Genomic DNA, 129,348 nt, shown 5'->3' with positions numbered 1-129,348 from the left:
CTCAATCCACTGATGATGCCAACAGGAATGTGTGCGCTCTGGCAGCTAAACAATTAGGACCATGCCTTGCCTCAGTGTTGTCAGATGAAAGCATGATTTGAAACTTTCTGCAAATTTTATCTTAATTTCTTTTACTTTACTGAAAACATAAAATCATAATATGACTTTTTAGCATAATCAGGCTGCTATTTGGCCAAAATAATGGACATTAACCTGAACACTTTATTTTTTTTAACAAAATGCCAAAATGAGCATGACAACAAAACAGAAAATATACATGGTGATTTTTGAATATAATAAAATCTTTAGTTTAAAGATGCACTATGTAACTCTTCAGGTGGAGGGCGCACTTGTCTCCATGGAAATGTAGCACCCATTTGTCTCCATAGAAAGTAGGGCATTAAACTTACCCATCTTGTATTTATTCAAGTCCAGATGTTTTTATCACTTAAAAAATAATGCATTGAAATCACTGTAAGCCTCGGCTCTCCACAGATCTAACCTGTGTCTTGGTTTGTTAATACCATATGGAAGAATCAGTTTGCGACCCACCACTAAAAAGGTTACACGGTGCATATTTAATAATCTAACTGTTGACAGTGTAAATGTGAAATCTTAATAATAAACAGGACTTCATCAGTCAGTAAATCCCAGTCTAAAACCCATTGCTAATTTATGTTTTATCAATCTCCCATTTCCATCCATCTCTCTCTGATCTTCCATTACTTCTTCATCATTTTGGCCATATTAATTTGATCCCTTCCTTGTTACCACCTTCTCATGCGCCTGTTCATTTCCTCTGCTTCTCTCCTCTTTCTTCATCCCCTACAACCATATTTCACTTTCGCCACACACTCTACCTCTTCTCCTCCTCCTTCCTCTCCAAGCCTCATGCCCTCTTTTCTCTTGTCTCTCTCTCCCCCTCACATGTCAGATCATAGTCGGGCCTTCCGCTTGCCTTGTCATCACATTTTTCACACAAGCTCAAACCCTTAATTGGGCCTGTATCATCACATCAACATCATGTAGACTCTCTGATCAAGGCCTTACATCAAACATGGCCGCCACCTTTACCCCATTCACAATTCAGATTTCCACATAGAAAAACAGTGAGCACATTGAAGGTAGCACTGGGACAGGGGAATCCGAATCTGTGTGGCTTTTTACACCTCCTGTTTGCAGCGAAATGTCGACTTGAGTTTGACAGCCAAGGTGATGTGTTTCCAGTGTCCAATGATGTTTGTATCTTGTGCTTTTCTTTGGTGATGACACAAAAGATGCCCTGGAGCCAGCCCATGTCATATCTGCAGGTAACTAGCAAATATCAAAAAGGCAATGAATAAAAAAAAGTGTCTCGGGAGTGCTAAAATAACTCACAATACTGCGTGTGTGTTGTCAGTGCAAAGGATGCAACACAAACAACATTCCCGGTGTGAGCTGTACAGTCAATCACAAGGTGGAAAAATACTTCAAAATAAAGGTGGTCATTGGAAATAAAGAAGCATAATCCAGTGTATTTCACATCCAACTTCATAATACATCCGATTTACAGAGGTTTATGGGAACTATGAGCTCAAAATTTAGATTAATATAAACAAAATAACGAAACAAAAATAAACCCAATATTTTTACTGTTGACACACATGGCCTCTAGTGCTGGCAATGGTATTTTGGTTGAGGTGCTAATCTTGTTTAGTTGCTCACCCTCAGGTCAATTACTGTTGATGCATATACATTATGAACTGTAAACAGTACTGTGTTAGCAAGTTAACACGTGATATGGGTAAATTCTAGTGGTCACTTAGACAAAGACTTGAACCGAGACTAAGCCTTGAAAGATACCCTACAGCATTTTCTCATGGTCTGCCAGTGTCAACTGTAGGCTTTATTCATTTTGTGAAGGGTATAATTTGCAATTTTACAGTACATCAACTGAAATGGCAGAGAAGAAAACCTACTAATATTCTCATTAGTGCCAGGGTACCAGTTCATTCTGGTAATCAAGTAATTGCATTTGTCGAGTAATTGAAAATCTGCTCATATTTGTCTGAAAATATTAATGTCAGTATAATCTCTTGAGAGACAAAATACAATAGTGGCTCTTGCAGGGTTATATGTGTGCACACAGTTAAAATATAAGAAAGAATCTGCCCCAGGAACATGACCTTGGAAGTAGCTTTGGGAAAGGCTGTGTATAGAACTTCTAAACTCCATTATGTGTTAGAAGTTTCCTCTCTTTGTCTCTCTCCTCCCTCCTCCAGCAGACGGCACAGTATTTCACTTTTATCTGCAGATAGCAGGACTTGGTGTTATCTTATTTTGTTTGGGAGAGTATTCTCAGGTACCATCCAGCCGGGATCCCAGCAGACGACAAGATACAGAACTCCACCACTCTTCACAGTGAGAAAAATGAGCTCTTACTGAAGCTACAGAGCTTAAGTGTTTGCATTTATGTACAGTATTCTGGTCTAAATAAAGCTAACAGTTGGTGGCAAGACAGTAGGAAGTAATTTGCATTATCAGTCCCTGAAAAGGTATCACAATAACAACACAAAAAATGAACAAAAAATGAACAATATTAAATATAAAATTTTTGATGCACTGGATTAACACCCTGGTATAGCAACCAAACCATACTGAGTATTCACGTTTTAAGAAAGAAGTGCTCATGGGCCTTTAAAATGTATATTGGGTAACCATAAAAAGCACATTTACCCAAACATTACATTAATAATAATACTATTTTGTCTGAAATTTGAATATTTTGTAAATTATATCAAATTAATGTATATTCATATGACTGGCTGTATTAGTCAGATTGAGAAAATAATAACATTATATCAAATTCAAAACACTGAAAATTTTTGAAAATATTTTTGGCTACAAAAAGCCATACAAGTGATTTCCAGAGAACACATGCTATCTTGTGTGCATTTGTGCTGTGAAAGAGTGCCCTCATACTGGCAGCTACATGAAATAATGTCACCATGTACTGTGACCTATAATTACACCAATATACAATTTTCTTGGATGTATGTGGCCTATGTAACATCTATGATTCTGCCATATGTCGGAGCATGCATGAGGTGCAGTATTTCCAATGCAGCAGTGAAGCAGAGTGATTGATTTCGAGGCATCTTGACAGTGTGGGGCTGTCCCAGGAGGCCGGGGTCCACCAGCTCTGGCTTCCACCTCTGGCCTTGCTCATTCCAACACCTATCCTCTTTTCAATCTCACTGTTCCCCTATGCTCCCTCCTCTTTGATAGCTTTATTGATATGTAACATTGATATTTAGGCGGTGGGTGGGGATTCTTCATGCCTGTCAATACGTGTCGGATGATTTGCCTTCTTTGCAGCTGATGAGGCCTTATAGCATTGGGGTACGTAGGTAAAAGGAAATTAAATTGAAATGTATTGGTTCTCAGCCACCGCTTACAATACGGATGTGTGCCTATTTAAACCATATAGACATTATATAGAAGTATAAAATAAAGTGCTTGTGTATCCAGATGAATCCACATGTGCTCCTTCACCTTCTATCAGCCTCATGACTGTTGAGGCAAATGGAAATATAGGTTTCAATCTCCACTTACGGAAGCTATCATGTCGACTAAATTAATTTAACCCACAAACTAAAATGGAAACCCAAGGTGCAAAGTAATGACTTACGCTTAGTTATCTGAGTAACTTGGGACATAGTTTTACTTCTATTTAGTCACACTATTTATATCATGTTTTCTTAACCCATATATACATTACCAAGGTATTTGTATGAAATGCTTAATAAAAAAATAATGTAAGTTAGTTGTCCATGTTTGGAAATACCACAACTTTTTTTTACTTGATTATATATTGTCATAAAAGTAGGTTCTTCTCATTCACATTCACACACTTTGTAACATTTATAAAGAATACTTTTTAAAAATAAAATAACTCTTAACACTCTTAACTTGTTAACACCGATGTTTGCTTTGATTTCGGCCATCCATCCTCTCCTGGATATGAACTCTTAGACTGAAAAAAACTAAAATAAACCTGATTTTGGGAGCAGCACCCAGGAGAGTGGAACATCATTGCAAACTTCACATTTGAATTTGTGGATTTGCCAGTGCAGTAGGTTGAGCCTTCCAGTTGTCACCACGACTAAGGGTAACAAAACAGAAGCCATGTTCGCCTGTGCTCCGCCATTAGAACTCTCATGTCACCCGCTCCTGGGGCACCGGCTTTGTTTTCCCATCATGCCCCTCTGCTGCCTGCTGCTTGGTTTAAACAAGCAGTATTCTTCTTCTTCAGCCTTTCAATTATAGCATGCCCTGCAGCAGCACCCGGCCCGACTCCACATTCGCAGAGGAGGCAGCAAAGACACGAGGAGGTATTGATTTGAATTTGATGTCTAATGGCTGTTGCTCTGCTATTGGTATTGTCACTAGTTTGAATCCTAAATTGTTTTAAAAGATCATATTTTTTACAGTCTAGAATGACACACCCAGAAAGGTCCAGCCAAGTGTACAAATTGACAGTAAAAATTTACTTCAAAAACATATTTCAAAAACAAACAAAAAGGTCTCTAACTCATAATCATTCTCATCAATATCTATAGCTCTACTTGTGATTACGTTATTTTATAATGTACTTTAGGTAATTGTAAAAACAAACAAACAAACATGTACGATAAAGTTTATATAACTGATCTAAAGCAGGGTCTTGGTCAAGAGACACCACACATAAAAGATCTATTTCACTTTTTGTGGTCAGGCAAAAAGTAAATGGTGCAATGATCAATTTCATGCTACCAGTGACAACTAATTAGAATGTCATGATTTTCATGTTTAATTGTATGTTTTTCATGAATATCCTTTCTTTCAGTGTGAGTTTGAGACCCACACAGAGATCAGCAGGGACTCACCGCCTCTCAACTTTATAGTACACTGCTGAAGTTTACAACATGGCTGAAGTAAAACATAGATCACTTTGAGAAGACTATGTTCCGAGTTGCTTTGTGTCAGTGTGGCGCTCATCTCTCACTGTCTTTTTGGAGTCTCACGGCTGTAGGATACGGGTCAAGTTCTCCCATTGAAAGGGTGAAAGAAAGGCTGAAACCCTGCGACCATAAAAGCACGGCGTCTAGACACGGGCCCCCAGTCCTGACCCCAGTTACACCCTGTCCCCTAGGGGCCCATCACACCTTTGTCTCCATGTTGATCAATTCCACTTCCTGTCCTCATTGCTGTTCCACAAACTCAGTGACACCCAAACTTCTCAAACTTCAACTGCAGGCATGCACATTTATAAACACATGATAAGAACCTAAGAAAAGGGACTAAGGGGGAAAAAACATCTGTTTTGTAAATACACAAAGCAGGACTGTTTATGGTTATTAATTTGTGCTTTATTTTGAAAACAAACACATTGTACTACAAGAACATATTTTGTCTTTTTTGTTATAAGAAAACGAAAAGACAATATTGTGTTACTTACTGTTATTAGTAAAATATTGGGTTTAAAAGGGGGTTTTAGTGACAACAGTTTCTTTTTGTGAAAAACAATAATTATGTGTGTATGTGTAATGTCTATGGAAAAGAGCATGTACCCCTTTACTATATTTATTTTTGTTTTGTGAACAAAATAAATATAGTCTCACATTTTTGTCCATTCCTCTTCATGTAGGCCTATCTTTCCGCTCAACATTTAGCTTCATCAACACTTTTATCTAATGGAAAATATCATGCTAGTGCTGCAGCGCATTACAATATTCAACTAATCGTGTCGTGATTTGTATTTTTACTCTCCCGTACTCTCTCACACTCTGTAATTACCTGATTTGGATTTACATGGAGAATCGCCTGCTTCCTAAACACGTGATGTCTGCTTTTTGGTGGCAAGGAGCTGTTCTGTATTAGACATGCATTATCATCTATAGTCTCCGTGTGTAATTAGCCTATAGGCCCAGACTGAGCACACAGGAGTCGGACACTTGTGTTGAATGGGCCACAGGGGACGTCTGCACTGCATAGGTCCTGCTTATGGCTAGCTGCTATGCTAATTAGCTTAGGTTCCCAGACTGCAATATTTTTCACATGCCTAAACATATGACAATTAATATCTGAATCTGCATTCAAAAAGAAGCATTGGAAAAAGAAATCTCATTTTGTGCAGGCATTTGTGTTACGTCATAACAAACTGAAAAAAATAAATCTTCGTTGTTCTCCAATAATGATTTCATGATACATTTTTCATGCATTCTTCACTATTAAAATGTTTAAGGTCAGTAAAGTTTATTTTCAATGAACCTGTCAAAATATTTTTTTTCTATCTATTCTCTTAGTTTCAGTCTGACATCACATAACTGGAAATAACTTTTTTTTTTTTTTTTTTTTTTCAGCATGTAATAATGAACTATAAAGCCCTACAAACAAAACAAACACGAAGATGGGGATAGCCTTGAGGCATTATGTATTGGAAATATTCAGTTCTAGTATCAACATAAAAACTTGATTACCAATAATTACTGTATTTTATTGTTTTCTCCACAGCTCCATCCATCTAAACCAAGAGATTACGTCATCTGGATTTACAGTACATGACAAAGGAATCTATATTTAGTCAACATTAAGCATGAGGCCTGTACATCATGTGAATAAGACCTCTCCTCCGCATGCACAAACTCTAAAGCTCCTGAGTCCACTGTCCAAGAACAGATTTTTTAGTGGTCCTTCATGAACCAAGTCAAATGAAGTCATAGGAAATGGGTGATAGCTTCATCACACCATCCAATGTGTATTTTCTGAGTTTTCTGAGCATTGTGCAATATGTACGCACATTTTAGGCAGATTTTGTGTTTCTAAATTCCGTAATTATTCTTTCAACAAAATAGAAAATACCACAATGCTGCTTTCAGATTTCAAGGGTTTAACACAGAAAAGGTTTTAGAATAAATCATAACAATAAATGATTGAATGCATCAACTTGAACTCAAATTTAATGCAGCATTTCACAGCAACAGTATGTGTTCTTTCTGTCGATGTATCAAAAACAAATGTATCAAATCACTTTTTCTACTTCAGATGAAGCCTATGGTCACATCTCAAAATGCTATTAACGCTTGGATCTAAAATGATTTAACCACATGCGACCACATTAATAATTTACTCTTTAACTTGCATTTTTATATTAAATTTATATTTATTTGAACTGACATAAAACATGTTTTATTTCTACACTAAACCTAAAAATTAAGATATGTCAAAAACACTATAATGTGCTTTCATCAAATATTGAAAATATTTGAATAAACATATTTATTTAACACTTGTAATTTACCTATTGTTCAGACTTAAACAGACACAAAACCTATGACCTGTACTTAAACATTTTAATAGGATGCAGTATGCCCTTGTCAGTCCTCCTTGGAAAAGACTTTTGTTGCGGGTGGGAACGCAGTGCACACAACGACTGCTATCCTGATGAAAGATGGGGCATATTGAAAACTATATTAAATTACCCTGATTAACAATTTAGCCACGATCAGGGGAACTGTGGGGGAGCTCTATGGGGAGGCCCAGTCACCATTCAGCGCCACAGCACCAGGGTCGAAAGGTGCCTCAAGTTCACATGCTCCACGCCTTTGTTATGTTAAAAACTGCATCAGCTGCCCTGCCTCACCCACACACAAGCACATCTCTGCAAAACTTCACAGGACGCATTTTTTGACTTTTCAGTATCTAAACATTCCATGGTGTTTTATGGGATAAATTATAATGCATCAAATCATAAGCATATGTAGTCACTCATTTATGAAAACATTTAGTTTTTTGTTTGCTTATTTTCTTTTCTTTCTTTCTTTCTTTTTTTGGTAATATCTTTTGGGAAAAAAATACACCAGCAAAAAATACATAAATTATTTTGACCAGGAACTAACAACAATGAATGACCTTTAGCTGACCAGTCTATATCACACATATTATGGTTCAAAGGTCAAATGCTGGCTAAACAACCTTGACCCCCAGAGGTCAAAGTCTTTAGTGTGAACATGACATTGCTGCACAGTCCCACAAGCGTCTGCCTATGGAATTAAATACAAAAGAGACCATGTTCATATTTAAGTTTATTATAGGCTGCAGTATTTTGAATGACACTGAATGAATCCTTTTATCACAATCACAACATTGACAAAGACCACCAAAGGACAAACTGGGTCTTACAAATAATTGCATATAATTAACTATAAAGAAAAAATACAACAATTCAACATTTCAAATATTTATAGAATCATGCATTTGCCATACAAGCCATTTTCTCACTCCATGTCGCTCAGCCGAATCCGCAGACCTTGAAAAAAAAATCCTCATCAATGCAAATGAAAGCCCCTAACCTTGGGGGGGCTCGGCGGCTCACATTTTTTAAAAAATCACATGCATTTATCTCCGCATCATTCTGTAATGTATGTTAGTCCATATTTATACAAAATAGTTGGTTACATCCACAAAAAAGACTCCTGTTCCCTCACAAAAATGTCTCGGAGCTCGCCCTGCCACAAGAGAAAATAAGGAGGCTTCTAATTCTGCCAGCATAATTGCCTGATTATAATGAGCTTCTCTATCTCTCTCCCGCTCTTGCTCGGCCTTTATTTCATTCTCACTGTGTGTGTGTGTGTGTTGATGTACGCACACACCAAATCTGGAGAGTAATTTTGATATGATAAATCAGTCTCAATTTGAATCAAGGCCAGACATTGTACAGTAATATTTTTTAGATTGGCAATAGTGGGAAGTAGTATAATAAAATGCAGATTTCTTCTAGGCTAGAACAATGATGTTCAAAATGTCTGTTGCAATAATTTGGTTCTGAAAGTTTTGTGTTCCCAAACGGCTTCATAGATGGAAACAAAATTTACACTTCTGTCTTTTTATTTTAGTCAATGTGACCAATCCTTTGATATAAATGAGAATGACAAAAACAAATGCAAAATGAATGCGAGCAATCATTTTGTGAGCTACTGTCCTTCTGTCAAGGTGTATAACCTTGTATTCTGTAAGTCACCTGTGATTCTTCTGTGGGATTCAATATACTTTTACTCTTTATTTTTTGGTACATGCATTTGAGTGATACAACCAAAGCAATGACAAAAATAGGAAAAGTTTTCTTTAGTTGATATTCTGTGCGCAGTGTTTTAGTTCTAATAGTGCAGTGGCACCGTGTTCCACCAGAATTTGCCCCTCCATTGCTCTAAAGCCGTCTGAGCCCAAAACAGATGCAGCCTAAATGAGCCTGCTACTCATGAATGCTGCGGTTTAATTACAATCGCTGATGGAAAACGCACAGAGGGAGCAGACAGACACAAACTGAGGCGCTGTCATCTCTTAAGCCTGTGTCTGTGTTACATGAGTGTGTATGCGATGTATTACTTTTATTGTCTTTGTGACAGTATCGTTATTTTGTTGTATGTTTTGTAGAACATTATTATCCAAATGTATTAATATCTTATTAAGATTTTATTAGTGGCATAAAATTCTGCATAATCTTGTTTCATTTGTGCAAATGTCTAATAATTCTTACTTCAAGTCTAACCTGTGTTTAACTGTAGAAAATGGATTTTACATGGTACAAGATCTATGGTGCAACGCTGTAGTTAACATAATGTGGGTTCACAATGCTATTGTACTCTATTTAAGCAAAAGCCCCTGGTTTGTGTGAGGGAACACTAGACTAACATAAATTATTCAGAAGTATTTGCATTGTAATTTACATTCTGGTAGATTACAGAAGGAGCGGAGCAGGCGGCACTGCACCAAAGAGAATTATATTCTGGATATACTGGTGAGGAGCTGACACACATTTTTTCCTCTATTTTCTCCCACTGCTCCAAGGTATACAGTTGAGATCAGTGACACACATTTCACACTGCTGTTTGATTAATAAAAGCACAGAAATGCTGTATAATGCACACTAACACATATGCACAAAAAGCCCTGCCATTAAATATGGATATTGACATTCAAGAATGAGCCTTTGATTGACGAGGCTGAAAACTCACTGTAATATTTCTACTGTCTTTATTTATATTGTAGATCTTGAGAAGAAGCTCTAAAGCTGCATTCGACACTGAGGAGATGTCACATGGATTAAACACTAGGAAGGGATGTGGAACTCTCACAAGTGCACTGAAAATTCTGACTATTATGTTTCATCTAAAAATAACAAGCCCCACTAAAAGGAACGCACTACAATGAATGAGAATAATAAGAGAGAGAGAAAAAAAAACTCCAGAGAAGCGGAGTTCAAACAACATCAGTGATAGTGCAGTGCTATGAGCACAGTGTACAGTACGAGACTGCCTTCAATTATAAATAAAAGACACTCACTGGGAGATGTGGAAACAGCAGAGACAGTGACACACATCCAAAATCTCTCTGGAGCCAAATTTGTGAAACTATGTCATGTAACCCTTATAAGGACCTTGTACATAATTAATAGTACTTATTGGTGACTTTGTTTAATCAGTAGACACATCACTTTTATCAGCACTAATAACTGGAGAAATTTGAACTTTTTCTGAATGACAATTATATAGGCTAATGTGCCTTTGTGCCATGGAGAGCCGGTGTGTTGCAGGGGGTGGGGTCTGTCTGTGAGGAGGGTGTATTGGGCTGCAAACAGCCCCAGTACAGAGGTAATAAGGTGAATACATAGCCATAAATGGTGTAAAATAATAATAATAATAATAATAATAATAAAGAAAAAAACAGAAAGAAAGAAAAAGACTAAACTGAAGCACACCAGACTGGAATGGCCAAATAAGGGGGGGTAAAGCAAGACAACTAGTACAAAGAAGTCATGTTCATGTAATATTTTTTGATCATTGTCCAGGCAACTTGAGTTCAGTGGCGGAGGTAGATCAGTTGCTCACAAATCAGATGATTTATGGTTCAGTCTTTCTGACCATTAGGTAAACCCGCCTTACCATTGTATGAATCTCTGACTTGATGCATGCTTGGAAGCACAGATAAGCTGCCACACTTGGTCAGTCTGCCCAAGGCAGCTGTATGCAGTGAAACAGAAGCTGATAAAGAAGTAACTAAGTGTGAATGAGTGCATGGATTATTCATTAAATGGTTGAAGCAACCCGAGTAAAAAGGCACTATATAAGATAAATGCATTGTAGCTACTAGGGACGACTGATTTATCATTTGTAGCAAGAAATATGTGTAATTGTGTGTTGTCTTAAAATCATATAGAGATACCCGGTTACAAATGTATAAAAACCTAGATATGGCCAAAACGTTCCAATTAGGCTTGTGTCCAACTGGGGCATAGGCCTGTGTAAATGACTAAAACAAACCTACAGCAGAGAGCGGTCTCTTTTCTCTTTTGCTCTTTTCCAGAGGGTCCTTGCAGTTGCTTGTTGCACCTATAGAAAATCCTGTAAAAAATTGGCAACATTGTCATTGTTATGTTGTTTTAAATATGTTGATATTTCCCCAAAATGCATTGTTAACACATTATTCACATTTAAGTCATAATTTAATTTCACTTAAAGGCAAAGTTAAGAGAAAAATAACTTTATTATATTTTATAAACAGGCATATCTTTAGCCACCTTTTCCCCAGTGTTTCAGCGTGACCTCTACTGCAGTTAAAAACACTAGTGTGCGGAGGCTGAGTTCATTGATTTTTCACGATGTAACACATCTTCATGTTACGGTGATAAGGTGAAGGAGAAACCCATTAATTTAGTAAACATCGCACAAAGGGCTTATGTGGTTCCTCGTCGCTAGATTCCCGATCAGGGCTGCTCGGTGTTGCCAGGGAAGAGTCCTTTTCAGCTGCACTGCATCAACATGGTGAGTGAGACAGACAGCCGCGGAATGAGCACACTTTATGGTACCTCATCTCTTCTGATCGGTCACGCATTTCTGTATAGCATGTAACGACAACTCGATGTTTATTTTGTATATTTTTATCTTTAGCATTAGTTCTTTCGGGATGATTTGGTGCTAGCTTAGCTGTCAGTGCACTGTAGCCTGCTAGCCGAATGGGTTAGCTTTAATGCTACATCTGCTAATGGATGGAGCAGGTGGATATATGTTAGTAATAATAAGTATGTGTTCTTATCTGAGTGATGAAGTCAGTATTGCATTATTTAGATTGATCCAAATAGACTGAGATATACTAATAGGCGTTATATTAACCATCGCATGCTAATCAGTGTAGCAGTTTGGGTTTGGGCAAGGTGTGTTCACCTTTATTACTCCTCAGGTGACCTCAGGATGCCAACAGAGGTCACGTGTAATGAAGGTGTTATAACTACTGCTTTACTCTCATATTCTCTGTCATATTTGTCTGCCCTTTAAATAATTATCTGGAAAACGGTTACTAATATCTTCCTGGCTGTCACTGTATTTAGTAACTAAAGCTTCATCTTTTTATTTGAGGATAAACCACTGTGTAATAACAAAATTATACACACTGAAGTCTTGCAAATCAAAAACCTGTGACTGGTCTTAAATTAAGTGGAATAATTGCTTTTTGTACAATCATGAACTTTGTTATAAATGCATGTAGTTAATACAATGTATAAGTAAGATTTTCTGATTCTGCACGTTTCCGTGTTGAGTGTCCACTTTGCTCTGATATATGCCTTCAAAGTAAAGTCACAGACAGGTAATTGTTAAACTGTCGCGCTATAGTGGGGGTCAGTTATCAGTTAACACCGCAGCTCCTTTTCTCCAGCTTCAGATTTCATTTGGTTGTTCAGTGGAAGGGGGTCAAGCAGACTGGTACAGATAAGAGAATCCTGCTGGCTCAATTTCTCCCAGGAAGTAGATTGGAGCAAGTTCCCTGCTGAGAGTGGTCAGCTTCTACCAAACTTGGAACATATGCTTCTGACCCATTTATGGTGACCACTGCCAGGTTCAAGTGGATGGCTCTACTTCCATAACTTTTACTAAGCTACTGGAGCAGAGGAAAAAATTGGCAAACTTCAGATGATTATTCACTCTTGATTTGAACGTTTGCCCTTATGGAGTGGCATGGCAATCTAAAATAAATATCTGCTGTAGAGGATGTTTACATTAAATATTTTTTTATTTATTTTTTTTTTATAATTTGTTAATAAATAAATATGTATTGGACACAGAATATGTTGCCCATTTTAGTAAGCCTCAAATGACCCATATACATAGAGGGCATGGCAATATGGTTTGACATGACAGAGTTGTTTTTAGAAAATGTAATAAATGCATGTGTTTCAGGCAAACAGTTCATTCCTGGTTTGAAGGTTTTTATATCTTTCCCAATTCAAAATATATAATATATTTCATATTGCTTAATTGCTATGGCCATAGCTTGCATTGCCATAGCTTGAAACCCATAAATACAATAAAGTTACTTGAAACAAATGATCATAGAACTGATCCAAATAGTTGCTAATGGGGCAAGAATCTAAGCAAATCATAATTAAAGGTACTATGTAACTTCTTTGGTAAAGGGTTCACCACTTGTCTCAATGGAGATAATACTTTCTGTCAATAAAACCCTGAAGCAGGTGGCAGACCCGCATCAGAAATGTTAGAGAGTGCCTTTAAATAACTGCCAAATTAGCAAAATGTTTTGTGCATTTTCTTTTTATTGAGTCTTTTTATTTAAGCTTGAAATGTCGATGAAACTTGCTCTATTGGAGATTAATTGAGCTAATTGGCTCTTTAAGCTCAAGTGCCTGCAGGGATAGATATCAATGGATCCCACTGCTAGTTAAAAGGATAGGCCAACCACAGCCTCCTGCTAACCTGAGTGGATAAAAGCCCGGCATGATGGAAGTGATTCTGGCCCCTTAAGCTTAAGTGAATATTGATCTAAGCGAGCTGCCTGATATTGAACTCCTCGTGCTGCTGCTGTAACTACCCCAGGAGTGTTGGCTGTTCACTCAGTGCAATCACTGAGGTCACGGCAAGAGGCTGTTATTTAGCAATGGCTTTATAACAGATTTCAGGTTATAAAGATTAGTGGTCATGGTTAATATCACATTTATATATGCATAACAAACTGTATGTAACTTATGTCAAATATTTGAAGTATGTTATTTTGGTAAGGCTTTAAATTAATATTAACTATTACAAATTCTTGGGACTGGCACTGGCTGATCCTGGTGATACATTTGTAATGTATTAATATTGTGCAGCCCTAAAAAGCATGTCAAAAAAAATCTGGTTTGGTATCAACAATCATTATGTTATATTGTTTACATGATTATAAAATAGAATTTATTAAGAATTGATCGGAGTCTGTTAGATTAGCTGTAAATGTGTACAGGATCTGCTTTGTGTCATTTCTAATTATAATTTAAATGTCATTCTGAACTCCACTTCTCTTCCCACAGGGTGTGATTGGTGTGCAGCTGGTGGTTACCATGGTAATGGCCAGTGTAATTCAAAAAATCATACCTCATTATTCCTTCGCAAGATGGCTACTTTGCAGTGGCAGGTAATGCACAGCCCTCTGTCCTCCCTCCGTGTGCGGGGCTTTCTTTCTTAGTTTGTTCTGAGATGAGCTGTTTACATTAAATAGTCCTGCACAATGGTTGTTTGTTTTGATGGCAGGATGTTAAACTGGGTTGGGGAGAAGATAAAAAAGAATGGTTAAGTTCCCCTTCAAAGACTAAAAGCTATCAGAAACTGGGTCTTCCCACTGGGATGGCACAAAAAATAAACAACATCACCCAATTTCCCTTAATTAGTGCCACACACGTGTTTTAAGTAAACAGCGCATTAATAAAAAATGTTTGCTTTCCAGGCAAGTGAAGATTTGCCCCAAGTTTAGGAGTATAGCAAAGAAATGTTTACTAAATACTTTTTTAAAACTCTGCTTCATGTATGCCCCTCTATTAAAAATAAATAAATATTTTTTCTCCCTCTTTCTACACATATATAGACCAAAATTATTGCAGCAGTAAAATATTCTATATTTAGAGATCCAGCTTGTTTAGGTACAATAATATATAGGTATTATAACTTTTGACTTGTAGCATTGAGAACTTAAATGTCTGTGACATAAAAGTATTCATGGGTTTCAGCTTTCTGTTATAGGTGAGATTTTGAGGACTTTTCACCATTTTAAAGCTATACTTTATTTTCATTTTAAAATAAATGTTAATTGCCTTGGGAACAATCCTAATAATTAAGTCTTTTAATTACTTTTATTTATATTTTTTATGCATGCTAATTTAGACTGCATTATCAAGCTCAGTCAAATTTCACACAAGTTTCTATTGCAGCTTTTGTATTAATAGGCCCCTTTTGTACAAATGTCTCAACATCTTCTGCATACCAATTATGCACTAATTTAATACAGAGTTGTAGGTTAATGCTATTTGTCTTTGAATGTCCATAACCCCACATGTATTTTCTTTGTCTTCAGTCTGCGGTGGTATCAGCACCCTACGGAAGATGAGTTGAGGAGCTTAGCAGGGAAACAAAAAGGACAGAAGAGGAAAGACAGGTAGGTAAAGGGGGGGCGGCTGGAAAGAAGCAGGACTATTGTTTGGGGGTTGGGAAAATGCTATGGCACAGAGGAGGTACTGGCTTTCATCAGAGAGGAGAGAAAAGATGAGACACGGGCTCTGGCGATGGATGGAGACCACAGATATGTCAGTGTGGAGATGAAGCTGATGTGTTTATGTGGCTCATTTAAGGCCTGTTTGAAGTAAGAAGACACCAGTTGGCTGTTGTTGTTTGCCTCCTTTACGCTGCTTCATTGCAACTCGGCTTAGAAATTCAAGAGAAGTTTGTCCTTTTTTCCCTTTGGAGCCTATACTATTTAGGCTATTTTGGGCCTGACAGTTTAAAAGGCTTTCCTGCACTATCATATCAAAGTTTCCCAAACAGCATTATATCTTCAAAGTTGTCAGATGTCAAACTTTGATTCTGGGGAATGATTTTTTTTTTTTGGCTATACTTATTTTGCCGTTCAATACGGTAGCCAGTTTTTAGGGGTGGCTGCAGGTGGACATTTGAACCATATGTTGAACACATGAATTTAGTGCTTTTTCTGCTTTTGTCCTTTTATGAAAAATGAATAGAACAACTGAAATAATCCTTATTCTTTTATATGCTCTACGAGTCCTTCTTCTGACCCGGTATGAGGCAGGTCAGGTTTCTCCAGTGCCACATGTTCAGTAATCCCTCCAAGAGAAAGATGGACCAGTGTCCCTTTTGCTAGCTCATGCCATGCGGCTCCGATCCCATTGTTGGCCGTCTGACTCCCGCGGTCAGGGGTGAAGCTGAGCCCCTTCTCTGCCTGTCAGGAGCTTCAAAGATGAAATCTGTCCCGGGCATGTTTGGCCAGAGAGTCTTACAGTGTGGTATTGTGCTGAGGATCCAGCCAGTGCACAGGGCTGAGCAAACAAAGCCCTCCAAAAGCAGGGAGGCCTACCAGACTGTTCCCCCGGCCCAAAGAACAGCTCAGTGTTTGCCTGCTGCCAGTGGGTTAGCGCCGCATGGCTACTGCCCATTGTGCCTGGTGCATATTATCAAGACCTGGCTACAGATACTATAGTGATGAGGTAAAGGGCAGTGTAAGTGTAAGTTCAAACAAAGTAGTAGAAGTTTCTCATATATTCCAGGGGAGATTACTATTTTCTTTTGAATAATTTAATGTCATATAATTTGTGAAGTAATAAATATCACTATTTTAAAGCTTTTAACTGTCTTTTTTGCCAGTCCCTTTTAAATGTTAATGATAAAATAATGGCCAACAAAGTGTGATTTTGTTATGCCAGTATATTCCAGGATGTGTTTAGAGTATAGGAGACACCAGACCATAGTTTCCTCTATTATTGGGAAGAACTAAGAATATTGGTTCAATAATGATAATAATATTGTGCAAAACTTGCATGGGCTTTGTTGAATCATCTTGAAAACATTATTTGGTGTAAATAACATTATTAGATGAGTCCTTTAAACTTCAATTTGGAATATCCAAAAGTGACACATTCTAATTTTCTATGCCTCTTCTGTACATGTTGACAGTGTCCATCTATAAAATGTTATTTGATCTCAATGATTATGTACTGAGTGCTTGGAATTTTTATTAATGAATTATTCCTCTGTCTTCAGGAAATATAATGGTCATATCGACAATAAGCCTCTAACAGTTCCAAAGGACATAGACTTGCAGCTGGAGACTAAATGTATCACAGAAGTGGACACATTAGGTAAGAACCCAATATTTGTCACATAAATAGTCTCTGTATTCCTGTATTTTGACGAGTTTAAGTAATATTGCCTCTTTCTCTTCCTCTGTAGCGTTGCATTACTTTCCAGAATTCCAGTGGTTGGTGGATTTCACGTTAGCGGCAACTCTGGTGTATCTGATCACAGAGGCGTACTACAGCTTTGCCCAGCCCTCTGCAGAGATGAACATCAGTGTGGTGTGGTGCCTCCTCGTACTTGCCTTTGTCATGTATCCTTACATCTGCCACTGCTCACACAAAAATAAATCTCTTATATTGTTTTTATAGTATTTTATAATATTCAAACTATATTATAACAAAGATTTAGAAATGGACTAAAATGTGTCTCTAAATGTCTTGGTTTCAAGTATCACACTAAACATGAATCGGAAATGTATCATAAATGCTTAATTGTCATGCCCTTGTTTTGGAAGGTTTCAGAAAGCAATTCTGTTATGTTTTTAATCTTTTATTGTTTTGGTCACATTGTAGTTAGGTTGTATTATGTTCCTGTTACTGTAGTGAAGTGCAGTCAAATTTATTCTGTCTCTACTTGGCATCACATCTGGACATGCTTATGAAGTGTTTATCATTTCAAATCATATGTTGTATTGTTTTTCTCATTGGAATAGACCGGAAAGATAAAAAGATTGGCCCTTCATTCACATTTCTATTTTCATATGCCTGTTCCCTTCGCTTTATGTCATCTATTAACATCTGTTTATCCATAAGAGACTCCAAGTCATTCCAGGTTGATTGTGCAAATGCAGCAGTAACTGTTAGAGGCTATAAAATGACCCATACTAGCAGCGTGCACCTTTATGGTCCACAGCTACCTGCTATTTGCCACGCTGAATGATGGTTAAATAATATGCATTATCCTCACCACCAACCCCAGGGATCTATCTTTGCACGGCTCCTGCTCGGGCCAGCTCCCCATGCGCTCACATGCCGTGTTATTTCCTGCCCACACTGGAGATTGAAGGCCCACTTTTCTGAGCCAAGTGCAGAGACTGGAGCTGAGGACAAACTGGACAGCAGATGAGAGGGTGTACAGTATAGATGGAGACTGGTACCGGCAGCTTTGTTTAGGACTGTACAATTAATTGGATTTTAGTTGAAATTGAGTTTCAGTCATTTCAAATTGTCAGTGACCAAATGGCATTGAGTTAAAGTTTTATTGTTTATGTTCCTGAAATCAACATTAAAGGACATATTTATTGACATGAAATAAAATGGAATAGAAAATCAGGATCCATTAATTTGAGAAAAGAAGCCATATTACTCTGACATAGGTGTAAAGTAGTATGATTGTGTAGTAGTCTTACTGTAATGCTAAATTGTCTGGTGTAATAAATCAGTTTTTGCCTTAACCTACTCCCAGTAAAACCCTCTTTTCAATCACAGCACATTACTTCAAGTTGGAAGAAGGAGGAGAGCGCTCTCTTTGTATTACATTTGGTTTCTTCTTCTTTGTCAAAGCTATGGCTATCCTCATAGTCACTGAAAACTACTTGGAGTTTGGTCTGGAAACAGGTATAAACATTAAATGTTAAATCAGGGTCAAATGAACGAATGAATGAAGTGTTTTTCAAAACTAATAATTACATGTTATATAGGTTTTGAAAACTTTTCTGACAGTGCCCTCCGGTTCTTGGAACATCAGGGCTTGGAGTCACAGTAAGTTTATTTCTGAGGTTTTCATTGCAACATTTCCTTGATATTTGAAATAACCTTAACTGTATCTTCTCCACAGGGGTCCCATATCTAAACTCACCTTTAAACTTATCTTGGCTCTGCTCTGCTCTCTGATTGGAGCTTTTCTTACTTTTCCTGGTCTGCGATTGGCTCAGATGCACCTGGATGCTCTCAATTTGACTCATGACAAATTTACACAGTAAGTTCTCTCAGACTAATTGTATTTCTATGCCAAATGTGGATACATCGTTTCTATTGTTGAAACATTCATTGGATTAAATGGAGTACAAGTAAAGGACATTTAAACCTTCATTTACATTGGTTGGTAGTTGCTTGTGTAAAATGATAAAATACTTAATTGGATAACCAATGTATTTCCTAATGTCTTTAGGACTCTGCTTCATATCAACTTCTTATCACCTCTCATCATGGTCTTACTGTGGGTGAAGCCCATAACTAAGGACTACATAATGAACCCCACTTTGGGAAAGGAGAGTGTGCCTTTGTAAGTACTTTTTTTTTTTTTTTTTTTTTAAACTACACGTCTAGGAGAAATACAATGATGCTTTATAAGTGCCTTCAGATAAGAAATAGATTGACACAATATTTGTGTTACCAGAATGACTGAGCAGGCGTTTGATACTCTAAGGCTCTGGGCCATCATTGGCCTATGTGTTCTGCGGCTGGCTATGATGCGCCACCATCTACAGGCCTACCTCAACCTGGCCCAGAAGGGAGTGGATCAGATGAAGAAGGAGGCGGGCCGCATCAGCACTGTGGAGCTGCAGAAGATGGTGACTGGAGACAGTATAACTGTTAGATATGGCTGCATTGGCAGATAATGCACCAGGCACTGGAAAAGTCAAATAAGAGTTGTATTTTTTAAACAATACTGTGCCATATGCCAAATGCTTCAGGAGGATTGAGTTTTTAAGAATAAGGGGGTTCAAGCCTTGGATCATTAAATATTTGATCTTTTTTTTATCTGTACAATGTATAACATATTTGTGATACTCTTTCAGGTTGCGCGTGTTTTTTACTACTTGTGTGTAATCGCACTACAGTATGTGGCACCATTAATAATGTTGCTACATACAACTTTGCTGCTAAAAACCTTGGGTAAGTTTGAAAATTATTATTATTATTATTCTTAGGAGGAGGAGTAGGAGGAGGAGTAGGAATATTTATATATGACTTCTGACCTTCATGCAGGTGGACACTCGTGGGGGGTCTACGCTGAAGAGGAGCTGCCTTGCACCCATGACTTGAACTCTGGTGCTGCTGTTTCGGTGGCCACAGACCCCATGGGACCCTCAGTGGACTCTGTGTTAGAGACTGGAGCTCGGGCCTCTGTAGCTCAGCTGTCTGTTGCTTTGGGAGGCTTGAGGACTGTGTTCAGCCCGTTGCTTTTCCGAGGGCTTTTCTCCTTCTTCACTTGGTGGATTGCTGCCTGTCTGTTTTCCACCTCCCTCTTTGGCCTCTTTTACCATCAGTACCTAATGGCAGCATAGCACCAGCAGCCAGAGGACAATCCCAGACACAAAGGCTTGTATTGGGGGCAGTGGAGACCAAATATTCAACCTTCAACTGCTTCTTCACTGACCAAGACTGACCATATCACTGGACCCATCGGTTCAACTGCAGTGCTTCCTTCAGACTTGTTTTTATGGCGGCTCCACATCATTTTGGAGTTTGATTGAAGATTTATACATTTACAAGTTCGATTTACTGTAAGTCTCCGAATGGTGCCAGTGGTTATGGCACTGTTCCAAAAGTCAAGTTTTATTTGACATCTTAAGTGCTGAATGAAATTTAATCAGTTGGTGTCAAATGTGTGATAACAGTTTGAATGGAAATAATTTAATATAATAACATTGTTTCAAAATATGTTTATTGATTTTTTGGATGACAGAGTTTGTTGACATTTTTTATGTGTACGCACATTTTGTATACTTTTTCACATTTCAACTTTTGTCCTTCAAATGAACAAATCTAAGCATTTAGGTCTTAATTGGCACAGCAAAGGAGTGCCCTGTGGTCAGTAGTTAATATAAAAAATGTGTGTTTATGAATCACTTATGTGGTCAGCAAATGGACTCCCATTACAGTAAACAGCCTCCAGAGAGTGACTGATTATTGCCATATATTGTGTTCTTATAGATTTTTGCAATTGTATGTGCAGATTTACCTGAGCCATTTGGAACATACTTAGCGGAGGATTTAAACTCTTGATTAAAACGGTTAGCAGTGTTTAGATGTCAGACATGTTGTTAAGCTAACACCTTTTTATTTTGACCCAGAAGTTGCTTTTTACAGCAGATGTTTCAATTTATGTTTTCTTATGATTTTCAAACAGTGCCAAGTGTGGATGTTTGTCTGGATTTTAACTGTTGTCTTTGTTTTTTTAATGTTTAATTTTCTGTTATGCAGTATGCACAGAAAGTCCAGTGTCTGCTCAAGTGAAGAATGTAAGACCATAAACTGAGTATGCATGAATCAGGCTAAATGTTAAGACCACCTGTACATGGCCGATATGCAATGAACTGATCTGATGTTGTGACCCAAGTTAACTAAACCATAATTTTTGTCTTTGGTAATTTGAAATACAACATAAACCTCAAATATTAGCCTTTACTTCACATCAACTGTTCTAAGAAAAGTTGCAGTGAACTATTGTAAGACTGCACACGCCAAACTAGAAGAGGATGTTCAAGCATAGATATATTTTTGTACATCCAAAATCAAATGACCAATTCCTTGGATAGTTACAGGTTAATAATTTAATCTTTTAGTTGTTTAGTTGTAGCCCTCTTCACGCATAGGTCACACTTTTTATATCTGACAGTTTTCAGTCAGTGACAACATTCATCAGATGTTAGCAGTTCATTGATGACTTGTATCAAACCAGTAAAGCAGCACTGTATCAGGTTTCTAAGTTTTATCTTGTTTGTACATCTGGGAAATATGCACATAATGAATGTATTAATTCAATCAATTTTTTTCAGATTCTTAGTTATGTTCAGTGCATTGATTTAAACCCGCACTTGCAACTCTCGTCTACTACCTGCTAAATGTGTTCTTGGGAATCCTTATTGGAACATGGGGGGCATGAAAGCTTTTCTAATGATTTTTGAAGTTTCTAATGAATTTTGATGTTTTTGTTGACCTTAATCATTTGTTACAGATCCTTTTCTGATTAACTTGTTTAAATTATTGGAATGCCTAGTCGAGAAGTAGCTGGCATACTTTGCATTTAATGGCCTAGCTGGGCGTAGCTCCGTTCATGACCACAAAGTGTTTTTGTTCATTGTTGATTTCATGAAGTAACACACTGTTCTCATTTATTTATTTCTGTTTTAGACTTTTAAATAAATTGTGTTTTAAAATACAGTTTTGACTGATATTTTTTTTAAATCCAAGGTCAACTGTGAAGCAACTGTTAGTGTCCAGTAGACAGGAAGATTAAAGAATAAGAACTTGACCTGGGATGTGGGAAGTGTATAAACCAATATATATACTATAATTACACAATCTAAAATCCAACATAGATCATTAAAGCATATTTTATTGACAGAACAACATAATTGTGTGTGAGACATACTTATTGAAATTGTACTGCTGAATTTGTATTGGCTCCAACACATGACAAATGTATGGACACAGGAATAAATTAATATAAATATGAATTAATTTCAAAACAAAATTTTTCTACAGAATCAAACTTTGTATGATAGTTGCTTTTAAGAAGGAACATGTAAACATTGTTAAGTAGTGTTGTAGTTGAAAATGTTTAATAATGTAATATAGTTGTGATGACATCCAAGTTCAGCTGGTAAATTGATAAAACTTAACCACTTGATCTAATAACCAAAGTCCAGATGTTTAACCTCACTTCTGTTGAATGAAGTTGTGATTCTACAAAGGCACATTCTGTGTTCATGGTAAAATAAAAAAAAAAATAAAAAAAAGTTGTCTGGAATGTTAATTTACACACACTCCAGTAAGGTCAAAGGTGAATTTCAAAAATGTTTTCCCAGAATACCTTACAAACCAAAACATTTCCTTTTACATATTCTTCCACATTCAAATTATATTGTGAGTGCATTTAAATACACAGTGTACACATCTATTTGTGTGTTTTAGCCTTGACACGGAAATTTCCATTCAGTATGTTTTTCAAAAAAGTAAGTCTGAAAAAGCTTTGTTAAATACTTGAGCCATTGCCAATAGCTATTTATTTTCATTCACTCAGAGTTGCCTATATTCTTAGTAGACCCAGGCAAAAGGTGTGGAGCAACAGTATTTTGGCCAGTCAATACGGATGGATTTGTTTGGGTTGATTGAGTAGGCAGGAATTTATTACAAAATATTAATGAATAAAAAGCAAAAATGAAGCGTATGTATTTATCAGTGCTAGAAGCAACTATTCAGTAAGTTTTATTTTGATAGTTGCCATACTTACAATGTGTTTAAGTTGGATGTGCTTTCAGCCACAATCAGCAGCATTACTATGACCGGAGCAAGAAATGAGTGTAGTGTCTCACCTTCAGAAAACAATAGTATTATTTGAGCCAATAAAACTCTTCTTAGGTGCGTGCATACTACACCACTGCAGCTATCCTATTAAGAAAAAAACTATTGGAACAAAAAAAAAAGTCCAATCTAATGTGGAAAGCCTTTTTTCAGCTAAATGCAGTTACTTCACGGTCTAAAAATAATTCATATCATATCCTCTAACCTATACTTGAGAGCACTTGGAGTGATATGTTTTGGCATCAAAGAAAAAAAATATGGCTGCTCATCTACCTGGCATTGATTGGGATTGTCGATCTATAGGGATGGATAATAGCTATTGGAGAAAGAGTACAGTAACAACGAACTCTCCAGTTAATACACAACAAATAGGCCAGTTAATACAGGCCTTGAGTGTCATTGTTAGGAAATTCGGCCAGTGCATTCACTTCTAAGGTAGACAGATCAATAAGACAGCTTCCAAAACAAACCAATAGAGAGCCCCTATTATATCCTTCAAGTGGGCCCTATTCACTTGCCCTAGACCAGTCCGTGGACCCTCCCTTCCTCCTCCTCCTCCCCCTCTCTCTCTCAGTCGTTGCATCCCAAAAGCAGCCTGAAGATGTGGAAGACCTTGTAGAGCAAAGAGACCATTCTCCATCGACCGCGCTGCTTCTCCAGTCACCTGACCTTGTAGTTGGCAGATGACCTAAAAAGAAAAAGAAAAAAAGAAACATATTGTTAATCTACGATAATGTGTGTCTCATTTCTGCTGTATGTCATTTGACAGCTTTGAGGATCTCAAAAAAGAATAAAAGACTTTTTATTAAACCTTTGTCTTTTGGTAAGTGAAAATATATTTTTGATCACTGTTCTGACATAGTGCAGATTGATATAAACGACAGAATCTTAACAATGATATGAATGGATAAATGGAAATAATATTAGATCAGTTTCTGTGTACACTGAAAACAATTCAAAACAATACACTGTACCAAAATTATACATACAATCTTGCTAAAGTAGTAACTCTCCTCTGACCAATCAGGGCAGATTTAAATGCGGTCAGCGTTGGTGATTGAGGTCCAGGTAGTAAAAGCAGGAATATGAAATGGCTGAGTGCCCTTGTGGTAATCACTACTTTTACATTAATTCCTCATTGTTCCTCTGGGGTTCAGGCTTCATTGTTGTAGACCGCTTTAATTAGCTCCTCTGTTATGTGCCCTGGTCCCTTAGTATTCACATTCAAATGAACCAAAACTGTCAGAGCTTCAAATGATCAAAGCAACAATTATCAGCATTTCTAGAATTACATCTATGTATTTATCCACAATGTACCGGAATGTATTTTTGAATGACACTGAAAAATCTCAATGTGGCTGGTATATCATATAACAGCAACAGCTTTAGCCACAAATACCTGTTTCTATATTAATGGTGAATCTACACAATTTATACATGAAAACTTGAATTCCTACAAGACAAGACAAGACACGAGACTGGGTCCATGAGATAAGACAAAACTGTGACATAATTTTATAGATACATTTAGTGATTCCATTTATAATTTTGTTATTTTACTGAAAACATTTGCAATGTTGTAGCACTGCTTTTTTGAGATACAACTTCTGAAAATGTTAAATCAGAAGCGTTTAACCTTTTTTATCCAATCCAAATGCAAACATATGGGGGAAAAAAATTTCACAAGATATTTTTTCTCATAAGTGCACAATTTTTTCAATTCGATCTTGCAACAGCTTGTGGTACCAGCCAGATCACAACAATTTGTACACAAGACCACCAATACTGCTGTGCTTTCAGAACACATTTTAGTTGATTCTTTCCATTGCTGTGTTGCAAGCCTGAACCACTGCCTTGTCAGAGGTCTACAAGTTTGCGTATCAATCTATATTCACGTCTTTGTTCAAAATCTTTCCAAAAAATCTGCTTTAGAATTGTGCAGCGTATTCCTGAAACAATGTCACAAATCTGAATTACTAGAGCATCACATCATTTTAGGGTTTCTGTGCAAATTAACAGAATCTACACTTGTTGTTCTCTCTTATTACATTCATGTCAACACTTGCCTCCCAACAACAGAACAGACTGCCCTCTAGTGCTGCTGAAGAGCCACGACACCACAGTGAAGGGGGAGGGGCTGCTTCTGCTTGTTGCTCGCTTTAGCAGAATGCCATGCTTTTTCTGTGGCATCCAATCAGAGCGCTCTTGCCTAACACTTCATACACCCATAGCAGCGGAACAGGGTGGTGAATGCAAATGCTCCCCCCAAAAGATCAAGGTTTTTTTTTCTTTCTTTCCTTGGCAATGGTGCACCACTTGTTTCTACGCCTTTCATGTGGGTCTGATGATGGTGATAATAAGAGGGGTAGGATGGGCCCGGATTGAGCCAAGGCACAAGGCAGAGGCATCAATGAGATCTTTTCATATGGAATGCTGCATCACATGACATTAGCGTCATTCACGGGTACAGTTTGACTGACAGATTATTAGAGAAATTGTGAGAAATGCGCCATTGTCTTCATCCATTTTTCATCTTGGAATTGCTGACACTTTTGCCACTATGTGCATAGAGCTCTGAACTGAGACAAAGGAAGTCGTAGCCTATGACAATAAAACATTTGATCAGTTTGAAGATAATGGTAAAAAAGAAATGAAGAGCCTAGGCAGTGTAAATGCTGAAATTAGGACATAGTTGTACAATAGGCCTACTCTTGGTGCGATATCTGATTTCATTGCCAAACAAATCTACTTATGGTTACATATAAAGTAATCTTGAACATGAAGCCTGTTCAGAAATACATACATTTTAAAAATACACAAAATAGTACAGGACTGAAATCCAATGCTATACCATTGTGACTGCCTTTGAATAAGTGCAAGGGCAAATGTTCTTTCAAATGTACTGCATGTCACAATAATGAAGGATCCACTTTAAAGAACATATTCAGCTTTCTGGGGGGTATTTAGTACTGAGCTATAATGTTGCCTATTGTAAACTGTAATACTGATTTTAAACAGCGTAATAGTAAACAGAATAATTGATATCCTTTCAAAACTGAAAAACTGAGACCTTCATCTATACACCATGTTTAAAAGCTCAAGTAGATTTTATGTGTCCTTTTTTAAACCATTTGCCCTTGTCCTTTTCTTCCATGTAACAGAACACCTTAAAAATAATACGAATTTTGAGCTTACTAAAAATGTCTTAACAAAAAAAGATGTTTGAACTGTGACTCAAGATCTGTAGCCTACTAGTATACATCACTCTCTCTTTATTTCGTTGTGCTTGCTTTTGTAAAAGATAGAATTAAAGCTGTAACCAACATAGGCCTATACTGTAATTGCTTCCTTTGTGCTTCTCAAACAAACATGGTTGGTATCATGTCGCGGAGGGATCTTATTGTTTAGCGTGCCTCAGGTCTGGAAGACTTCATTTATGGCATTATATTATATTAGGCTGATGATGCACATAGCATTCGCACAGCCCTTCAGCCCCACGGTTCTCATATACATTGATTTAAAGGCACCCTATGTTCCTAATTAACACCAGGCATATCACCGCCGCTCACAGGAAATGTAAGCCTGATTGAAAGGAACGCCGCAAATTGTCGACATTATTCTAGATGCAGGAAGACATTTTGGTTCAATTAGGGGGTATTGTGAGTTTAAATATGTCAACAATATCTTTAATAAATAAGAAATGCATGTGTGTGTGTGTGTGTTATCATCGGAAAAGAGAGCATAATAAGTAAATGTTCAAAAAAGCTGAAATTGGCTTTAGATAAGAATTTAGTATTGAAGACAAATACTTTGATTTCAGTGCACTTTTTTTGGAAATATGATGCTTTTCTTTTGACAGCACTGCCAAAAAAGAAAACCTTAAAAAAAAATAATAATAATAATAATAAAAATACAAACCATTTTGTCTTTTTGCTAGTTTTAAGCCCCAATATGGGGTTTATCAGTAAGGGCATCTGGTTTAAAATGAAATCTCGGTGCATGCCAACTAAGGATTGGAAAGAGACAAAAAAATACAGAATCAAGATCTAAGTACTGACGCCATATTAATAAGAAATGCACTTTATGTTATGGACAATTTTGTTAACCTGGGGCATACATTATTTCATTATTTATACGCACATAAACACATTTCTACCAGATAGCTCTAACCATGAACTCATTTTCAACAATAATGCATTTGGCAAACACAATTTAGGTTCCCATAAGCATCACATAATCATGAACTTGTCTGGAGACCTCATTGCTTGTTTGATCTTGCGACCAGCCATGACCTTTGACCTTTGGCTTTCGACCCGATGGCACACGCGGGGTGACCAGTGAGGAGGTCAGCGCAGTCCCCTGGGAGACTAGCCACTCAAATGCTCACACAGGAGAAGCAGTGGAGTTATGTGACTACAACATGCAATCCATATTTATGCCCTATATGCATCAAGAGGATGTTTTTGCCAAAGACGTAGCTAAATTATTTGTGTGCTAGCGAGTGTGTGTGGGATATTTTTCAACGTCATCTCCCCGTACACACATGTAAACGCAAACTCAATACAACTTTTTTCTCCTCGGCAATATTTCACCGCAAACTGTGGAGCAGGGGCAGCTATGGAAAAACGTACAGCTCTTTAATCATTATCAATTTTGTTTCTAATGAAAGAGTGAGAATTATATATCACTTTTAGCGTATTAGGGCGGGAATAATTTAAAAATGCTGTCTCTCTTTTGAAGGCATTTCTTTTATTCTTCCTACAAAAGACTATTATGTGGTGGTGGGGAATGCATATTAAGCAAGAACAGCAACCATCATTCATTTTCTACAATACATAACAGGGAAGTCTATGGCATTATCTCATGGCAAGGAGAAAGGTAAAGAAGATAGTTAAGGCAGACGATATGTTGGGGAAAGAAAAGAGTCAAACCTCTGCATTTTGTAAGAATAATAGTCAGCTCCAGCTATAGGCTCCATCAGCTCTATTCAGTGATCACAGTGATGTACAATGAATGTTGATTACCAGGACCGCACAATTTTGGGAAAATGTCCAATTTCTGATTTTTTGTTTTGAGATTTGTGTATAAAAGAAGTAAGATTCTGTTCATAGTGTTCATTTCAGTTTGTCCAAGAGTATAAACATCTGAGCAAAGGCTAAAACATGACCTACTTGAGTAATTAAAGAATTGCATGAATCTACGAACATTTTGGTAGTTCTATAAACAACGTTAGCTTTTAGGTTAGGATATTTTGTTATTTACAGTGGATGTTCTAGTCTCTAAATAATTGTAGTTTTTGTGATTTGACAATTCCACCTACTCAAATTGCAATTTCAATTTGATAGGGATTTCATTGTGCTGCTCTATAGCCATTTAGAACATAATTAATTTCCAATATCCCTCCCTGATTTCTGATACCTGTTTCTGTTGAATAAAGGAAAACAGTCCAAAAAAAAAAAAAATCAAATTTATATGTGAACTCGCTCATGGAACCCTCGAGTCCAAATCTAACTGGAGTGCATGGAAATAAAGTGACAATACTGGGACTGTCGCAGGAATAATAAATCATTCTTCTTTTATTAAAATGTGAACAGCTGTGTAAAGTACTGTAGATATTAAATTTTAATGTACACCTACTACAATCCAAAATGGCACTCAGAATGGGAAATACTGGGAGGTGGTATCTATTGGGAAAGGTTTGATATTGTCAAAAACTGTATTTCTAAAATACAACAAAAACATATATAACACGACCAAAGAATAATCAGCAAATATATAAACAAATAATAACTCTGGCCACAATTATGTTCTTTTGAAATATGGTTAAAAAAGAAAGAAACTAAAGCAGACTGCTCTTTGGCTTTCTTCGCTCTATGGCATCCCAGGGTGCAATGTGGCACTGGTCGCTGTTATAAGCCACCCAGATGAAAGAGGACTTCCCCCGGTCTCTCTGTGATGTAGCTGCCAAAAATGAAAACCACTGACAAATATAGGCCGAGGGTTTTAGGAGGCGTAAAATCATTCTCAATGCATTCCATGTCAATATGTCCCACATTTGAAATCCTTATTATAGATTTGGTTTGGGGAATGAAAAAACGGGGATGTGCTTTCATTGTTCAGGGATATGTCCCCTCACACACTCACACACACAATTGGTTCGCCCTGGAGTCTGTGCCACGCCACCCACCTCCGCATATGTAACCTAGCAACTATTTAATTAAAATAGCATCAGCAAGCATTGAGGTTTTCTCCGCACATGCAAGAATTTCCTCCATTGCTTTCTGCTCTCATTGTGAATCAAAAAAACATGTCTGCCAAGCAATTTTTGCTTTGTTTAGAAATAGTTCAAAGCAATGATTGGACTTGGTACAATTGTGCTGACCACCGCTATAACCTTGACCAGTCTATCAACAATATTAAGGTGAATTTTCTTCTTGCAGTCTGGCATTTCTGTGTATGTCATGTCACGGCCTCTGTGTTTGGAGCTAAAGGACCAGACGCCTTTCAACACTTTAAATGTGTGCCTAGATCGTCAAATACAGAACAATTAGAAAGACATTTTAGCTATTTTGAAACTTAATTTTGATGAAGGAAAAGGTCCAAGAGTCTATATCAGAGAAACCTACACTGTTTAATTAGGATACGATTAACACAATTTTCCCTTCAAGAATAACCATAATTTGCCCTGGGTCACCTGTCGTATGTTACAATTTTTAACAAAGAATGAGATGAGTTCACAATTTTTATCACGTGGTCATATTACTTCAGAAAAAATCTAAATCGTTTATAGTATTGATACCAGCTAAAACGAATATCCAGTTTAGATACAAGTTTTAGCACTGATTATCTGGGTATAAATGCCTTTTTGCAAACAATATATTTCAAAGACAAAATACTTAAAGCTATCTGGTAAGTTTTGTGTAGCGGATATGGACTACAAAGACAGCCCCCTCTCAGTCGTGTGTTACTTAAGAAGAAAATGCATTGGAAAAGTCATGGCAAATGATTGTTGTAATGAGCCACTTTCCAAATGGGTAGATTACAGGGTAGAACTTGACCTCTATTTGGGGTTAAGCTTTTCAGCCAAAAAAATGACATATTTCTTCTTCTTATGTCCCACTTTGCTGCTTTTCTCACGCACCACTTTTCTGCAAGACGACAAAAACCACTTCAGACTCTGCAATTCGAAGAGAAAAGAGAGTTAAGAAATGTAAAAAGATAGACATTCTCCCATCCTTCCTAATAGTCAGTGAGAGTGGATTCAGTTTTAAAGAGGTGCTGACACGAAGACAGACATTTGTGGAGATCTTTTCAATATAAAATCAATGGGCAAAATTCACTTCACTCAAGATGTGAAATGAAAATATATTTTTAATTTAAATATAGGTCTGATAAGGCTTGAGCTAAGGAAATGTTAATTTTTGTCTAAATGTCACGTATAATTCAAAACCCACTTCAGAATCAAAATGAGTATAATGGCCATGAGCATTAAGAAACATTTAGACATCAGTTTACATGGACAGTGCATTTTAAAGGTGCACTATGTAACTTTTCTGGTGTTGTTATGGCTTTGTCTAGAATGTTTCACAGTATGGCATCGAACTTAAATGCCAACAGGCCAAGTTACAGGTCAGATCTGCAGAGAGGAGACCCTGTTCACAGTAATAATGCATGTTGTACAATACTTTAATATTGTAAAACATGCATTATTACTGTGAACACTGTGAACAGTACAGTATTTTAATAAATGCTGGTAGATATGTTTAATGCCATGCTGTGGAACATTCCAGGCAACACAATAATGTCTACAGGAAAAGTTACATAGCGCACCTTTAATGATTAATTAATTAAACATGATAGATGATAGGAAAGGTTGTTTGATAGTAGTGTAATGTGATGGAATATGAACTGTACTAAAATGTTCAACTTAACTTCACAAATAGGCCTGCTATTCATTAACTCCTTATTTATGATTTAGCTTCTTGATGACAGAAGCCCTGAAGCAGACTGACAAAGAAGCTGCAACAATTTTTCCAGAAGCTGTGACCTCCGAAATGTATTTACAAAGGGGAAGACGAAAGACACAGTTACATTACGCACTAAATACAAAAGGCCCAAATGCAGAACATACCCTAAAGTATGAATGGAGTTATAAAAAACAAAGTGATGTAAATACAAACCAACAGCAGAGTGTGAAATACAAAAAGCAGTGAGTAGTATTATTTTACAGACAGAGCTGTGACCTCCAAGGACATATGTAAAAGCATTGTCTCGTTGCCATAATTGTACATATGGGGCGTGTAGGCATGAGATTAATTCTGCAATCATCTGGATTCTCAGAGTTGCCTATAGCTCCATATAGCCCATGTAAATCCTTGTGTGTGAGTTTGCGCCTCTATTTGCATAATGGCACATGATTTTGACAGGCAGGACGAGAAAGAGGGACCCCTTGACATTTTTATAATGGCACTTTACAGGGTGGACAAGGTTGGGGGGTGGGGAGGATATGAAAGGCAGTTGTGTTGGAACAAAATATAGAGACCTTCGCTGCATATATGTGGCATTGGTGAAGCGAGACAGTGACCTACAGGATGCTCACTCGGACCTGTGCGAAAAACACATGCAAGCTGTAATTTAGGGCCACTTTATTGTACGGCAACAAATACTTTACACAGCTATATAAGCAATATTTCACAACTGCGTCATAGACAGATGAATGTGCATGGTTGCTCTAATAAAATTTAATATGATATGTGGAAGGGAGTGGCGCTTAAAAAATGGACACAATTATAGTCGAGGAAGTCATACATAATCAAAAAGAATTACGGAGGCACATACTGAGATGGTCATTGGAAATAATGTTGCTTTTTAAACAGATTTTGCTGTTTGTCATACATGACCTTGATAAATTTAGAATTTCTGTCAAAAAAATAAATAAAAATTACAACAAAAAGCAGATGATATAATAATTTTCTTCAAATGTAATTCTGCTTGGTCTACAGGTCTACAGGTCTCTCGTAAATCTACAGTGGACACCCTAATCTTGTCCCAGAACAGGCTGCTCTGGTGCGGGGGTCTGTGAGAGAGGCCAGAGACAAATGAGGAGGTCACAGACTCGGACGTGGTGGTCTTTAGCGCCGCACACGCCCCTCGAGTCTGCTCCAAGTGACACGTGCAACAAAGCCGTCATCCCTACACAAACAACAGGACATATGCTGCGGCCAGAGCTCTGGTCCTCTGTCAACCGGCCCCTGGTCTATCAGCGCGTGGGAACAGACACTCAGCCTGTCTGTCTGCAGTCACATGAGTACATCATTTTGTACCAGTCTGGAACATGACACTGTGAGGCAGTCGTGAGAAAGTCTATCAGACTCATTTGTTTCTTCACTAAATAATGAGGGCTGCAGAGACAGAACACATACATTCAAGTTACATTCATGCATCAGTAAGTCCTTTGAATAAAAGCAGGACTGATGCATGTGTGGAGGCATTTTTAATTGAATGTAAATTAGTTATTAGTTGTATTTCTTGTCTCACTCCTTTCCTTATTTTATTTTATTTTATTATTAAACTAGTGTTTAATAATACTTATTCAAGTTACACTTGAACACATACACATCTCTCTGATAACATCCCAGTGAATATCTGTCACTAGTAATTTACAGCACTTTGGACTTTGGAACACATCTGCCTCTCACTCCATCTTCAAATCCTTGTCAAGCTGACATACACTCTCATTAAAATGCATAAAACCCTTGCACACCCTGCTGCATGCATTAATTAGCACGCTGGTAACAAGCTAGCCTCTCCATTCACACCCTGTGCCTCTTTCATTAGCATGACAGTGGCTAGCAGCGGCCAGGGGCCCGTCGGCTGTGAGCTCCTCTCCTCGGGGCCTCTGATTAAAGGCAGAACCCCTAGGATGCAAAGCCCTCCATTCCTTTCATCATGGCACCCATGCAGCGTCTTTGGGATGATCCCGGACCGCTAACTGTCAAGTATACCTGCTTCTTTGGGCCATCTCTTTGACTCCCCTCTCCATCCCTGCACACTCCATCCTTCCTCTCTCACTTGGACCACTCAAGTCTCTCCTCCATCTCAATGTAATTGTCACCTCCTATTTCTCTCCAGCCCGTATGGGCTTCTTTCCCTCCATAGAAGCTAATTCATGTATGCAAAAAGGGGCCAATGGCTGGCCGGTGTGCAGCCTGCTCTGTGCACATATACACATCACACGGTCGTACTACTTTAGGTGGTTCACAATAGCAGCCCCAGGTGACCCGGACCAGGGTGCCCATAAGGGCTTATCCACGTAGGAAGCCCCTATTCGGACAACCCACCTGGCCAACACAGAGGCTATCGTCTGCAGGGCTAGCCCTTCAGTGTCTTCTCTCCTCTACCATCCGGCCTGGAATTCAAGGCAAAACGTCTCATTAGCCGTGGTCCTTGAAAGAAGGGCATTCCATTTCAAATTCAGTTACACATTCCCTTTGAATGAGTCTAGGAGGCAAAGGGAGAGCGCGAGGAGAAGGCAGGGGAGATGGTTTTTGTGGACAGCAGAGGCCTGGACCTGCCGCGAGGGAGAGCACTGGGGAACTCTGCTGAGGCAGCCATAATTTCACACTATCATTACCTCCACACATTTATGCAAATGGGATTTCAGGGAGACGCCGGACAAATGGGTTTAGCCAGAGCTTTGGACAGACATTTTGTCAAACAAGGAGAATGGTGATTCACACACCATAGTTCTATGATAACTATCTACGGACACCCTTTTTTTTTTAAAATGTTCTCCTTATACAATGTTGTAATATAATGTAGAAATAAAAGGTATTATTTAACTGTAAACAAGTACATGTGTGTGGAACCATTGAAGTTATCACACTTAAAGTCAATCAAAGCACAACTGTACTCATGTGTGTAATGCAGCTGCAGACCCCCACAGCTGCTGAAGAAGCTTGGTCTGAAGATCCATCAAAAACACAGAGTCGCTCCGTAATGACAACTGTACAGCAGCGGCTCTATACAACGGGGGGCAGCTCATCTCTCCTAACGAGGAAGTGTCTCGTGGAGAGGGAGGTCAGGAGGTGTCATGGCCGGGAATCTATCGCAACATAGCAATATCACTGGAAAATGGATAAAATGTCATTTAGTGATCCTTCAGCCAAAGCCAAAGTAATAATTAGGATTAGTCGATGTTACAAGAAGCATGTAGGGGGGTGGCATCATGGTGTGTTCTATAGTTAATGACCAATGTGCAACAGCGCTGGGGTCACGGTGCAATAATGTGGGAATTGATCGCACTGACCTTTCCTTAATTTTCCTCTCTGACCTATCGATTATGACACCTATTGATCTACCTTGGTGCTGTGTGCTGGACATCAGACAGGAGACTTGTGAGACACACAGGAGGAGGGGGTAGTTATCATGGAGACCACCTGTCACTCCTCAGGCCTCTCCCTTCAACAACCTCATCAAAACCCTCCATACACGCGGCAGGGGGTCAGGCCGCGCTAATAATAAAGAGCTGAGAGCCACAAGGATGCAGACTGAGGGGAGCGGGCCATGGCACATCTCACAGCAAACAGCCAAAGCACCAATGACATTTCCACTATTCTATTAGAGCACCGGGCACCAGCTGCACACATAATGATACACTGCAATATTGATCAGGCAACAGAGGAACGTCCACCATGCATTTAACAGGCCATGCTTTAGTTTAATTCCACTCTGAAACTGGAACAAAAATATCCCAAAAACGTATCCCAGTAAATGCACTGTGAAGCTTTGCAAGAACTGTATTTGTAGAATGTTTGGTTTTGGGTTATAGATTATGAATGCCACTTGTATTGTAGTTTTTAATCCCTTTGTTTTCGCCTTATAATGCTTACAATTTGATGTTAAACGTATTGACAGGTATAATGGTCCCTAAATGCAAATAAGTATTTCTGAATCACTGGTACATATATTGTACAGATGTAAAAAGTGCACACTTTGATATAATAAGTGGATTGCTCCTTGTTTAAGGCAGCTCATAGCAGTAGCACAGTGCACAGTCTGGAGGAGTGGCACAGTGTTATGAGGCCTGTAGATCCTCAGTGCAGTGTGAGCTGTACAGGAGGGCGAGCCATGTGCCCTCCGGCACACTGCAGGGGCTAAAAGGCTCCTCTGCATGTGCAGCCGCTCCCACACACCATACATGGGATTACACTGAGCGCTTTTGCCCTAGGCAGACACCAGGAGAGGCCCACACCTCCAGCTCTCACAATGCTCCTGTAAGTATACTCCAAACAAATGTGTAACACCAATGAAGCAACTATCTTTACTCCTTTTCTCATTAATGAAGACTTAAAATGAGCTTTTAGCCTGAGGCTGTCCGTGGGTTAGAGCCTCTCAGAGGACGCCTCACAGTTTTAAAGAGCTTTTTTCCAAAAAGACTTGAAGAGCAAATAGTTGCTTAGATAGTGCTAAAATCCCACATTAGGTCTAAGACCTCTGAGGCACGAGGCAATTTTGCTGTTCGTTTCTGTCTGGGTATATTATAATTTTTGTAAAACTTCTGCCTTGATATGCACTACACTACATACTACATACGTAGGCAGTTAGACTGAAAAACTGTTTGCATTACAAATAGTGTCATACCTCACTAATACACCCCTTCAGGTAACCAAACAAGTTCATTGCATCTGCTCCATATTTCTGGAGCCAAAGGTTGCTTGTTGGATGCACACAAACAAACATGAATCTGAGCCTCACACTTTTACACATCAAAGTGTCCATTCTTTGCAAAGAGTGGTGAGACCCAAGGACTGTTCTCAGCTGTAAGGCACAAAGCTCTTACAGTCAGGTTTCAGAACTACTCTATGGGTAACAAGGCTCATTCAGAACCATAGGAGAAGAGACAAAGATTTTACAATTAACATTTTATAAAATCACAATTTGTCTGTTTATATTTTAAAGGAACATCAACAGTTCTTACTGATACCACTGCGTGATGATGGACCACTATGAATGTTTAAGATTATGGATATAGTTATAAGCTGACACACCTTTTAGTGGCAAACTTATTGTTGGAAATATTTCTCATCCTCCTTCAACCCTTGTGCCCATTAACAGCAGTGCATGGAGTAACTGTGATTAGAATGTAACCCCAAATCTGTATAATGAGTGTGGCGATCCAGAGAGGGAGCACAGGTAAAGTGCTTTTAACGAGAGGGCCCTTATTTTACCAGTCAGAGAGGAGCACTGGAGCTATTTCACATTCACCTTCAAAGCAGCGCTTCAAATTGTGCCGACGAGCCTTTATTTCCTCTTATCTCCCAGTGTATAGGTCCTCCAGAGCAAAAGTGCACCCACTGAAAATGTGAGGGAATGATGGGTGACGCTGTACAACACACAAAGCCACAAAAAGACAGGAAGACTTGTATTAGCCCAATATGAGAAGGCAAAACGGGGATGTAGTTAGATATTACAGCTAGCCATTGCTCTACAGTGCACACACAACAGACTGTACTTGGCTTTGCAGTTCAAGAAGAAACAATTGTTCTTTTAGGTCTCAAATAAATAACCTTAGCATGGACATGTTGTATAGACTTGTAAAGTAAAAGGTCAAGTGAGGGAAAGCTGCAGCTGAAACCTCCTCTCAAGTCCTATGCAAAGGTTAAAAGTGTTTTAAAATGATAATATTTTTAAGGGGAACATCACAGCGGTCATGCCAGGACTGCACAGCTCTTCTATAACCACATTTCAACACAGGAGGGACAGCCTTAGCCCTGTGAAAACAAACCTGGCCCCAAGAAGTCGTCTGATCAGGGCCACAGGGTTTTAGCACACATGTCAAACAAGTTGCATTTCATGTAATGATTTTGTGCGAAACTGGAAATTACCAAGTATCTTTTGTTCATTATTGACATCACAAATCACAGTAGAATAAAACAATTTTAGTGACATTTCATTTACCTTAAGACTTGAAAATAGTAGAATCTATATTTAGTGCTGTAAGAGTAATAAAAAAGTTTGTTTCAAAGTTTTGTAGCCATTCAGAAGTAATTTCATCTGTGTAACACATACTGCATACATGTTTATTTCTGTATGCATAACAATAATGTATGTATACTTTTATGAAAGAGATAAGGACTTAAACAGCCATGGCAGGTGTTTCATGTTATTTACTGTGATAATTGCATACAGTTTGGAGAAGTGTCTTCATGACACACAAAGTAATTTACTGCCATCACATCTGTGACATGTCAGATGCAGCGTAAATATAAATTGTGTTGGAAATTCAATTGAAGTGAGCTTCCTGGTTCTAAAAGAGGAGTAGTATGGGCTTTCGAATAAGGGAGTGACCAAGACATTAGTCAATCACTTGGGGTTTGTAATAGTCCAAATTAAATCAGGCTATTCTGCTTATTTGATCTTAAAATAACATCATAAATGATCATGTTTGGATGGGGGCTTCAAACCATCTGTGTGCTGCGGACATGAGGACGAAAACGAGATTTCTCAGAAAAAGTCAATCTTGTGGTAAGCAAGTTACATAAAATCTATATTTTGTCAGTCAGATCCTTGCTTAAATCTCCTGGTGTTCCATTACCCATTGATAGAAATCCTAGTTGGAAACTGCCGCCAACTTGAATGCCCCCTCCTATCCATACAACAAAGCCTCCTGGACGAAAGAAATACTGCCTGAAACCTTTGAGGTTGGATTGGATGAATGAAAAAAAGAGAAAATGTCACCAATTCCATCTTCGAAGATTTCAGATAGAGAGTCTGACAATGAAAGTACATCAAAGGGACCCCACAGTCTTCAAAAGGCACTGCGAGCAGCACATTCAGGGTTATTAAATAGATGAATATTGACAGGGTTTTTCCTATTTCAGGTGAGCGGCACCTCAGCTATCTCCACTCATCCAACAGGACCGTTGAGATGGCAAGCAGAGCCCCTCGCAGCCATTCACGGCGCCTTTAATTGACAGGCAAAACCCAAACGACTCTGTGCTCCCACTCCTCACCTCCTCGCTGCTAACTTGGCCCGCCGCAGTGAGCTGTTGCCGAGCCAATCAGGGCAGCTTTTGTTTGCTGAACTCCCGGTACGTCCTTCAGCACTTTGGCCCCATTCATCTCGCCAAACAATCCCCCTAAGAATTTAACTGGTGGGCAAACACACGGCACATGAGTAATGATGGGGGCACCTTGGCGCTTGGTTGGAATATTTACCCTGTCATCAAAAGAAGGGGCATGCATATAAATCTAACGCCTGCTCGCTAAGTTCAAGTTCAGGCTTTTGTGAGTGCATAGGCCAAAGCGAGAGAGAGACGACACGACCTAACAGCCATATAGCACGTAATCCTGCACAGAATCTATGGCGTGGCGAGAAAATTAGCTTGCTTTGTAACATGGCAGGCAAGCAGAGGTTGTTTAAAATGTCAGATCCATGAATAAATACATTTGAAAATAAAATGGCAACCCTCCCACTCATCAGAGCCATTTGACAAGAAGGTATGTAGAAAATAAAGCGTGGAAAAGAAGCATACTGTAGTTATTTTTCTGATGCAAAGGTTTGGTGTGATGGGATTGGAACAAAGTTTGAAGTTCTTGAAAAAGTCATGACCCTTTGCTTCCATGTTTTATTGTCTTGTTAAACACTCAATCAACCATTCCCACTGCATTGTTCTGCACCTGATAAACTCAATTCATGAGGGCCAGGAAACAATTCAACTAAAGGGAGAGCCAAGAAAATAACTGCAATCAGCTGGCGGATTGCAATGTTTTGTCTGTGATTTGGAAGAGTGGAGAGATTCTATCAGACCGGTTCTTGTGGCTTGATATGCTACTGGTAATGTGTTCTGCCCAGGTAAACTTACAAAGTGATGAATAGACATTTTCAGTCGACTTATATACACAGCGCTCAGCAGCAGTCAGCATGGTCCACTGGAGACAAACAAACCAAAAATACCTCATCGCTCCTGATGTGATTTTCCTACCGTTCTCTTGCCTCATTCACACCAAACTGCACACTATTAACTCTTCCACCATTTCATTGCATTTTTATGTTATCAATGGCATAACCTGCAATAGCCTACTTGAGAGACAAAATGAAGTACTAATAATATGAATAGTTGTTTTCCATGGAGAAGAGAACAGCCATTTGTATTTGCAACACATTATAAACACATTTCAAATAGCTGGAAGTTTAGCATCATGTATTCTATTGTACACTTGTTCAAGGGTTGATCACAGCACTGTTAACTAATAACAAAACTACATCAATGTAATGCTACTGGGGCTGTATGCTACATTTATCAAGCTGAATACATCACCCTGGATGAAATGGACAAAAAACTATAGGCAGTAAAATTTCCTTTTGTAATTAATAAAGTTTAAATTTATCTTGAAAGCAGTCTGTGCCTTGTAGTGGAAAAGACAATACATCAACATTTTAGACTGTGTATTTATGTAGTTTTTTGGGTATATGATAAAAATAGTTATTGCAGTTTGCTGGAATATTTAACATAAAGAAGTAAGAGGACAAATGAGTAATGTTTAACAACAAAATGGCTGCCATTTGACAACTGAGGCAATAACTCACCAAATATATAGTTTGTGCTGGAGATCTTCAGCTGCATCTCTCCTCTATAGCAGCGGCTCTGATAGTAACGTCATGTGTGCGTTTCATTGCAGCATCTCTCAAACCCACGCTCAGATCAGCAAAGACGAGATACACACATTACTGTACACACTGCACCTCCAACCTGTCAGAGGCCCCCGAGATACAGCCAGCACAACATTAAAAAAGGATGACCTTATTATGAGCCCGAATGTGGGTTATATTTTTTCAGGCATGTCGACTAAGAAAAAGGTGATAATGGTATGAAGATATGTTTTATTTATTCATTTTGCTGATGTTAATTAATTATTCAAAAGCTCAGCGTGTTGGCTTCAAATGACATGCAAGCAGAACAAGAACTAAAATATAGATCTACACCTACGTATTGAGGAGAAAAATAGATGCATGTTTTAATATTGATATATCAGTTGTGGATGTCCGTAAATAAATATACAGTAACTAAAGCAAATGTATTATGCTTAAATATAAAAAGTATAAACTAATACCAATTGTTTAACACTTAATAATAACTGCACCTTAATAAACCTTTATAAAGCATGAACAAAGATGTAATTCATAATGAAGAAATGGTTTATTAAGAATGATTCAGCCTTAACTAATTAATCAAGGGCCTAGGTTTAGGAGAGTTGGGGTGTTAATTAATACTATTTATAAAGTAGTAACTAAGTCTGAATTATTCTGAATAAAGTAGTTTTTAATATGAAGTTCTTTTCCATGCTTTTAAAATAAAATGTCAAATGTCGTTAATATAGGGTGTTACTCAGATTTTTTAATAGACACTTTTAAACAGCTTTTGTTTAGAAGCACATTTGAATATATCTTGATTATTTTGATTTAAATTCTTGTCTCGCCTTCCTCTACTGTCCACCCACAGAGGACAAAGGCTTTTGTACGGTCTTCCACACCAGCTCTCCTCTAGGGGCCAATACCGTGCTCCAAAGCCCTTTACATGGGCAGCAAGCCGGAAAATGACCCCATGCTGTCCCTGCTCGCCTCCGCCCCGCCTGGTTACGCCCGTTTCCCAGGAACCTGCTGTGGGTCCAATGGTGCCTGGGCCTCCCTCTCACGCCACACCACCTCCCCGGGCCAAACGTTAAGGCAGACTCCTCACCGCGGACAATGGTGCTCGCCGAACGTGGGAAAGAAATGTCACAAGGCTCTCTGACAAGCCCGGCCCGACCCCCTGACCTCCCCATGGGCCTCTTTATGCAAACAAAGAGCGTCCAAATAAAAGCAAACCCAGCCTTAATCAGATTCATAACCGTGTGAGAAGACGATCGCTGACTAAACTTGGGAGCTATTCCACACACACAAAATACAACATATTCCATCTTAACATGTTTTTTATTTTTTTTATTTATAACCCCAAAACACAAATAAATCTCCCTAGGCATTACAGACACTTTGGACATCCAATTGCCTTGTAAACAGGCTTGGTCATTTAACCTTTGACCTGTGGTGTGCTGTCACTCAGTCTGCCCAGTGCCCCTCTCCATACGGAAGAAGTGGGTCAGAGGAGGATGTGGTCAGCCAAGCCACCCGCCGCAGGGTCAAGCGGAGACACCCAGAGAACACAAGTGTTACAGAGGCAATTTGTAGTGGGGCGGGAGTTGACTACAGAATGATTAGCACTGGTGGTTTGTGATCATATTAATAAAGTAGAAAAAGCCATTTTACCGTGTGTAAAGTTGGGGTTGAAAAAGTTAAAGTAACTTACTTTAAGCATAGCTGTATACTGTATGCAGCTTGTGACAAGATACAACACAAATGATGAGCTGTGAGAAATAATTACTAGATTATATTACTAGATTATAATTATTAGAGTGACCAATATTTACAAACTGTTACAGAAGAAGTAAGACTGAATATGATTTTTTATATTTTTTATTTTATGTTATTGTCAAGCAATTATTCAGTTATATCTATGGCCAGATTCTCACACTTAGCTGACCACTTGAGTTCACAATACCCTGGATCTTGTATCCTCTTTCCAGGTCAGATAAAATCAATGCAGTGGCCAGCTGGTCATCCTATTTGCAAACAATAGGTGTAATCTGTTTGCATAAGGGCCTGGACAAGGTCCCATTCACAGAACTAATAGAACAAGGGGACGAGCGAGGGTCAAACCCACTGGTCACTTAAGGTCAAAGGTCACAAACCATAGCCGATACCATTCCCAGGGGAGAGTTCCCAATGGACTTCTCAGATAGTTAGTGGACTTCATTAAAGATCCAAAATGGACAAGTGAAGGATTAATGATAACTGCACTTTGAGCTGTGAAAATGTGATGTCTTTCTTATACAATTGTAACTGTTATTCCTAAAGGTCTGTCTTAATTTTGTCAGCCAACGTCAATCCTGAGAACTTATGGCCTCCAAAATAATGGTCTACAGTCATTAAGTAACACCTCATTTTGTCCATCAAATCCCTGATGCTACCTCTTCCTATATAATGTATGATAATAATGCTAGAGACTAAAGGTGTGCATTGGAAGTCATTAACAGTACAGAGCAGTGAGTGGAAACAATAATTACCTCTCTGGACAGTCTTTGAGCATTGCATTTTCCATGTTGCACTCAAGGTTAACTATTCTGCATAGAAATGGAAGGCCAGAGGTAGAAGGTACTGCATTTTCAGACCACAAGCTACAACCACTATTAGCATGTTAATATATGGTCTTATCCATATGGGTACTCTGAGTCTATGATGGCAGATTCCTTTTGCCTCATGTCCATATTGAGAAAGTTAGAAAAACAAATTAGGATCATAAACATTTTGTTTTTGTTTTGTCAAATCTGAGTCCATATGATTAGACAGACTGAATGAACTTAATACATAATACATGAATGAAGTGATATTCAGAATGTAATTAGTAATATGAGACAAACACAGTCCTGTACAGAAAATGTTGGAAAATGTATCTATTATAAAATGTAATTTAACTTGACAAACAGATTATTCACTATTACTTGAAGAAATATATAGTTTCCCTTTTCAAGAGACTATGTTCCAAATTTCTTTATAGCTCTGCATGGGCTTTTCTCCAGCAGGTCAGAAGAAATCTCCCAACTTATCATCCAAGTTTTCTCTGCATGATCCTCCATCTTCAAATCTGCCTAACTGATGATTTCATATATGGAAGGATGCCCTGTCCCTTGTCTCCTTGTAACCCCCGGCCATCATAAATCTGCCTGCATGGCCGATGATCGTTTATGAGCACTTTACATGAAGATGGCTCTCCCAAACAACGCCCTTCAGCAGTAATGAAAGCCAGGCATCAAAGCTGAAGATCAATGTCAGGTTATGAGAATGACGGGCACGCTTGTATGTCTATATGACCCCTGTATTTAAAAGAGGATATTCATGGACTCAACAGTCTAGTAAACTGTGTGAAAGTTAGACAAACCAATTACATTTGCAATAAGGGCCATCAGTTCTCAGGGTAAAAGACCATAGGTACATTATAGAAAAAAAAAAATAATAATAATAATACTAATAAAAGATGAAAAATAAGGATCGTTGCAATAGCAATTAACAAAATATTAGGATATTTAAATATTCTATCCTTTGAATGGGAAGAAGCCCTCAAAATGTTGCGTAACAGGAGGTAGAAACCCATTAAAAAGAAACAACCAAATATAAAATACGACATTGTAGTGGTTTATATTTGGATGTAATTAAGAAGAGTTTTCCAATAAATACATAAAAACATACATAAATATTTAAATAAGTAAATAAAAAATAAGGTGGCCAAATTAGTGTTATTTATCTTTTTGATACGTCATTTTTTTTTGCATAGACTCACTGTTGGAGGTGTTTGTCTCTATAACCAGTCATGCTGAAAACAAGCTACACCGACTGATTGGTAAATATACTGGCCTGGACTAAATAAAATGAATGGACATTATGGGGAATGCTTTTAGCTTGAAGCACAGGTCAAGGGTTAAATGACGGGGGTCAAAGTGTCTGATGGATACGACGAGGGACCTCTCCGATCAATGAAAGGCTGTTGAACATGTGTGCTCCTATTAGGGAGAGATGGGGAACAGGATGAGTGGGATCTGGACATCATTTCCTTCTCGCCTTTCACAATTTCTTTCACCCATTTGTGTAATGTTGGATCAGCTAACAGGGGCATGTCCACTCGGGTTTTATACGAATATGGAGCAAATATGGCTTTCAATTCAGATTTATACATTTAACATTTTTATAAGTGGTGCTTTTGGGACAGAGCCTGATTGGTTGTGTGCCAATGAAAAAAAACTGTTCTTATGATTGAACAGATTCACAGTGCCATGATTTTAGTCCATTACTTATTTGTTTACTGCCAGTGCCATTTTTTTTTTTTTTTTTTACAGCAGAATCTTAGTCCTCATCTGTAGGAGAAATAACAGTGTAGGAAGTCCAAGAAAATTAATGCTAACTCATAACTGAACTCAGGAGTCACACGACAGCAGTGACAACTATATTTAACAAGCATGATGATCTATGGCTTACAAACAGTATTCCTATCACATTGGTAACCAGCCAAGTGTAATGGCTAATTAGCTACTCATATTACTGAACTAATACTAGACTACTGAGTTTTGACCTGAAACTTCTTTGCCCTTTTCTTGCCCTGGCCGCCTGTTGTTGCCCGAATGCTGTGCCCAGACTTGTCCCTTGCTGTGCCCAGGCAGTTACCAGCTCAGTTCCTCTCACTCTCAGATTAAGAGCGCGTCTCCCCTTTGCCCACTTTCATCTTTGGCCAACTGTCCAGCCAAGCATACGCTACAGGCCTCTTCTTATCCTCTTCTTCCTGCCTTCTAGCTTTCCCTTCTCATGCCGGGAGAATCTGAGAGAGGCGCACGGGGACAAACGTGAGACCTCCAAAAAAGAGTGAGGGGTGTGTGTGCGAGGGGAGTGAGAATGGGGGAAAAAGAGGCAAAAGAGAGAAACGCGCATTGTACTTTTCAAATGGATGGGAAATGATTCGCCGGGATTTGCTGACAATTATATGGTGGGGTTTAATCAATTCGGAGCATTCACAGCATGGAGAGGGCTGATCCGCCAGTACAAAAGAAGAGACCGCGGGGGGGGCAGTACCTGAGAAAGCCCCGGCCTGGTGTAAGTAACATGAGGCAACACTCCCCTCCCCGCACATAGCAGCGCAGCATATGGCCCTGCTCTGAACTTATTAGCCGCCGGATTAAGGCCAATCACAGGGACTCAAGGGCCCTGTGGCTGCACCTCGCATGCACCCCATCCCTGGCCCCCTCTTCTTCGTTTTCTCCTCCTTCACCCCCCAGGAATGAGCATGACTGACAAGGGGTATTGTATGGGGGCACCTAGCTCGCCACCCCTCACTTACCCTGTCATGCAGTCCAGTTTGATGAGGTTATTTGGTAAGGCTTGTATTGGATCGGACCACCTAAACTTATACCTTATTCCAAAATGAGATGTTATAACTGCTGCTGTTAAAAATGTCTACATCATAATTTCCCTGAGATAATTTCCCTCGATCGCTATGTTAATGTTACCTGTAAATTAGCAAGCTTCAAGGAGTGGATTAAGAGCACCTGAATGTGAACACAAAGATTAGCCTGGTCGATATGAAAGCTAATTAGCATCTCATTGCAGCGCGACATGCTAGCTCGACGTGAGTGCAGACATGCTGGGAGAAAAGCTGCGTTGGCCAGAGGTTGATTATAGGTCCATTATGCGCATGGTACTTACTGATGGTCCGAGAGTAGGAATTAAGAGATTGATGGCCACAGCGAATGGAGACCTGGCGTTGAAGTACAGGGGAGTTAGCCAAGGGCCTACAGAAGGCGGGGTTGTACTGTAGTCTGAGTATTCATGGAGAGAGATTTGACAAGAGAGGAGCCCCCTATTTAGTCCCTCATTTGATCTGGCAAGCGGCAGGTGATCCTTTGTACTGGACCACAGGGGTTTGTCCAGCATTCGTGACCTGTCTTACCTGGCGCCCTTCAGGACACCTCATTTAGCGAGGCGAGAGAGGAGCTAATTCGGTCCCAGGTATCCACCCACAGCCGTTCTCCACCTGGTCGTAGGGTTGTGGGGTCAGCTCCACACTGGGACAATGGGGGTACGCTCAGGGTCTAGTTTGCTAATCCCCTCACATTCAGAGAAGGTGTTGAGTGACCCCGAAGGTCAGGGATGGAGCATATGAGCCATCTTTTTGCCTTTCTTATTAGGATTAAAGGCGCAGCAGGGGTGGGGCTTCAGAGCTGACGTTTCCCGATTGGAGATCATGAAGGCATTTCAGAGAGGGGCATACGATAGTTTTCCTCTGAGACCGCCTGTGATCTCTGACCTCACAAACACCCCTAACCAACCCACACCAAATAGAGCACGAGAAAAGAACATATTGACCATTATACATAGCATTTTTGTTAAAAGTATATCATAGAGTCACACAAATATTGTGATGGAAGCTACAGAGGAGCATGAATGTCAACATTGCTCATGGTTGACTTTATTTTCTTTTTTTTAACCCTCCTTTTTCGACCTATGTAATGTGGTTTAAAAAAGTATGTGTTTTTGAATGATACATTTCATTTGATCAGTTGTAGAAACTCACAAATTGATTGCCAGTATGCTTTAGCAATTAAAAATGTTTTCATTGGTGTTGTTGTATAGGATGTAGCTGAATACATTCTTATCACTATAGTGTCCTCCAATTTCTCAGTTTCAACGATCCTTAAATGGACTCTGTCAAAGCACAAAAATATATTCTTTTTATATACTGTGCACATAAATGTATCTTATTCATGAGCATACCCTACTCGTATCCTATACCAATCTACTCCTTTTCTGTTTGCCTTCAGAAAAGTTTGTCTTGTTAAGCAAAAGCCGAACAGTTGATCTTTAATGAGAGGAGACCCTTTATGGCAGTATATGGTGTGTCTATACCTTATCATCCGGTGGCCTCACTAGCTTTCATGTGTCTCGTCATTATGAGCTGAGTGACTGCTCCTCAGAGACATCGCCTTTGAGAAGCAAAGAAGAGAGCAGAACACGGCACCTCGCTATCTTTACATACTGAGAAAAATACTTGGCCAAACAGTGAGACACAGACACAAAAAGGTAGAAAAAAGATTATATGTAATTGTCAGGTCATTTTCTATCTAGAGCTCCCCTGTGGCCAGCTCTGCTCAATCAACGGGTTTGCACTTTGTAAAGTATGACTTTTGACAACCTCTCACCTCTGAAGACAGACTAGCACTGCGTGGCCTCTCAAAAGCTTTGTAACACTCTTTGCTATAGCTAAGACATTCTAACAAATATTTATATAAAAAAATGCACAATGTAATAATAATTTAATTATGTATATATATATATATATATATATATATATATATATATATATATACCTTTTTTTAAAATAAATAAAAAATAAAATAGCATTTTTGAGAGATCACCACAATATTTCCTAAGAGAGTTTAGCAGAGACTATTGGCTAACAATACCATTAAACACATAAATGGCAAGAGTGCAAAGCTAACCGATTAACCGATGTTGAACCTGCGCTATTAGCTTCCATTATCAACAGTCTAAGCACACTGGGATGGCACACAGATCAATTTCACCTAACACACGACTGCACTTTATCCACAAATCAAGTTACCCAATCAAATCAGGTTAGCTCCTCTTTAGTATCAAACACACTTTTAATTCAAAGCACTACTCCATTGATGCCAGACGTGTTGGCATGCCACGAGTTGTCAATGCCTCTGCAGTGATCCACATCCGGTGGGGTCAGACGGATCGGAGGAACCAAAAAAAAAGAGGGGGGTAGCTAGCGTTAGCCGTGTGAGCAGGGGTTGGCCCGCAAGATATTTTCGGCTTGAATGAGAAGTGTTACTGACAATCTGGCAGGCCTTGACGCTGACGTGTGTGTTTGACGGTACGCACAGCCTGTTGTCAGCCTCCGTGACCCAGTGCTGTCACAGGGGGGCGATGGTGTGACAACTCAAGACTGTTTGAGAAGTTAAAGTACCACGGTCTGTCGAGGGTGGGTTGGTCGGGCGAGGATGAGAGGGTGGGGTTGAAGATGCCAGTCTTATTGTAGGCCGAATTTTGGAGAATGATTGTAAATTCAGAATTCTCCACTGAACTTTGCAGTCACTCCCAAAACAAACTGGGATATTTTCTAACAAGGGCCTAAATTTTTCATTTGTTTGTAGTTGGCAAATGACCCTTCTCAATGCAAAAAGGATCTACACACATGTACGTTACCCTCACCAAAGGCAGACAAGATAGATGGGTCAAACACAGCCTATTTTTATTGTCATGAACCTGACTGTGGTAGAGATTGGTCAGTGTGTTTTTGATTTTTTCCTGATTGTTGCTGATTAAAAAACACCAAAAAAAACAACAAGCAATCCTTGCATAAGCTGTTATAGGCCAGTCAATATTTTGAGACAAATATGTAAGCCTTATTTTTTTTTTTACCCCAAATTACGTGACATGAAAATACTATAAATTCAGATTTAGACGTATCTGCAGAAATAATTATATAATAATTAGAAACATACTATAGCACTGATTGTAGACCATAAAAGAATCATGTAGTCACATTCTGTCCAGTGTCTTCTTCACCATGGAGTGTTCAGCAGTGCATCTCTACATGCCTATAGCTTCTGACTTCATAGCACTAACAGTGTGACGTCAAAAATCCAACATGCAGTATTGTGAAATTATTCTCTCTATACTAACTATAATGTATGAATACAGAACAACAGAGCAGACCTTCATCATTGTGCTGGGACACTATTCACAAGGTCTACATACCTGGATCTATCACAAGCTCTTCTAAACCACTACATATTCTGCTTTTTGCCTATTGACTATGATTATCATCCATTTCTCTAAGCAACAAAAGGTTTCAAGAGAGGAGAGATGTGCCAAGGTGCAAATCTAAGTGTCAAAATAACAATACTCTCAGTCGAATGCCTCAGGTCATGCTCACCCTACACTAAATAAGTCTTTTAGATTGTATTGAAAAGATATAAAGGTCAACAAACAATAATGCAATTCATGTGGATAACTGAGACCCACTCCAAACTAAATTGTGCAAATTCGGACAAAACATCAAACATTAACCTGATACAATGATTAATAATATAATGCCAAATCTCAGCATTATCACAGACTTGCACAATATATTGCAGTCAAATCAATGCCACAGTTTCAGTTGGTGCAATTATCAAATAGCAAAAAAGCTGCAATTATTTATCTAATAGAATGACCTCTGTAAAGAATGTGAAGAGCAAAATATCCAGTCTTTTTATAGATCTCAAGAAACATGTTCTAAAATTTCTGGGATTCTTGTAATAGTTCACATCTCTTTTTCTTAAATGGCAATGCTGTGGACAGGTTTAAAATGTGCAATCACAATACTGACAAATTGCAGTTAGATTTATTTTTTTCCCAAAATCATGTAGTATAAGCACGGTGTACATAAAAAAGTGACCAGGTACGTGTACTACCGTTTGACACAACCCTTCTACACAGAACAATGGTGTAAGTGTGAGACAGCAGGTGGTTGTGACTCACTGTGCGGGGCGGAGTCATGTATAGTTTGATTGTCTGAGGCTAATAAGAGAGGAGTGGGAGGAAGACGAGGAAGATGACACACACGCACACACACAGACGCAGAGTGGAAAAGGGCTTGAAGACTTGACTAGAGCAGGTGTAGGCGGGTTTGCACCAGGGCATAGTGCACACACAGAGCACGGAGCTGCTATTGACATGAATGTGTGGGATGTGAGGATCATAGTAGAGACCTAAGCAGCACCCGGACTGTCGCCTTAGGGTGCCCTCTGTGGATTCCTTCACTGTTCTACATCTGTGTAATCCAGAGCTGGCACTACTTTAGAATAATTCACTTATTAAGAGTTAAGGGGTGGATTTTCAGCCAGTTCGAAGCTGGTGTCAGTGAATTCTTAGGCAATCAATGAAAAATATATTGACAAATTATGTGCAAATCTAAAGCTTGCATATTAAGGAACTATCTGTGACAGTGGGAAACATCAAAAGGAAAGTCAAATCATTGTATTATATTAAAAACATTATTTACTTAATGGAGATTTTAAATATTACTATACTATTAGCCACCATCTCATTATATTAAAACTGTTTATCTAAATATTTAAAACATGCAATTATTGATAGATGCTCAAATTAAAGTTAAAGAATACAAGTGTTTTTTCCTTATTTTTTTAGTAATTGAGAATGGTGAGCCTCGTTAAAGGAACAATGCCCTCCTCTGTCCAAGCTGTGAATTAGTGCCTTCATTACAAAACACGGACCAAATGCAGCACAGCCCTATATACTGCAATAACCCAGCTTCAACAAATAGATGTTTCAAAAATGTGTGTAAAATATGGATGACACAAACACTTTGTAAATGTAATTCTTTTGCATTTGAACTGAGTGGTGCAATATGCAGAAGCTAGAATCAAATAAGCAGAGTGCAGAGGAAGAGGAGCATGTAGAGTGTGAGCAGAGAGAGAATAAGGAGCTTTTTGATCAGGAGTTTCTCGGGGATAATTGTCAGGACGTGGCGTTTGCGCGATGACTGACGAAAGAGAGAATATGACAGTGGGATTTGTTGAGGAAACATGAAGATGTGTCAAACATCCGTCAAACAAAGAAATGCAATATTTATGGATTCTTGAAGAACCTCTGCTTTTTCTCACACAAGTCCTCCCCACGCATTATTCTACATCCTCACATAGCCCCCTCACGCATCATTGTACACGGATTAACATGCAAAAGAGCGTTTATATACAAAACACAAGCTGTGTATTAAATCAACAAGAAATAGCGTGTTCTCAATAGGCAGACCTCAGGTGGATTTGAGGAAATAAACATACAAAAATATAGCTTAATATACAAATAAAATAACAATTAGAATAGCCAGATTTCTAAAGGCTGATTTATAGACAACTGAGACAACTGTGATTTGAATAACAAAAACATGTTTTCCTGCCAACTTAAATATAGGCTACCCGTAAACACACAGCCATCAAAGAGGGATTCTTAAAGAAAGACAAACATTTTTGTGGTGAGTGCTTGTTGATTAATTAGAGCTATCTGTTTGAGGGCCTCCTGCTGCCTGTCGTAAAGCTCTCGTGGCTTACACACTCTCACACACCTCAAAGAAAACAAAAGGGGCTAATCATTTAGAGCCAGTGCTTTGTAGGTGGGGCCCAGTCATTATCGGGCCTCAGCAGTGCATGGTTTTGTTGGTTTTAGCTTTGCATCCTCAATCAATCGCTAACAGGAAGAGCTTTAATCAGGGTTTTAATGCAGCTGTACAAGAGGTGGGCAGGCCCATTGTCTGAGTCTGAAAGGCTGATCGGAGGGGAGTCCTCTGGCGTTTCTTTACATTCACCTGCTGGGCCTTATTGGCTCTCTTTCTGGGAGAAAAGGACAAGGCGAATGAATAAAGAACACAGCCAAAGTGTGGCCGAACTATGGGTTAATCAAGGAGCTCCTTGTCAGGCCCTGCTTAAGCTCTGCCTTTCTCTTCCCCAGACCAATAGAGACGCACTGAGGAGCCAGGCTAGGACCAACAACAGCAGGCCCAACAGCGCCATGAGCTAATGATAGTGCACCTCTGGAGAAAGACCAACACAGAATCAGGAAGAGACAAAAGCATGATTTTAAAACTGACAAAGAAAATCTTATGCACTATGGATTTCTTATGATTAATCTGTTTAATCAGCATGAGCATACAATGAGCCTATAAATTATATGGAAGACAGAGATATGATGCACTTAATGGAAATCTCTGTTATTAAATATAAATCTATTTTTACAGCTACAGTGACATATATTTGACATCACTTCCCATTAGTAAAAAATGTCTGTTGTATGTATTTACAAATAATCATAATCTGATTTACACCATTGTTACAAGTTCTGATAAAACCTTTTCTAAAATATTTCTAGAGAAGATATTTTAAAAGAAAACTTGTTTTCTAAACAAAGAAGATGAAAAGATACAGCCTAAAAAGTGATGTTCTTACTCCATCTAGTGGTAAGAAACTGCACTTTACCCACTAACTGGTGTGTGTGTTTTAAGCAAGCCATAAAAAAACTTTTTATCAATATGGACTAAATAAAAGCCTAAAGTTGACAAATGCACTTGAATATGTAACATATTTAAAACCCTGATGGCATAAAATGTTAGTATAACATAACATGAATGCCACTAGGTTAATTAATTAGGCTGCTGATGCAAAATTCTCCAAGTATATCTCAAAACTATAATTTCTTAACTCATAAAATACATGAAAAATCATTGTTATTAAAGTGAAGGGGAATTGCACTTCAGGTAAAATTATGCCATTTGAGCATGCAGGAAAGTGCTCAGGAATTACCAGTGTCCTTTAGACGTCAGATTTGCCTGAGCATATGTGCGGACTGCAGTGAGTAATGGCTCATCCACCTGACAGGGCTTTTTGTTGGAGTCTCCAGGAAGTCCACATGAAGCTCCAGCTCCTCCTGTAGGGGCCAACCACAGTGCACTTAGAGGCAGCGTTCCTTGCCAACAGAAGATATAGCAGCAATTAGGAAAACAATAGGGGAGGGCGCGGGTGATTATAGCACGAAAGCTGTAATAGGCAGCATCCGGCTTTCACATTGTCATTTTGAAAGGCCACAAGTAGCATCCGAAAAACAGGCCTGTTAGATTTCAAAATGAGATTGGATGCATGTGGGGAAAAAAACTACATGACAAATATAATGTGTTTAGATTTTTGTACTTGCTTCAATTGCTTGCAAAAAATATTTTTTTAACTTTTGCTGTTGGATAATGTGTGTCCTGTCTGCATTTCTTGGAATTTTATCATTTTATACAAACCCTAAATTGTTATCATCCATCCTACAATTTCCACTTAATTACTACAAACGAAAGGAAAACACAAAACACAAAAATATTGAATAACAAAGCACTACAGTAATTTGAAAGGAATAATGCCATTTTTAATACTTTGATGGGTGCAACATCAATAGACATATTAGTTTAAAGTACAATAATAACTTTAAAATAGAACAGTCAACAATAAATAAATAAAATAAAATGGCATTCCTCCATTTTTGGCATATTTTTGATGCTGATTAGAATCCTCACTTGCATTTCTAAAGCAGAAAAACTGTTTGGCAATAGCACCCATCAAAGAAGGCCCTGCCCACAAGTGTCCACCACCTTTTCTAATTTAAAATTCTTGGTTTATTCATCCATCTTAATGAGATCAAACATGCAGCTCCTTCTGCAAGTCAGCTTTGATTAACGCATGTTGCATTCACACACAGAAATTTTACTCTTCTGCATAAACACAGAAGATTTAAGTAAATGTTGGCAAATTAAGATATTTTTAAGAAAACAAGCCTACACCTATTGAACAGCGGTGATGCATGTTCCAGTGATGTCTTTCACTTTGTGTTCAAAATATGTGAGTTTACGTCAATCACAAATGATAAAGTCTTTGTTTTGTGCACCTAATGTTACCACAAAACACCTTGCCCACTTTGCATTCAAGGTAAAGTTAAAACGTCTCATCAAATTTTCTTCCAAATGCGGCTGTGAAGAGGAGCGTGCTACATGCAGCGAGACGTTCAAGGACAGTCGGATTCACCACAAAGAGCGTGCCATTTTTACTCTGCCTACAGCTATGACTTTGATTGAATTCTGAAATGAGCTGAAATGTCACAAATCCTCCCAATATGTTTGAAAATGAAAATTGGCCTTGAGGCTTGAGAGTTTTCTATTAAAGGTGTGCTTAACACCTTCTGTTAAGCGTGGTTAGACTGTGTCAAAAATGCAACATAATTACTCATCTGTGTGCTCTTAAGCAAATGCCCCAGTCTGGAGTCTTTTTGGAGCTTCTCTCAATGGGACACTATAAAGCAAAAGCAGTCAATGTGCACTGCACTATTAACACTTTCCCCTTTGTGTTTCTGTTTGAGCACAAAAAAAGATATGTAATTAAATCCTTAACAACCATTTAACCAGAAAATATAATTAAAATGTTTTAGACAGTCAGAATCCTTGTATTTAAAAAAAAAAAAAAAATCTATATTCTACAAAGAACATCGCCATCATGTGGCCCTAAAATCCTGGCCTGATTTTACCACAGAATTGTCAAGCCCTTATCTGGGGCTACTCATCATGAGAAAAAATGGGGACAGCTTTACAACAATGTGGCACCCGTTAATATGCAGCAATCTACGTCTGTGCAATTTTAAACAAACTGCCAAAAGCTAGTTTCCAAATATAAAACATCTCTCTTACACAATTTCTTTTTGAACCAATAACCTAGCATTTGGAGAAGTGTGTCTAGCACTAAAACACTGGTTTGATCCATCTATCCTCCTTGGTCTCCTGTGCTCATGTCTCAGGTAGACTGTATTTTCAGGAAACATGAAAATGACTCCCCTTGCTGCTTAGTATTCACGTCACGCAAAGTGGGTCTGTGTTCCTCATTTAGCGGCGTACTGTACAGCTGGGGAGCTGTCCTGCGCACAGCGGAGGCTCTATGCAAATGACTGTGGATTTGAATGGAGATGGAGGTAGACACAAAGCTCAATTAGAGCCTGGAGAGAGGAAGACGGAGTATGTGTGTGTGTGTAGGGGGTCTTGATTCTGGTGGAGGGGGAGGGGAAAGAGGAAAAACCCTTTGGCTGTTTAATGCCAACCTGAAGAAAAGCAGCTCAGACACATTTGAATATAAACAAATGCAAAAGCAAGAAAAATGTAGTAAATTCTGCAGCTAATCTCAGAGGGGCAAAGACATCTCACGCTGTGATGTATTTCAATCACTCTAGAAGATCCTGAATCATCTGTTAAACCCACAAAATAAAAAAGAGATTGGATTTTTCCCCTCAAACACACACACGCACACACACACACACACACACACACACACACATGCACACACCAAAAAAGCTCTAAATAATATATAGCCATGACAGAAAAAAATATATTCACAAATAATAAATAATTATTTTCCAAGCAATCAAAGACAATGCATCTACAGAATCTATGCACACAGCTGGCAACAGCAGAAACAACTAGAATTCAATTTGCAAATTTCGGAGAAAATCACAATAAGGATAATATTTTCAAACAGCTCATAAACAGAGGATCCCAAACCAACAAGTGAAAACTAAAGGCCAAAAATCAGTGCACTTTTCCGTATCAAACTCAAAAGAACTAAAAGGCCCGACCACCATTTTGATTCAAGTCAATGCCCGGCAGCAGTACATTGCACCTGACCCAACGCCTGAATGTCCTTGGAGAAGTCTCTCATCCACACTGCCACCCTGGGTTACCACAGCAACGGCCATGCAAATAAGAGGGGGGCAGGGCGCCTATATGCAAAATGAAGGGCAAAATAATTAATATGCACCAATACACAGTTTGAGCCAAGATTTAATTAATTTGTTCATGTGTGAAGCAAAACGGGATTGAAGTCTGCAAAGACACATCCCATTTTAATAGTCAGACAAGAGTGCCGTATATAATACAATATTCCAAAGAATCTAAGGTATAAGGTATTAGCTTTTGTGCTTATTTTACAAAGCCATATGTGGATGTTTTGTGCTGCTGGTTAAATATCACAGATATAGTTCAATAATGTTGTCATGTCACTTCAGAGATTAATGTAGTAATAAGAGGCCTCCATGTGGTTAAATATATTTATGTAAAGCCCTTCTCAAAATTGTTGATGTAACCAAAAAAAGTTTGAAAATCAGACACTGAAACGGTCTTTAGTCAATAAAAGACATAAGCAACATCCACAGTAAACAGTTAAATGAACTGTCCCAGGACTGTCTTTTGACCCTCTTTCTTGACAAAAAAACAAAAAACAAAAACAAAACAAAAAAAAACTAATCACAGAGGTTACAAATAAAATATAATGCCTCAAAATACCACCTGTGGGTTCAAAGTGCATGTATAATTATTTCGTGCCTGTCACTGCAAAACTGAATAACATAACAATTGTAATCCCCTTTGACTACAGAGCATAAAGACACAGTAAAGAATAATAATGCACATATAAGCATTAGCTATTGAATTGTTATAAATGGGTTCAATATACTGTATCCTTAAAACCTCAAAAATGTGAAATAAAAGACAGAAAAGAGTTCAGAAAGTGCGATGTAGGCGAACTTATAGGCCAGGCAATCTGCAATAAGTCTGTCAAAATTGTGCCATAGAAAAAAAACGTGTTATCCAAACTGACAACGTGAACGAGCGCATGACGCATTGCGCGCACACATGCTACAGTAAACGTTGCAACGCTCTCATCAATAATGCATTGGCGCTTCATGTTTATGCATTTCAGACAGACACCAGCCATATTGTAGTCTTGTAGTCCTGCTTACTGGATTTTTAAACCGACCGTACAACCACATGCGTTTTACAAAACAAACAGATGAGACAGCGAAGCCGAAAAGGGCACAGAGAAACGCAAAGATTAAGATAGTAAAAGCGCCATAATGCAATACGTACCTGTTAAAAGCAACATTTCTTTGGTTTCGCCGTTAATGCGGGCTTGAAGGGTTTCATGATAGCGCCGCACTAAGGAAATAAAAGCGTATCTGAGGTGATATGCAAATTAAAGGCTCCCGCTGAGTACACGGGCATTTATTATTCATAAATGACTCATGTTTATGCAAATGACGGTATACGGAGACACGGGAGGGGGTTGAGTGGCTCCGTCTAAACATGTACATGTGATTTCTGTTCCACACGTCTACTCTGAATCCATGCATTTCACTGATTGATTTGGCAGTCATTTTAAAACTTATGATAAAGCATAGTAATACCATTTTGAAATCTTGCTCCAAAACAACGTTATTATTGGAATTACATTACACTGCGTTGTAGCTGGCACTCATCCTACATTTTTTCTAAAACACTCCTTACAATAAATGCTTACAACCGATGTGGAAAAAACTTACCAAAAACAACAACACGCGCTCAACTCTGGAGAACGTTTGTCTACGTCATCAAAAAAGCGACGCTAGAGGGAGGATGTTCTTCTGCGACTTGTGTTGGCTTTGAAACAAGAGGATTTAAACTGGTTCTAACATTTCAGTTACTTTCTCATCGCAGTCTTTTATTATTATTATTATTATTATTCCTTCTATATCTGGTATTGCCATTAACGGAGAAGACATCTCAGAGTGTTATATTTCTTAAACAAAACAAACAAGTGTCAATGCTAACAGGCTAACACACTCCTCACTGTTGTTTTTGCTGCTTGTTGAGAAAGTGAGAGTAGTCGTGATGTTCCACAGTAGTTCTCATAAAAAGTACTGGATATTTAAGAGCGAGGACGAACTCGAGTTATTAAGATGTGAGGCCAATCAGAAGTTTTGCAAGAAAGTAATGGAAACAGTCAAGGTAAAAGCTTTAACACTTGTCTTGGGGACATTTCATATATTAACTATAATATACATATATATAATAAATATTTTTTAAACAGCCTGGGGTTAACGATTCCATATTCTTGAAGCGGCACGAAGAAGACGTTTTATTCAGACTCTATGAGAAGAGGCTTCTTGACTTCTGCAACGTTTTCAAGCCTGCCATGCCCAAATCTGTTGTGGTATGTGTAAACCAAAGTTTGACTTAATTCGAAATGCTCCACCTTTCTTTAATTCTGACATGTGTAGGGTACAGCCCTCATGTACTTCAGAAGATTCTACCTCAACAATTCTGTCATGGAGTATCATCCAAGAATTATTATGTAAGTTTTCAGTATAATCCCTATCAAAAGGCTATATCTGATTGTGATGTGTTTTAGGCTGACGTGTGCATACCTCTCATGCAAAGTGGATGAGTTCAATGTCTCAAGTGGCCAGTTTGTGGCCAACCTTGTCCATGAGACCTCTGCGGGACAGGAGAGAGTAGCAGAGCAGATCCTGGAGTATGAGTTACTTCTGATTCAGCAACTTAACTTCCACCTAGTGGTCCACACTCCTTACAGACCCATGGAGGGTTTGCTCATTGACCTGAAGGTAAAGATATGGTGTACAATAATACTTGTGACTGCTCTAAAAAGTTAACACTTATTAACACATTATTTTATTCATAGACCAGGTACCCTACACTGGAAAACCCTGAGTCTCTGAGGAAGAATGTTGATGACTTCCTGACACAGGCTTCTTTGACAGATATAGGATTGCTCTTCACTCCATCACAGATTGCTTTAACAGCAATTCTGAGCAGTGCATCACGAGCTGGACTTAACATGGAGAGGTATGTCTAAAATGCCATAGTCTTAATTCACTGAAGTCATCAATAGAGCTGGTAAATGCCATGCATGTGTTCCTAGTTACATTACTGAATGCCTGGGCTTAAAAGAGGACAAGCAGAATCTCTCAAAGATGTACGATTCTATGAGACGTGAGTAGACTCGGTTCCACTTAACTGCCACCAGATGGCAGTAGAGATCTGCATACGCCTTTGAACTCCTATTGTCCCACTTTAATAGGAATGAAAATTCTTATGAAGAAATATGAACTTCCTAATCCAGAAGAAGTGAACATGTACAAGCAGAAGCTGGAGAGGATACATGCTGAATTTGTCCCAAGCTCAAGCAAGTAAGGGTGGCCTTTTTTGTGATAGTCTTAGACTGTAAGAAGAAATTGTTGCAGAATATTTACATTATTTAACATTAAAGTTTAATTTACTTAACTTTAAATAGGTACTTTCATTGGTCTTTTAAAAATGTTAGTGTCGTTTTCAAAGCACTTCATGCAAGCAATCCATGCAAGATATTTCCCACAACTCACTCATGTACTTTTTATTTTCAAGTTGTTGTATCTAAGATGCAAAAAGGTTCAAGGTTCAGTATCAGGTAGAAAAATAAAAAGGAACACATCAGCTGTATGAAAAAAGACAAAAAGCACTATAGCACGCCACATTCCTACCTACATCATCCATACGACATAGCATAGTTGATATTGGAATAATATTTGAATAATAATCACTTCAAAAACAGACATTTAGGCTCAGTTGTGAGTTTGCTGTCCTTGAAAGTCTTTGAAACACTTGGTGAGGTCGGTGAGGTCCGTGGTATCTTAAGTGCAGCTACAGTAAACAGTTTGGGAACTTGAACTATGACAGGCACAGATTCAGACTTTTCAGCTGATCAAAAACTTAAGACTAAAAGCTTATAATAAATCTGTGCATGGCATGTCTTTTGTGGTGATTAACTACCTGAAAACAGTCAGTGCAGGGATGATAGAGTAAGGAACTGCAAATGCATAAATGTTTTTCCACCCAGATAAGGTGATGTTAGAGCAGCATGTAGAGAGAATAGGCCCACACACTAAGTTCAGTCAGGGTTAGCACATGCACATTACAAAAGTCTGGACTAGCGTTTTAGCTACACAAAACCTTGTTACTTTACAGTTGTATGTATGTACGGAAAAATAAATCAATGTAAGTTTGTTTTGGGCAACTTCTATGAAAAAGACATTGGAAGTCATTGATGGATGCAAGGAAGAGCTTGCAAACAGTGTAGTGTATATAAAGGGGGTTAAGGCTTGTATTGTCTAGGAAAGAGGTTACAATTCCCTGATGACAGCAGATAATGCTACTTCATTGCTTTGGATTCCTATTTGTTCATTTTTATCCAAACCATGACATAATTTAAAGGTAAAGTGGCCTGGCTCCCTGTCCTGTGACACACTGACTTGTAGTTGAAACATTTTGGGAAGGGCTTTGGGAGGTCAGATATGCAGCAGGTGGATTCTCATAGAACTGTCATATTGAATAGGACTAACAGGAGCAGAGGCCACACGCTTAATACAGACTCGGGTCTTCTTCAGGCTGAAGGCTGTGTGGTTCAGCTGCCACTGACTCCCAGGTGGAAGTCTGCTTGCACCTCACATTACCTGGATAGCAGCAGCCAGAGACATGATGGTGCACTCTGTCCTGGAAAATAAAGTTGATAGGTTTGTCGAAAGCACAGTTCTCACCAATTGCATAGGTTTGGCCCAGCTTGGCTTGGCAGTGCTAAAACTAGATGTTCAACACTAAAACTAGTGATGATGATATGGAAACTATGAAAAACAACAAATGTAAAACATATTGGTACTTTCAGCAAACGGAAAAGAGGATATGAAGAAGACGGACATGTAGCAAAAGAACCACGCATAATAGAAGAGGTAAAACGCTTTGAAAAATAGTATTGGGCAAATTCTATTATTTACGTCGATTTCTACTTTTCACAGGAGCTGTCTGATGAAGATCTGATATGAAAGGAGTTAAATGCACTGCATTAATGTACATTTGTATGTTACTGTTCAAAATAAAACATATTTTTAAGTAGCTCTGAATGTTTGTAATGTTCTATAAAAATGTTCTATTTGTTAACTTTTCTCCAGGACAGCACAAATGACGACTCTGGGCTACTTTACAAAACTGTTTAATAAGTGCATGCATGTCTGATACAGTTTGGACTATTTAAAAAATCAGCTGTAAACTCTTAACTTGGTTTCTGAGTATGTCTGGCAGGTTCAATAAAGACCAAATAATCACTGAAAGCTGATACAACTGAAAAAAGTAATAAACTCAGTTTATCTCACTTATATACTCATGATTCCAGCAAGAGAAATTATTCTTAATATAAAATAGCCATACTTTTGTAAAAGACTTTGCTCCAATCTAGAAAACAAAGAAAATAATGAAACACAATGCCAGTTTCAGCACTTTGCAGATATTGTCACAAGTTTAAAATAAATCAGTCGCTAATTACAGTATAAAAGCATAATCCAGTTACAAGAATGGTGGGCAAAGAGGACTACCATGTCCGATTCCTTGTAAAGGGGAAGGGCATACTTTGGCAACTTTTGCTATCAACACATAGCAGTTAACACTTACAAAATTTGGCCCTTATGGTAAAGGGAATGAAATGTACCCAAAAAGGAATCAAAATGAGCAAAACCCTTGTTTTGCCAAGCACTGTCTGATTGTGCTTAGCTGTTGTTGCATAGCTTTCTTGAGGCAAACAGGACAGACAACAGGTAGACCAGAAAGAGGGTGTGGCTACTGGAAGGACATGATGAAAGATGGAGATGTTGCCATGGTGATGAGGGTGGAGCATGCTCGGTCTGGTCTGGTCCCTTGGAGACTCGGTGGGAGGATGGGAGGAGAGAAGAGGGAGGGCAGTACTACCTGTTGCTGTTGGACATGGCATACTGAGCTTGCTTTTGTTGGAGGAGCTCTGTGATGGCCAGTAGCTTTTTCAGCACATGCTGTAACAAACAAGCACAGAAAAACAGATAAAATTAAATAGTTTGTCAATTTCATGTCACCATTGCAAAAATGCAGATAGATCTTGTATAAAAATTAGATGAGATGTGATGATTAAAACACTAAGACATTTGGCAATGGTTGTTTAGGGCATTCATCACTGTCACAAACACACATTTTCCCCCAAATTGCCTGTCATACAGTTGTGTTGTGATTGTTGTCCCTTTTTTGTCTTTGTTGTGTCTCGTGATTATCGTTTGGTTGTGTTGCTGACCTGCTGAGCCCCCCTCTCGTTGCTCAGAGTGCGCAGCTCATCTGAATGTGTGGCACAGACCTCGTGCAGCGCGGCCAGGTCCCGGGACAGGTCTGTCCTAAAGTGCTCAGTCGTGTCAGGGAGTTCAGGGACATTCTGGAGAACAATGCAATTGAATATTAAACATCAAATATAATTAAACAAGTGTTAATTAAAAGTAAAACTTGACTTACCCCTAACTCATCCAGGAACATAATCATCCTATGTTTGTTGTTTTTAATAAATGGATTAACACCCTCCATATAGGGCTCCTGTTTATTTAAATTACAAAGACATTTATCATTTGTATTATTTTTCATTGTTTAATATAAATTGTATATGTATTTTAAATACCTTGGCACCAAATTCTACCAGGTTGGCAAGATTCTGGACTGACTTAGCCACTAATGTGAGTGTCCTGACTGCTGTTGTAGATGGTGGATCTGAAAGATAACATTTATTGTAACATAGTATTTTACAATAAAACAGTTATGTGCTTAAACAGGTTGAAGAAAACCCACCAGCAATTATATTAAACATTCTTGGATTGAGGATGGCTGGACAGATTAGCCTTAGAAAGACAAATCCACTACAAAAAATAGAATTTCTGAGTTGCATTAAAAAAATTTTTAAAAAACTGAAGAATGGTTGTATGGGTTTCTGTTGTTTACCTCACGACTCTTGTCCGCATGGTGGTGTTTGTGGGCCATTTCTGCTGTACTGACTTTTGTAGACAACCATAGATATATCTCAGTGTCCTGAATGGAAATAATTTGTAAACATAAGAAGGCAATCCAAATACAGTGTGAATGTGACTTTAGTTCTTACGGTGGAAGTATCTCAGCAGCCATGAAGATCTTTTCCACCAGTTCAGACAAGATGTTGAGCAGATGAGCCAGGTTTAGATTCACATCCTCATTTTTTTCAAGTTTGGATGGATTTAGCTAAAAATTAAAACAAAGCAATAAATAAAAACAAAACATGAGACTAAAACATGAAAAAAAAAAAGCTTTGCTTTCTTTCTTTTTTTACCTCACACGACTGTTTACTCTCCATGATCTTGAGGATGGTGTCTTTCAGTGCGTGGTGGACAAACGGAGTGGCTGTAGCTTTCATGTACTGCTCCATCAGCGTGCTGGCCAGTGTGGTGGCCCGGAACAGAGTTGTGGCCTCATCTAGATAAGACAAAATACAGAGTTGATGATAATATACTCAAAATATCATCATAAGGCAAATATCTTAAGGTGAGATTTAGACAGTTGACCAAATTCTGCACTTTTTATTTCATAATTTGTTTCATAACTTGCAATCTCTTCTGACTGTATTGTGTGACATGTGCTATCAATGTTGTAAATTGACCAAAAATTTAGAACTACATTTGATGTATCTTTTTTGTGTGTGTTTAGCTGGGCACAGGTGGCATTTTAGCTCTAAAACTGAAAAGTTTAAAATCTAATTGAAAACACCTTTATAGTCTGCACTGGCAAAATATTTTCTTACCCTCCATGTTGATTTCTCTGTCGTTGAGCGTCCTGAGTAATGGAGCTTCAGCCTTCTCGTGTCTAAAGATGCGCAGTAACAGACTGGCCAGCAGGGTGCGATCTTGGCCACACACGTGGGCCAGAGCATAGATAACATGGAACTCTTTTTGTAAGATCATCTACAAATAAAACAAGAAAATATAAGATATGAACTTAAATAAATACTGTACCAGAAACCTGACCTCTTTGAACTCATTGTACTCCTCTTCGGGCATGATCTTCTCCATGGAGTAACGTGCCCGCACCCTCAGAGACCCCGGCTCGATGCCCTTCAGAGGCACATGGGAGCTGAGGGGGAACCACTCGTCAATCATCTGGCCCTTTTGTAAACGGTTCAGCTGACAGCGCATAAACACTTGAAGAAGAGAAAAGAGAGTAGAAGTTACAGTCTAAACACACAAATATTTAAACAGTTAAAAAGGTCTGGGCTTACATATGTCACTTTCTTTGCTCTTTTTTGTTTTGTTGCTTAGACTGATTTCAAATCTATTAATTTCATTTGATAAATCACTGAAAAAGAGAACAATACAGGTTTGGATTACACAAGAAATTAAAGAAGATAAAATGTAAAGGATTAGGAGTGAGACTGACTCAAAAATGAACTCCTCTGTGAACACTGGATTCTGTCCCTCTCGTGGATGTGTCTTCGCCACTTGCACACTGTTCAGGTAGATGTTACAGTATGGGTTTGTGAAGTACTTGACAGGCAGTTTGTGAGCCTCCTCCACATAGAGGACCAGACTGCTCACCTGGAACAAATGCATATACATATACAGGCTTTATATGTATACAGTTTTAGCAATTTAATAAACTAAAAAGCAGTACAATTGTGCTGTTAATATATTATGATGATTTATACAAATGCAAATCTAGAAACCATTTGTTTACCTGTCTCAGCCTTTTGTTTGTTGTGGGAGCAGTGGTTTTTCTTAGGTTACTGCAAAAATCCTGAAGGCATTTCATCCAATCCTGCACGATAAATGATACGTGAAAATGACATTGTCCATATCAATTAAAAACAATACAATGAAACTAACTTCAGTGTTGTGAGTTAACTTTGTACCTGTGCATGTTCTGGAGCTTCACTAGCAAAGTAGAAAATGTACTGTTCCTCACTAAAGTGCTGGACAACAATCTGAAAACAGTTTGGCCTAAAAAGGAGAATGAGAAACATTACTGTATTTCGTCATTTCATTCATAGATATATTTATTTGAGTCCCCAGGTCCAGCTCTGCTCACCTGCCAAACAGACTGTCGTGAACCCCGTACACCGAGCACACACTCAGGTCAATCAGCCCTTTGGGTTTGGTGGCTCTCTTCTCACTCTCAAAGTAAATGAGCTGGGCATCATTTCCCTCAAGAATGAAGTACAGGTTTTTCCAACGCTTTCCTTTTCCTGTTGATAGAAAAGCACAGATATATTTGCAATGTCTGTCTAAAGTGTCAGTATTACCAAAATAAATCCATACCTTTGTTGAACAAGAGGTAGCCTTTCTTGACAATATTTTTGTAGAAAGCATCTTTTGGTTTTCGCCTGATAGTGTTATAGATTTCTCTTCCATCCACTGTGTCATTAATGACTTGTTCCTGGTGCTAAACAAACCTAATGTTAATACCTAGTTTTGCTTGTCAATTATAAAATGAAAATAAAAACACCTCATACATACTTGGACTGACACTGGGTCTTTAAGGTTGTAGCCCTCGACAATTTGCTCTTTTTTATAGTGTTCAATTATGTCATCAACACTGCCATAAAAACAAAACAACAGTGACTTTACATAAATCCTCAAATTCAGCTTAATATTACTTCTAAAGATTTCTGAAGACATGCTTACACACCTGTTGTAGTACCTCCCTCCCATCATGTACTGATTGTTTGGGGTGGGGGAGATCTTAAACCTTTGGATGTTTTCATTGGTGCGAAAAAATAGGGAGTAGTCTCCCGGCGTGTTGTCCGAGGGTCGCACTAGAAAGCTGCACACCTGGCCCACTGAAATAACGAGCGCATGTTCAGCAGTTTGTTTATTTAAATAAATCGGTTTGTGCTGCTCACAGCAGAATTTTGACAAAAGATGCACATTAACATTGCTCTAGTTTCATAGTTGTGTTTGATCGATGTCAGTGAAGAAGCGTACCTGTCATGAGGAGGTTATAGGCCTCTTGTTTGGTAATCTTTCCATGGTACCAGCTACACACAAATGAATGCGTTAGAAAAGAAACAAAGGAAAGTCATTCCATAATTCTCAACAGTTTCATAAAAATACAATTTAAAAGAGGCGTTGTTTGTACTACAACTATGTAAAACACAGTAGCATCAATATAAGCATAATCTTACAAGACAGAGCAAAGTAAAATAAGTTCAATTATTAATAAAATGTTAAATTGTTGTATATGCACATTACTACATTTCTAATAAATGGCATAAATAAATGCTTAAATTGCAATCCCACTCACATTTTTCCCTCATGAGGATCCTCCTCCCTGCCCTGGTGAGAAAAAACACAGTTGTTAGTAGGACAGAACCCCCAGCCTGACGGTGACAAAAATATACTCATGATTTATCATCTCTTGAAAAAGTAGTGCATAGGAGGAACTGGTATGGTCCTAAATCAAGCAAAATACAGAGATTGCACATTTTACACTTGTTTGTTTCATGACATTTAAAAGAAAAAAAACATACCACTTCTTCCACGAGATCTTCCACAATAAGACCCTGCTCCTCTGTACGGACATTGGACACCCACATCCAGCCGTCGTCCAGTTCATTGTGAACAATAAACATGTCCCCTTTAAGGAAGCTGCACGAATAGAGAAAAACATTAATACACAAGCTGCAGTACAGATGAAACACCAGCAGAGGGCTCTAGTGTCTTGTCCTTGACATATAACACTAAACTGTAAGTTCCATGAAATTTTTGTCTAAAAAATGTTTTACAGTTTGCACTTTATTATTTCATTAGAAAGGCATTTAGACCTGCCCACCTGATTTCGTCAGTATCTGGCACTTTGGTGTATGGAAGAATGGCCCTTACTCTCCTCCTATCTTCAACAGGCTGTGAAACATAATTCATAATGCAGAAATAAGTTATACAATGCACATGATAAAACTGTCCCTTTTATGGAGGCAATGACAGGGCAGTGGTCTAGAGGTCTCACTTGAACAGAGTTCAATTTGCCCACCATATACAGTTATAGAAAAAGTTGAACTGCTTATTAAATTAAACTATAACAAATAACAGGGGCAGTAAAAACCTATATAGCCCACGTAGTTCTGCACCTCACCTCTGGGGGCGCCACTGGAGACAGCAGTTTCTCTCCTTTGAGCAGACAGGACACATAGCTATAGTAACCAATCAGGTCTGAGAGGGACGAAAACCGCCGCCCACCAATGTAATAGTCCCCACACATGGCGATTATCCTGAAACATTCATTCATATTATATTAACACAACATGACATCAATCAAATTGCATTTAGTTTGTAGAGCCCAAAATCACAACAGCAGTTATCTCACAGGGCTGAAATCATACAGTCTATGCTTTAAAGATATACCAATATTGGATTACTACTGCACTACTACTACAATATGACTCCTGAGGGAAAAAAAACAAAAACTAAAAGTTTGGCTCCATCGTCTTTTGTCATCTACTTCTTTCACATATCATTTTTTAAATCTGCTTTACACATTTTCATTGAGCATCAAACAGCGGCAAACATCCTTACCACAAAACAATAGCATTTTCCATATGATATACAGTTAGGATTCTTGAACTTACTACAGTTACATTTTGAAGTTCTTAGTTTCTGTATCAAGTATGACTAGAAAGTTACAACAAACTAAAGATAAATATGGTAAATTAATGACCCCATTTTAATCCCATTTAGAGTTAAGTCATAGTTGAGAAAAACTAAAAAATTGAATGAGGGTTTTCAGACAGAACAAAGTGATTTGAGCAGTGAACAGATGGCAGACTGTTGAGCAGACTGTTTTGCTTGATGTGTCTTGTTTGATCTCCAGTGAGGGAGAGAAACAGCCCTACGGTGAGGCTACTGGTCCAGAGCAGTGTCCTCCTTTAGCTCATGTTTAATGAAAGGAGGCAGAAGTAGCACATGAGTGACTATGTATTCTACAGAAAACTACCATCACTTCTGATGAGCCCGCTAAAGTGTACAGAGACATGGCAGTATAAACAGCCTCAGACACACGAGCTACTTAGACTTTCACATTTCACAAAGTTAGATTATGATTTCTTCTCACACCACCCCATGAATGGTCATAATTAATAAGCATGTAAAAGGTTTGCATAAGATAATTTTTATTTAACCATGACATTTTAATTTTACTTTACTATGCATGCTGATATTATATGTACTATTTTTGTTAGTTAGATTTGCGTAAAATCATTAAAGCACATTTCTCTGAACTTTGTTCGTTGACAAAGGCAATAAAGCTTTTCTGATTTTCAAAACTACTCCAAGTTCAAGTACAATTTGCAAAGTAATAGACTAGTACATTTACAGAGATCAGCAATTTCACTGTTTATTTCATGGTTTATTTGCCCTCATTTAGGTAGGTTTTTACATAATACCAGATCTCATTATACTCCAGTTTGAGTAAAAGATGAATCATGAACATGCCTACTTTTTTCCTACTAAAAACTTGTCTGCAGTTTGAGTAACTGCAGTATGGACTTCAGCTCTCAAAAAGGACCAAAAACTAGACCATGAGCAGGTGTGAACATGAATATACTCGTGTTTGATACTGGTGTTGTCTAATGGCTGGACTTGCCTGAAGTGGTTGACCACACTGGTCATGCTGAGAAAGGACAGGACAAAGGAGCCAGGCCGCCGGTCACTCTCCCTGATGAGGTAACTGCCGGGGGTCCGGGCCTGGCGCAGGCGCTCCTCAGCAATGGTGCGGTCCAGCTTGCCATGGTACCACCTGGAAAACACAAAACACACACATTTCAAAGTCTTTACAGAGAATATGAATCTAAATTACATCTTTTATATTTGATACAATTATCTGTTAAGGGTTAAGAGTTTTGTGATATTTGGTGTTATAAAATTGTTTATTTGAAGCTATCCGACAGTAAAAGAAAAATGCCAAAATGACGCAGAAGGAGCTCCAAGTACAAAACAAACTCAAAGCTAGTGCTGGGTATTGCCAAGGACGTCACAACACAATAGGTATCCTGACACAGGGTCCATGATACATATCCCGTGACCAAAACACGCATATCAATAATAATGAAATGCATTGTCATTTACTGCCCATGACTGACAAACTTTATATCAGAAAACAATAGATTTTTGATGATTATTATAAAAATCTGCTGATCTTAAAGTTAGGTTAAGTTTTATTATAAATGTATAACTCAGTTATTATACTATATCTCATTAAAAGTACTGCAATACAGCATCCTGCATATATGTATTACCAAGAAGATTGTATATTGCCCTATGGATATTTTTAGTACAAACCTATTAAAAACTGCTTTCAGAGAAAGGTACTGAATAATATTTCTGCGTCTTTGTTGTTCATTTGAAAGTCCAGTCACTTTTTGTGCTTTACTTGAACCTAAACACATTTACAGTGGACACGTTTTAGCACTATTCTGATGGACTGCAAAGCTATCATCGGATTCTTACTGGGATTCTCTGAATTACTTAGTGCTTTTAACATACAAGACACGAGTGCTAAAACAAATACTGGAAGGGCATCTTTATTTAAACTGTTGAGAAGTTCCAGTTCCCTTAAAAGTGTGTGTCTCTCTCTACAGTGTGGGAAGTGTGGTTAAATTTTCAGAAGGTGAGGTTGAACTTGACAGGCTTTAGCGACTTCAAGTAAAAAATTAACACGCTTTTTTCCAAATTTAGGCCACTGCATGTGCTTCTGTGCAACACACAGCCAAGGGAGTACTGGAGAATGAGGTACAGAAGAGCAGTGTAAGTGCTCCCTACTGAAGGTCAGGAGTGAGGTATGAGGAAAACTGCCTCTATAACACCACAAACTGGGAGAAGCTCAGGTTAAAGCAGACACTTTAAGGACGGTGCAGAGTTAAAGTAGATAGAGGTGACATCTCAAAACAGGAGTGAAAGCAAGGCCAATCCTCCAGGTGTTTGAGAATTCCAAAACCCATCACATTGGTGTCATTGAGGCACGAGCAGTGCCATAAAATTTCACTCAAGTTTTTGACAGTGACTATATACTATACAAGGCACTGCAGAGTATTTTTAGTTGCCAATATACATTAAAGATCCTGTAACAAAGTCTGCCCTTATCTGTCAGAGGACTGCAAAGTCTATATATTTTGCTATAATACAGTGTCCTATAAGGGTTTGAAGAGTCACTAAGGCTGTTTATCTGCAGTCAGTGGGAGCAGAGTCTTGATAGTGTTGATAGAGCTGTGTGTCTGTCGCTGGAGGAATGCCTAGTCGTGTCGGTACATGATCCGAGCACAGCTCAGGGATACAGGGGTTCTGCTGTGCCTATTTGGATTTCTACTTCAGCATAGTTAGAAAAATCATAACTGTACATACTACAAATACACAAAGCTATACAAGTAAACACTGTCAATTAAAGTAGTTTTCAGAACCTTGTAAAAATTAAGTTCCCCTCTGAAATATCAGTGTCATCACTAAGCTGAGCCAGTCTCTTCTGCTCTATACACATCTTACTCTTAATGTATTTTAGTAGGTCACTGAAGCTTCTTGCACACAAATAAAAATAATATCCTCATCCTAATGCCTTGGCTAACGTTGTCACAAAACTAACATTTCAAATTTGATTTCCATGCTAAGAGAAATACTCAATGCTTTATACAGATACACCAAAGGGACGTCACAATATGATTAGACCCCTGACAAAACAACTGCGAAGTCCTTCATTCACATGGTCTAATAGATCCCCTCAGCTGTAGTATTCACAGCAAACCTTCAGAACGATTAAGTAATGCTAATGTGACATAAACAGTCATATAAAAGTACCTTTTGGAGTGTAGATTTAATTGAAATGCCTTCATTTTGACTCCTTAATACTGTCAATTAATCCAATAACCTTGGTATATGTATACCCTAATGAAAACTGCAAACCCTTAACAGAATGTCATTTTCAAGACAAAATAATTGTGGTTTCTTTATTACAGCCATGTGGTATTCTTCTACTTCTGATCAAGAGGAAATGCAAAATTTGGTCCTATTCTTTCAGTATAGAGACCTGCTAAGATGAGTATCTAGTTTCAAAACTAGATATTGATTTTTGACAGGCCTAGTGGCTATTAGTCTTTATCACAGTCTAGTTTATCATATTGGCTGTGATGTTCTAGTTTGACTTACGCTGAATTGGCTCTCTGCTGCATCTCTGTCTGCCTCACACGCTCTGCCCGCTGCCCTGATGCTGCCCCTCATCCAACCCAGACACCTCCATGTCCGAAAGCACTACCATGCTGTGCCCCAAGTGTTGCTGGGATACGCCTCTCTTCATCGTCCCATAAAGTCAGTCCAATAGGCAGCCCAATATAGAAAGGTAGACTCCATAGTATGAGCTTGAAATGACTAATCCCATTTGGTAGAGAAGCAGTTGGATAAAAAAAAAAAACCTGGGCTAACTGTAGCGCTGCGTCTTATATCCTCTGACTTTCTCTAACTCTCCTCCGACTCTCAAAGCAGAGCATCATGAGCCAGAGCCAGAGCAGCCCATTGGTTTGTGAATGAGCAGGACCGCACACACAGGGAGTGGCAGTCTCCATAGTGACAATGTGGTTATTACATTAAAGTATGGCTTTTAACATTGTATATAAATAGGACAAATGTTTAATTACTGCCATTTAAAAAGAAATCATATTTCTTCCTTACAAGTTTGAGCTCTGCTCCAAATGAAAATTTACTGACAGAACGTTAATCGATTAAAAAGACCCAAACTGATCAGTATTTGCAATAAGAAATTATTGGATCTCCATTAAAATTATATTAATTTCACCATCCTACATTAAACATATACAGACATAAACAAACCCATGCACTGTAACTGTACTCCAATCTAGCCAAAAAATAGTTTAATCCCATCTGACCAAACTTGACTTACACATTAACTTTTGAGTTTATATTGTACCATCCCCACAACCTCAGTCTCAGTGGACCTGGACATCAAGCTGGTCAGTCGCAGTGATAAGAGGCCTCCCTGCTTTCTAAATGTGCCATCTGCCATCCGATAGTTAGCTAAATGCCTTAGTTTTTTATTACATTTTTTCACTTGACAATTGTGGAACAAAAAAATAAAATATAGATAAAAAATAAATAAATATAGATTTAAATTAAATAAAAAGATTTGTGGGGGTAAATATCTGACCAAAGTTTAAGTGGCTGAGAAGTCTTGAAAACAGGATGCAGGAGAGAAAAGCAAGCAGAGTGTGGCTATTGGAGAGGCATGACAGGATATGGCAGAACCTACTGAAACGTATGGAGCTTCCTTATCAATACAGCATATACACAGAGGATACAAGGCTCAGGCGATAGTGTTCTATAGTCTGTAAATTAAGCACAAATTGTCTGAAATGGAGGAATACTGGATGCAATGCCACTGAGCACTACACTCATAAATTACAGTAAGGCTGTTATTAATTTGACGATGACTTAGGCACCCACTATTTTCTGAATGATGACGTTCCAGGAGATAAGAGGAGGTGTGACAGCTCCACTTTCATTTTCACAGTTGATCTAAGCACACAGTTGGACACGTCCAGCAGAGTGGAGCTAGGTTAAACTTCTGAGTCCTCCTCTGTGTTTGTCGTCTGTAACAGAACTCTGAGAGATACAAGAGGAGCCCAGGTGCAGAACGCACTGAAGCCCAGTCTCCCCAGGCAGTCAGCTGGGAATAAAAATACTACTACTATCCAAAGTACACCTGTCTCATGCTGCTGTATGCATGGACAAAATGGGTCAGTAAAATACAGATATTGACATATGGACTTGGTTTTTAGATCAATGTATTTGTTGTTTTTGTTTAATTATTGGCCATACATGACATGAGTTGAGATTATGACAGCAGCCGAAGAGCTGAGGCAGAAAGGACACTATACAGTAACTAGGCCCTCCCCGATCTCACACTGTGTCACATTCATAAACTGCAACGTACGCCTCCTCTAGTCCAAGCAAGCGTTGTGGGCAGTTTTCGGGGCGTGTCCATACCCACTTTCTTTGAGCAGTGTGGAAGGCCCAAGAAACATTTTTGTATGTAGAATGTAACTGACTGATTTCTAGTAACTATAGTAACTGAGTGATCAATGGAGCAGAGATAGTGATTGATCAGATTCATTTTTGCTCCATCTGGTTCCTCATGATCTGGGTTCTTGGTGCTTGTGGGTGCACCTCCTCACCAAACTTTCTGTTAGAAAGTCCAGGCAGTCGTCCAAAACTCCTCCAATATGCAAAGATTATTTCAAAATAAACAAAAGAAAAATGGAGAAATAAAATGTATTTTGTTTTGTACTTTGAACTCTCTTATGTTAAATACCATACTTGGACAGAATGGATAAAGAGAATTCCCAGACCCACGAAAAACCTACAATCTACCTGCTACATCCTTCTATTTCTGTTTGCAGCAATTGTAAATATAAAGTATAGTTTTAAACAAATCAAGAAGTAGTTTGCAAAGAAAAGAAGAAAAATATGTTGAAAATTCCAAGTAGAGTAATTATTTTTGAGAGTTCCATATTGATCACATCACACTAAGGAGAATTCTATCCAAAATTTGGGTACTATTTACACATAAGAAATACTGTTTTCTGATATTTTAAACATTTTCTTTTTTTTGTCAAATAAAATTTTTACCTAACCTGTCAGGAGCACTTTAATAATTTACAAATGTATATGGGTTAAACTTTTCAATCATACGAAATTAAATTTACATAAAAGAGTTATTTAGATATATAGTTTAGGTTTTTGTACCGTTTATTTGATTGAAAAATGCAGAAAAACTTGCATCCTTACTCTGGCTGGACTTGTATCTGCACAAACACTCCTTCTAACCTGGCCCTATCAGGACGTTCAAACACACAGTACAATTAAATTGCAGTTCATCAGAGCCATATTGTTTTTACGGAAAGTAGTGAGTGTTTAGTCTTTCTACTTTGCCTTCTTATACATGTGAAAATGGTTGCCAATGTTGTGTGAAATGCCGTTTTTTGCTAAATAATGTCACACACGGCATTCAGTACAGGTACAGAAGCTTTTGAGTGGCTATTTATGACTTTACACACTTACAACAGACTGTTATCAGTCTAAACGCTAGAAGCGCAAAATAATTTGAAAACTTCATTCATATTTAGTGCATCACTATTAACACAAGGAAAGCTTCAGACACTTACCAGTTGTGTGAAACATGGGAACGTTCACAAGTACGCCAGTAGGCATGGACATGTTTTGTTATGGTTTGCTTGGGGCTTCACCTTTGCCTTCTGACCAACACCACAATGCTGGTCTATGATTGGTACTGTCTGTGGCCCATGAGCAGCTGCCAAGATGGACTTTCATGAGTTTGTAGAGTCACAAAATTGTGAGAATCCATCTTGCTGCAGAAGATTAGCCTCCTCCTGCTTGTTTCTATGGAAATATTATTCTTTTAGCTATAATATTCTTGCTTGGCAAATCTGGAATGATATCTCTCTGTATTTTTAATACAGAGGAATATTAGTGTGGTCCCCACTTGCTCCGTTTAGTCTCAAGCCCGGTCAAGCATAATCTTGCAATCAAATTTGTCTTTTTCAGCCCACAGTAGGGTACTCTAAAAACTATAAAAAAACTAGAGGAAACTGTGTGCTCAGAGAACCTCCTTGTGGAGAGGAGGACAACCACAATCCAGCCCTGTCATTTATCATGTGTACAAGTCATTCTTTTAGCAAAAACTGACTTTTTATGATTGTAAAGATTTATCCTAAGATGAATTGTCAAATATCCAAAAACACAAAGCTGGTGAAATCTACAAATGTGTGTCCTGAAGCTACATGTGACTCACTGAACACTGACGGATGTGCTTTGCCTTAATCCTTGTTTATTTAATCAGGGCTCATTTTTAGGACACAACTGTCTGCAGGAGTCACCAATAACACTTAACTCCAGATATGCCCAGAGAGAGACAGTTATGTACAAAGATTATATTCATCCTTCAGGTTTAGTTTTACTCTGATCGATGTGGTGGGGTATGAAATAGAACAAAATAAGCATAGCTAACAAACTGCATATCAGTAAAAGCAGACAGCTCTTCCCTTGTTTAGTTGAAAATCTAGGAAGTGGCTATTAATATGCAACTGCGGGCAATATTTCAACATCACCACAACCAATCCTCAGAAACCACAAAAGCTAAAAAGAGGAAAGGTAAGGGGTCTCTTTAGTTGACCTTCTGTTTGTAAGTAAAGCATGTAGGAAATTAAACTCTAGTACAATATCAGTAGCCTTACTGTGCCAATAGTACAAATAAACAAAAAAGTACAAGTAAAAAGAGATTAGCTCAACTCTTCACTTTGGTTGGAAGGTGTTTAAATATTGAAAAATGTATCATCACAGTTAAAAAAACACCCATTTCTATTTACACATTACAGCTCCTTAGAGCTGATTCCACATTAACTCAATTTCTAATTGTATGATATCAGTACTTTTTAATGAGACCAAAACAAAAAGGGAAGGTTTTAGTTCAACTTCATGTTTAAGGTTAAGGTCTGTTCTGCCCTACATGATAAAGAGGTAGTATACAGACATCATGTTGTTTTTTACATTATGAAGCTGCTTGCTTTCTTGTGTTAAACTTAAAAGTTATTGTCAATGTCTTGCAAATATCAGAGCAATCCTCAATGAAATATTAGACAGGCACCGTATTTACTTAAATACTCTACTTAATTTACTTAAATACTGTGGGTGCTAGATTAACAAGTGCTTTCCAAATATTCCACTTCAGGGACACTGATTCAGTTAACCCTGATGAGTGTTCAGATAAAGCACATAGACTCTGACACAGAGTTAGATGCAGCATCTTTCTAGGCCTGTGCTCTTGGTGGTACTTACTGGTTGGTGGGAGGTGCAGAGAGTGGGAACACCACCTCATCATCATCCACCCATTCTGGTCCATCCGGCAGGTCTCCTTCATCCAGCGTGCCGCCGAGCCCCCCACAGCCCACAGAGGGGGGAGGAGGCGGCAGTGGGGGGAAAACACTGGGTCCGTCCGGGCAGGACGATGTGGGTGAGACCCGGCTATCAGGGCCATCCGAAGAAGGAGAATAACACAAGCTGCCCCCGCTCCCTTGGAAATGTCCACCTCCCCCGCCACTCCCCGAGGCGGACAGTGCTGGTCCGGAGTCCCCACCAGGCATGGTGAAAGCGAGGCTCATGTCATTCACAGAGTCCGGGGATGTGTTTGAGTTCTGACGGAAGGGCTGCGCTGCTCCTTGTCCCAAATCAGACACTCGCACTCTGGACTTGGGATAGTAGGGGAAAGGGGCCGTCTCCGGGCCTCCTCCACCAGTCCCTGTCTTGACTGAGCCCGTATCCTCATTGCTCACCTCTGCTGCCATCATTTTAAAAAGATCTGTAGAGGGGAAAAAGTCCAGAAGGGAACCTGCCCTTCCCCCCTATTTCCACAACTCTCCTTCAGCGTTTGGGCTGCGGAGAAACAACACAAAAAGTTTGAGATACGCGTTCAGCCAGCCTGCTAACATTAGCCACACAGCTAACAGCTTATGGACTGCTCCAGCGGGCGTTAGCTTCACTCCGCAATCGTTTGCAACTGAAGACAAGCTAATGCTAACAGAATGGCTAACTGCAGCCTCGAGACACTTGATGAGTTTTTCTCGCTATCCCTTCATGGTTTATAAACTTTAAAGTGTACGGAAAGGAAACAAACACATACTTACACTTTAACAATTTCAAGAAAAACATAAAGGCACAACTATTTCCGCGTGTGTGCGTCGGGACTTCACCCTCGACACCAGACTGTCCACTTGTCGGGGAATGTTGTTTTATTGTCACTGCTGTGTGTAATCCAGTCTTTCCCAGTGTTGTTGTTTCCTTTTCCCCAGACTGTTGACGTCTTTCATTTAGTACAAAAATGACAGCATCCCGACGTCAAAATTTCCGAGATAACATTTTTCCACGAACTATCTGCTGAAAGTATATGTTTAGTAACGCGTGCGGGTGAACTTCGTCTTTATTTCTGGTTTGAGGCTGGTGCTAGTGGTTGCCTACTGCTGCGCTTTGCTCTCCCCTCCCTCCTCTTCCCACTCGGCCAGAGTCAGAGTAGGCAGAGCCAAGTGAACACCGAGCTCCTCCGCCTAATCCAGGCATACATCCAACACTTCTTTGATCAATAACTTATTCCTAGAATTTCATACAACAATATGGCACACAGGCTACAAATTCCCTCTAATCTAAGCAAAGTTAGACACAGAATATTATTAACCTAATGAACTGCTTAATCGGACCATCGTGTCGACCCATTCAGCGAAGGTAAAGAAGGTAAGAAGTAAAGTTGATGTAGTCTACTGTGAACCTTGAAATGGCTACATTAGGTTTTTTTCTTTTACTTACTGGTAATATCCCAGCGTTCTGCGTCAAACAATGTTTATATAGGCTAGAATAGATCACAGCCTACTTTATACTGGCCTTACAAATGTCCTGGGCTTTGTAATTGTCCTGGGTCATTTTACCACCACACCAACCACCATGTTTTTGTTTTTTTTCTACTCCAGTCCACTGGCAGAGTAAAGGTCAGAAGAAAAGCTCTGGATTACTGTGGAACTGCATTGCATCTACCTCAAAAATAAATAAATAAAATAAAACAAAAGTACACTTGCCAAGGTAGGCCTACTTTTATGGTTGAGGCTCATTTTTTTTGCCTGAAATGTCCCACAGTGTAGCATTAAACTGATCTATCTGGGATCTAATCAATTACAGGCATTTTAATTATGTACTCTTATTGTATAGTCTCTGTAAAAGCTGCATACTCTTGATTGTATTTGTTAGTTCCTTTGCTAAAGACTATGTTATGTTTTGCATCTTCCTCTATTTTTCTTCTTTTTGTTTTATGCATGCTAAAATGGTGTGTATAGGATGTCATTTGAAACCTTGCATAAACTGTGTGTAGCGTAGTGTTATATTTGTTTTTCTTTCCATACATGCCCACTTGTCTGGTAATATTCTAATTAGGGCTGCCTGCTTGCCTTAGATTTCCTCTGGCATTGCCTTCAGTGTGTGCAATATGTGCCAAACCTACATTCATGTGTCATAGTTACTAATGTGTGTTGGGCTAGCTCCACAGTCTGCTGCTCCACACCTCCTGTAGCCCCAGAGGGAGTACACGAAGGCAGATAAGGAGGCTGGTGTGCTGCTATTTCTGTATGATGTATAAATATATTAATGTTAATATTAATCTTTCCGTTAGCAGAGGTAAGTAGTAGTGGGTTTAGGCCAGGAGAGAAAAATGCATGGTTGCCATAGCAATTAACAATTCAAAACTATATACTATTCTATTTCATAATGTTTTGATGGCAAAACGTGACCTATAAACAGGAAGTTGAAACCCACAGATGCATACTTTTTGTTATTTTACATGTTTTCTCTTCTTTTAAAATGTGTCCAGTATTGTATATTTATGATGTATATTTAAGTAATTATGCCTAAACAGTTATTAAGTAGCATACTTGTGTTCTATCATTTGTGAGACTCTTAAAAGAAAAAAAAAAAAAAAAAAGTGTTAAAGTTTTTGCGTTCCCCTTCCTCCTTGCCAATCATATTACACATTACAGTGCACACTTTTGAAAGGTGAAATCAAAGGTTAAAACTTGTTTCCTCTTTTACCTCACACACAAACCCACACCACGGCCAAAATTTACTTTCATAGCATTGTACAGGGCTGTTTTTCACTTTCGTTTTATAGGGCAAGTGGGGGAGTTTGCAGCTGCCACTTGAATGCACATATGGACAGAGTAGTGGTGAGATGGGGGCAGGGGGAAGTAGCACACTTGGACCCCTCAGTCACACTTTAACACTGTGATGGGGAGAGAAAATGGGCAAAACACTCCAACAACTATGCTATGATAAGACAGACAATTTTTTGTATACATTCTCTTGAAGAATGTACAATAAAGAAGCTAAGATATAAGTTACATATTTTAAACTGTAAACTGTATCTAATAGTATTGAACCCATAATAATTGGATATAATGGTACTTATAATTTCATTTAACTGGTGTGGATGATTAAAATGTAAAAATTCAAACTGTGTGAAATGTTTAAATTGCAGTTCTTATAATTTGTTTTGTCTCAGTGTCATTTGAGGATAGCTGCTTCAATTCCCTGAAGCATATACTTTTGCAAAATGGAGGGCCTCTGTGTAAAATTACAAGCAAAAGAAAAAAGCCAAATGAATAAATATTTCAAAACAGCTGTCTCTGCATTTTGCTTTTAAATTAAATTGCTGAAATAATGTATTAAAATCTAAATGTATATTGACAGGTACCCATTATGTTGTGTGTCGATCTTAAAACTTAATTTCCTGCTCTATGGGCTCATATTGTTTCTATAGATGCTTGTCCAGATAGGGTCCAGAGGGAATTAAGAGCACTTGAGCACACGTCAAATGACAACTGATACTCTACAGACAGCCTACTATTACAACTAATGGACTACATGAATGGGAAGAACCGCAGTGGGCTTCAGTATTTTAAAAATGACCCCTACAAGTTAATAAGGCTAATTTACTTGGCACACACTCACACACATAATGGTCACTGCTTTTCATTTTATGTGACAACCTATTTTTATTTCTTCTGCAGGATCAATATTTGCGGACAACATTGTGAAGAATATAAAAGTTAAAGATATGAAAATGCACTGGATGGCTTGGTGCCCATTCTTGAAGTCAGGATGAGATCAGTTTGGCAGCAGCAGACCTGGGCGGATCCTTGTTCTTGGTAAGTCATGAGGGATGGCCTGCTTGTCTCTGGGGATCAATGAAAGTGGCTTGTCATTGGAGTTACTTCCTGTATAAAGTGAGTTACAAAAATCAGCTTTATAATAAGAGTGCAGGTGAGACAAAGAACGGAAGCAATGACATAAATGCACTCTCTTACCAGGTCATTGTGATGTTGTGGTACATTACTCACGGACTCATTCTAATCTTGCTGATGGGTTAATCCTGAGACAAATGGTTATATTTAGCAATAATATTACTACACACCATGTAGAGGGCTCTATTGGAAAAGATATGTGCTGAGCCTAGCAAATAATACCCATCCATTTAAATGCTATAATGATGTCAGTGACCTTAGCAGCCATTAGTCAATTACTAAAAACAAGAAGGATATTACCATATTACCATAGCATAATAATAATCTTGTTGTATTCAAAATACTGCATGCTTGTATATATTGTACTCAACACTCCATTTTTTAATCTACATTGACTGTTGCTTTGATCACTTCTGGTGGTAGAATTAATACATCTCAAAATCACAAACCAGTGTTCTCTGGATACATGTAAAAGTGAGTATTCAGGATCCATGGCTTAAATGAGATAATAACAAACTCCTAACATGCATAGGATAAATAAAGTAAAATATATCTCGCCTGAACATAGACCATAATGTATCACAAACCAGTCTTTGCCAGTCCTAAAATAAGATAGATGGAGGGACATTATTATAGCCAGCCTGACTCACTAAGCGTTTACTAATCCAGGTGATGGGTTAATCTATGAAACAATAGAAACAATGCATGCACAAACACAGTAAAAACCCTACGTGATGAGCCTGGTAAATACTGTAATAACTATCCTTCCCTATGATCTAAGCAACCATTAGTCAAATAGCCTTCTCTGTGCAACAGGAAGTGCACCGCTCGGCTCTTTTACTGTTGATGGCTTCAGTGCATCGGTGTGGTGCATCAGGTGATGAGTCACAGTCTAAATGAGGTTATCCTTCTATGCAGACATACTGTGAGCGCTGACACCAGAAGCTACTTACTGTCCAGCCATTCCAGCCACACAATATGACATCATTGTAGGCATGAATATGTCCCAGTGAGCTATGTGTCTGTATTTTATATATTATGTATTTTATATATTTGTATTAGTGCAATATCATAATATGTAAAAGCTATATACAAGCTAGAGCTGCAAAAATATATTATTTTTCTGATCAATTCATCTAACAATGATTATTTCAATTACTTGATTTGTTTAGATTGCAAAAGGCTTACAAATATGAAATTTTTATTACATTTGAAGCTCATGATTATTTGATTACTAAATTAGTTGACAATTATCTCAGTTAGATTAGGTGCATTTAACTGATTCTTTTTCATTTCAGCCCCACAAGAAATGAAAACCTTTTAACTCAATCAGTGCTGTAAATTGTACTAGAAGACTCTCAGGTTATCCAGTTATGACAAACCTGTAGAATACTGTCGCACTTCATTATATAGTTGTATCATAGTTTTCAAATTAAATGAGTCAGTTAGTATCAAAATGTGTCTTATTCTTCTTCTCACGTCCCCAAATGTCCTCTTAGTTCCACTTCACCTCAGAGTGAGCAGCAATAGCGGCCAGTAAGCGTGTGTCTGTCAGCCCATCAGTCTGTCCCCTCCCCTGTGCTTTTAGATCTCCCTGTTTAATTTATGAGCTTCCTGTGGCTCCTGTCATGTCTCATTGCGGCCAGAGGAAGGCAGTGAAAATAATGGAGCGTCCCCAAAGACCTGTCCAAAGCACACACCTCACCATGTGGTTGCATAGAGCGGAAGGACAGGGCATGAGTTAGTGTTTGCATGCTCCTTTCACACATATGTCATACGTGAACATTATTTTAACTCTTACAGAAAACAAGAGAGGTAGTCACACTTGAATGATATTTGTGTGATCAGAGATATTATGATGTCTTGCAATGATGCAGCTTCTTATGGTTAATAGGCATACTATTTTGCTTTCAGGGAGTGCTAAAATACAAGTCAGTGAAAAGGTATATCTTGGGCTGTAGCTCATTAAAAAGATTCTTCATTGCCTATACATTCCCTCAATGAATTGGGGGGATGTAAAAAGCTCTCAAAATTAATAGGATTTTGCACAGACATGATGAATACTAGTTGCAAGTGAAATAAGCAGATGAAACTGTCCAGTCCAAAATTCTAGTTAACTCACAGCCCATTTAAGAAAGGCTAGTATTCATTAGCTGTATTGTAAATTACAAGTTGGATACTTGTTATACAGTTTAAATCCAACATATTTGTATTTGTGATACTGAATGGTCTTCCAATAGACTGCAAGGCAATCCACCCATACGAGGTCAGTAAACCTTTGAGTCTGTTCCAAGTCTGATGAAGAGGACTGGGACTGTATGGACAGTGAAAGTAAGTTCAATGTAACTTGATTTGCTGAGGCATCATGGGACCAGCTGCAAATAAAGGTAAAATCTATTGCACTTAACGTTGCATGTCAAAATGTGAGCAAAACAAAAAATTAATATAGCAAATGTACAATTTATTTGAATACATTTCTAAATTGTCAGGGTCATCGCATTCCATAATGCATTACTCAGTGCATCTACGAGATTGAACATCTTTTTGTTTTCCACTTACGATAAATTGGTATGTGATCCAGTAATGTACAAGGACATAAGCCTAGCATAAGAATGAGTCAGCCTCGAAATGTAACTCTTAAAAATTATGCACAATGATTACAAACATTGATTTATTTGGACAGTGATTATTCCCTGTAGTAGCAGTGTGAGGTAACAGCTTGTCATCCCAGCATGTGCTTATTGATTGTAAGTGTTAGCAGATCTGCTGTTGTTGGTTCACCTGAGAAACCCACTGTGATGTGCATGTAGCTTCATTCTGCTCCATCAGTTTCTCTGTGGCAGAAACTGTACACATTTGTATGTATGTCACAGAGCAATAAAACTTGATGATAAGCTATGGCATGATTTTTTTTTTATCTATATCGTGTGATCTTGTGTCCTTTTGTGTATGTAAATAAACAATATTTGCAAACTTCCACTGATCTACTGTAAATTAAACTCTAAATTCAATTAAAAAGATAAATTACTCATTTTTTTGATCACTGGTTCTGATCTGGTGGATCAATCTGCAAAATCCTAATGGACATTATGTTGATGAGTCACTGTTTTAATTATATCATTTGAAGTGGAAAACTGTACCTTTTTTAGGGTGTCAGTTTGCAAGATAACCTAAAATGTTGTATTGTCAAGAGATTAGTAAAAAACATTTTGTTATGGACCATTTTTCAATACATTCCAGGAAAGAGCCCCCTACCTGCTGCCACAGTTTGATTTCCACCAGTACATATTGTTGATTCTAACTGAAGAGTTTTTTTCTGGTTCTGTAAATACCCATACTTGACCATATTAACATAGAAAAATATTACAGCTAAACACATTTCCCATAAATAATGCAGTCTGCCTTAATCCCATGTCCATTAAGTAGTCTGTGTCATAAAAGTGTGAGTTGGATGTGATGTAGCTGGCTGTTAGTGGTGCAGGTCCCATGGGCAGCCTAGAGTAACGCTGGAGGAGGCTTTGTGTGGTGTTAGCGGAGCAAGTGAGAAGGATAAGACACCAATGTGAAAAATAAGGCCACTGCAGGTGGAGAATCTAGGACAAACTTTAGACCACAAAGGTTATCCATCTAACTTGTTTAACACAGGATTTACACAAGTGGATAAGATATAGTCCATGTTTGCACTGTATGTGATTGTATGTCAAATCAGACTTTCGAACACTTAGGTAAGGGACATGGTGATAACATAGGTAGGCTGATTCTTGGTGAAGATTGAGGTCAAAATGGCTTCTAGTCTAAATGAAGATAAGAAATCAAGATGATCAAGAGAGATAGATAAATATGGCACACATGCTGTAGGTAAAAAAAAAAAAAAAAAAAAAAAATAAAATATATATATATATATATATATATATATATATATATATATATATATATATATATATATATATATATATATATATACTGTAATAACTAAACTAATCTAAAATGCCAAAATCTGCTATGAAATACCTGTAGTAATGATCCTCCCTATTTTCTGTATTGACATTCTCTTTGCAGTGTTAAAATGAATTACTGTTACATTCAGGAAGTAATACTTTATGAGTGGCAAATCCAGACTTGCTAGACTTGCTCTTCTCTTTCTTCCATGTCTTTAGTTTTTCTTTTCTTGGTGAACCTCTCAGGACCAGAGCATTTAAAAGCCTCTTTATGAAGCTCATAATGAGAAGTAAAGCTGTGCATTCTCTCACACTTCCTCAGGGGCCTTCTGCAACTCTGACTTTCAAATCCACTCTGTTTAGATGTAAGAGCAACAGCCGCAATTACAAAAAAATCTGTTTTTAATCCAAGTTGTCCTGCAATATAAGAGCAGGAAACAGCAGTATTTGAGAATGCACGCTATCGCCAATATTTACATATTTTAGTTGGATTTACTTTATATTTTAGTACATTTACACGTCAACGTATTTTCACAGCCACCAAGTCCAATAACTGAAAAGAAAATATAGCTAAAGCTCCCTCTGCTGGTTTTAAGATGAAAAGACAAGATACAATAAGAAAAACAAGATACAATAAAACGATACTTCATATATATACTTCATATAAATCATACTACCTGTTTCTATAATATTAATAATTTTAATACTTTAATTTGTTGATATTTTAAGATTGTTAGTGGAGCTTTCTATTTCTGTATTGACATAGTGTGCCATACTATGACCCATTTCAGGTAATGAATCTCCCCCCAGAAAAAGTTAAATGGTGCATCTTTAAGATGTGCAAATGGGGGAACAATTTGAAGTCAAAATGTAAATGCAAATCATTTCATTTGTAACCTTTTACCAGAAGATGGCACTAACACACCAATAATGAAACTGCTTATGTCCGCTCAACACCAAATAGCCTAATGCGTCCACTGAGTATTTTAGTGCTTGTGTTTAAGTTCTAAATATGTTCATATATACATTTGCTCATAATTGTATTTCTTAGTTCTAACATAACATCAATATTATAATAGAAACTTCTATGGCTAATGAACATATTTGTTCACTGCAGCTGATGAAATCAGCCAAATTCCCGAGCTAGTGCACCCTTAGAGATCTGTGGCCAAGCATAATTTATGACAGTGGTTGCAAAATTGTTTGCGGATTGTGGGTTTCTTTCCCTGGAAAGACCTTTGTATGGGGCTATTATGTAATTCTTAGTATAAGTAGTCGTAATAGTGCAGTAATTTTTATCCATTTTATCTAATTTTATGAATTGAGATGTTGTCACCCATTTAACCCTGATACAAGTTCTTTGCAACAGCACTGCAGCATAACATGAATACACAAGCTAGACTCAACTACATGCAGAATTAAACTCAGCTCAGCACATATTATGATCCAAGCTAAATATTCCCCAGCAGTGTCTTTTGTTCCATTAATATTAGGCCCCATTGACTCCTGTTCTAGTCACACAAGCTTCTAGAGCAAAAGCATTCATAGACTGTAATGAAAAGTGCCACAATATCCTAAGTTCTTCACAGTGAGTTCATGCCGCATGTTTTGCCCCATTAGCGACCTTCACAAAGACAAATTGGTTGCATTAGCGTCTGCCTAATGCTCATTTATTATTTGCAGTAACATAGTGGCATGTATTTTTGTACTCTTGAAATTGATTGTGTTGTACATTGAGCCATTTAGGGAGGATGACGCCATTTTTACTGCCTCATAAGTCATTTTAGTGGAGGTGGCAGGTATTAATGAGGCTATGAATTGAGGTGGCACTGGATGTGGTGTGAAGGTCTGCCCCTGTCCCACTCAGAGCAACAGACAACTGTGTGTTTCAGTGGCACGCTGTCCCTGCCCGCTCAGCTGTAGACCATCAGGCCACGTAACTAATGGGGATTCCCTCCGTACTGAGTAAATGTGTGAGATAGGGATAGCCATTAAAGATGATGCATTAGCAGTAAACTGGTGAGTGACTGCAGTGTCTGTTTGGACTATGGGAATGTACACAGCCAGATGTAGCCTATTCATCACACTCTAACAAGCGCTGGAGCTGCAGGCAAACACTGTATGCTGTGTGTCTATACTGTACTGGAGCAATGCGCCCCTCCCCCATTAAAATTAATTTAATTACTTACTGAGTCTGCACTGTATATAACAAGATAGGAGATTTCTGAGATTTGTATCATATTTTGAAATGTCACAGTATATAAAAATATATATTTTGTATGGTGATGTATAGCGAGTTTATAACTAATTATCTAGTAAATAATTGAGTTCTGTCTAGGTAGGCCTACATTAACAGTATACTATATAAATGTAGACACATAGACTTTTCCAAACATTTGAAGATTTTGACCAATGGTATCTGTACATTGTGCTAATACTCAAATGTTTGTATATATATTATAATATTATGCCCAGAGGCAAGTCAAGACCCTTTTTAGGAAAGCTAAAATATTTTCAGCACCCTTTAAAGGAAGAGCTCTTTGTTAGCTAACTGTTTTCTGAGTCTGAAAGGATGTCAAACTTGATATCTGAGCTGAAATGTCCCATGTTTTACAGCAGTTTCAGAGATATAAACTGATAGACCAAGCAGAAGAAGAATTTTAGAAGGCAGTTTCGCATGAGTAGCAGTTAATAGACCTTGTGCATAAGTAAATGACAATTGATCTATCTATCTATTTATCATTGAAATAATAAACATTGTATGAAAAGTCCCAACATTTACAAGAGAATCCTACATGCAAACATAGAAACTCTAACATAGTCGCATCAAACCGGCATTATAAATGAATGGAGACACATATATCACATGTATTAAATTATGAAAATCACATTCCTAGGGCTTTTATAGACAACATATAGATTCCCCTATAGCTGTAAGTTCCAGAATATTAACTTGCTCCTTGGATGGTTCTGCAGAAGTGGAGCTCTTGTCCCCACTATAACTCAGGAGTGGATTTAAAGCCTGGAGAGGGAGATTACAGGTGAATCCAGCAAATATCTACTGAGGCCTAAATCATCACACTGTAATGTAGCAGGTGAATAATTCAGCAGAAGGAAAAAAAAGTCTAAAGATTCCCACTTGGTAACCATACCATTTTATGCCAACTATGTTGCTGTAATTTAGCAGTGAATTTAAAATAGTGTGTAGAGCTAAGAACATGTTACTTATCCTTTTGTATACATTGACAAACACAGACACACAGAAGGTGATGTTACCAGGCCAAGTTACTATAGAGGCAAGCCCACTGGCAGTGATAATACATGTGTTTCATGGTATAAATACACCCATAATGAAATGATTGCTGAGAAATACGTTTAATGCTATACTATGGAACATTTCTGGCAAAGCAATAATATCTCCATGGAGATTCCCCATTAGAAAGTTACAAACTGATCACAACTATGGCAACGAAATGGTTTGCTGATTTTGAGGCTACCTGGCTCACACACTGAGCAGATTTTGGAACTTTTTTTTTTTTAAGCTAAATTTTTAACACCATCTCATGGGACTTTAACCAACTAAGAAGTGCAATATATGCATTTGAAAGGACACAAGTAAGGGACTGTTGGATTGTGTGAAAAGAGCTGTTTGTTTTTCCCCATGGGGACCATGCATAAGGTTATAAGGAGCTAAGGAAGGAGCTGGGTATGGACTTTGAGAGGCTTTTTATGCCAAATATTGCAGCAAATGTGGCAGAAAAACTTCCAGAGGAAATATTTTGAGGGAATGTGCCATTTCATCAATGACCAAAACAACAGAGTGGAGTGAGATCGAGGCATTTCCTGTTGTGTTCACCTGACTTCCCCTGCAGGCTGCTGAGATGCTGCAGGACACAGAGGAGGGGCACCTATTAAACTGCACTGAGACCTTTAACTGAGACACAAAGGTGACTGAGAAGCACAGTGTAAATGTTGCTGCAGCAAAACTTGAATGTCTTCTAGGATCAATAAAATGTCTCTCTCTCTCTCTCTCTCTCTCTCTCTCTCTCTCTCTCTCTCTCTCTCTCTATCTCTCTCTCGTGCTCTAGTGTACCTTCATCTCTAACTGTTTTTACTTGGGTGCATAATATTCAGTCTGTCTTCCCCTGCTGTGAGTTTGAAAAGGACTTCTCTGCCTCAAATGTAAGGCCCTTAAACCCATCTACACCTCATCTCCTGAGTGCACTGCTGCAGTGGCATTCTCTCAGAGAAAGGTCAAGAGCACTGATTTGGCCTGTCTCTCTCTGTGCCGTGTCCAGTCCCACTACTGTCTGGGCGGGATAATGGAGCGGGACTCCCTTCAACTGTAACTCTCTAACCCTCCTTTTCTTTGCTATGCTGATACAGACCTTTTTATTCCCACACTGTTAAAAGATGGAATTCATTATAAAAACTCACACTCATACTGTGGCACAATGTGATAAGTCTTTGACAAAAGGTGTAACATTCTGCATTCACCCAAAGATTGTAATAGGTCTTCAAATATCTAGTTTGTTTTATCTAGCAAGTACATTGAAACAGCGGAGGCAAACGACTCAGTTTCTTGATTCTTGATGATGATTATGATACATAATGATATTATCTAAGGGCAAAGGATATACAGATTTAGATGTAATTTACTCTAAGAACACTAAGTTATAACTGTGATTTAGAAGAATTATTTTATATACTCTAAAAACTAGTTTTGAATCATCTTATTAGCAAACAATTTGCTTTTTTCTCCATTTGCCAATTCTTTGAAATCAAATCATTAACTACAGTCACATGAACAAAAATCAATTGTAAAGATTACTAGTTATACATTTTGATTATATTCTAAAATTGTAATTATTTAAATATGTTGATTCATTCTAAAGCCACCTTAAACAAACTAAATAGAAATAGTGGATCCACAGAATACCTTTTTGCCGGGAAAAGCATACACTTACACATTAAAAATACATTTTGGTCTCCTACGAATAATAAAGCTTAATGAACTTCTGCACCATTGAATAGCCCCTGTGGGTAAAGTACAATGTCTACTCGAGGCTGTTTCCATTGGCCATAATTTCTCTTACTGTTCAGTTCTGATTATATCCACCACAAAAGTGTCTAATTTAATTTTGCATTGAGTTGCTTGGCAGCTTTAGGCCTGGTTGAGAAGATAGGTGTCATTACTGCTGTTTTAGCTGAAAATGCAATTAACTCATGAGAAAAGGCACAGGAAACCAAAACAGTGAAGAAAATCACATCCTCTGTAAAAGAACGGAGCTTTATTGTGTTAGCCCACTTTCAAGGTAGGCACAATTTAATTTGAAATCTCTAAAAAAACGCTATAGAGCTGTATCAAATTAAGGTTACACACTTTGTTCCTTTTATTCTCATGAAAATTACACCAAAGTAATGAAATATGATGATATTGCCATGGGGTAAGTGTTTCAAGGATAGGCATATGAATAAGGTTGCTTTGTGATGTGACGACACTGCATGGGGCTAATACTGCTGAGAGGGGATGATAAAGATAGGTTAGATCTCCTCTGCAAATGATGAAATAACTGTGAAATTCTAGCAATGTGGGGCTAAACTTTAGGCAGATTATTTCTTCTATTGAAACTACCCAAAATGTGCTTTATTACAGAGAATTTCAGCAACTGTTATAGCATGAATTCTTGGAAGTACGTCTTCCTTCTCTAAATTACTTGCACATTTGAATCATACACGGCAGCCCCAGCCTCCAGGAAGCCATAGGGTTGATATGTTCTATTCAGGAACAGTTAGAAGGAGTTTGAAAAAAGGCATCACAGTCGACATACTGGATCAAAGGCCAGAGTGTGAATGATGTGGGTGAAAAAGTGATATTCTTGGACTGCAGAAGGAAAAGGTAAAAGTGGGTTTGTACGAATAGGAACAGGATGTGATCAGACATGTGAGTCAGAGGACATGGTGGCCTAGAGTTGTGTCTCAATGTAATATGAACTACTAAACAGAAAGGGTTAAATACAAAATATACTTGGAAAATATACTTCCAATACTCTACATACATACTCTATGTCTTTATGAGAAGATCCAACAATTATGATGAACTTCCCTCCAGCGAATTCATTTGTCTATGTGCTGCCACATCAAAATACAATTAGCTGTATTAATTGATTAAATAAAAATAACATACATATTTGTGTATATGTTTTTGTTGTAATTTAGAGTCTACTGTTTCATGCTCACTTGTCACTGTCATATATTCAAAACCCATGATTCCCATTACCAGCTCAGTAAATGCTTTAGTTCACTGGACTTCCTCATTTGCTTTGCACACTGCAATCTCCTTCACTCCTTATCATACTTACTTCCTTTCCTCCCTCTTACCCTTTTCTACACTTTTCCTGGCTGGCCACCCACTCCTGCTATGACTTTGTTCACCAAATTAACTGGGGCACCTAAGTGATGGGAACAGCCAGTGCAAAGTCAGCCTTAACCTGACATTTTAATTGGGTGCACTGACCTTTTAGTGTTTGAGCAAGGAGGATGCAGAGCGAAAAGATAGAGTTGTTACAGTGAGCAAGAATTACTCACGCAATAGTCTGATCAGACAATTGGATTTCCATGCCATATCTTGTGTGTTTATAATTACAAAGAGGGATGAGATAATCGAGTTGGACTCTGATTTACCCTTGTCTAAAAGTTAAACAGATTAAAAGGAGAAACTTTAGAAGTTTTGCTGTGTTATGGCAGTAATATCTGACTTCACAATAAACACAAAAACATTTTTTTAAATTTTTACAATATACACAACAGGAGTTTGTCATGGCTCATGCTGGCATGATTAGATAATTATCTTTTTTATTTCTTCTTTTTAGCCCTTCAACAAGTTTAGATTGGTTCACCTTGCTGTGCAAATTTTTACATTTCATTGGGAGTGTGCCAACTTGTCTCCATAGAAATGTTTGTACTTTCAATTTTTTGTCATTTTCCAAAGCATGGCATTTGCATTTATTAGATTACAGTTATTTTATTGCATGGAGGTAGATAAATTTTAATACCATACTTCTACTGTAAGCAAAGCGATATCATCTGCATGGAGACAAGCAGGTGTCCACTCTCTACACCAGAAAAGGTACATAATGCACCTTTAATAGTACACAAGTGTAACAATATATTATATACTGTATATGGTGTCAATAGCACAGCATCGATAATAGTTAGGTTGTAACTAGATCACTGTTTCATCCACAGTGGTAAATTATTCTACTAGTGTTTTTTGAGTTGCACTTATCTCTGTATTGGAAGTGGAGCCAATAGTGCAAAATGTTAGTAGCATCATTACCTACTTTACTTTAAGATTGAATTGCAATACTTTGACTGGAGCATGAAACCACTTCTTCCACCTTTGTGTGTACTACAGTATATTAAAACAGCCCCAGTGGTTCTCTTGATTTGCTCGTATTGACTGTTTTGTCTTTGTGGACGTGCTCACAGGTTCCATGTGTTTCTACGGGACACACAAACCATGTCAGAAGTGAGTCCAAGACTGCATTGTGCCTTCATCCAAACATCTGTGCTGTACCAAAGCACATCCAGGACGGGCCAGCTCTGAACCACCCCATTGTGTACACCCCTGCCCCTCTCCTCCTGCCCCAGTTTTCCTGTCAGCTCTTCCTGTCTTTACAGATACAAGCCTTTCATTCACAGTCCCCACGCGCTGTCAGCCTGCCTCTGTGCCTGCTAGTGTGTCTCTGTTGGTGCCCTGTTCCTATTTTCAAAAGAAACAATTATTGTAGCATCCCTCAGCTGTGGAAAAGCCCAATACAAAGCATTGTGAAATCAAGTTGTGTTTGTGTGCACCTCCGAGCTTGTTTTCATATCAGGGTTGGCAGAAGTGACAGGAGAGGTTATAATGTACCCTACAACATACACAATAAGATAGGCCTATGAAGAGATCTCAGTCATTTAGGTCACAGTTTTCACAAACAACAAAATTAAGTGTGTAGTTCTAAGTAAAGACCTAGTAAATCTGGAGAATGAAATAAATCTTTATGTGTACAAGGGCTATGATTCATCCTTCATGTTGAGTGTTTGAATTCATAGGGCTATTCATTTTGTTCTATATAACCGGGAAAATTATTTTGATGTTTATAATACAATTTGTGTGCAATACTAAAATGTAAATACTTTCTGCGTCTGCATGCCTCTTGTTTTACATTTAGAGCAAACAATGTTGTGTCAGGGCAACTTGGACTGAAAGTTTGTATCAGTCCAGATGGGGGCGCTATTAGGCTGTGTCTTTGCTCTGCTGACTATCTTGGAGGACTGCCACAAGTCTTGTCTGGGCTTGACTGCAAAATATAGAAAATAGATTAATATAAATTTCAAGTGTTGACTGTAGAGATCTGATGAGCAGGGTGGATGTAAATTTTCCACATTAGTCAAGCGAGTAATGAAACATTAAGCACTATGCAGAAATACAGTGCAGAAAAGAAAATAGCCACTGAAGAGGGAGTTTTCTGTCTTCTGTGCGGTATAATCTCACAATGCAAAAGCAAGGACAATATGTCTATTTCCATATTCCCACAACATTGCATAGATTTGTTTGCATATGTCTTCAGAAGAAATATACAATACTGCTAAATGTTGTATCACTGGGAAAACTGGGTCTTTTCCCACAGAATTGGCAGTGCATTTGCCTGTAGATCCTTCCCAATGCCCTTCTCCCATCCTAGTTTGGAATACATCCACAGAATCATTGCAAATGGTTCATTTGTGTTTGGAGTTCTATTGCAAACATCATCAATAGATATCTACAGTAATCTGTGTTTATTATTATTTGAAAGTTAAAACCCAGGAAAAAGTATTGCCTATAAATTATCTACTGGTCAAAGTAAAGAGCATGAATATGCTTTGTATTAAATGGGGAACAGAGCTAACTTCAAAAGCACAGTATAAAAGTCTAAAGAGTCGACTATCACTGAGTCCATCAGCTGCATTAATACTGGCTTTATGTGGGAGGATGGGGACTGAATGCATGATTATTTAACATGGAAACTTTTCTCCCTCAAACTCAATGCAATTAGCTCTGTCTGTGTGTAGTATAGTGTTGCATTATTGAACTAAAGACTTTTTGCTCTGGCACAAGTAGGCTAAGAGGATGCAGAGATTATGCCTGCTTCAGATCTTGACCGTGCATGGGCTCTTGGTATCTGCTGCTGCACCCGCTATTTTCATATCAAAGTGAATGGGCAAGAATCTGAAGTGACATGTAACATGTTTCTCTCCACTTGCTTCATAAACTCTGTCATAGTGAGGAGAAGTAGCGGGGTCATAAACTCTAGGTATTTGCAATAGTCTAAATAGCATTTATTTTGAACAATGTTGTTGCAAAGAAACTGGTAAATGTAAAAAAAAATAAAATAAAAAAATAAATTTGTTTTAAAGCAGGCCTATTATGCAAAACAGATTTTTCAGAGCTTTTAACTGTGTTACAGCTTCCCCTCACCATTTACACACTCAAATTTGTATTTGGAGTGATTTGTGCATCTTTAAGCAATCTTTAATCTCTTATTTTCAAGACGCCATATCAGCTTCCATTCCATTTTCTTCCGCTTATCCGGGGCCGGGTCGCGGAGGCAGCAGTCTAAGTTTTCAAAATTAGTTTATTTTATTTAGTTGTTTTAGATGAATATTGTGATTTAAAATATGCAGATTTCATCATAATGATCCACAATATGTCTTCTATAATTGGCAGTTTGTCTTATATAGATGCAAAAAACACACGGGACGCCTACTGATGAAGCTACACTTCTCTCCTTAGCAAATTTCATATTCAATATTACTATTACTCATGTCAGAATTTGACCTTTCCTTGTACTGATCTCACTTCACAGCATCTCCCAATTTACTAAACCTTAAAATCTGTACGTTTCAAATAAGGTTTGTTAAATTAAAGTTAAAACATTTAGTAGCCAGCATTTCAACAATATTTTTCATATTCAAACATGCTCTCCAGTGTATTCCTTTTGGCCTTGCTGGTACCATGTATTCACAGTGGTATTCCTGCTGTAACCATTCATCCAGGAGGCAGCCATCCCTAGAGGTTTTGGTGGACTAATTGTGTGGAGTTTCTGGCTGAGGTAGTGGGAGGTGCACGCACACTTCATCTTGTGCACTGACAGTTCCGTACTTCTCCAGCAGTCAGCATCTTTGTGGTGGAGTGTGGTAAACAGTGAGGTAAGGAGAGTGAATGGGCGTAGTTAGTAGAAAAGTGCCAGGACTTCAGCTTGCCCTTGAAACTTTATTGACTGACAGTGCATTGCTGTATTGTGAGGAGATGTAGTGCCACCCTGCTGGAACACCTGGACAGCATCAGTTTTGTGGGTGTCAGATGAAATACAATTGAATTGTGGCTGCAAAATAAGGATGCTGAACAAGTGGATACAAACTATGGATGTAAAAAGATAACGAAAAATTTGGTCCGTTGGTATTTACGATACAATTGTAATTCAGTGTAATAAACTATGAATAAACAATATTTATATATTTATACATATTTCAATGTCTACAAACATAGAATTCCATTGTGTTCCATTATGGGGCTATACAGGCTTTATGGCAGTAAAAGCTTTGTATAGCTCTTCCTCTGAAGTGTAAATGAGTTTATAATTAGATTCCACACATGAAATGCTCTCTGCAAAATTGCAGGCTTTATATTGTAATGCATTATAACAGTTGACTTAAAATGTAATTGAAATAAAAACCCACACCTGCTGATGAAAATACCTTTGTGACAAACAATGCACTGGTGAATTCTTCTTTCTATTTGCATTGACAGATTATAACTTGAGAACGACTGTTGCTCTGCGGTTAGAGCACACTTGTCACTGTTGAGAGGCTAATAGCAGCTATCAATCTATCCCAGGGCAGGTGGCTGTATAGTAGCCATACCACAGAGTCAATGTAAATAATAATAAGTGAATGATATGCTTTGAGAGGCTTCAAACAAGCCTGTAAAGCACACTACAATTATTATTGTAATATGGAACTGATATTTTTATCTAATTCCCTTGGCCGAAGTATTGATACAAGATTCCACTTAATCAATTCTTGACTAAAATGAAGGCATCAACTTGTGGCATAATTCACTCCCACACTGTCTGTTGGTATCCTCCACACTTGCATAGTAAATTCACCATGACAAACCTCTGCCACAGTCTTGGCACAGCAGCAGCATAATCCTCCAGAAGTTCCTTCCTGCTGCCTCAGTGCCACATGCTCAGACAGGGAAAGGCCATCACTAGAGTGTGTATATTGTATGTGTAGGCTATTGTGGGCGCTCGAGCCCCCATCCCACTGCAGCATGCCAGCACACCCTCATGCACTTTTCATAAGTCGGCAGCTTTTCTCTGCAGCTTGGTTCATATCCAGACGAGGCCTATTGTCTCTAATTGGACCTCAACGCCACATTGTGGCATGGACTTGGGTTCTTAAAAGCCCATCTCACAACCATTATGCCCAAGAATAGATCAAACATTTATGTACCTGCTGCTTTGAATGCCCTTATAATGTGCAATTTCAGTCCATGCACTGCTTTAGAGAGTCCATTTTAAAACAAAGAGCCAAAGAATGTCTTCTTAATGCCCCAGTAAAATGGCTAAATGGTTACCATTCTTAATTTAACAGTCTAGCTGCACTGTCTAAGATAACATTTTGTGATTTAAGTTTTAACCGTTTAAAATGAGTCCAAATGGCTCAGTCAGTGTTTTAGCATTAACCACGAAGGAAAGATTTAATATGCACTATTCTTATTTCGTAGAAACTGTCCTCTTGGGATTATGGGATGAAATTGTAGTAGCTACTTCGCAGTTATTTGTGCATATTGACTGAATACGTTTTCACTGTAATTACCAAAATGTACATATCCTTAGTAATATGCACCATTTACATTTCTGTATTACATGTGGGTTCATTGCCAAACTTGCACATTCACCATTGGAAGTAACCTGAGAATAAATATGAAAATAAACCTGGACTAGACCAGGACTAACCCAAGAGTGTCAGGGCTAAACTGGGCTTAAACCAAGACAAAACTAGAACAAATGTCAAAGGACCCTACTTTGCCAAGTCCATAACTTTGCCATTATCCAACAGGAGCCTGACCTAAAGGTTTACACATAGGTGAGATTGTTTTTTAAAAATAAACTGAAAAGGTGGAATTAATGCGTTCCTCAGCCAGTGGGATTTTAAAAAGCATGGACATAGATTTAAGGCTGCTGGTCAAGCTCTTTGCTACATTTTAACCATACACAATGGAAAATTCACCATAGCTGCCATTTAAAAATCTCTTCAGGCACAATCTAATAATGAGTAGAAGTGCAAAGAAAGCCCCTTCTTTTTAGACTTGCGGTCCTTCCCAAGTGGGCGTACACACCCACCATTCTAATCCTTTGTCCTTAGATAATTATGGCCAGCAGCTGAAGGCTGTAGTAGAAATGAAATAAGTTATTCAAAAAGGCTGCCTTGAGTGCTAACATTTATCGAAAAGGGAAACAATACCAATACTAATCAAAAAACCTGAAAGGCCAAGATGACTGGATTTTTCAAGCTCCATTGGTTTTCAATGCTCACACTTCATTAATGCTCTGGGTCCAAGCAGCTGCTCAATTTCTTCAAGTTAATATTTGTTCCTAGATACAGTTAATGCTCAGAGTATTAATAAAAATATGTTTTAACATTTACTCTGGTAAGGAAAGCAGACTATGCTTTTTTGTTTAACCTTACATATATTGTATTAAAATGCGTAGGTGCAATTTTAGACAAAAATTGCACATTTCTAAGTTAACACATGATTGATGCTGATTTCTTGAAATACTATAAAACGGATTGTTATCCTTTCAAAATCATACTTGAACTACTGAAGCCAACTAAATATTTTAGAGTTAAACAAAGAGGAGGCGTGCACATATTTTAAGGGCATTTATTTACAAAGACAATTAACTGGTTCCATTTAGTTGAAGGACAAAACCCTGATGGATAAATATGTTCCAGCTATCACCTGCAGAGAGGGAGACAAGAAACAGAAGAGACTGATAAGGTGACATTTGTTTGATGACAGAAAAGCAATTTCTGTGCCAACATGAGATAAATGTGACAACAAAACCTTGACCTGCTTCACCTGATGTGTATTAAGTCTACATTAAACTGTCATGTGTGATCTGCATGTCTAAACTTGCTACTACATGTAAATAAAAAAGTGTGCTATATAACCTGCCAGCAGACTGAGATTTCAGGGGAAAGCTGATAAGATAAAGCTGAAATAAGTACCTCTGGGATGAACAATAGCAGAGCCATTTTACTTTTTCAGGAGTTGATGTCTGACAACGATGAAGGGGAATGTAAAGCCGCTGCCAAAGAACAGCACCATCATGCCCAGCAGGCGCCACTTGTTTTCCACGGAGAATGGCAGGTTCTACAAAAGAAACGTTTTTATAAAATAAATAAAAATAAATTTGCCATAGAATACAATTAATATGACAAATGTCACAAATAATATTATGCTCCTTGAAGCATGTGCATGAAACAGAAAAATCTGTGCACATGAAATGTATTTATATTATATATAAAATCAACTCCCTACTTGTTCTGAAATGTTTAAAAAGTGAACGCAAGTAACAAGGTTGCCTTATATGACCTTATTAAAAGTAGCCTATGATTTTAGACCAATATGCTAAAAAAATACGGGTTTATTCTAAAGAAATGCATGTCTGCAAACGTTAATATGTCTTGTAAAATTTATCTTCTAACAACACGTATTAAAAAAAAGTTGTATAAATGAAGTGTTCCAAAATCATTAGAACCTTGAGACAGCTAAGCTAGTTAGCTTGTAGCCGAAATGCTTAAACAACACAGGTCACACAAACACATCACACCAATGTTTATTTTAATTTCTGAATTGAAAATACCACACAGTGGTAACTCAGATTAGACTATTGAATAACATTATATTTTGTTTTACTCACTGATACGCTATGGAAATGTTACTTCCATGACCTCCAAGTACCGCAAGCTACTAACCGGCAGCTAACTGCGGCTTCTTAGCTAGGCCTAGTCGTACATAGAGCTAAAACAAACTTGTTTTTTAGATAATTGCCTCACCTGGCCGGGTCCTTCGGCATAGTGCGAAGCACGCACGGCGGAGGTTGTGAATCTCCTCACAGCTTGTCCCAGCATTGTTTGTGTCTGGTTTATCCTCTGTCACTGAACTGCGCTGCTAACACGACCTTCTTGTATCGAGAGCGATGATCGAGACGTGCAAAGGCTTGTGGGTAAATAGAAGCGCATGGACTTGTGGGACATGTAGTTATTCGCTGAGAGTGTGACAAAAAATAGCCAACACCATCAACCATGGATTTATTTTTGTGTAATCAACATATCGCGGCATGATTGTACGCCTTTCTGTTTCATAATATGATTGTTTGAGTTTTAAAATGTGACCGAGCGCACACGCAGCCTATCTTTGCGTGATTAACTGATAAACTACACAACCATCTTTTTCACGAATACCAACAGCACAGACGGCCAACAGGCTGGTGCCAGCTTAAAAAGTTTTGACCTGTCGTAGAGCGATCCATAGAACTATAGATCCATGGAGCAATCAAGGCTGTCACAAAACGAGCATTTTTATTTTATTTAAATTTTTTTTTGGACAAGCATTGATATATATGCGCGATTTATGTTTTCTTAATGGGCTATTCTGTTCAAAGTACACGTGCCAGAGAATTGCTTTTGAGAGAAGATGGAAATATTAACTACCGAACTAATTAAGAATCTCATATAGGGTGTGACCATATTTCCGTTTGTGAAAACCCGGACACCTTGGGGGAGGGGGTTTCACCGTTTCTCGGATTTTTTGTGTGCAATTTTGCATGTTTTTTTTTTTTTTTATGAATGCGTATTGTGTATTACAGAAGGTAGTAATTACACACGGGTGGGTCAGGACTAAACCAGGTCTAAACCAGGATTAATCTTGGATTTAAGAGGGAGAACGCCGAGCAGTTTGTCCACAAAGCGCGATCGGGCAATTGCCGCGTTTAACTCCGTGAGGTGCGGAGCTGAGCCGGTCCTTTCTCCTGCGTCCTGTTTCAGTTCTGGTTTAGTAATGGTTTAGTCCTGTTTTAGTCTTAGTTCAGTCGTGGATTAGTCCTCCTCTTCAGTCCTGGAATCAGTCCTGGGTTAGTCCTGGTTTAGTCTTGGTTCAGTCCGTGGCGTAGGCAGCGCAAAAGTTTGATATAATCTCTGGTTAACGGGCAGGTGCGGTCCTGTACTGCGCGAGTGCGGTGTTGTACTGGGGGTCTCCAAAAACCGACCCCGGACTCTGCACTGTCGGCTCCATAACAGAATACATGAATTTTCAGTTCGTTACATAAAGAAGGAGGGAAATAACATGACGACAGCAGCAATAAGTTTAAAGAAGGAAGTAAAAAGAGTTGCACCTGTCCTGTGTGAGAAAAGTGTATAAAGTTTGTGCTGAGGGGTTTTACAGCCTTAAAACAGATATAATAATTGTAAAATATAAAGTTGACTACTTCGTGGATTTCACCTATCGCTGGTTATTTTTAGAACGTAACCTGGCGATAAACGAAGGACCTGTACTCTCACCTCGCAACCTGTGCACATAGACTCACACTTGTCCCGAACGGGATGGAAAACGGAGAATTTCTTGTACAAGTCATTGTTAAATGCGCATTTGTGCTTCGGTATGTTGCAGACTGACCGACTGTTTGTGTCTCGCTCCTGAGTCACAGACGCTACGAGAGACGCTCAGTTTAATGCCCCCAATGAACGGTACTGAAAACCTGGATATTTGCATCACTTTGTAAAAAAAAAAACCCGGACGCCCCGGACATGACGCAAAATACGGACATGTCCGGGGAAAAACGGACGTTTGGTCACCCTGATCTCATATATTTCAGAACATGTTTAAAGACTAAACGATCTTCCAGTCCAGCTAAGTATACAAAAACGTGCATCAGAATATGTAACAGAGGAAACCAGTGTGGATCACAGGCAACTGGACTACTGAACTGAACACTGAAGGGAAATTATTTTTATTTGCTCAAAGCTCAGCTTAAAAAAAAAAACGTAGTCAGGATGTCACCACAAACATGGTAAAATAACCCTAAAATAATCTGAAAAGTACTTTCTGCTTTTTAGTTCTGTTCAGAAATGTAGTGAAGTAGAAAGTACAGATACATGTTTTCAAATGTAGTGAAGTGAAAGTAAAAAGTATCCACTGTAAAATGTACATAAGTAAAGTACATATAACTCAAAACTCTACTTAAGTTCAGTACTTTACTACTTGTACTGTTATGTTCCACCGCTGCAAATATTTCAAATAACTCCCACTCATACCACAATTGGCTCCAAGAAAATTGTGGTATTAACTTTTTGGTATATCTCACACACCTATGTCAAAGTATTGTGTTACTGTATTATGGGGTGACTTTATGTGTGCTTGCCTTGTTAATGCAACAGGTTTTACACAAGGACTTCTGACGAGTCGTGGCTCTCTTTCATACCGTGTGCTCTGATGTCGACAGCACAGCATGCTGGTTACTCGTCATGGCTGCCACATCCATCAGCAACGGGTCATCACTTCTCCTGCTGCTGCACATCTGCTCCCTCATCTTGGCCCCTCAATCTGCTAAAAGAGGTAAAATGTTTTCAACTAGACCAAATCTCACAGTCTCACACTCAGTTGGGATACATTTGAGACTTTTTGTTGGGCGTAAACTAGACTTAATCTGAATTTAAAGGTGTACTCAGGGACCACCATTATTTTTCCCAGAAATTATGCAAAATAGTAAAGACACTGACTTCATAGAAACAAGGTAAGTAGCCTACCATATGATCCTTGAACCTTTTGATCAGAGTGAACATTTCTTGTACTGTTAATCACTAATTTAGCATCTGGAGCAGTGTTGAGCCCATATTGTTGTTACATCAAGAAGTCTCAGATCTGGTGGAATTTTCCTTATTTTCGTACAGTATTTCTGTTGTATTTAGGTCAGAGAGCGTGCAGGGATTTAAGAGCACTAGAGGTTTGTTTGTATATTTATATGCACTATTAAATGACTGCCTATAAAAGTAAGTATGCATATATGAGTCTGCAGAGAGCCTCCGTGGAGTTTATGGCATACTCTGTCACATGATTTGACACTGAATCTTTAACATGGATTTGAGGGAGCTAAAGTACGGCTTTTCAAATTCATGACCTTTAGCCCTACATTATTGTAACTAGATTTGTAGCAAATTTTGCTCCAATGAAACAGGCTGCGTATACAACTGCGTTCCTGTTCTCCTCTCTGTTATCACAGTTACTCAGGGATCAAATAGATGATTGGGTGCGGTATTAAAGTTACCAGGCTGGAGAGAGAATTAGATGGAGAATTATGGTGAGCAGAAGTAAATATGACAAATTCCTCTCGTTTTTGTATTTTTCACAGAGCGTAGTCTTACTGCAATAATCTCATTTCATTGTGAGGGTTTTGCATCATTTTACATTTATTACAACAGTGCATATTTGTTTTGAGGTGTGACATTTATAAAGACATAAACTTTTATATAGGGTAATGAAAATATGCAGTGATTCATGGGAGTCTAATCCAAACGATGCAACCTTTATTTTTTCAGTTGGTTCAATGTCTTTGTTAGGCACTCCATGACTACATGCTGACTGATTGTACTTGATAATACCTAGCACGAAGTCATTTATTTATATAAATGTAAAATTTCCAGTATGGACAATGTCTAAAACTGTGGCTGTTTTTAGAAGGCAATATTAAAACATATGAAGCACATTCAACAAATTCTTAAACAACTGCATTGGAACAAGTTACCAGTCCCAAGCTTTTCACTTGTTTAACTTGTCCTTTTTGATGGTGTCTATAAAATATCAGTCGCCCTTGACCATTTGAGCTCTCCGCTGCAGATGAGCTCCGCCCTGTCAGCCACGAGACAGAGAGCCACAAAGCCACCTGTCAGCGTGCCGTTAAGCAAAGCTCTGGGCCTGACCACGGACTGACCGGGAGCATCTGTGTGCCTGTTTGTGTGTAATACGCTAATGAGAGCTGTCAAGCTGTCCAGTCCGTTCCCCTGGCCCTCCATCTCCAACAATGGCACCTACAATTTGCCTGTCTTCAGTGACATTAAGCAGTGGGGGCACAAAAGGGAGCAGTCGTATCCCGGCGACAGCATGTTCACAAACAAGACACAAGGAAAATCAAGCTCTAACATACACAAAGGGTTTCAAAGGGTTTAATACTAATACTGGTGCGAGATGGGAAGTAAATGGACTACAAACGGAAAATGTCATCAACAGTATAACTGCCTTAAATCTCAAGCAGAAGCTGATATTTTGTTTTGGCTGACCTGCTGCCTAGAAGAATAGACCTAATGCTTTATTTGAACATATTAGTGTGAAGAGATAAATGCACAAAATATGATTATACTGCTGTCTTACAGGCTTGGGGTAAAAAGGGCTGTGAGAGGGAGTTTGTACAAAACTTAAATCACTAAAATATCATCAGAGCATTGGTTTCTCTGGAGGCTGAACACATCGGTCATCGGTCTATCTCTACTTAATATGAACTGAGGTGAAAAGTTATATTTATTAATGCAATTTACTGTATATTTTTGTAGCACTGGTCCATTTTGTACTTTTTTCCCCCAATTGATTACAATGACCAATCATGGGTATTTAACAATGTTGATATTACTGCAGTGTTTTAAAAAGTAAGGAATACTGTGCGGACCATTTCATGCTAAGCAATATGATGATGTGCCCACCTCTAGGCCAAGTGACAAGTCAGATGTGAGCTCACAGTAAGGATGCATGATGTTCAAGGCATGTTAGTGCAATAACTTATTGTGCTTAGTGCTTATTGTAGTCTACTGTTTGACTAAAATGTTTTGCAGTGGGGCTTTAACTGTATTTCAGCCCATCAAATTGTTCAGTCTAATAGTACAATTAACAGCACCATTTTTATTATCTATTATTCAAACCCTGAATTTACAGCTTTGTCTTTTGTAATACCACTTACTGCCTTAACATGGTTAGTGCCCCACTCCCTTTTCATGTATATTTTTATATACATTAAACCTCACGCCTCTGTTCTGCAGGAATCTAAAGAAGCACATACTGTACCTCATAGTGAATATATCATCGTTTAAGACATGATTTAAAGCCTTTGAAGTCATATGCTGGGGTGGAGCTAAAAGTTTTCCAGCGCTGCAGCAGAGGCCATGAGAGGTCATGAGTTCATACTATCTGATGTGGAGTAACCCTGTGCACACGGCAACCTTTTTGTAGCCTCTTTGTATCTACACAAAAAACTGTCATCTGCTTAGCCCACTTGAGGGAGCACTAGACCAGTGGTGATGCCTGCGACCATTATCTCTGACCTGTATCTGAAGATCCATTAAAATCTGAAGTGAAGTGAATGAGCTTTGCTGTGTTAAGGAGAATGTACCACTAATAGCAAGAGTTCTCCACTGTAAGGAACCCTTTCTTTCTTGGAATTCAGTATATTGTCTGGGCTCTGAATCTGACTTTAAGACCGATTTGTTAGTGGTCATGTGCCATTACTGAAACTAACTGTACTCTAACTAACTGTACTGTGCCTATAGTAGGCCAAAAAACAAACAAACTGGTATTTCTTACAGGATTAAACAGACAATGAAATTGTAACATTTTCATATACCAGGAAATCCTGTGTTGACTGCAAGATTACACTTAATTAATAGTTTTTAACCCATTGTGTAGAAAAGATTTGGCGTCTCATTTTCAGTTGAGTTCTGGCCACTGAGGGGATCCTTTTACATGTTTTTAATATTTAATGTTTTATTTATTAACTTAAAATATTATCTGAAAACACTCAATCAGATTCCCAGTGTGTCCTTATCCCCTGCCCTCTCTCCTGCAGCTCCAGCAGAGAACACAGGTGGTAGTGGGTGAGTCTTTGAAAAACTGGAGTGTGCCAAACTCTTAACAGATTCTTTTTATTGTGCCAGATATATAAGTGTTTATCCGGCCGAGCGTGGGGGTGGCAGATCAGGTGGAGCTGACACACACCTGCGCTGGCATGGATTTAACGAGTTTTCCTTGTTTTGGCTCGAATCGGAACGCTGGGATCTCTGACATACGGAAAAGGCAGGTGCTTACCAGACAGTGGAGGTGAGCGGCATCTGTGCTGCCATTCAGAAGATATTCATAAATAAATTTGCATTTTATGTGTTGTATAATCCCCAACTGTTAACTGTGCCGTCAAATTGCATTACAGACTTTGAAAGACTAAATGAATTGTACTGTATGAAGTTTGTAAGCACAATTGCTAATTAAATTCAGCTATTTGCTAACAGTACTTTTGACAAAAGAGAAAAAATGCAAATTTGATTTGTGTTTATCTGTTTTGTTTAAAAGAGTAAGACACAAGGCAAATGATTTCAAGCCGCTACAGCACGCTTCAAAGAGCTCAGGATTGTTGTAATTAAAGTGGGCATAAGATTCATTATTATGCTCATAAACCTCCCCTTGATTTCCCCTTGCTTGCTTTGCTGACTTGCATTTGAACTGTGAACAGAGAACAGAATAGCCTGGCCAGCCATACAGCCTTGTATCCAATGCAGCCATTTGCCAGATTCTGAATATTTTTGGGGTTTTATTTGTAATGCAAGCATATACAGTATTATGCATATTGTGAAGTTCAAATGAATGAAGTTGAATCTTGAAGTTAGGCAACAAGGTCCAACACAGGAGGTTTGTCAGTTAAAATCTATTATCTTTCAACTCTATTCTAGATAGTGCCTTTAGCCACTAATTAAAGCTTGAGAGTTTTAAAGCATTTTGAGTGCCCATTAAAGCAATTACCCATCAGGAACAGTAAGAAAGTGCACAAAATACAGTGTTTTGTTTCAGAAGGAAACAATGAAAAAATAAATCATGCCGTGATTAAAATTTAGTTCCCATTCTAAAAAACCTTGAAGAAGTATTTGTTCTCCACTTCTCTGACCTCCTGGTGCACAGTGTATTTGACCTTCTTCTATTACTGTGTGTGACTGCAGATGTCCCGGGCATAAACCAACTGTGGTACAACCTTCAGAGGGTGACGCTGAGGGGCTGAGATCTCCCACGAGTGTAAGCACGGCGCAGCTTGATTGAGAGAAGCTCACAAATATTTGATGAGTGCCTGAGCTAGCACTGCATTAAAGATGCAGCAGGGTGTCGGACACAAACTTTGCAGAGGCGCGTGGAGAGTTCTCTGGGATCAGCCGAAGTTCATGTGGGTACAACACATGAGGAATAAACTTTGTGTGCACTCATGTAAAGGTCATTAACAATCTGGCCACAGTATAGTATTAGTATTCATCAAACATTCACACAATTGATAGTTTTCAGATTCTACAATGCAATGATGTCATACTCCCAGACTGTCCTGTCAACAGAAAATTGGGGGCCCAGGGGAAGGAGCCTCATATAGACCCCTTTCTAATATAAATTAATAGGAGGAGAGTCTAATTCTGGGCCCCTAAAAATCTGGCGGCCGGGACAGGACCCCTTTGCCCCCCCCCCGTCTACTGCCCAACTCCCAGATGGCGGGCAAGAGCCAGATTTCCCTATGGATTACATTGTACTTTACCATGAAATAGCCAAAGGGCAAATTTAACAAATCTCGGTAGTTTCGATTATTGACTAATCCCAAGAACACACCGTATTACAACATTATTTTGCATTTTAACAATATTAATTTTAGTTGTCCCTCATATTCTTTTACATCTTTCCCCAAATTTCCTCAAAATCTTACATCTTGTTGATCCCTGTTTGCTCAGTTGACCTTGGTTTGTCCCTGTTTGACATAGATTAGTATAAGGCTGTAGTCCCTTAGTTGATTAATCGGTTGATGGTGTCTTGATTGACCAAAATTTGTATTAATCGACTACAATTTGTATTTACATTATAAGAATTTATATAAGTAATATAAGGAGGAAATAGAGGAGGAAATAGAAAGGAGGACTTATAGAGTTAGTGAATTAGCTAAAGATAAAGTATATTTTGTTATTTATATCTAAAAAAGAAACATTAATGTCAAAAACAAAGTAATGATTGACAGGTTTAATTTATCTTTAAATGCATTGTTTTCCAGTGCTTTTTTCTGCATAAATAGTTGTCTTGCAAGTTGTGCACAGGTGTAGTCTTGTGAGTGCTGTTTGGTTCAGAAACCTAGAGATAGTTTTGAGAACTTTTTCCACGCCCCCTTTTTGGTTGACTAATCAAATTTCTTTAGTTAACGACAGACTATAGTTTAGTTCTTGGGATTCTTCTTTTTAGAAATGCTGTAAATTTTCCATTCATTCTGTATTAATTCTTAGATTTCGGCCAGGGTTATGAAATTTTGGGCATAAAAATAAGGAAGCATGAAGACTAAATTCTTGGCTCTATAGGTTTAGGTCATTATTTTCAGTTGACTGTGTCATATAAAACATCATCCCTGGGTCATAAATTTATACACTAATGAAATGTCTATTTTCATATATCATGCTACATTTTCAGTAGTACTACTCTTAACTTTAACTTTCCAGTAGCAGTATTAATGTAAACTGACAAATTGGGTCATAAAGCAACATGCCAGTGGCTAGATGTGGATGCCTATGTCAGGAAGTATAATTTCCAATACCCCTGGCTGTAACTTGGCCTACTATGTGCACAGTAAAGCTTGATTAGTGACCCATAAAATTGCTGCAGTCATGTAATAAATCTAACTGTCTTTACTAGCTCCCTGATAGATATTCTATTCCACCTATAAAAATCACAAGTCTCCTGCATGCTTCAGTGGTCACTAGGAGATGCTGTTGTTTAGACTTTGGAATAGAAAATACCATATGGTTACATTTAAATGCTTGACCTGTAGCTAATAAAGGCAGCATCAATTTGTCTGTGTTTTAAGTTAAAGGTCCTATGCAAAATAGACTCCTGTGAGCTTTAAGTCATGTTAGAATGTTGTTACCTCATCGAAAGCAAACCTGGAGGTGTGCTTTGTTTCATTCACATGTTTGTATAAGCTCAAAATGCTTCGATCTACCTTGTGATGTCATGAAGCGGTAGTTATCAAATTAACAGCTGCCATTTAGCTTTTTGTTTAGACCAAATTGACAGCTGGCAATTCCACATCTGAAATGATCCAAATTATTCTAGTGAAAGTGTATGGAGTTTAAAAACACAGTGAAGCACTAGTATTACAACATGACATCACAAGTTGAAAGAGAGTGTTTTCATTTGGGAGAAGAACACAGCCTAAATATGCGGGGTTTGTGTATTAAACATTTGTGAATGAAACAAAACAGAACTTTGGGTATGTTTTTGATGATTGATAGCATTTATATAGCGCCTTTCAAGATACCCAAAGCGCTTTACAGTTCATTATTCAGTCACTCCACACTCAGTGGTGGTAAGCTACTACTGTAGCCACAGCTGCCCTGGGGCAGACTGACAGAAGCAAGGCTGCCAATCTGCGCCATGGGTCCCTCTGACCACCACCACCACTCACATACTAGGCAAAGTGGGTGAAGCGTCTTGCCTAAGGACACAATGACAGTTTTTTGCCATTGGCGCCCCACTGTAGCACCTGGAATTCCTAGTGGTCTCCCATCCAAGTACTACCCAGGCCCAGCCTGCTTAGCTTCTGAGATTTGACGGGACCAGGCCTTCACAAGCCGGTATGGCCATGATGAGGATATATTATAACATATATCATTAAATAGCCTAAAACATTGGGCCCTTAATGGCATAGGTGTCTTACCTAGAGGTGCTGCGATAATTTATGTGAAGTGTGTAATCATTTTAGAAATAATTCCTTGATAGGGGAGTGCACAAAGTTGTCTGCAAATGAGGTGAAAGAGAAAGCAAAGACTACAAGCAAATCCAGAACCTGCGCAGTATTTTATTTCACACAATTATGCCTAACCATTAGCCCGCAGTTACATTCATTGAAAATCCATTGCTGTGTTAATGGAATTATAATGATGTAGTGTACACCGTGGCACCTAATCAAAGGGAATTGATTTAAGTTGCGTTTTGGCCCAGGTCCCTTACTGCTAAAGGGCTTCAGTTGTAATGTCAGTTTGTGATAGAGCAGGCTTTGGAAACATATCTCCATGTGCAGACCTTAAAATCATTCATTGCCCATGTCTCTAGAGCAGTGAGGTTCTGAGTTGCGTTGTTGGGCTAATGGTCCATGTCAAAACCTTAACAGCATTTCAGTAGGTGAGTTAGCTAAAACTAAGCCCAACCAACTTCACACATGTCATATGACATTGCAACTAAAAGGCCATTGTTCAGCATGTACTTCTCCTAAGGCCCATAGTTGCTGAAATGGATGTGAAATTTGTGTTTGACAAATGACAATTGTATGAGCTATAGAGCTTGGCCATATTATACTATGCATGTTATAGATTTGTGGAGAGTAAGGAGAACTTTTAACTGTAACTTAAACTGATCAAAATAAGTTAGCATTAATAGAATATCAGTTATATTGTCGTCATAATGCCATTACCACAAATGTTCTCTTTATTTATGATGTAAATTTGCTCAAGAACAGCAGGAAAATAAGAGCATGCAATCAAAATCAAGATAAGACTAAACAAGACTTAAGACTGAAGCTATAAGGCTTCAAAACCTTTATACAATAAATATGACTGTGTTTATCTACAGTGCCACAGATTTATTTATTCAGCAGTGAATTTACCTTTTGGATTTCACAGGATACAATGCTGTCAGCAGGGGAAAGTGGCTCTGGGAGTATGACATCATCATAGTTGTGACTTGAGAGCTTAGATTTACTGACCAAAAGATGATTAAATTTTCAGCCTATAACCTACTAATTAGGGACAAAATAAATAGATAAATACATCACACGCACACACAAGCACACGGACACGCACACACACAGAAACTTAAATTAAAATTATTTATAATAAAACCTGGCACAAACCTTTTAATCAAAGTGAGTCAGTGAACTAGAGCGTTTACTAACAATAAATGTAGTTTATAGTGGGGTTTTAGGAGCTCATGGTCACCCCTGGCTTCCTCTTGCTTTGTCACCAGCACTTGAAATAAAATAGATGAGTGGAGTAGTTTCTGCGGTGCCTGCAAAGGTCATAGCCCTGTAACGCTGCTTACAATTTGTTCTTATCGAAGCAAAACTGGATGAAGAATCAGTGCAGCATGAATCGCCCTGAACCCAGGCTTTAGTGTCTCTGTGTTTGGTGACCAGAAAGAGGCAGTGCAGAGAACAGTCATCCAAGTACTTTTTTCATGAAACTCACATTTCAAACTCTATTTTGACACCCATAATAACAGGCTTGATACTGATTTTCATACCACAAGATACTAAAAAGCACTATTTTTTAGATCATATAATGTAATTGTATTAGTATTTGTTGTATTTGGCTATCATTTTTTTCTGACAGCCACACACCCGAGCAATGTACAACATACATAACAATAATGCATATCACTTAGGGTTCTATTTTAATCAGTTTTGCACCCACAGTGCTACCATGCATATTACAACATATCTGCATGCACTACAGCAGTTTACTGACAGCTGGATCAAAAGCACAAATTAAACTTGGGCTGAAAGTAGCAAGTTCCAGAGCACTTGCCCATGTGTTCATCAGATATTTGTAATGGATGAAAGTGCATATTTGTAACGCTGTGAGCATACAATTTTGTGTCGAGTAAGTGAATAAAGTTTGTCCTGGTGGTTGAAAATGGGTGTAGACTACAAAGCTTCTTTTCCTTGCAGATGTTTGCTTGGTTTTCTGTGATGAGAATGAATCAGATAAAGGCCAGTGCTTGCATAAAACATCCTTTTCTCTTTGCTCTCAGAAAACGTGCAGCCAATTGTGTTTGACAAATTGAAACCATTTTAAAGCCCCCTTTGCTGCGCTTGTAGCAGAAAGGCTTGCCTGGTTCTCTCTCCTGTCTCCTCATCACGGACACCCAAGTTGTGTCTCCTGCAGGCCGTGCTAACACAGAGAGAAGCAGTGACATTTGTTGGCCCAGGTTTATTTGTATTCCTTCTCTCTCCTCACGACACGTCGGCTTTTATGAGCTCGCTCAGGCAAAACATTAAAGTCGCTCATTCTTTATTAATCTGCACAATGACAATTCAAAGCTTCCGACACACAGCTTTACTGTGGGCATGCACTTTCTGCTGCTAAAAGAAATCAGGTTAGCCTCATTATTTTAAAATAACTCTGCTTGATGTTACAATACATCTAATGAAAAGGTTAGCAATATGGCATAAGGGCAACTAAGGCCTTACAAAACATCAATATATTATGTGGTTCTTGCCGCATAGCCACAGTGATTATGCTCTCAGTAAACAAGACAAAACTATATCTCCACAGCAGCTGAACAAACAATAACTGATGTGGGCAGTCTGAAATATCAGATCACATGGTTTGTTGATTTCATTTTAGTCAGTATAATTTTTCAATGGTGACTCTAAGAAGATAATATTTTTTTATATATTTTTTGTTTTGTAGTGTTGCCAGAATTTGTATTTTTATCTTCTAAAGAAACTTTGGGGGCAGTACATCACGTAATAGTTCAACTTATGTCAACTCCTTTGAACAAGATGTCTGTTTATGTCAGATAAAAGCTTTGAACATATGAGAACAGAGGGATGTTTAAATCATTCTATTTTTTTTTTTTTTTTTAGCTCAGCAGAAGCAGTGGAGCAGTTTGTGTGATAAAAATGGCTGAATGCAGTGCACACTGCACAATGAAATAGCCTTACTTTGAACATTCAGAACATTTCCCTGGTCTCTGGAACCATCCGTGACTTTGCTGCCTCTAATGTTTCAATAAAGTTGAGTGATAATTGAGTAAGTGAATGTTAGAGGAGCATAGCGCAGGGCTGGGCAGCCTCTCCTTCAGACATAATGATGGATTATGACCAAAGCCGACCGCATGTGGAAGTGCACAATCAGCTAAATGTGAGCCAGCAGCTGGGGATTTCATAAATATGTATGGCATCTTACATATTGTTAAGAGCCTGCAGTGAATTACAGATCAGCTTTATCAATGCAGAAATACATAATTCTGCTGCGGTACATTTCTAAAGTAAGATGCAAATACTGAAACTAAGCAGAAAGAGGAGAGGGAGCTGCAGAACAGACAATGAGATCAACTGACATTTTGCACTGGCTGCTTCCTGCATTTGAAGCATCTTTGTCAGAGGGACTTCATTACCCACTAGGAGAAACTTGTGGAAAAAAAGCTTTGGAAAGTCCAAGCGTGATTGTGGGGCAGGGGGCAGGAACTGTGGAGCAATATCTGCTGCAGTGCCCTGTACAATCTAGCTTTCACTTCTGAAGCAATCACGAGCCAGCAGAGCACAACTGCAAAGCAATTAAGCTGTCTGTGATTTTTAATTAAAACTAAGAGGCGTGATCTGTCTAAAACTTTGTTTGCCTTTTAGCCAACATGACTTATCATCTTTATAATAACATTATTATGGTGTATGTAAAGTGATCTCATTACTATTTGCAAATGTAAAAACGACTGAGACAAAATAACTTCTTTGGTTCAGTCTGAGTAGTTTGCCGTCCAAACATTGTTCCAATTAGGAGAGTAATTGTAATAGAGTCATGAATTATTCAGAGGTGAGGAGAAACTTTAGCTGTACCCATTGGGCATAATCAATATGCCATCTGACGCCTGTGCCCAGGCAAAGTCCATTACAAGTTCTAATGTAGCTTGTGAACCAAAAAGCAATTTAACATTGATATCTCCAGGGAATGAACACAAGAACAGCCAGTGACACATAAACAAAAGCAGTGCAGCAGACAGAGGAGCATCTGTGTTGATAAGCTGCTCATCAAAGTTTTGTGTTCATGGAAAATGTACAGAAATCTATAGGAGCACATTACATTCAGGCTGCAATCTGTAGGTATATTAACCTTTTATCCAGAGTGTCTCTCCTTTAGTTTGCCTCATTTGTCATATTTAGCTTATCCAACAGGAGAGGCCATTTGGAGGCTGCCACGCTATGATAAACACTGCTGGAGCAATGGGCCAATAAAGTCAGATAATGGGGATAAAAATCACAGCTAATTCTCACAATTATTGTGGATTCACAAAACAATGTCTTAAGAAACAAACAACCAAAAATCAAATTCTTACTTTCTGAATTGTGAATGGTCTGCTGTGGTGTTAAAGTTGGTTGGTCTTATGTTGGTCAGAAAATGAATTCAAGCATCGATATACTGAAGAAAAAAAAATTAAAATCTCCTTTTCTTTATAATATTAGCCTGGTCTGGATTGGTTTCAGAACTATAAGGCGTTTTGATATTTATAAAAAATTGTGATACCACAACTGGTATTTAAATCGTTATCAAGTATCGAGCCTCTTCCTTTTGAAACTGAATTTAAAATGTAGGTATTATACTAGTCTAAAGCCAAACTGTCTCATATTTTTCCTTGTAGGACTTTTGTTCTTTTAAGTTTGTAGGTAAAATCTGCTTCAAAGTATTAGGAACATGTTAACACAGGAATGAAATGTAATTCGTCAGCTCTGACATCAAATTTCCAAAATGACGAGGCCTGGGCAGATCGCAGACTTTATTGGCCACGAGATGAATGGGCCACACCAGTGATTCAAAGTGAAAAATCTGTCCCTGGAGAAATAGATCTTCCGTTCAGGTGGCCGTGGAGGAATTTCAGTGGGAAAATGGAGCAGTTTTTCCTTGGCTGCCTAATTTACAGTTGGCAGTTAGACGACACATTAAAAACCTAACTGCACCGCTCAATAGCTCCAGACCAGATTGATTCTGAAGGTACGAAATAACAATGATAATTCTTCCTCTGACACTTTTCAAACATCTTCATGTGATCTTTTAAAAGAAGCTATACCAATGAACGCCCACTAAGAAGCTGCATATTTTATCATTACATATATGCTCTGAACTGTTGCAGCAATCTTATGTTATTTGTTGTTTTAACTGGGGAGCTTTAGTTTTTTCTAAATTGTTTGTGTTAGCTGTTTCTTAATTGTTACTTACTAGACTTAGTGTCTACTTTTTCACAATGGCAATTCTTTACAGATTTTTGTTTTATTACAAATTAAATGAAAAATAAATACATAAACAATCTTAAATTCTTTACTTTATTGCCCCCAGGGGGGATTCTTTTTCACAACTACAGAGCTCATTTGACATATACTCAAACCTACAAATTCTAAATAATGACCCAAAGCAGAAAATGGCTACTGTCAACACATTTGTTTGAATAGTTCTACATCAGAAAATGGCTGATATACAGCACATAGTACAAGCAAAACACTTAGCAGTACAAGAAAACAGTTTATTCTGAGTTTATATCTGATATTTATAATGATGATCTTTGGCCAGTACAGCATCTAAAGCCCTTTTAGCCCATTGAACATTTCTGTTGCTTATCATCTGTCATCTGTCTTTTTTTATGTCAATCAAGCGTGAATTCACACAACACCATGCACTTATTATGGACCATTTATCTTCTATTACATACACTAATGCACAAATAGTATATGAAGCTACCCTCATATCAGCTAATTCACATTCATAGTCTGTCAGAAATCAGAAATTGCTGTGACATTCCTGGTGCGATGATTATTAAAATTAGCTGTTTTCCCCTTTTCATGGGTGGAGTGAGTGACGATCATCTGTTCATATTACTGTGTGGCATTTGGGAGACGTAATCTTTATAAGCCGTATCTCCTTGTAATCACCTTTTAGCCCAGATTAATGATAGAAAATGGGTGTTTGGGTAATGTGGAGGAGATGTGGGGAGCGAAGCAATGGCTGGAAAATGGTTGGAAAACACATCTATGCTTGCTATTTTCAAAGAGCTATTGAAAGCAGTTTGAATTTCAACCCATTTGTCCTGCTGTATTTCACAATGTGATATCTGCTGTTGGGTTGTAATAGGTCTGCCTGTCGTTCCAAGGAACAATATTAAGAGCAATATTATTACAATTAATGGTATTTATTTATGAGTGACAATATTTCCTCAGAATCGTCACTTTCATAAAAATGTAGAAATATGTCTGTGTTAGTATTTAAAATGCACTTTAAAGTATTATGCTAGAATGCTTTTGATTCACTGAAGGCACATGTTGTTGAACATTTCACCCCATTGGACTGCGACTTAATCTTTGGAGGAATAGGTCAGCCTTGTGTTTTAAAATACTTGCTTGAGTAGAAGTATTGGTGATTTTTTAATTGTTTTTTGACAAGTTAATATGATATATGGACATGCATTGCATAGGCTACTGAATCTATCAAATGGCTTTCTATTACTTTTTCAGTCTTGTAACAAGCAAAAAAAGAGAGTTATTTCAAAGCTCACACTCAAATAAAAATTGTTTACAAAAGCAACTAGAACCTCTATGGCAGCAGGTTACATGGCAAAAAACAATTACAGCTGTTGTGTAGGTCTGTCAGTGGCCCTGTCCCAATACCCATAGTACACACTTAATGCGGTGTGCATTTTCTGAGAGTGCGTGAAGTGTGTACATAGGGGTTTCAAAAATGAGAATTGGGACGGTTCACACTTCAGATGACTGGCGTACAAAATGGGGTAGAGAAAACATTGAAGCTGCATAAAACAGGTGTAAGCGCTGTTGTTTAACTACAGTTCAATACATCAGAAAGCCACAGCCTGTAGTCCTGTTTTAATTATTGGTGTGAGTGCAAATATAGGGACAGAGCCAGAATGTTATACCCAGGTTTATAGCTAAACTAAATCTATTTCTCTGAATCCTTTGACTGACATAAGAAATCACTGCTACGTTGACAGAACATTGTAAAACCCAATTTCAGTTTCAGTGTGACAAATGTATGCACACTCACCCACCAAATATTTGATTTCAGGATTGTGATAAAAAAGTAAAGCTGCTGTCAAAATAGGTAAAAGAAAATCGCTGCAATGATTTAATGTGTGTGGTATGTTTCCTTACATATCTGCATGGGGCTGTGGAGACCAGACGGTGAAGAGACAGTGCCTTTCTTGTTGCATTTGTTTTAACACACGTCAAAGTATTAAGGAACAGAGTAGCGTTCAATACTACATGAGTCCCAGGCATCATTGGCATGCCTGTGGTTACTATTCACCTGTCACTTGTCAATAGGTGTCAGTACTTCCCTTATGAGAGAGGTCTGCTTGGTTCATATAAAGTTCAGCTTCATTTGTATTAATAATATCCGAAGTCTCACCGCTCAAGCTCAGAGTGACTGTTACTCCAACTCCACCGGCACAATGGGCCAGTTATAGTGCTCAATGAAAGCCCTGGGAGAGTGCAGGTTCAAAATGACTTGGCCTAAGCTTACTTGCGATCTGCTGTACTTTTCTTTATATTACAAGGTTGATTTACTTTAGGCTCTAAGGGAATTTCATCTATTAGCTAGAGCTGCTTGGGTGATCTTAAGGTCTCTACTTAATATAAAATGTAAAGTAATGTAAAGCTTTTGAATGGTAGTCAGTACAGAAAATACTGTGCCTTTTCTTTTATTTGAGCAAACAAACTATGTTAAGTCCTATTCCATTTTATAAGATTTGCTGCTTTTTTTGTTTGGAGAAGACACTGGTTTACAATTTCTATTATGCATTTTTTTTAGACACCTTGACATTTTACATATTATGCAATTTGTGATGCATTGCTCTTCAAAACGTCTAATTAACCACGGGGATTGTGCTGGAACCAGAATTTTGTCCACAGCTATTAAAACCTCTGTGGCCACACAAGAGGGATACTGACTATGACTATTATTTGTCAACATTATGAGGCACATGCGTAGTAATGCTTAAAGCTCTTTCTCCTGACCCATAAGCGTATAGGATCAATATACTCTGTGCTATGAGCTTGTTCACAGCAGTGATCCTGGCTCTTCTCTGCCAGAGTCTGCACAATCTGCCTCCCCGCATGTGGTCGGTCTGCATGACACGCTATTCTTAGAAACGCTGTCCTGTTTAAAAGCGGGGTTTGTGTGCTGCCTCACCTGCAGCCTGACAGTGTCCTCTCTAACATTATTTGTCGCGAATAGTACAAGAGATAACTGATGGTTAAGCTGCTCTGTGCCTCATGTGATGGCAGCACGACCTATTTGAGTGCTGTGAAAGGGGTTACTGTTACCTCAGCAATACTTAAAGTATCATTTATATGAATTCAAATTTAATCATTTTTATATTTGTGTCTCTGCAGGTCTGACCTGCAACTTGGCCAGTTGGTGTCATGTGCTTGTCTCCACCTGCTTGTATGGTTATGTTATATTAATTAGAAATGAAATAATAATAATCTGTTTTTCTACTGTAACCTATTCAGTTTGCTGTTGCAGTAAAAAGAAGCAAACTGCTTTTCTCTCTCTCATTTGGTGTCTGAGCCCTTTTTCTCAAAACAACAGCTTGTTAAGCCTACACATGTTCTCTCAAGGTGCAAAGGATGCAGTTTTAACTTAACACCTCAAAAAGTATTTTTCAGTCCTGAAGGAATACCTTGGATCTGCACAGTTTATTCAGAATTGTTATTTTGGGTGAGGCAATATGATTTATTAAAAAGGCATTTTGTTTTCAAAGCTCTTCCTGTGACGTCTATGGGATATTCTGTCTGAAATGGTGTCCTTAAGCCTCTCTTTCCATCAGTATTAGTTCTTTTTGCTTCTTATTTGACTACAATGGTGAATCTTGTAGAAGAGTTTGCAGGAATAGAAATAAAAATGGTAAAAGTAATGGCTGGTTTAAAATGTTGCTGTATGGAAAAAAGAGGTGTTCTATTCACACTCTATACAAAATGTTTGTTTCATTCCAGCCATGTCCATCAAAGCATGTTTTTCCATTTGTGTAATTACACTGAGATCAGATCTCTAGCACACAGAGGTGTGGCTCTCCATGTACGTCTGATTCTTCACATCTAATATCCTCCTCATGAGACAAACACCTGCAGCTGCTGCGGACAGCCTGGTATCTCACCAATGCTCCAACATGTTATTGACTCCACCATTGATTCTTACCCAGCGAGCAAAGCCAGAACAGGAAATAAAGAATTATTCCTGTCTGGACACCCAGGACTCTATCTCACAGAGTGCATGCTGCCTCATAAGAATTATGATTAGGTTATGGCTCCGGCACTGACACAGGTGATATTAGTGTAACTATCCACTGGCTTAAAGGTGCACTATGTAACTTTTCCAGTAAAGGTGCTTTATTTGTAATATTATGTAGTATGGCAGTAGTATGGCAGATAGATATTGCATCTCCATTGAGACAGGCCTGAGCAGTTACAATTTAAAAGTAAATTTATGTCATATTTTATTGACAGTTTCTACAATTTATGATTTATGTCATGAAAAAGGAGTACTGTTATGAATTTACTTTGGTGCTAATGCCGTAGCTTATTTTTCCAGTTCATTTGTATAGCATAGTCTGTACACCGGATGCCCTTCCATATAACTACTTCCAGGGCATTGAAAAGCAATACTATAAATTTTTTTGCTGTGTCACTATTTTCTATTGTTGCTCATTTGTCCTGTTGTTATTCTTATTCGAAGTGTTTCTGACAAGCCCACACCAAATTTGGTCACTAACACCTTCTGCAGTGCTCATTAAAACCCCAAATATTTCCCAGCAGAGGGTCCTCCTCACTGAGCAGAGCAGAAACAGAAAGTTTACACTTTCTCTGCAGGATGCATGACCTTGGGTGATTATAGAGGACATCTATGGGTTTTGCCGTTTAGCCCACAGCAGCAAAAATCTCGTATGATGAATAAAGCTTTTCGAAATGTTGTGTTTAAATGTGGATTTCAGGTACTTCTGTAATTACTTGCTTTTCACATTGTTCTGCAATCTGTAATTTTATCTAAAAAGAAAGTAGTGCACACCTTTTTTTTCTTTTAAGATGTTTGTTCAAATAATTGACTACACAGGAAACAATGTACCAAGTTATGCAAATAGCCTAAAAGCGTCTGCAGAACAACTTTACGTTTTGAACATTTCTTGAGAAAGTTTGCTATGTAATTTAGTCATATAATAAGGCTGCTTTGACTTTTCAGAAACATGTTGTTTTTTTGTTTTGTTTTTGAAGTGGTAAGTTTTAGCTGTGATTCACGTCTTATCAAAAACAACTTTTTAACAAGTTAATCACAGGACTGGCTTCCCATGTGCATCGCCTGTCATTGATTCACCTGTCGTCAAATCACAACCTGGCAACCTTTCAATAACTCTGCAGAAAACTGTTCAGTTTTTATGCAGTATTTCATAAAAATAAAAAATCTTCTATTTTTTCATCAGTCAGTGTGAGATCCTAGTGTTCTATGCTCAGTGGTGAAGTACATGATTGGAGAGCTGTCTGAAAGCTCAAGCCATAAGGTCAGAACTAAAATGATTGACAGGTGAAGGTGCTAAATGATATTACTTACGATTTGGAATAAAAGCCTTGGAAGGAAGAACACAGAACTATAGCAAAATGTTATTCTCTTTTTCTTCTGTTTCGCCTTATCGCCTATTTATCAGAAGACGAATACAAGGAAAATGTCAAACGTAGTAAGCACTTCTACAGCTCCAAGTCATCTACATTACATTGCATTATTCTCAAATCTGAAATGTTTACATCTTTACTGAAATGCAGTGTTCTCCTATTTACACACACAACAACTGTATTTGATATTTGACTTGGAATTTGGATGAACCCGATTATAGTTTAACACCACACCTTTTTCTGAGGGTGTGCTGAGTGCATTTTCTTGAGGATCAAAACAGAGCTTTCTTTCGCTTTCTTTCTCCTTCTTTACACTATGACAGTAATTATGTGACATATTTAGCAGAGTGCCGCAGCTGCCGCCTGTGAAGACACCATCGAGCAATCAGCCCAATTATGTCAACATCTGCAATCATGTGCACAGCTGGGGCCTGTCATGACCTTCTCTGCGTCTCCGAGACACTGGAGCAATAACAAACGCTCCTCCAGTACATCATAGTGCTGATTAGAGCTGATTAGACACTTTACTTTTAGTACTTTAGTCTAACAACACTGAAAACTTTGAAGCTGCAAAAGTGATGTCTCAATATAATGTTTTAGTGTTACACTTTTTGTGAATTTTGAAATGATTTGTGGTTTTGACACCACAACTAATACAATTCTTGTGTGACCAGCTTTATGAAGTCAGAATTTCTGAAAAATAAAGTTAATTTGATATTACATTAAAGTTCCTGTAATACTAAAAAAAAAAAACAGGGAGTTGTGTTTTGTTTCATTTACACGTTTGAGTAATCCTTTATTTTTAGTCTGTCTACATCTCTCAAGCTCAAAATGTTCTGTTACACCTTGTTATGCCATGTAGTGGTAGTTTTCAGATAACAGCTACCTTTTACCTTTCATTCAGTAGAGATTGGCAATTCCAGGATGGAAATTATCAAAATGAGTCTAGTGTATAGAATTTAAAACATATGGGAGCACTTCATGTATTGCAACATTACATCACAAAGTGGAACAAAGTGTTTTCCTTTTGAGAAAAGAACTCAGCCTAAATATGCACGGTTTGTGTGGTAGACGTGTGAATCAAACAAAACACAACTCTGGATATGGTTTTGAAGAGGAAACAACATTATTACATACATCAGAAAATAGTGCAATGTGGGCTCTTTAAATAATCAATAACAATAAGTAATCAAATAAAAAGTACTTTGCAGTGTTTTCTTTTAAAGAGTATACATGAATTGAAATAGCTTATTTTTGCTTCTAAAGTTCACACAATTATTATTTTTAGTTTTTATGATTAGATTGTGACCTGAATATAACCTTATTGTGATGATTGATTAGCCCAATAATCTTGACATCGCCATGGTAACAAGCAAAGGAGATCCAGGCTTTTTCCACCGGGTGTTTCAAGCTGTGGTGGAGGAAATTGATCACATATGAGACTTCACTGCTTTGGGTCACAAGGTAGCAGGAAATAATTGTAACAGCTGAATGTTGCACAACAGATAATTAAAACAAATTGTGTTGATTTGTCTGTGCACAATGGCAGTGTGGTCTTTGTAATAAGGTCAATATTTGGGCCAAGCCTCTCTGTTTCTCTGGCTGCTGCATGTGCTTCGGCCTGCTCCCGCTGTTCGTACTTTGCTGTTTTTGCAGGTGTCATTTGCTGCAAAATTGGCCAGTGTGAAACCCAGCAAAAAGGCCCATAGTTGCTGACATAACATAGTACAGACACATATAGTAGTAGTAGTGCATAGTAGTATAGACACTAGGGGTGTAACGATATCCAAGTCTTACGATACGATATCATCACGGTATGAACCTCAGTGTGCGATATTTATTGCGATATTGTGGGAAAGCTCATAATATGGTGGGGAAGCTCACGATTAGGGATGTAACAATTTCCATATATCTCGATACAGTGTTGATGATGATATACAGCAAAGGATCATGGTCTATGTAGTTCCCTCTGTCTTTGTTTAGCTATTGCTGCACCATAACTTTTAATTTAGTTAAAGAAACTTGTAATTATTTTCATGGCCCACGATATGATTGTGTGAACTTGACAATACAATATCACAATATTTCGATTACTGTTACATCCCTAATAGACACGAATAATATCCCTTTTTATTCTGAGACATGTCTTGTTGCATATTAATTTATTTCTATGTTGTTTGCAAGTTTTTCATTAAAACTCCACACACCTAACTGTATATCCCTGTGACACACTTTAAAGGTCCTGTATTACTTTATTTTCTGATTTCTGTTATAGTGTTGTATCCTCATCTCAAACATACCTGGAGTTGTGTTTGTTTCATTCACACATGATTAACACACAAACCTTGTATATTTAGGCTGAGTTCTCTCAAATAGAAAATACTCCATTCAACCTTGTGACATTTTGTGCTAATACAGGAAGTGCTCCACTGTGTTTTTAAACTTCATATATCTTCACTAGGATCAGTTGGATCATTTCAGCCCTGGAATTGATAGTCTTTACTGAACTAAATGTAAAAGGTAGCTGTTAACTGGAAACTACTGCTTCATGACATCACAAGGTGGAACAGAGCATTTTGAGCTTTGGAGAAGTAGGCAGACTAATAATAATGGGTTACACAAACATGTGAATGAAGCAAAACAGTTCCAATTTTTGGAGGAGGTAAAGGCATTCTAACATGGCTTAAAGCTCACAAGAGTCAGTTTTGCTCAATATGGGACCTTTAATGCTGATTTGCCCCTCACACTGCTGCTCTGACTATTACTGTTTATTACACGCGCTGCACTGAATGTCTTTATTGTGCTAATGTTTACACTGTGGTTATTTAAGAGGTTATTAGATGGCCTTTTGCACCTTTTGTATTGTACTTTACATAAAAACCATGCAGTGTTTGATGCTCTAAACATAATTTTGCTTTCATTTCTTTGACAATGACATTCAAATCTTGAAAATCTTGAATCTTGAAGTTAATTATTTCCCATAATAGTTTGCTGTTGAAAATACATTGCGCACATAAGCTGTGTTGTCATGCATCAGGGTTTTGCCATTGATGTGAAAGGATCCCTCCATTTCACCTGTGGGAGCCTGTGCTGAAGGCCCAGAGAGGTACTGTAAGGGCATATTCCTTCTCCTTCAAGCCCGATTTAACACACCGCTGTGGAGGCCTATACAATCATGCACAGTTCAAACTCCCTGCTCCCACTCTCTTCTGCACAACGGAGAGAAAAGTCTTTGAGATCTCCAGACCCCTTTTTAAAAATGACCTACACAAACGCAACAAAGTTTGAAACTAGGCTAATTCGAAGTCTTAGTGAAGGCACAGGGAGATTATGCCTTTAGGAATGACATTACTTTGAATTAACAGGGTCTTAGTTTCTTTAGTCCACCGTGACAGCAAAATCGGACATTTTTCTAACACTGAATAAGTGTGTGTGGGCATGTGTGATTTGCCACTGGACCAGGACAGAGGAAAACTTTTACTAAAGGTAACACCTCTAGAGTCCTCTCTGACATTTTCCTAATTTATTTTGGTTTTGTGGCTGAAGATTTTTTTATTTATTTTTTACTGCAGAAACAAGGTTTATTTTTGGGAAACTTATTGAAGATCCAAACCAAACCAAGTGTCCAAGCATCCTGAATGGATTTTGGACAGTGTGTGTCCCTGTCCTCGCTTGTGCAATATGAATTTCTCTATATTGAGGCAAAAAGGTTAATCTAATCTATCTAGTTATCTTATCTATTCTATATCCTATCATAAATTAAAATTAGTAAACCTTAATTCTTGCATAGTTCACTTTTATCACATTGTGGTGACTAAAATCTGTATATGGGGACCTGCCTTCCTTATGGAGACAAAATCAACAACAACAACAAAAAAAAAAAAGATTTTTATTCACAGATTGTCATTCTCAACCTTTTTAATGAGTAATAACAGTGTGTTCTGTCTTTGCTTCAACCTTGGCCAGCAGCCTGTTTGTCATCTTTACTTTTGGCATTTTAATTTCCCATTTGGGTCAGTGATGCTGTCTTTGTGCAATTCCATCACTTATCACTCATATTCGAAGGACGTTGCAGTGGGACCTTCTTTTAATGTCATTTTGCATTGAAACTATTTAAACAATTTGGGAATAGTCTTGCCACAAAATACCCTTTGTGTAGCATGTTGTACACCTGCAGACATAGTAGGCTGAGGAGAGACCATGGCACTTGCATCTAAATTCTGCCAATTCCTTAGTATGTTATTTAATCAGGTTAATTTTAGGTTGTAATTTTAGAAACACACTGGGTACACTGCGTCCATTGTCGTGTGCATGTCATTATGGCATGCTGAGTAAAGATGACATTTGTGGCCTGTCAGTTTGTGAGCAGTGAAAAAGCACAAAGGCTGCGGTTGGAAAAGTCACCTCTCTCTAATCTGACATCCATTAGCCACGACCTTTTCGTCTGAGCAAACACTCTTTCTCTTACAGCCCCAATAATCTGACAGCCAGATTCCATCAAGCCACACAGGACACAAGATGTCGTGACAGGTACTATACTCCCTCCACTTTTAAAAGCAAAGTTCATATCTGGACCTGGGTAGTGCCTATATGGAACTGCTAATGCTGAAATATATATATATAAAAAAGTAGTGTGCTGACTGATGGTTCTGTTTTTAGCTGCCAGTTATTTTATTCAGGTGACAACTTGACACATAATAACACTGTAATCAAAATTCTTCATGCTTCTGCACTTAGGTTTTTCAAGTCATTTTTGTAGTATTGGCAGTTCCGGTCAGAAGTAGATGGCCATGAAACCTGGTATTTTAAAAATAAACTTTAAACTGAATCAAGACCAAATCAAACCCATAAAATTAAGTTGGTCTTTGTATGAATCAGGAACAGTGTTATCCTTTTCTGCTAATGTGCTTTTTTGTTTATGCAGCCTAATTTGGAAACACTCCCATGGTCCATTTATTCATGTCTGGGTTGATTAATGTAACGGTGGAGCTATAGTCACAGTGAATACAAGTCTTCCTTGTATTGTGTACCAGCACAACTATAGTTATGAAGTTTATAAATCCTTGTTTCTGCGACTTTAAAAGTTCCCCTCTGTTTTGTGTGGGCATGTATTGATGTGTACTCATTATGTTGTTCAGTAAATCAACCACCCAGCTGCACTTTCTTTCTTTCTTTTTTACACACAAGACACCAACTTTGTTTTGACACAAACAAACCATGTGTTTCTCTGATTGACAATCTGCCTGTCAGTCATACAACAATAGTTCCAGATGTATGCCTTTGTAGTGTAACTAGTAAAGTAAAGTAAGTATTGTAAAAGTGTGTAGTCTTGGGCTGGAGAGCACCTCCTGCATGTTAAAGAGCCATACCATTCTGGTGTCACTTGATATTACCTGTGTTGCTCATATGGCAGCTCTAAACTGAAACCTGCAGGACTCTTTGCATGTGGTATCTTTGCAAATGGAGGGCACTGGCTATAAAGACACAGTGAAGACCTGAGGGTGGCTGCCGGGGGACTTGTGAAGTTTCTGTAATGTTGTGATATGTATAAAGCCTGCAGAATTGCCATAGTGTATCACCAGCGGCCCTGCCCTTTCCTGTCATTCACACAGGCAAAGGGCTTACAAGGGAGAATAGTCTGTACCTCTGCCATGTACACTGTATATGTTTTTATGCACCAGCGAGTATTTGTCATCTCGGCTGCTGTGGGCCTCTTCATTTAGTCAGCATAAAGCTATGTTGGACCAGGGAGTAGGCGTGCCCATGAAGCCTAGAGGGAGAAGAAACCTGAGTCCATTCAATAAAAATGAAATAGATAAGACAGCGGCGCTTGCACAGCTAAAATGCAAGCGAAGCAGGGCCCGTCTGATCCTGCCAGCTCTCCTGAGGTCACAGAGACCTTGGTGGTGAAGCTTTAATCTGAAATAAATGGAGATAGAGCAGAGTTTGGGTGCCTTTAGGGAGCTCAGGGTGCCACAATGGGATGGGATAGGGCTGAGATAAAGTACTTTTGGGTTTGAATACATGAAAGAAATGTATAAAACTGTTGTTAAGGACCATGGATACACAATTCTTACTGTATTTCAGTTGTAGGAAATGAGAGGTTAATAAATCTGCATTATGTAACTTTTTTGGAGCAAGGGCAGTTATATACTTTTCTCTATGGAAATGTTATTGGTTAACCTGCAATGTATGTATGTAAGTTTGGCATGAAATGTATCTATCTTGCATTTATTGAATCATGTTTCCTAAGTGGAGTCATCTCTCCACAGCAGCTAGCAATCACCCACACCACACAGCAAGAAGGTTCCGAGTTTAATTCCTGGCTTGCTTCGGCCTTTCTGCCTGTGTCTGTGTGGGTTTCCCATTTCCCCCATTAGCTCAAAACATGCACAATAGCTCAAATCCTCCAGCTAAGGTAGTCCTGACCAAGCCTAGCAACAACATCATGGAGCTAGGTGCAACAGTACGGCACTGCAGTGCTCACTGCTCCTGATACAGGTTGCCCCAGTGGCATGGAAGGATGTGTCAAATGTAGAGGACAAATTTACGGACAATAAAGTGTACTTTGACCTTATTCTGAGCTGTAACTTGGCCTCTCTCCATAATGCCATACTGTGGAACGTTCCAGGCAAAGCAATAACAGCTCTATGAAAGTTGCAATACATTAAGGAAAGTAGTAATGGGAAGGAGTTTAAACCTCATTCATAACAGAAAAATAAACACTGAGCAATAGAGAATATCTGAATATTGCTTTTGAAGTAAACCACTAAAATCATACATGCAAAACCAAAACTTTTTTGCCTGAACATTGTAAAAAAAAAAAAATGTAGATACACAATACCGCCAAAATCTAATGTCCTTCTGCTTGCCTCTTTCATTTGCAGGTTTTTGACAAACTGGAATCATCTGGCATCATCTGCTTTTGATGCACACACTGAATCTGACAAAATGACTGTCATCGCCCAACAGTAGTTAAAGTAATTCTCTAACCACCACTGTACACAGCCTCACGTCATCGCCATGTTTAGATCCGGACAAAGCACTTCATCCTCCCAGCATCTGCACAGATAGCTCTTTTTCTTCTCTTGACAGCAAACGACAGCCATCACAGCCACGGTTAATTTGCAGAATAAGCCTGACAAAAATAATGTCAAACAATGGGAAAGGCGTGTGAGTGCGGAGAGAAGTGCTGGTATATTTATCCAAGAGTGAATATTGACTGAGGAAACGAGAAAAACACTTGAGAGAAAAGCCAGGTGGGATATTGTTCACATCTTCAATAACAAACTATTCTGAGCAAACTTTTCATTGTATTCTAGTTTCCTTGTTTTATGATTGAAAAAGGATGGAGATTAAATTACTGTGTGGAGGTTTTAGTGAGGGGTGAGAAATTATGATGCTTTGTGATGGTTCTGTTATGAAATGTGAGGAATTTATAATGATGAACAAAGGACAAAATTATTTCTTGTGGTGATATGATTTGAGATTGATGTTTAATCAGTGTTTTTTCAGTGCCATTTTGAGATACGAACTAGTACAACTCCACTCCCGAAATTATGAATAAGGCAGGATTGTCTCTCGGCTACACTTGCATTACACTGTGTAACATTTTCCTGCTATCATACTCCAATAAGCTACTTATTGTTTATTCCTATACCAAAAGCCTAATGCATCTTTCTTAGACTCACTCTCATTGATTAAATGACTCATTCACTTCATCCGTTCAGTGTTATGTAAGCCACAAGCACCTTCACCAGCCGTGTTCTGATTAAAGGCCCTTTGGTGAGGGGTTTGCTGCTTGTTATTGCTTTGCCTGGAAGATTTAGTAGTACAGCTTTAAACCTATCTATCTCCATGGAGCAGGTGATTCCACCAGGCAAAGTTACAAGTCAGATCTGTAGAGAGGCAAACCCACTCACTGTAAGAATGTATTATTATGTAATAAAAATATAATTTTTCAGATCTTTCAATGAAGACAAAATACCATTATGTGTGGAAAATTACACTCTCATTGTGTTATTGAACATGTTATTGAGTATCAAGCCTTTTCTTTAGTATGGAAATAGACTTTGTATTCTATTAGTGTCACAACACTACCTTGTACTACCTTGCAGGGAGTTCACATTGACAAATTTCTATCCCATTTTGAAATTCCAAGGCTAAGGTCCTCAAAGTACTTAAAACATTGCACTATGGTATATCTTAAAAGTAGGCCAGGCCTGCATTGCACCTGTCCTTTTGACTGACTGCGAAATATACAGTGATCCATGAATAAGCCCATACACACAGAGGAAGTAATAGATTTGCTGCCGGAACATAAATGAAACACTTGGCCTTTGATACGTGTAGCTGTCAGAGGCTCGGCGCCATCATTGATGCAATAGAGAGAAATTCCAACACTGTGATGTTTATTTGTTGTGAAAACCGCTGACAGCACAAGCCCCACAAATTCATTCATTTAATCAGAGAATACGTCCAAAGCAATGCACTCTTTCGCCCTACCAGTAACTGTTTTTCAACTTGGCCCGGACATCACCTCCAAAAACACACTCCGTTTAATTGAAAAACAACAGTATAGAAAATAGAAAGTGCTCTATTTCTAAATGTCATTCAATTTACCCAGGTCCACCACTGCTATGAGTGTGTCAAAGGGAGAAAAATCAATTAAAGCACTCAAACACTCAAACGTAACCTCTAGAATGAAGCGTGTGTGACACTGTGAGATGTTTTAGAAAGGAGAGGTAATCGGGACTATTAAGTCGTCATTGACAGAACAAGCGGGGGGCAAACACACTTGAAAGGTTAGCTGACAATAAAGGAACATTTTACTCACTTTGGCTGTGAACTTAACACTGTTTGTACAATCGATAGCTCTGTTTGAACCTGGAGGGAGAAAAAGCCAGTACTGAAGCTTGCAAAACATACATGGCATATACTGAAGTCATTTTGGAAAACAATCTTATCAGTTGTTTCACAGCTCTTGTGTTTACTTTTTCATTCTGCTTTGGCTAATGCATCTCTGTGGAGGTTCTGCCACAGCATTGGCGGATTTTGTCAATAATGTTTCAAACGTTCGATCAAGAGCTTTATAAATACTGAAGTATTCATTTTAGGCTAAGTGAATACTTCACCGGGGGACACTTCACTGTTATTGGAGCTCTGGTTTTGTCGACATGTTGGCAGTGATATTTTCACATAACTTGCTGTCTGCTGTGTGATATATAAGTATTTTTTGAGTTTAGAATTTTTAATGAAAAAACCATGGAGATGTAATGGGGTAGAAGGGGTGGCAATAACAAGCCGGGAGCCATTGTGCACAGAGCAAATAGCCTAAAAACAAAGTGTATTACAGAAAATGCTGCATTATACAGTTGGTTAATAGGGGCTTGTTGGACAGTGCAGCAGAGAGACATTGCTTTTAATATGTTATTGAGCTTAATGGGAACAAAGTGAGCTGTGATTATAGTCAGAGAGTGGCTGTCCACCTGTGTACTCAGGCATGAGAGACTGAAAATCTCTCCTCTGAAAACATGACAGGAGCATCTGTGAGGTGTGAGAGTAGAGGTAAGGACAAGAGGGAGGGCATCATGGAGGATAGGTAAGGGCACAAGGGAGGAGCGGTAATGGCACGAAGGAGGAGAGGTAATGGCACGTGGGAGGAGCGGTAAGGGCACAAAGGAGGAGAGGTAAGTGCTCGAGGGAGGAGAAGTGAGGGTATGAGGGAGGAGAGGGGAGAGGAGGAGAAATAAGGGCACGAGGGACAAGAAGGAAGAAAAGATGTGAGGTAAGTGGCACGAGGGAGGAGAGGTAAGGGCACATGGGAGGAGAGGTAAGAGCACATGGGAGGAGAGGTAAGGGCATGAAGGAGTAGAGGAAGGGTAAAGGCACAAGGGAGGAGAGGTGAGGGGACGATGGAAAAGAGGTAAGGGCACAAGGGAGATATTGGTTGGACAATATTTCTGCGCCTTTATCTGCACTTTTTGGCATATATGCTATCACACATAAGGCTCTAGTACAGACTGATATTTGTACGGCATCTCCTAACGAAAGGATATAGAAGGGTTGTTTGAACACATTAGTGCAGTGTTAGCTTCAGTCCATACAAAGGGAGCTTGGATTGTAGCTACACTGCTCTTCTAGGTTTGTGAAACAGGACAGTGGATGTCTAAAACATTCTTACATTTCTTAACTTACTTTTCTTGAGAATTTCAGTAAATGCAGTAATTGAGTTTATAGTAATTTAATAAAATTTGGGAAAATGGTCATAATTAGAGCTGATGAACCACTGGTTTCTCTGAAAACTGTATTGCATTGACTAACACGATAACAGTCCATCGCTAAATGGTGCAGGAGGAAAGGAGGTGTGAGGAGAGGTAAGGGCACGGGGGAGGACAGGAGGCGAGGAGAGGGTTATGAGTGCAGTGAGATCAGTGACAACCAGGCTCTCCCTCCCCTGAGTGAGCCCATTACAGAGGGCTACTGCGCGGGGACATGCTGCTGGGGCCGCCACCCAGCTTATTGGCAATCTGTTAGCAATGCTTGAGGCAGGACGAGAATAACAGGTCCACGGACACGAGAAGAGAAAAATCCACTCTCCTCTGGATTCCTGGCAATAAGAAGAAATATGTGCAGTGGGTGGTGGAGAGGGTCAGTAGTCAACAGCACAGGAGGACAGCAGGGACACAGAATGGAGCTGAATATATAGTAGCATTTTTGTTCAGATGTAGAGGCCCAGCGCACAATGTCCTTACAGTGGGATTGGCATTTAAATTTAGTGAGCTATGAGAGCGGTGAGACTGGGGGGATTTGTAAGTACAGAAGATGAATTACAAAGAGATGCATTAGAGCTGAAAGGACATAAATCAAGAGGTGTGGTTGTGTGTACTTTTATAGCAAACAAGTGGAGTTGTTTTCAGTGGTTAATGCTACCATTATTGTTGATCCATACAGTGTCTCATATGTCTGAAGTTTTACTAAGCACAACTGACACTTATATGAATATGGAAAAAACTAATAAAGGTTAACATTTTGGGTAAGACATTGCCAGCATTGCTTAATATTCACAAAGTAAATGTGAGTGCAAAATTATGATCTATTACCTTAACATGCACTTTAGAATATTTGTATGTATGTACACAACCAGTTAAAAGTTTGAACTCACCCTCATTCAACTTTTGTTTGTCTTTCTACATTTGATATACATACAGAAAAATATATTAAGTGAGATTTATGACATTTAACTTTTTTCTTACTAAACAATTCCATATATCTTGCTTCATATATTTAATGTCTTCTGTATGAATCTAAAATGTAGAAAGTAGTAAGAAAATATATATATATAATATATTGAATGAGGGCGAGTCCAAACTTTTGACTGGTAATGTATGTTGATGTTTTGTTTTCACAGCTTCCAATACATCAAGCAGAAAACTGTCATGTGTCTTCCCTTGACTGAGTACACTTTTTGTTTTTCTTCTCTTTTGTCTAGATGGCTGTCCTCTCAGAAAAAAAAAGCTTTTAAAATGAAGCATGATTTAGTCGTTTGTGGAATGAAACTGTTTTTTTAGTGTTA

The 129,348-nt window shown here is 38.4% G+C and overlaps 4 protein-coding genes, 1 long non-coding RNA gene and 1 pseudogene across 5 annotated transcripts; 2 read left to right on the top strand and 4 right to left on the bottom strand.

The window, feature by feature from the left end:
* The first annotated feature begins 11,622 nt into the window (after window positions 1–11,622).
* Window positions 11,623–22,312, top strand: tmem161b (transmembrane protein 161B). Its single transcript, XM_020917236.2, has 12 exons — window positions 11,623–11,840; window positions 14,375–14,478; window positions 15,412–15,492; window positions 17,109–17,206; window positions 17,298–17,454; window positions 18,609–18,760; window positions 18,844–18,904; window positions 18,981–19,121; window positions 19,314–19,427; window positions 19,542–19,716; window positions 19,945–20,041; window positions 20,135–22,312. The coding sequence occupies exons 1-12, from the start codon at window positions 11,838–11,840 to the stop codon at window positions 20,431–20,433; spliced, it is 1,482 nt and encodes a 493-aa protein (XP_020772895.2). The 5' UTR covers window positions 11,623–11,837; the 3' UTR covers window positions 20,434–22,312.
* An 86-nt stretch (window positions 22,313–22,398) lies between these two features.
* Window positions 22,399–57,141, bottom strand: LOC129411227 (uncharacterized). Its single transcript, XR_008633198.1, has 3 exons — window positions 57,069–57,141; window positions 56,617–56,685; window positions 22,399–24,143 (listed from the first exon to the last, which is right to left on the bottom strand). It is a non-coding gene; the product is annotated as an uncharacterized LOC129411227 (long non-coding RNA).
* Window positions 57,121–60,450, top strand: ccnh (cyclin H). Its single transcript, XM_020922516.2, has 9 exons — window positions 57,121–57,513; window positions 57,596–57,718; window positions 57,786–57,859; window positions 57,917–58,130; window positions 58,208–58,371; window positions 58,448–58,518; window positions 58,607–58,715; window positions 60,224–60,287; window positions 60,354–60,450. Exons 1-9 carry the CDS (start codon window positions 57,397–57,399, stop codon window positions 60,378–60,380), a joined length of 963 nt encoding a protein of 320 aa, XP_020778175.1. The 5' UTR covers window positions 57,121–57,396; the 3' UTR covers window positions 60,381–60,450.
* An 81-nt stretch (window positions 60,451–60,531) lies between these two features.
* rasa1a (RAS p21 protein activator (GTPase activating protein) 1a) lies at window positions 60,532–76,456 on the bottom strand. The gene is made up of 26 exons (XM_020922403.2): window positions 76,109–76,456; window positions 75,264–75,857; window positions 67,996–68,148; window positions 66,490–66,625; window positions 66,190–66,260; window positions 65,888–66,005; window positions 65,662–65,693; window positions 65,343–65,395; window positions 65,047–65,197; window positions 64,875–64,953; window positions 64,677–64,800; window positions 64,447–64,603; window positions 64,271–64,358; window positions 64,096–64,176; window positions 63,799–63,956; window positions 63,641–63,717; window positions 63,390–63,562; window positions 63,167–63,326; window positions 62,699–62,841; window positions 62,495–62,610; window positions 62,338–62,424; window positions 62,188–62,255; window positions 62,021–62,109; window positions 61,861–61,938; window positions 61,649–61,783; window positions 60,532–61,376 (listed from the first exon to the last, which is right to left on the bottom strand). The coding sequence occupies exons 2-26, from the start codon at window positions 75,770–75,772 to the stop codon at window positions 61,293–61,295; spliced, it is 3,120 nt and encodes a 1,039-aa protein (XP_020778062.1). The 5' UTR covers window positions 75,773–75,857; window positions 76,109–76,456; the 3' UTR covers window positions 60,532–61,292.
* A 19,706-nt stretch (window positions 76,457–96,162) lies between these two features.
* On the bottom strand, window positions 96,163–97,529 carry LOC129411283 (cytochrome c oxidase subunit 7C, mitochondrial). The gene is made up of 3 exons (XM_055161735.1): window positions 97,357–97,529; window positions 96,526–96,670; window positions 96,163–96,256 (listed from the first exon to the last, which is right to left on the bottom strand). Exons 1-2 carry the CDS (start codon window positions 97,429–97,431, stop codon window positions 96,554–96,556), a joined length of 192 nt encoding a protein of 63 aa, XP_055017710.1. The 5' UTR covers window positions 97,432–97,529; the 3' UTR covers window positions 96,163–96,256; window positions 96,526–96,553.
* Window positions 97,530–106,868: 9,339 nt separating this feature from the next.
* On the bottom strand, window positions 106,869–106,985 carry LOC129411409 (5S ribosomal RNA; annotated as a pseudogene).
* Between the last annotated feature and the right edge of the window lie 22,363 nt (window positions 106,986–129,348).

This window comes from Boleophthalmus pectinirostris, unplaced genomic scaffold (assembly GCF_026225935.1).
Source record: "Boleophthalmus pectinirostris isolate CB_2022bp ecotype Guang Dong unplaced genomic scaffold, ASM2622593v1 HiC_scaffold_4, whole genome shotgun sequence".
Taxonomy (NCBI): Eukaryota; Metazoa; Chordata; class Actinopteri; order Gobiiformes; family Gobiidae; genus Boleophthalmus; species Boleophthalmus pectinirostris.
This window is presented reverse-complemented; position numbering and strand designations above follow the sequence as displayed.

What these genes read in the sequence shown, in the direction of transcription:
- tmem161b (XM_020917236.2), top strand. An exon ending in TGGCTACTTTGCAGTGGCAG is followed by an intron (nt 14,479 to 15,411) that starts GTAATGCACAGC and finishes CTTTGTCTTCAG; the next exon opens with TCTGCGGTGGTATCAGCACC. An exon ending in GGAGTTTGGTCTGGAAACAG is followed by an intron (nt 18,761 to 18,843) that starts GTATAAACATTA and finishes CATGTTATATAG; the next exon opens with GTTTTGAAAACTTTTCTGAC.
- ccnh (XM_020922516.2), top strand. Translation starts at nt 57,397, where the DNA reads ATGTTCCACAGTAGTTCTCATAAAAAGTACTGGATATTTAAGAGCGAG. An exon ending in TATCATCCAAGAATTATTAT is followed by an intron (nt 57,860 to 57,916) that starts GTAAGTTTTCAG and finishes GATGTGTTTTAG; the next exon opens with GCTGACGTGTGCATACCTCT. An exon ending in TTTGTCCCAAGCTCAAGCAA is followed by an intron (nt 58,716 to 60,223) that starts GTAAGGGTGGCC and finishes TGGTACTTTCAG; the next exon opens with CAAACGGAAAAGAGGATATG.
- LOC129411283 (XM_055161735.1), bottom strand. Translation starts at nt 97,431, where the DNA reads ATGCTGGGACAAGCTGTGAGGAGATTCACAACCTCCGCCGTGCGTGCT. An exon ending in ATGCCGAAGGACCCGGCCAG is followed by an intron (nt 96,671 to 97,356) that starts GTGAGGCAATTA and finishes TTTCTTTTGTAG; the next exon opens with AACCTGCCATTCTCCGTGGA.
- rasa1a (XM_020922403.2), bottom strand. Translation starts at nt 75,772, where the DNA reads ATGATGGCAGCAGAGGTGAGCAATGAGGATACGGGCTCAGTCAAGACA. An exon ending in CTCCAGTGGCGCCCCCAGAG is followed by an intron (nt 66,261 to 66,489) that starts GTGAGGTGCAGA and finishes TATGTTTCACAG; the next exon opens with CCTGTTGAAGATAGGAGGAG. An exon ending in CTATAACCTCCTCATGACAG is followed by an intron (nt 65,198 to 65,342) that starts GTACGCTTCTTC and finishes TCGTTATTTCAG; the next exon opens with TGGGCCAGGTGTGCAGCTTT.